The sequence below is a fragment of the Rissa tridactyla genome, chromosome 4, assembly GCF_028500815.1.
Source record: "Rissa tridactyla isolate bRisTri1 chromosome 4, bRisTri1.patW.cur.20221130, whole genome shotgun sequence".
NCBI lineage: Eukaryota > Metazoa > Chordata > Aves > Charadriiformes > Laridae > Rissa > Rissa tridactyla.
The window spans coordinates 55668986-55813164 of NC_071469.1; the positions used below are offsets into that span (position 1 = coordinate 55668986).

The 144179-nt window shown below is 39.5% G+C and overlaps 2 protein-coding genes across 16 annotated transcripts in view; both read right to left on the minus strand.

Moving 5' to 3' along the window:
• Positions 1-17332: 17332 nt before the first annotated feature.
• DICER1 (dicer 1, ribonuclease III) lies at positions 17333-85960 on the minus strand. Of its 15 annotated transcripts, XM_054198604.1 has the most exons (30): positions 85771-85960; positions 67059-67124; positions 66021-66154; positions 62948-63014; positions 58158-58350; positions 57029-57191; positions 56486-56616; positions 56244-56378; positions 55262-55422; positions 53833-54001; positions 51227-51699; positions 47168-47300; positions 45897-46139; positions 45651-45805; positions 44112-44244; positions 43533-43608; positions 42253-42392; positions 39664-39843; positions 38602-38815; positions 38068-38221; positions 35665-35847; positions 35239-35344; positions 34963-35138; positions 33883-34666; positions 32530-32685; positions 27793-28675; positions 25512-25780; positions 23024-23186; positions 22860-22935; positions 17333-22563 (listed from the first exon to the last, which is right to left on the minus strand). In XM_054198604.1, exons 5-30 carry the CDS (start codon positions 58299-58301, stop codon positions 22398-22400), a joined length of 5766 nt encoding a protein of 1921 aa, XP_054054579.1. In that variant the 5' UTR covers positions 58302-58350; positions 62948-63014; positions 66021-66154; positions 67059-67124; positions 85771-85960; the 3' UTR covers positions 17333-22397. The 15 variants fall into 15 exon arrangements, with proteins under 15 accessions (XP_054054579.1, XP_054054580.1, XP_054054575.1 ...); XM_054198605.1 differs by lacking the exon at positions 62948-63014 and having other exon boundaries at positions 58158-58347; positions 66021-66121; XM_054198600.1 differs by lacking the exon at positions 62948-63014 and having other exon boundaries at positions 66021-66121.
• A 7193-nt stretch (positions 85961-93153) lies between these two features.
• CLMN (calmin) overlaps positions 93154-144179 on the minus strand; it is a 77984-nt gene continuing 26958 nt past the window's right edge. The window contains exons 2-13 of the mRNA XM_054200507.1: positions 119610-119671; positions 116947-117042; positions 115347-115430; positions 112492-112584; positions 111005-111195; positions 108585-108778; positions 108135-108217; positions 105379-106695; positions 104141-104325; positions 102507-102564; positions 101457-101512; positions 93154-99933 (exon numbers count right to left, since the gene is read on the minus strand). Of these exons, the coding sequence (XP_054056482.1) occupies positions 99780-99933; positions 101457-101512; positions 102507-102564; positions 104141-104325; positions 105379-106695; positions 108135-108217; positions 108585-108778; positions 111005-111195; positions 112492-112584; positions 115347-115430; positions 116947-117042; positions 119610-119671 (2573 nt within the window). The 3' untranslated portion in view covers positions 93154-99779. The remainder of the gene's footprint in view (positions 99934-101456; positions 101513-102506; positions 102565-104140; positions 104326-105378; positions 106696-108134; positions 108218-108584; positions 108779-111004; positions 111196-112491; positions 112585-115346; positions 115431-116946; positions 117043-119609; positions 119672-144179) is intronic.

Consider the following 144179-nt stretch of genomic DNA (forward strand, 5'->3'; position numbering starts at 1 on the left):
CTAGCACTTTGGGAGTGCCAGTTTCCTTAGTGTTTGAAGTGACAGCTACATGAACTGTGACATTTTAAAAGCATGATGTCTGCTAGGCATGTCTCAAAAGTTGCATGTGTTTGTTAAGCCCATAAATCTGCATGTTCGCTTGTTGCATTACAGTTTTAAATTCAGATTCCAGCTTTCGCTTCTTTTTTGCCAAAAAATTTGTATATGTCAGTGTTTAATATTTCACTGAAAATTTATTGTAACTGGAAGAACTCATGTAGTGTAACACTCTCAGACAGAAGGAGTGTCTACACTGCAACCCGGAGGTGTGACTGCAACTGGAGCAGACAGCAGAGAGAGCTTTCATCTGGCCTGCTGGGTACTGATAACAGTGCAGCCATGGCAGCAGAGGGCTGACTAACCCATCAAGAGCTGTGCACCTCGCCGTGGTCTCCATGCGCTCTGAGGCTGCTAGTTTCAAGCTAGACTGAAGGGCTTTCGTGAGCTGTAGCCCCCTTGGGTTTCTGACATGGATAGACAAATGGACAAGGAGACCAGATTAAGAAAGAATACTTTTCGAAGAAAATATGTTAATGGCAATTATGGCTGTCAGATGAATGAGTCTGGAGTTTCAAGAAAAGGTCAGAAACCAAGAGCTTTTACCCTCTTTTACCCAGACCTAGGGTCTTCAAGGATAAGGGCAAGTTTCTCTTGCAGGTTAGTAAATGGCTGAAATAAAAGGTATTTAAAATCCATGAGAAAGCGAACAGAAGAAATGTGCCCCAAGAACTGTGAGAACCAAAACAGATGCAACCTCTTGGCCAAGAATTTTCCAAGGCATAGACTGGCATAATACAGAAAACATATACAGACAATATCACAGTATAACACCTGGTTCTTTCCCTGAGCATCCACAAGCCAGTATCAGAGAGACAGGGCTGTAGGCACGATACACTTCTGGTCTGACCCAATATGGACATAGTTTCATTCCTGTGAAAAAGCTAGAAGAACCATTTTTCACTTCCCCAGTGGAGAGAAAATACCCACAAGGGGTTGTGTCAAGGAGTTGTTCCTGGAGCCGTGCTCCTTAAGCAGGCTCAAAAACTATTCAGGAAAGAGAACTGCATCTCATTGCAGTTTGTCCTCTGAAAGTATCAGCTTTGGGATTCACAGTGGTCTAAAGAGCAAATATTATCTTAGAGTAAGGAGAACACAACCACAGTGCTCGCTGCCCTGCTGTGTAAATGCACGGTGCCACCACATCATGAATCCCTGATGCTGTTTTGGCTGCCTGGTCTCTAGCAGGATGCAGCAGAACTGCAAAAGGGAAAGGGAACAAGCATATTGGAGAAAAGTCCATCAAGAGCAGTAAAAGACAAGGATGTATTGAACTTTCATACATGGAAGCAGTCAGTGGAAAAGGTACTTTGATTGAAAAGAAATGGCTATGTGCATTGGGAGTGGAGAGGATAAGGAGGTACAGAAGAGGTGTGTAAAATCACAGATGCTACAGAGAAAGTAGATAGATAGCAAAAGCTTAGATCTGTTGCAAGGACAAAGAGAAAAAGAAGTCAAACCTATTGCTTGGGGGGCAGGGTGCAAAAAAGAGATCAATATTTCCAAACCCCAGTCTCTCTTGCTGAACCCATCTGGGAAGAGGCGCTTCAGCTCTTCTTTGGAAGAGGGGAGTAAGGGAGCACCCAGAGGCTCTGAGATGTCCAGGATCTGCTGGGAGGCAGAAGGTATGAGAGATACCCCTGGGGCCATAACAACTTGTGTGAATGACTGTTCACTCTTGGCCAACCCATGGGAGCTGAGGAGGTGAGCCAAACAGGCTCAGAGCAACCAAAGGAGGCACCTTCTCACCCAAGGTGTAATTACAACATTGGATGTCACTGCCACAGCATGCAGTGGAGGCTGAAATATGCAGATGGTTCAAGAAGGAGTTAAAAATGTCAGTGGCTATTAAGGCCTGTGGTGGGGACACAGCCTCATGCTCCAGGAGTCCACAAGCCATAAAGTGCCACAATCAGATGGTCTACCAGGAAGGATAACTCTACGCTTACTCCATTGCTTACATTCTTTCCTCAGACACCTATAGACCACTGCAAAGGTATATCTTGGGCTGGGTGGCCTTTCAGTCTGACTGGTTCTAACAGTTTTATGTCACACCCTTATGTAGTTCACTCCCTAAACAGACTGGCTTCCTCCGTATGTATTTTTTTCATTTCTAAAGAACAACTTGCCAGTGAGATGAAGTGACAATGAATCACTCAAATAATGGCAATCTACAAGAGTGACAGATCTGGGATCAAATAAGATATATTTTTTAAATCAGTTGAACAAGCAATTATTTCCCAAAGCACAGTAGGAACCAGGGTGAGCCCAGCTCCATTAGCTCTAGAGCACAACATCTGCAATACTGAATATTTAATAGGAAACATGTTTGCCAGAGCGGATCAGACCAGTGCTCTACTGTCTTCATCAGTAGCTATTCCCAGAGGCTTCACAGGAAGGCGCAAGACATCCCATAATAGACCACTAGGAAATATTTTATCCATAAGAAATCCATCTCCTTAACTCATTTTGGTTAATGATGTCCTCCTTCCTTTGAAGGCTGATACCTTTTCCACTTTGGACCTCTTATTATGCATATAAATTCCTAACCCTGCAGAGCGGTTGGCCTCAGTAATACTTCCTGGCAGAAAGTTCCACAGGTTAATTATGTGTTAATTATTTCCCAAGTTCCCTTTAAAAAACCTGCATCCAAGTCAAAGAAAATCCTCACCTCCCTTTGGTTTCAGTGGACTCAGGGGCTCTGAGACCTTGGCAGTTGGGGGTGGCATTGACAAGGTGGTAAGGAATCCAGCTATGCGTGTAGTTTGCGTTAAATGGAGCATACTCCAGCTGCCCCCATTTCTGATAGAGATCTGAGAGCTGCGGAGATTTAAGGCTCCCCGCAGTGATCCATCATGACTTGAGACGCAAACAGAGCTGCGTTCTGGGATGTGCAGCTCCCTGTGGAGCGTTTTTCCACACCAACAAAGCAGCCATTGTGTGTGCACGTATGTGTGTCCGTGTGTGTGCTCGCGTAGGGGATGGGGAAGGAGGTGAGCGGGAGCGAGCCACAGCACGCAGACTGATATCTTCCAGAAGTATTAAGTAAACTTCTTCTATCTCACCACCGAAGTGAATTGCTAAACGCTTGCGGTCTCTGACACGAACACGCTGAGATGGCGCTTTGATCCATGCCTCTGCGCGGGCTCAGTTTCACACCACACTTCATCTGACCCAGCCGCAGGCTGCTCCCAGCAGTCGTGGCCCAGCTCTCCCTCTCCCGCCCATCCTCATCCATTTCCAACGCTTTCTTTGTGCCGGGACCGCGCGGCCGCACGCAGACACATTGGCTCGTCGAGTAACCCGAGCACCACCTCAGGAGCTGCTCCTGGTGACGTTTCCCATGGTTGGTGTGACAGGAGACACTGCTTGGAAGCACATGGGCAGTGGTCTCCAGCGGCTGACAACCAAGGGAAGCAGAGACTGGTGTCAGCCCATCCTTCCCCAGCCGTCAGCAGCCCTGCCTTCTCCCTCGTGTTGATGCTCCTGAAGTTATGCAGTAGGTCAGAGGAGGGACCTGATCCAACTGAAAGCTAACCACGAAACAGAAAATCACGCACAGATATGCTGCGATGGGGATAGTTCCTTTGCCCAGTTCAGTGTCAGCCTGCAAACACTGCTGCTGGTGCTGGGGGAGAGGCAGGAGCACAGCACTGGGAGGGCAGGAAGGCTGGATGTCAAGCTACACAGTGACTTACAGGGACTAAAAAATCATCATTTTTTTTCACCTTTTAGTCCTCACCTTTGTGACTGTAAACATGCTCCCAACGCAGCCAGCCATGGGTTTGCCCAGCAGGCTGCGCACAGATGCCAGCAAGGCTGAGTGGCCCCCAGCACACACTGCCTTCATCCCGCCTGTGCTCCCCGGAGCAGGGGTAAGATGCGAAGGGGAAGGTGAGATCCAGCAGGAGACCAGGTAATGGGAGCCTTTTAAAGAAGGTGGAAACGAACAGCACAGGTGGGTTCAGGGACATGAAATCAGAAGAGGACAAGGTGATGTAGAAGCAGATTGGTCCTCCAGGGCACACAAGCTTTGTCACAAGACCTCTGAAATGTCATGTGTTGGCTGCGTCCCTCCCCCTGGGGACAGGAGCTGCTAGGACATGGTGGCATGTGACAGTTTATAGACTGGAGCCTCTCACCCAGGTCTGAGAGAGCAGACAGACGCAATGTTCCTGCTAGACAGGATCGACATTTTTTTGCAGACCAGACCACCAAAGCTATTAGCCATGCTTAATGTCACCAGTGTTTCAGTCTTATCTTAATGGATAGGAGGGCCCTATTTTTAGAATCAGTCAAGAATCTAAGATCAGCTCAAACGACAGTTTCCTCCAGCATTCAGATTATGTTGCTCTGACTCTGAGGAAAGAGAATAAACCCAGAGATTACGATTTCAAAATGGGAACAAATGAACAGGGATATTTTAGGATATAATTTTCACAGGCCATGGAGTGCTTGATGGATGTGGCTGAACATGTGCTAGCATCAGAACTTCTGGCTCCTGACCCAGTAGCCATTTCCTTCTGTATTTCCAGATGCAGGAACTTTTTTTCCATAGTTTTAGTGCTTGATTAAGGAGGGCAGCACAAGGACAAAGACAGCTGGCTGTGCACCTACTAGAGCTCTCCTAGGGAAAGAAGCAAGGACAAATTTACCCGTTCCAGCCCCAAGGACAAAGGGACAAATGTGAAAACGTGGCCTTCATTCTTTCCCTCTGCAAATGTTGGGGGTTTTTAGCAAGCTAAAAATTATGGCACCTAAATACTTGGGGGAGAAGAGTCATTAAGAACATTATAAGCACCTCTGCTGCACCTTGGCATTAGTAGTGACTGCATTGTTTTCTTTAGAAGCTTCTGAGTGGCGGAAAAGTGGATATAAAAAAGAAGAAATAGTCAGAAATTGTACAATATTCAAGCAGACTGTAATAATGTTAAATACCATTTTAAAGCCCCTAAACTACTTTAAAAACAACAGAAAAGGGGCTGATTTACAACCTGCTTCACAGCTGAAGGGTGGAGTCCAGTAGGAGTATTTGCCTTTGGATACGCTGGTAAAATAACAAACCTATATTAATCCAGCCTTGAACGTAACTGCCAACATTTTGAATGTATCTGTCTGTTAACAGTATAGCGAAGCAGTCAAAACAGACTTTGTTTTAAAAAGGAATAAAAAGATGAAGGCACCACTAAGACAGAAGTCAGTTATTCATTATAATGCTTTTTGCAGCAGTGCTCTGCGTCAGAAGCTGTGGAGCTGGTTGTTTTCTTTGCTTTGTTGTCAGATGGCTTGACGTGCGAGTCATATATGAGCAAGTCATAGACACACATATATATAGCATGTGTATATAGAGAGAGATATATAGACACTAAAGATTGAATTAGTAAACTTTTTTACCTGGGGAAGAAGGCTGAGGTATAGATACAAGTTCCAATGCACAAAAAAAATCATATTTTGGTCTCGGTTCACGGGCACACTGGTAGAATAAGGTCACCCACCAGGTACCTTCTTTTGACCAGCTCACCCCAAAGTCATTAGCTAATGAGTGTTGAGCAGGAAAGCAACTGCTTTCAAAGTCATGCAACTGAATAAGCATGTTTGGATTGATATACTATATGGTGGGGCACAGCCATCACTGGCCAGCAGAAGGGGGAAGAGTTACCTAATACCAGCAGCTCCCGTGTTACACTGCCCCATAGGAAGACCCGAACTGGAAGAGCAATGCGGCCGTGAGCGACAGGACGGCTCAGCGACGTCTCTTGGTGAAACTCAGCTGATCGGATCACGGTGCTAACAGGCTTGCTCCAAATTGCTAACAGCTTGGTGATTATTCACACCACACAGACTATTACAGGGACTGAGCTGAGATGTCTCTTATGGAAACCATTACGGAGCAAACCATTGGGCCCTATCTTCTCTGTGTAAATGAACAGAGCCCAACTGAGCCAACAGAGGTTCCCCCTTTTTACAAGAGCAAAGAATGTGGCCCCCCGGCTTTGAACCCTCCAAACATGCCAAAACTGTCACCTTCGAGGGCCGAGTGATCAAGGTTTGCTCTTTGCATCCAAAACGATTATTTCGGCAAGTCCTTGAACACAGGTAAAGTAAAATAAAGTAATTGAAACATTCCAACCGATACTTAAAAGAAAATTAAATAATAAAAAAGACAGACTAACAGCAAGAGAAAGGATTGTGCTTGATTCTTGGTGCCAAAGTCTTCCTCAGTGAGAAGTTTAACTTCTGCCTTTTTGGCAAGTAGCTGCAGACAGCGCAGCGGAGACTTAGGCCTGCACCAACACTGATTTCTGGCAGCTCACTCAAGCGATGGGGTAGGAGGAAAACACCTTTCTGTGGTACACTGGGATCTTGTAGAGCCACATTCCTTATTGCCCCCACCATTGCTAGTCATTTGTGAGTAAATAACAGCATCCAAAGATGTCAGTAATAGCTTTTCACTGTGCAGGTTACCCTACAAACGCGAGTGAAGAAACCTTCCCTGCACAACAGAACTTAAACACATAAAAGCAGAAGTCTAAGGGCATAAGCACATGCAACTATAAAATAAAAACATGTTTTATAACAAACAGCTGACCTACACACCTGTTCCAAAAAGGAGTTGTTGGACATCCCTCATTGTCCATGGCAGAATAGGTACATTTTGGGTTGAAGACGATCACCGTGCTTGTGCTCTGCTTTGTAGTACAGACGGGCAGCCCCTGGCCTCAGCACCATTCTCCAGTTAGCTTTCTGCTGGTACATCCGCGTTAAATTCAGGATGACACTGACTCCCCAGCTAGCTAGCTCAGTCAGCTCCAAAATGACAGCTCTCATTTTAATGAGCTTATAATTATGTGGTAACTCATCCGTGACTTGGGCTCCTGGGTGTTCTCCTCATGTAAAGCAAAAAACGTGCTGGTGAGCTCCTGAGAAGACTGAAGCCAATGGGACTCTCACCATCAGCATCGAGGAATGGGGATTTCAATCCATGCTCTACCTCAGTCAATGTCCCTGGCTGGGCAAATCGCTTAATGAACCATTAAACAATTTATTGCTTTGGGGAGAGTTACTTATTTCCCTCTGTGTTTGTTTTCCCCTCTGACAGGAATAACATACGGAGCTTTATAAATCATAATTAGCAAGCTTTGAAGGCACTTTGAGATCTTGAGATAACAGCGCACTTACAGGTGCACAGTGTATTTATTCTTAACACTTCAGGCCAGTGGTTCCTGACCTGGGGGCTGCAGAGCCATAGCTTACAGAGATGGGTTGCACGTCTGATGGAAGTACAAATGTCAAATTAGTGCTCACGAGTAGAAACTGTGACACGAACCCAGAAGTGGTATTGGGAGTGAGGTCACGAACCTGGTAGTGAAACCAGAAGACAGATCCATCAGCTTTGCAAGTTCCAGAACGGCTTAAAAAAAAGCGCACTTTGTACTGATAAATGTGTTTCTACTCAAGGCTAAAATGCAAAGTCTCACAGACCTGCTTTTCTGTTGAGCTCTCCCTCAAGAACAACAACAAAAAGTTCCACCTATGCCAGTGATCTACTCAATTAGATTTTACTTCAATATGTGTTAAGAGATTGGAACAAGATTTTAAACAAATGTTTACCCCGAAAAAAAGCCTTAACAGATGCAAACCTATATTCGCCATGGGTATACATAATCTGAATAATAACAATAATAATAATAATGAAAAACCTCTGGGACATACTGTGAACGTCAGATTGGCCACAAACTTTACTGCATGGAAAACCTCCCGGCAGGTGGTTGTAATCCTGCTAGAAAGGATCAGGGCCGGATCAGCAGTGCCTCAGGGAGTTAGGTGCCCATCTCTTATTGGATTTGCACGCACAGAACCGTTGCTTCTTGAGTTACTTCATTAAAAAGTTGAAATTTTGGGTCACGATGCCATGTCTAATCGAAGCGCTTGGCTTGCAGTCAGTTTATTTTCTGGGTTTATCAATGGCAAATGACCATTGCCTTTGATTTTTACAAAGCTTACTGGTTTCTTCCTGGGCATTGCACCCTCTCTTCATCCTGAAAAGGAGGTTTAATTTTTTCAGGATCATTACGTTCTGGAAAATGTTTTTCATAGGGCAGCAAAAAAAATTAAAATAAACCCCCTCACCACCCCCCAAGGGTTTTAATTTGTCAAAAATAATTTATGCCCGCGTAAGATCCATTCCTTAAAATAAATACTGAAACCTCGGAGAAAACCCTTGCGCAGGGTTCGCAAAGGAAAGAAAAAAAGCGCGGCGTAAAGGGGAGCGGTGGTTTCGCTGCAGCCCCAGCCCCAGCCCCGCCGGTCTCCTCGGCGAGCAGCGCAGCAGACCGGGGTTTTTACTGGCCTCTGTTGTGTCTGTTGAACTGTTGCTCCGTCTTTAGCGAAATCTCAAGCAACAGAAATCCTCTATTAAAACCACCTGCGCGGCTTTGTCAGCCGAGCTCCGTGCTGTCAAGTAACTTAGCTTCTTAAGCCAATACAAGTCATTAAGAAGAAGGTGAATTAGAGATTTAGACGTCGCCGATAGTAACTATCTCTGATCAATTGATATCTTCCTCTGATAAAGCGGCGCTCCTCGGCCGACCCCCTCCCCTGCCTCATCCGCGCAGGCCCCGACCACTGGATCTAATTACGGGTGAGGAACACCAGGCCCTCGTCAGCGCTGAAAGGCCATCAGTAGGCCTATCCATTAATAACTCTCCTGTGCGCTGTACATTGTAATTGTCAGACTGCAATTTACAGTAATCCTCCAATGCAAAAACTTAAATAGCTGCAGCTGATTTGAAATTCATACAACCAGTTGAAAGAGAGAAAAACAAGATGCACGGGTTAAAAGGCCAAATTGTGCAAGTGTGTGCGCTGAGTGACAGACATTTTAGTACTAGCCTGGGACCATATTTTAAAAGGTCACTGAAAACTTTTGGCTTGGGCCCTCTGACAAACAATGAACTTTCCATATATTTATTTGCCATCTCTTTGTTTTTACAGCAAGCAGAATAAATGAGTTAAATGACGTTGTGCGGGTCTGCACATTGTCAGCACAGGTTATAAGTCATTATTAAACTCCATCAAATCAGACCAAACCCGGTCTAGGCAATGAGACTAAAAGTTATTTGCATTCCTTCTGTCATAAAAAATCATATCCCCTTACCCAAGACTTTCGTTTCTTTATTAAATGCAGCCACAAGAGTATTTCAGGTCTGGCAATGTGAGCTCAGGAAAACCTACTCTGTATAACTCAGTGTAACAGCTTAGAACCGATTCCACTAAAATGTCCCAGTTGAGTGTATCTGGGCACTCAATCAAGACACACATATTACTTTTAAATAAGATTAGCCTTTATATTTTGCTGCTTAAGTTAAAACTTTTCATGTCATTCTCTCATTTTATGTAAACTCCAACATAATTCTGTTTTAGAGAATACTTCAAACAAATTAAAACCCTCAACTCGAACGTGTCTAGCAAAACTTGCCTAATGGCATAGCAAGCTGTTTGGTGACACTAAAACACTTTTAAATAAGATGAATTTTCCCTGCGTTGCCCTGGCTTTGTAATTACTGCTGCTGAACAGCATACGCCTTTGGTTACAATGGCAAAAGCAGCGGCTTGCGCTCTGAAACTTATTTGACAAATAACTTACAAGTGACCTGCAACATCTGGTTAAAAAATCGTCCTTCGGTATCTGCCTCCAGTCGAGTTCGGCATTAATTATGAAATGCAAACATATCATCTGGGGCCAAAGGCAGCTTTTACACATACACAAGGCCCAGCGCAGGGAGGGGGCCAGGCTGCAAACGCCTCCCTTACGCCACTCAAGTGGAAACCAAATCTTTAAGTAAAATCCATCCCAGCTACCAGCTTGTAACGCCGCGCCTGTGAGATCCAGCTACACTCAACCGTGGGCCTGATCCCGGTGGTGCCGAGCTCCTGGGCACTCAGTGAGGCATGAGCCATGATGGGATGGGGCTTGGAGAGGCTGGAGGTGAATGCTCAGCCCCTCCGGCCACCCTGGACGCCAGCTGGAGCAGTGGGAGCGCAGCAACTCTGAACCCCAGCCCTGAGCGTCACTCCTCTGGAAGGTGCCACCAACGACTACGGAGGTGCCTAAGTCACGGCAAACCCCACAGAGCTGCAAACACCTATGTGAAGAGCAAAGGGCACCACACCCCAAAGAACACCAGCAATAAGCTTTAATAAAACTAACGACAGCCCAGTTTACACTCACAAAATCCTACCGTGATGGAGAAGATGTGTTCTTCAGTCGCTGACTTTTAAAACCTCTACCCAGCCCTACCTCTAGGTAGTTTACTGCTGCGCTGTTCGGTGTAACGTCAGCTCAGGCTGGGATTCGGCTCGTAGTACAAAAGCAGATGGAAGAGTGAAATAGAGCACTTCTCCTTTCTTCACAGAAAGGAAACGATTTTTTTCAAGGTCTTATAAGTCTTTTTTATGTGGAAGTCAGTAAAAAGTAAAAATAAGAAATTCTGACCCTATGTAATCCTGAAATTACATTATTTTAGATCTGATTTAAAAACTATCTGTCAAGGTTTGATTCAAATAACATGTGCAGTACAGATATCCCTTCATATCAATAAATATTAATAGCATAACTATTGAATATAAACTTTTAGAGAACAATTTCATTATTGCAATCAAAATAAACTGCTTCTAGCCGATATGGAAGCGCATGTAAAATACAGTTGGACAATACCGAAACTATTAATTTCTGCAGCTTTAAAAGATATTTGCTTGTAAGAGATCAAAGACAGATCTAAAAGCTTACTTTTGCGGTACTCTTTTCTTACTCTTACTTACTCTTTTCTCTGTGCTGCTTTTTTCATTTACCTTCTCATACGTGAACTTAATCAGCAACCAAGCTCAGCCATCAAGTGATAACGTTTCTGCAGCTAATTGTGGCATACTGGAGTCTAGCGAGGAATATTATTAAACTGTCCTATAATTCACGTTTCGTGTGAAAAATTGGGGCTTGAAAAACACCTGCCCAAACAATTCATAAACACACTGCACAGCAAATACCTATGGTAATTCACTGGATTTACAACCGTCGTATTATATTAAACATACAGTATCGAAATTTATCACCCATTACACAGATTCCTGTTTTAATAATATCTTGTACGTGTACAATAGCACCTTCCCTCCCCAAGGGTCCCGAAGCACTTTAAAAAACGTACATACAGGAATTGCTTCATTCGCTGTGGAAATGCAGCTGCCTCCAGGGTGGAGCGGGGGTGAGGACGGGGGGTAAATGTGCACTGGGGTTATAAACACCGACAGTCGAGGGAGATGGTTGGGGACGGGGGAGGGGGAGAAAATTATACCAAAGTCCCAGGGGCACAGTCTAAAAGGCATAACCCCGGTTGGAGGTGAGGGGGGTGTGGAGGCAGCCATGAGCTGACGTGAGCTGATTCGGAGTGTCCTTGTGGTAACTGTCACCAGTGACCAGTCCCAACCACAGGGTCAAGCTGCAGCCTTTGGCTCCAGCCTCAGGTCGGGGATGAGCCCCAACCACGGGATGAGCCACCCCATGGCCCATCGAGCCAAAGGCTGGGAGGCTCCATCTCCAGTATCGTCATGCTGTATTGATCAGATTCCCCAAAGATAACCCCAGCTGCGGCTCCAGAAAACCATGAGACAATGGGAGCCCACTGACCAGAGACCTCTGTGGTGGGCAACTGGGTGAATTTGTCCAAAACCAGTGCAACATTAGAGAAAAATCAGGCAGATGCGTGGATTTATGGCTAGGCCATTGACCCAGTTAGAACTTGGCCGTCAAAGACTGCTGTTACCTACACCACCGAAAAATGTTTGCGTTTCTCAGTTGACTGCAATTGCAGCTTCATCTACTTCTTCATACTTGCCATAATTGCCAAAGTAGTCTCCTGTGGCTCCATGTCAGCCCCAAATGTCTCCAGCCTGGTCTCACTCAGGACCTTCTCAGAACCTTTTTGATCACAGTGAGAAATCAACTTCTGAACATCAGGCTAGCTTTGGAAGTGTTCAAGGCCAGACTGGATGGGGCTTTGAGCAGCCTGGTCTAGTGGGAAGTGTCCCTGCCCATGTCAGGGGGGTTGGAACTGGATGATCTTTAAGGTCCCTTCCAACCCAAACCATTCTATGATTCAGCTTGACAAGAATATCAGTCAAAAGCTTAAAACTGTCCATTGGAAATCACCACCGATGGGCTTACTCCTGCCTATCAGACTTCAACCAGACAACTGAAACCCTAAGCTACGGTTGCTTCTTTATAGTTTGAGACGTGTTATCTTGGTGAAGGCTCAGGGCAGAGATGCCTTTTCAAAAAAGACAGAAGACTATGCCAATGTAGGGGTTGAGAAAACAAGAGCGATCACAACGAAGTGAAAAACAGCAGGGGATTTTAAGCCGAGTGAAGCCAGAAGGCCACAGCCACAGTCTTATCTCGAACAGCAAAACCAGTTTCCCACCTATCAAACTCAACGCTACCGTGCCTGCTACCGAAGCTGTCCTTTAGTCTTGGCACAGGGGATGGACCACGTCTCTTCTCACCACAAGCCTGCTTTGGATACAAGGCAGAGCTTTCACTATTTCCGTTAAGACATGGAGTCCTCACAGCGGTGACAGGCAAAGCATCACAAGCTCTAAACTGTTGCAGGAGAAGCCAAGATGGCCCCTGGACCACAGGGATTCGTTTCGGACATCAGAGGACTAAGTTCAGGGATACTCGAGGCTTGAAGTTTATTGGAAGTGGCAAAAACTGATAAGTGACTTCTGCAGTACCTGGGGGACAAGCTCAACCTCTGCTTCTTGTAAGGCTCTACTTCAGCTGGCCACTTCTTCTCAGTATCTCGCACATGTCCCACTGTCACTTTAAAAGCTGATGCTGGAATAAGCGAGCTTTGGCTCTGCTCGTTTCCACCATTGCCCAGCCCTCCTCTGCTGTGCTCACCCCTTTCTGGGGAGTTGATTTAAGAGCTGAGGTCACAGAATGACAGAATCACAGAATGGTTGGGGTTGGAAGGGACCTTTGGAGATCATCTAGTCCAACTCCCCTGCCAGAACAGGGTCACTCGGAGCTGGCTGGACAGGAACGCACCCAGGCGGGTTTTGAATATCTCCAAAGAAGGAGACTCCAGACCCTATCTGGGCAGCCTGTTCCAGTGCTCTGGGACCCTGAAAAATTGTTACCCTCAGAAGAGTTGCCCAGGCCTGTTCCCTTTCCTCTCTATATTTGAGGTGTCTCTGAATCTTGGCATTTCTTTCAAATTATTTCCAGCCTACAGCTTTCACTCCGGTGTTTCTGCAGGTCCCCCATCACTCCTTGCCTCAGTCACTGCAGTTTCTGGGATTTTCTGACACACATCAACACACCATATCCTCTACAAAAGGCAGCTGCTATATGTCTAGCATAGATTATATGCTCAATTTTAGTATAGTTCTTGCAGCCTATGTGCCATAGGCTCTGTTGTGATTTATTTAGCTGCTGCATTAAGTAACCCTTCACCTTAGCTAAGCTGCCAATAAGCCAACAAAATTTCCCAAGAAATCTTCCACCAGGGTTTCTGTACGGTTATTTCACATTAATTAGTGGCTTGCAACCAAACATTAAGGCAAATAAGGAGCACCCCTGAAACGCGCAAGGATGTGTGCTTGATTCAGCTCTGCAAGGTGGGTCAGGAAGGTCTGAACTTGCTTGTACCTGGGGGGGACACTGGTACTTTTTGGGCATTCAGCCCTCCACGGCAGGCAGCATGCGGTGCTCAGTGAAGGAACCCTTCGAGCTGGTGGATTCCACAGAAAAGGCAACTTTTTAAAGCCCAGCAAAGGCATTTGGTCCAGGAAAAAACAGTTACTATGTCTTCCACAGATCCCTTCCCATCTCCATCACCAGCAACTTCAACCCTGTTGTTGAGGCAGAATCCTGGGAATTTTTGCCCTTATTTTACGCAACTTTTTTTGCTGGCAGGGCCTGGCCCAGCAGCCCAGGTGCCAGCCAGGGAGCCCGGCTGCCTGTGCCATGCTTGTTTGTGTAATGACATCTCTGCTGCCTGGAGCACATGCACTATGTAAAGCTGGGAGGAAGGTGATGAGTGTTGCTGGCAGGGACATAATGCCCCGCTATTTCAGCCTGAATCACCCTGAAAGCAATAATTTCTGAACTTAAAATTGGCGCTGCAAAATACTATGAATTGCTACGGATGTGTGAGCATAGGGCAGACCTCGGCTATCAAGATACTGGGGCATGACTGAGTGCAGGGAGGGTTTTGTTCTGACAGCAGGGTCTTGCCTAAATTCGGGTGACTGGAGAGTGGATACACGAAAGAAAAATGGCTGGCACAGAGGGCTGTGGTATAGGAACATGGACGCAGATGTCTGTGCTTAATGATTTCTGTGTTCAGAAGCTTTTGCTAACGCTGGTAGGTGTGAAATAGGCAGCTCCTGCCATAACGCTGCTCCTATGCCTTACTCGGGTTCTCGTTTATAAAACAAAGTCAAAAAGCTTACCCTAAAATTGATGCCAAAGTGCCACTCAAGTACTTCTGTGAAAAACACTGTCTTAAAGAAATATAGAGTTGGGGACTGGCCTGGTGATGCCACAGTCCCCTCCCGCAGCTCAGTGCTTCGGGGTCAGGTGAGTGAAGTCTGCAAACTTGGAACAGCCACAACAGTTCATCCTCACTCCCCTGCTTCAGGCCAAGTGGCAGCAAAGAAAAGCGGCTCATCCTCACCTCAGCAAGAGATGAGTGACCCCGGAGTAACCAGTGACTTCATGGTCATGCTACAGCTGGAGGAAATCTCTTGTCCTTGTCTCATCCCTGTCCCAGAATGAACATTTCCAGCTTCAAGCCAGAGTGTGGGATCCATCTCATCAGCTGAGTACCAGCCCTGCCTGGGGAGGAAGGGACTTACCTCTCTCTCCTTCAACCTACCTCAAGTTGAAAGGGTGATCCAAGGGCAGGAAAACTGACCAGTGCCCTGTGGCTTCACTGACCGCAGAAGAAATGGGTGGAAGTTAGCCCAGATGTCTGCAGAACGCATGCCTGAAGTCAGCTGAAGCACCCTAGATGTTAACAAAAGTTCTGAGGGTGATGGCCCTCATTCCTCCCCTCTAAATCTTGCAAGAAAATGGAGAAAGCAGTTGGATATTCACCGCAATGGTTGGGCCACCTCAAAAGTAGGTAGCCAGCGAACATGCCACCCTTTTTACTTAAAAACCTAAAAAATAGAAGCAAGAGAGAAGAGGCTGCCTTTACATATTGCTGAATTTCTCAACTTTTACTCGATGTCTGGAATTTACACTTATTACATCTGAAGGACCTTTGTGTTAAGTTCAAATGCACACAAATTACAGAGCCCAAGTGGATGTCTTCCCAGTGACTTCAGCAGCAGCTGGGCAGGAACCCAAAACTACAGGAAATTTTCAAGTTAACAGAAGAAAATTACTTCAATTTAAGAGTTAGCATGAGGCTTCCCATAAAATATATATCTAAAAAGTAATGTTCAAAAAAAAAAAAAAAAGAAAAGGGTGTAAGCCAGGTAAGCGGAGGTGGTTAAGCTACAGAGTAAATGATACTGTTTTCATAACATATGGAAGGTCCTTGGTTATTTTACTCACCAAAATGCAAGTATTGTTCACGCTCTACAATAAGGAAGGACATGATCACAGCTATGAGGAAAATAAAACCCACTTGCATGTCAGTGCTGCCCGTGTCCACTGACATGGAGATTTCCTCCAAGGGCCAGACCCCGCACCTGGACTCCGGCAGCGCTAAGGGAAGCCCAGCCAAGCACCAAATCTGCTCCTCTGCATTTCTGGGCGTGGAGTTACGATTAGCTTTCTTACAGCCTCTTTTCAGGGCAAGCATATTCAAAAACTTATTCACCTCGGTTTTCACTCAAATTCCTTTTTCTGTATGGTTTTACTTAAGAGTAACATCTAACCAAGTGTGCGCCTTAGCTGTATTAACACAATTGTGAAACACATTTATTCTTACAATAAAGAGATGAGAAACCAGTACCTGTAAACTCTTCTTCAGATAGGTATCGAGGCAATCTCTTTTCAGCTCCTACAGAGCGGCCACCGAGGTTTGTCAGGAGGACATGCGGTAACTCTCCTGAAAACTTGTGTCTTGATGTCACAGCTTCATTAAAGTTAATTATTCCTCTTTTTAAGTCAAACCTGACGTTCCTTCAGGGGGCAGGAAAAACCCAGTCGTTGCTGCATTCTGAGCAGCTTAAAGTTCAAAAAATAAAAGGGTCTTTATTTTATGTTATGCAGTTCCAACACAACTGCTAATAAGCTGTACTTAAAATCTACAGTAAGTAGGTGATGCTCCCATACTGGCAAAAAAATGCTGTCACCCGCCTTTGAAGCAGAACCTTTATTGATTTTACCCTTGGACTTTCTGGAGAACTGCGGATACTTCACGTGACTACCCAACTACCCAGCAAGGGATGGACCACCTCCTTTGAGACTCAAGTTTGGATGAGCACTCCTCATCTCATCTCTCCACAATGAGCAGGAAGATGACAGCATCTTCAACTATTTTTTTTGTTTTAATTATTTTCAGGCCTATTTTCCAGTTGAAAATTTGAGGGAAGGGAATTTTCCAATTTGACCCACATGGTAGAACTTGGGTGGTGGGGGCTGCGTTGTCATCCCCTACTGCAGCTTAATAGCCTGTACATCGGAGTTTAAAGGACCTACCTACCAGTGCCATCAGCGTCAGGGTGGAACCTAGGGGGGGAAGAAAAGAGCTGGAAAGCCACAGAAGATCCACAAGGTTCTTCAGGATTCTCGGCTGAGAATTGCTGGCTTCATTACAGCTGAGACAAGGAATAAACTGACACCGCTGAAAGACTCGGGTGATTCGTTCCTCCTCCACATCCCAGAAAAAGGCACCACTGTGCCCATCGGCTGTTCAGCGGGCTTTTCTCTATAACCCAGGACAAAATGTGGAGTAGAAATTGCCCATTGCAGATGCCAAGAAACCCACTGCTGCTTTGGGAAAGGAATTTTCAAAAAGGAAGGCTCCTCATCTTTGACTGGCAGGTCTGTCTGGTCTCTGTAAAACATAGACATGACACTGGTGTGCCCGTCACAACACTCTACAAAGCTTTCAATATTCAGGATAAGTCAAACCCTAACAGAAAACAAATGGAAAAAAATAATTAGTTTTTAATGTTGAGACTATCAGTTAATATTAACATATTCTTCTTAAAACATGTGCCGAATTGTGCGAACCGTGTTACTGAACCCTTGAGCTCAGGGGCCTCCCAGCTCCAAGCGAAATTCTGCAGGTATAATGGTCAACACAGAGATCAAATTGTAGCACGTACACCATCATTTTTAACCCGAGTGTCCCCTAAGAGTCTTCACATAGCTATGGAGACAGTTCATTCATCAGAGGAAGGAGACAAGCAGACTTGTCTTTAAACGAGGTCAAGAAATAAGGTTTTCCCAACTTTTTATTTAGATGGAGACTGCAAAGTAATTTTTTTGGTAAACTCTAGAAGATTTACGGGAAGATTAAGAGGAACTAAAAACAAAAGGAAAAAGACAATACAAGGTGAACAGACCATAACTTTATTGGAGATATACTCAGCTACAATTATTACAAAAAACTATTAAAGGTAATTGTGATCCATAAGGTGCAGATTGCAAACTTCTGCAGCATGATTACAGTATGAATGAATTACATTTTATGTCCCTTGAAGACAGCTGCAGCATGTGATGGTAAATATTTTATTGTCCATCAAATTATATTTGTTATTCATTCTACTTGATTTTAACCATCTTTTCAGTCAAACTATTTACAATAAAAATGCCTGCAATTTCCAAGTCTTGTTCACAAACATTTTTCTCTCCAACTTGCTGCTGCAGTAAATTCTGAGTGCATCTACAAAGCGATTAAAGTAGTCTGTGGTTGCCATTCAAATAAAAGAGGGAAAAAACCCAAGGACTTTATTGGATAAAATTTATTTTTAAGAAATGCAGTTAGCTTTGACAGAAGTTAATTTTAACTGCTAGTGGAGTATACTACAATGACCTCTAGATATTTGCGAACGTAATTCAGATTGAGTTACAGCTGATATTTAGATTACATTTCATGGTCATAAACGGTAGTGTTTTAAGTTTTAAACCTCATAATGAAAGTAAAGAAACTAACTTCTTGAAAATCAGAGCAAGCGGAAAAGGATCAACGTCAGCAATTAAGTACCAAAAAAATCAAAATCCTTCTCGCTTCTTTAATGTAATAAATACAGAGATTGCCATATGAGAATGCTTTTGTAGGGACCCCCACCCAAAACACCCAACCCCAGAATACTGTCAGGCAGAGGCAAGTGTGTTTTCACAGCAGACCACGGTGCCATTTGTCATTTTCGGATCCCATGTGCTGCTGTGACTGGGACACAGAGATTTCACTTTCTATACAGATAAATGCATGTAGCATAGTTACATCATATGCAGCAACATAAAACCCACATTTTCCAGTTCATGGTTCTGTATTTCCTTACAAGGAGGAAACCCCAAACTCTTCAACATACATATAAGCACAAGATCTTCAGGTATGTAAAAAACAATGCAGTTCCATTCATGAAAATGATCCTACATCAATTTGCATTAGGCTGAGGATCTGGCACCTCACCCTGGGCCGCCACTATATTCCTCCCCAGCAGGGAAATCGGTTCTCGTCCAAGTTCTGTTCTCTGCAGTCACAACATACTATTGTATAATGAGACTTAAAAATAGTAGGCTTTTTTTTTTTTTTCTCTCTCTGTATGGACTTTAGCAGCATCCAGGCTGAACAAACACTTCAGAAGTCGCTACCGGGCACTCAATATTCAGACTGTGCAGAGATTTAGCTGAGGCTGACCAAATTACTATGGGCTGTCTTCGTGCAAAAACTACATTATCGGCATAATACGTCGGTTTGTTCAGAGATAATTACTGGAGTGTCAGAGGTCATTCTAATTTTAATTACTTCACATAACAGTAAAATGATGTAGTAGAAAAACAATAGCTTTAAAATACAATCAAGAGTTGTTACACATCTTCATTGTATTTTTCCACATACAGTAAAAATGCCACAGACGTTACAAATGACCTATTTAAGTTGTGCAAGTAAATGACACATTGCAGGCATTATAATTTTTCAAATTCAGTAAATCAGAACAGCAGCAAGGCCAAACCACATTTTTCCTCTCTGATAAGCATTTTTTTTCCTTGAAATGAGGTAAAGCATGGTACCAAGTGCAATGCTTATTTGTGCTACATGAACAGAACAGCGCAAAAAAAAAAAGCCATAAAAATAAAAACGCAGCATAGTTAGGAGGACTGTTTAAAGTACAGTATAACAGGACTTAGATAAAAAAAAAACACAAACAAACAAGGTTCATGCCAACTAACCCCCACACTATTGATGATGAGCCTGTGTGGTTGCTTTTGAAGATGGGTTGCAACAGTCCGCTTACACTTGTGCTTATAGCATGTCAAGTGATTTCTATCCCAACCTTCAAATGATCAGATTTAGGTCTTTAATAGCATACACTGTCCAATATCAAAATCATATCAACTGCAGGGTAAAACACACAGATGTATAACATGGAAACTAATATGAATTTTCTATGTCAAAGGATAAAAAAAAAACCACCTATTTCAATGAGGTCACACTGGAAAAAAATTACGGCATTTAAAACGCATTTAAAAACGCATCAGCAGCAGAAACTACTTTATAGTCAGCCACTACACATTTCAGATTTCCAATTCATAGGCTTTATCTAGTAACAAAGTGATCATTAAACTATTCTGAAACACAGAGCAAGTTCAGTTCATTTTCTTCACATCAAAACACTCTGTAGCACTTTTACTGCTAACAATTACTTGAAACCCCTGAGAATCTATAACCTTGTAACAATCAGTAAGAAGTTTTAGGCGTCCAAAGACTAACTTAAATTTTTGTTTTTCGTAATGCAGTTAAAACTACTTAAGACTTTCTAGATGGTCTGATTTTATCTGCTGATTGATGTCTGGCCAGAAACAGAATTGTTAACATTAGTAATCATGTATTTTCACTAAGAAACTTCACTCCTACCACAAAGAGCTATAACTTAAATCAGTGATGTTTTTATTATTTTTTTTAAACAGCTAACTCAAAGCAATTTACCTTTGAAAATTTAGACAGCATGTTTTTACTGTTCCATCTCATATACATTTGTTTTATACGCATCAAGACTTGCAGGTCTTATACTTCCCCGTCATATTTTCGTGACTGAAGTACCAAGCAAATGCTAGAGTTTTTTATAAGCTAGTATTTTAATTCTCGGTCTGACTACTCTAAGAATGCTGCTTTCAAATACAAGAATGGTCCGTTTTACAGAATGAAAAATGACTGAGATAGAAAATACACGAACTTTTGAAAACTGTATTTCAGAAAAGCTTAATGTCTACCTCTTGTCACTAAGGCATTCATTTTATTTTTTTTTTTGTTAAGAAAGCAAGAGCTGACAGTTTTTGTTTTGTTTTAGTGTGCATCTGTGAGGAAAGGAAAGGGTTTAAAAGCAGGAAATACAGTATTTATTTGTAATTTAATACATAAGACACAGCATCAAGTTCAAACTATTGTGCTGGAAAACGTTAAAACACCTTGCTCTGCTTTCTCAAACTTCAAGCATAATTAACAGGGCAAAATTGCAGCAAACCTCTACTGATATTGGTGGGAATACGAGACCCACAGCTTTTTTTAAAAGGTAAATTAAGAGGTATTATAGTTACAGTGCAAAAAATTAAAATTTCAAGCATAATATATAAACATAGCACCAAAACAGAAAAAAAAACAATGCATGCAAAAAAAAAAAGAAGGAAAAGAAAAGAAAAAAAGAACTGAGGTATTTAAGTGAAGAGTGCCTACAAAAATCTAATTAAAGAAGTATAGGCAAAGCCTAAAAAATAAAAGTATGATTTCCCCCCACCCCCAAGTAGACCAAAACACCAATGAGCTAGTTTCTCTAAATTAAGGACCTAAATCACAGATGTATCAAAAGTACGGCAGTTATATCTCAAACATCAACTTTCATGTTATTTAACAGCACAGCTTTGGTAGGTGAAATATGCATGCAACTCTGAAAAGTACAGTAAGAAATTTACGTGGAAATATCTCTAAGTGTAAAGGTGCTCTGTTTGTTAAATACGTAACCAATTGACTATAAAATCTGCAGCATATTTTAGGTGTGATATGTCTAAGGTTATTTTGTTAGAGTGACAGTTCGCACTGTGCAATTATTCATTACTGTTTCCAGTATTGGAACTATCTAGCTTGCAGGTTTGTGTAAAATTGGAATTTTAGCCAAAGACCATAATTTGTTTATGGTATAAAAAAAACTGTAGACTAACCACCTCCTCAGAATTGTTAAAAATAACCTAATTACATATATATGAATACAATTTCTATTATAATCCTGTAATAAGTCACAGCTATAGTAATGAGTTGTACTGTAAATATAGAGCTGTATCATTGTAAAATGCATAACAAAATGAAGGGAATGTAAAACAGTTTGTTCCAAAAAAGATCAGAAATTAAAGACTATTAATGAGGGTTTATTTATTTTTAAGGCAAGAACCTTTTTTATGCAAGACTGTGTGGCATAAGGAAATTGAAGTTTCATTCTACCAGTATGCCAGCCATTTCAATTAAAATCTGTCCCTAACAATAAGTGCAATAATGATTGGGAATGCCATCTTAATGTAAAAAGATGACACGGAGAGAAACAAAAAAGAAAAAGAAAAATTAAAAAAAAAAAAAAAAGGAGAATACTGGCACACTTATTCTTTCTTATACCCAATCATCCAGTACAGTTTATCAACTGCTTTATGACTGGCACTAGTGCACAGATTGAAGAATTTCAAGATTACTATATATAAATCTAGCAACTGCATTAGGCGTAAGCTCCCTGGCCCTCTAACACTAAGCAAAGCTGTACTGACAATAAAAGTAAACCAAAAAGACCTGACAACAATTATTCTGAACACTTGCTAAATGTCATCATTAAAGCACTCTTGTGATTAAACAAAGCAGAAGTGAGGAAAGAAGACAAGATTGTGTTTGCGCAAAAAACTATAACTACAATTAGTTCCAAAATTTTATACATGTTAAATGTTTTGTTATCTATTCTGTTATCAAACAAACTTTAAATTCTGTCTTCCAATTTGTTCCTCTCAACATCAACATTTTTAAAAATTTGCTTTATTTGTATGCATTTATTTTCCCCCGTTTTATTTATTTTTAAGAGGAGTCTCAGCTGTTTGGGACCTGAGGTTGATTTGCTTTGAGGCTTCGTAGTGCTCTTCTTGCAGCTGCAGATTTGGCAATCCTGTAGCTTCTGCCAACACCTTTAAACTTTCCCTTTCCTACAACTTCCACTGTTACTCTGACCTTTCCATCGTAAGTTCTTTCTGCAGGACTGCAAAAATATACACAACGATTACTTACTGCCTAGGCAAGTTAATGTGAAATAAGAGACCTACGTTCTCTTTTCTACAGAAGTTCAAGCAGTACAGTTAAACAGAAATCATTACTTTTCTCAGAAAGTTATGCAAGGGAAAAAAAAGTAAATCAGTAACCACAATGATCATGCTTAGCTGCTCAGTGCAAAAGAAATTAAAAATAATTTGTGACATTTAAAAATCCTCAGTAGTTTATGAAGCACAGCTTAAAACCATTTTATGTCAGTGTGTACCAAAGGAAGTGTATTCTTACCTAAATTTGGCTGTCTCTGGCTCCATCTCCAGCAGCTCTCGCACTGGGGAACGGGGCACATTAGCAGAAAATTTTTCTATTAAAAAAGAAAAAAATAAAAAATTAGCTTTGTTCTCTTCGTAGATGATGGCACTACTTATTTTTTTTCCGAAAGCTGACAATACCTATTAATGGCCTCATCATTGGATAGTACACTTGCCAAACCATTTCCAAAGACATTCCACTATCCATATAAATGGCACCAGCAAGGGACTCAAATATATCCCCCATGGCCTTTGGTACTTCAATGTCTTCCTCTTTTTCTTCATCTTCTTCAGATCTTCTGAGCTGTTTGCAATTAAAAAAAGCCAAGGGGGGTGGGGGGAGGGAGAGAAAAGGGGAGGAGAAAAGAGAGAAACAATTGTTTCTTTTAAAACAAAACAAAGATCTTCTGAAACGTAAACTCTCTTACATCCTATCCTGAGCTGCTTCCTTAAAGTATCTTATTGACAACTTTCCACAGTGAATTTTTTCTTTTATTCCCCAATGAAACCAAGTTGCTGGATATATCGTTTTTCAAATGTGAAAAAAAAAAAATCCCAAACACCATTGCATACAGAGACCTTATATGCTTTGTGAATTCCTCCTGTAATAATTCTGTAGGATTTCACCATGGGTCTGTTTTTTTCCAATAAGAAACAGACTTGGCTCTATCAGTTCATACTAGAAAGCTACTCGTAACAAAGGAAGAGTTCATATATGAAACATCTAGAAGGAGACTGTAAAAATCTGTTAATCCAACCTCTGGATTAAAATCGGCTGTACCTTTCCTTACCTCATTTACCCCAGAAGACAAGCATGAACAAATCTTACTAATTAATAACCGATAAACAGCAACATCAGACAGCTAACAGGCACACTTGGGTATTTTTTAAATGTAGCAGGCAGCGTTTTCTTCTACGCTACTAATTCAAGACAATAGTCTATTCTCATTATTAAAATTAAACTTTCAGTATATGTCTCAAAGGTCTTGAGTTAATCTAGTCCTTTACTAAAAACACCTCAAATACATACAATATACATTCATCTAAATCCAAACAAAGTAACCTGAAAATAAAGTTTCTGACCATTATTCTCCGCTGCCTAAAGAGAGGTAAGTTTCCATCGGTCTTTTCCCCCAGCAGCTTCCCTCTCATTCTGTTTGGCCCTTACTTGGGGTTTTATACCCGAATCAGTCCTCTTAAAAGTCACCATAATACTTCATGAACTAATCCCACCCAATATTTCTACCTAAAATAAATCAAACAAGAAGTCAGACCTGATGTGTACACACTCCAAACGGGAATTTTGATGTAAAAAAAAAAAATTTGACTGTTTTGAATAGCATATTTCACACCAAGTGCAAACTGAAGCACTTTTGAGTTATACTAAAATAACAGAAGGAGAGAGAAACCAAGAACTCTAAGGCAAGGGACAACAGATGTTTCAGGAGTGAGATTTGAAAAAAAGAAAAGCAGATGACGTGGAGACACACATGGAAACCAGTCTGGCTGGCATGAACTGCAGAAACAAAGACTCTTGCATTAACTCTGATGAAATAAGAGTTTCAGTAATTCAGTGCCAGACCAAGATAGGGAGCAGGCGTAGGGAGAGCGAAACAAGGATTTTATTTGAAACAGCTATCACACAATTCGGTTGCAACTTTATGGAAGCTTCTAGGCAAACTTTATGCACACTAGCAAAAACTGAACAAAGCTAAAAATCACTACTATGAGCTCTTAAAATAAGTTTTTAACATTTTCACTCATATTGTGAAGAAAACAAGATAGAGTTTGATCCTCTGATCTAAAATAATTTATATTATCTAAATTTCAGTGACAAATTTCTTAAGTCAATGTTTTTTTGAACCTTCCCCTAAACCATACACATTTCATTCTGCAATGGAGTGCAAGGGCTGTAAACATATATATGTAACTGAAGTATTTTGATTCCCAAGCTTTTCAATTGTTTATCAGAAAAAAAGAGATTGCTAAAGACAAAAATAACATGTTCAGTTACTGCTGGAGTATTCTCAGACAGAATATTTTCTAAGAGATTGGTCACAGTTTTTCAGAAGACAAACTATTAGGGGTATCTATTGGATAACACTTTTAAAGGAAAGATAATGAGAAAGTCTGTCTCTTCCAGGACCCTGATTAGAATTTGACTCACAAGGCCCTTGCTCACATACATTTTCTGAGCAGTTTATCTAAATGAGTTAGTTGTAGCCTGTTCTCCAGCAATAGATGTTCATTATCGTTAGCTTTCCCACATAGCACAGATGTGATCTGTGTTTGCAGGACTTCAGTTAAGCTATTTTTCAAGTAGCTTATTTGAAAGATGCATATAATATTTCCCCGGCGAGCAGATATAAAGCCTTTAGGAGCATGTCAAACACACTCGAGTACAGTGCAATGACACCTGCTCCAGCAGAAAACATCAGAAGAAAACCAGTGGAAATCTCTGTCAGTATGCTACATTAAATAATCCCAGCGTTGTGCCAAGGTAGTACTGATCATGATGTTGCATGGATATCCTATCCCGCATCAGTGTCATGTGAATTGCATCACGCTAAGACATCCAGTGACATGCTTCAGATCAGAAACCGAACACATTTCTTCTACTTCCACTAACCTCAGAATCCATTCCTTGCATTTCATTCTTTTCCATTTGAAACTGCACAAAGTCATCAATAACATGAAACAGTTCAGGAGAGACAGCTTTGAAGTACTTATGGTAGTCATACTTTACAGCTAATGATGCAAAAATGGTATTATTGACTAGAGCAGATCGTAGGTCAGTAAGAACTCCTGGAGAGTGTTGCCGTGGGTCTTCATAAAGGTGCTTGGTTATGAGGTAGTCCAAAATTGCATCTCCCAGGAATTCTAAGCGCTGGTAACAATCTTAAAGCATTGGAAATAAAAGAACGTACAACACCACAATTAAGTTTAACACACACATTCTTTCCAGGCCTTTCTGGACAAGAGGTTTGGTACCCTGCCATGTAAATTCCACAAACTAACCAATGCTCAGAGAAGACAATCTGTTTTTTAAAAACAGGTGTTTTTGCATTTTAACAGATTGTTATTAAATTATTTAAAAAAATCAGGAAAAATCAGAAGTTATATCTAATAATAAAGCCACTTTTGAACCGGATGTTAATTTGTCAGGCTAGCAAAACTCCTGTGTTTATAGTCAATTAATGCTTTTTCTCAACATCTTCGCATTGTACTGAGAAATATCAAAAAAAGTAAAATCATGAGATTCCACGAGCAGGGTGATCTGAAAACAGTAACCTCCAAAATTAAACCTCCAAAAAATTAATAAAGAAATCAATGTATTAAAACCAGGGCATACATATAATCTGAGATTTTTTTAATCTCATTTGCCACACATTTAGATTTCTGAAAAAGCATTGAACAAAGATTCCCATTCAGAATGGGTATTCTGAACTGGAAACTAAAATTGCCAAGCCTTTGCTGTTTGGAAAACTGACAGGGGATGCGGGAATGGAGAACTATGGAGGTCTGTTTTTAGAATATAAACAAAAGCAAAAAACCCTCTTGAAAGCTATTAGGGAGAGGTGGGTAGAGAAGGAAGGAAGACAAAATTACTACAAAAGTAACAGAGAGTGAAATGGCTAGAACTAAGTTGCTTTTATAGCAGCGACACCTCAGATGCTGCCAGATCTCAACTGCTAGCTACTCCTTACGAGAAAAAGTTACAGGTAACAGCAATTCACAGTTGTCTTACTTGGCAAATAGAAACAGAATCAAAAAGTTTCTGCTACCAACAACGTAATTTCATCTAGACACTATGCCCTGAGGTTTCCATTTGTTAGTATAGAGATAGAAATGAATCATCTACCTTCTATATGTTTTGTGAAATATTTGTAAAAAGTAAATATCTATGTGGGTAGTGTTACCTAGAATGAAAAACCAAGGAGCGTTTCAGTATTTTGTCAGAACTGTTTCTCAATGTACTAATATTTCAAAATGACTTATTTCTTTAATTAAAGCAAAGCTTTCTTACTCCTTGGAATAAGGAACCAATTCACTATGGGGAAAAATTCAGACTGCTGACTGCACAGGAATTTGCCATTCACTTTAAATAGGGTTGGAATTTTACCATGGTTTGTTTCTAATCACATATTATCATAGGGAAATATTTAAGTTTTAGAATGAACAAATACTAAAATAATTAGTATAAGCAAAAATAATTCAAGAAGATTACAGAAATACAAATTTGTACTGCTGTAAAATCTTTATGTAAAACAGAAACATTAAGCAGTTAACCTGAAATTAATATTTAGTCTGATTTAGTCAACTGCTTCAAACTTTGACTTTAAATATTTACTCAATAAAATGCCTAGACTTAAATTAAGCCTTCCAATTCACAACTTCAAATGGAAGTCTCTGTATTTTGCTATCCTATAGACTACTCAGCTAATAAAAGTTGTATAGTCTACTTTTAATCTTCAGAAGTACAGTCAAAGAGTAACATTCTTGAGATTAAATTGAGACAAATTTGCTAAATTTAGTTGCAAAACACGATCACTACTTCTAAAACTACACTGTAATTTTCCAGAGTTCTACAAGAACTTATTTCAGCTAAATAAGGATCTAATGTCAGTCATATACAACTAGTGATACAGCATCACAAGATGAAAAACACTGCTCTTGCCCAAAACCTGGTTAGGCTTCAGTAAATCTTGTATCTGTATCAAGTCAAAATATGAATAATCAAATCACCGAGATACAGCTTCAACAAGTATCTCCCTTTAAATAAGGGACAAGATATTACATTCTAAGATTTTGTATTCAGAGACTATTGACTTCCTAAAGTAACGTGATGTCTAAAAAAAAAGACTACTATGCTTCTCTTGCATTTACAATACACCTTTAAGACAACTTACCAGTAATGGTATTATAATGGTACGAGGCATGAGTAAATGCCTGAAGAAGATAAGCCTTGTTCTTAAAACTGTAGTTTATTTTCTTCTCAAAGTTTTCAAAACCAGAAATAAGGTGATTTAGGGTTTTCTCAGCATCTGGGTGATCAAACATACACCTCGGTGGAATCTTCAAACAGCCATACTCCAGGTCTTTATACAGAGAAGGCTCTGAATTAGCTACAGAAGCAGAAACAGAGTTTGGTGAAAGATTTTTCTGCTCACTGTTACAATTCTCTGTGGTAGCACACAAAGTGCCTTCCCAATCAGTCTTTTTAATTACAGGGAGCACCTTCAGCCCCAATGAACACAGGAAAAGCTGAGCAGCTCTTTCACCACAGCTTGTCAGATAGCAGCCCAAGAGGGCTTCCACACAGTCTGCAATGCTTTTGTCAGCAATACACTGCTCCGTATGCAAGTCATATGAGATAGACTGTTTTCCTGCATCAACGCCACAGTTTTCTTCTGACGGATTCCAGAAGCCCACTACAAAATCATCCTCTTCCACAGCCTTGCTAGGATCCAGATAGCACATAGCATCCCACGAGCTATAGTCAAAATCATCAAAATCCGATGAAAACTGCACGTTACCCAGGGATGACTTTTTGGGCGCTTTCCATTCATAGTTTGAATCAGTGGTTGAAAAGTGTGAAAGAGAAATTTTCTTCACAAAAGCCCCTGATCCCATTAACATATTATCAATGAATTTGATATGCTCCTGATCGTACTCCAGAAAATCATCTTCAAAGTCTGTTTCTTCCTTGGGTAACCTCCACATTAGGTCTTCATCCTCTTCATCATCATCATAATCATCCAGTTTACCATTAGCCAACAAGTTCTCCTTTGTCTATAAAAAAAACCACAAAAAATATGATAGTGAAGAGGGAAAGGAGAAACTTTTATTCCAGAACTGTCAGAAGAGTGAAATTTGTGTCTGCTAGTAATAACACTGATTTTTTAATTGATGTTCCTAATTACATTGTCTGATCAGATGCACAATACAACCTCAATTAACACTAGCATTCTAAGACTAGAATAATTGTTTTGGAATACAAAACCTTTATTACTAACCTATAATATCATACATTCTACATATAACACGTGCTATGTTTCTTAGGAACTCATGCTTATACTTGAATGTGATGCACATACAATTAATTTTAAAACCACTAAACATTATATACTTGCACACCAAAATAAACAAAAGAAAGAATTCTAAAGTAACAAATTTAGAGAAGTACAAGAAACACTTTTGTATGTATCCTTTTCTCTAGCTGCTAAGTAAGGCTATTACAAATGTTTAATCAATGTAATTTTGAAGATTCTTTCTACACCCTTCTATGGCAAATAGTAAGGCATTTGCAGGGTTTACTCTAGTTACAATCACGATAGTCTCAGTTTTGGGACACACAAATGGAAAATACATTCAATGAAACAACTGTAAGAACTTCTTTACCCTAGTCCTTCAATAGTCATCACTTTAAGGAGCAAAATACATTTGTCTGTGCTCTCAAACACAGCTGCAAATTAAATCAGTCTACTTGGCAAACTAGAAGAAAATAAGTTTAGCGAATCAGCGTAGGTGATCAAAAACAAGAGTCTAATACCAGTTAGTTGCTTATGTGGGTGACAGCCTTGACTGCATGTGTTGGGGATTCAGTAAGTGATCTTGCTGCTTATTAGATCTTAGATATAGGCCAATTTTTGCTTCTGTAACAATTAATTTGTGCTGTGGTTCTTAATTTTTAACAAATATGAAATGTCTCCCATTTGTCATACATTTTGTATTACCAGGATTTCAATACAGCGGGTCTAAAAATGGAAAAGCATGAAAAAATGGCACGCTTCTGTAATATAAGTTCTTGTTGGTTGGTTGTTTTTAAACTGAATATTAACAAATACATTAAGTCATGAAGTAGGATAACAACTCAATGCAAAGGCAACTAGTATTAATCCTATCCTTTAAAAAAGTACATATTTGTTTAAAGTTTTTGGTTTTTCAGGCTATACTTATAGCTTTAACTAATTAAAAGATAAGTTAAAGTTGTCACCAATTTTCTAATACTTACATACATACTTTCTAATACTTACATACATACCCACAACAGTAAAACTAATGATGTCTCATGTCTTTTCCCTGCTCACATTGAGCAAATTGGTACAGACTGATGTAAATTACAAACTGAACACAGATATGCCCAAACTATACCATGCTGTACAATTTGCCATGGCCCCAATCCAGGAAAGCACTTAAACATATTAGCTAAATGCACAAGTAGTCTTCCTAAGATCAAAAAGACTATTCACAGGCTCAACCCAGCATCACCGATGTCAGTGGGAATTCTGCCACTGAATTTGATAGGAGCAAGATCAGATTCAAAGTGCTTTTCTGGATCGGGTCCTGAAAGCCAACACCATTTTGAATCAAGTGAAACAGCCTATATCTGCCCTCAATCTATGTATGTCATATTGTAGGTCTCGGTCACTTAAATCTTGCAAATCTGTGAACCAGATGCTACCACTGGGGACCTCTCCCTTTGGGCCCAAGGCACCACTCTCTAGGGGTGCGGATGGGTGACTGCTGTAAGGTGCACCGGGCAGCACCTGAAACCATCTAAGGATCAAACAGATCACTATGTTCCTCATCAGGATGGAGTGGGCTTAGTTGGGTTTAGTGATGAGCAGGAAAAAAAAAGCGGCTACAGAAATTCATAGTTTAGACATTTTACCAAAAGAGTTTCTGCTGCTGTAATTACCCATCTCACATATACACAGCAGGGATTTCTCTATCTTTAATTGATCAGAAAGAGCAAATTTGAGTTGAAACGTTTTTTTTTTTGGATACTAGTAGCAATATAGTGCTCAAAATAAGACAAATTTAGCCAGTCTCAACTAGAGCTAGCACTGATTTTTTCTTGTTACACACCACCTGTGGTATCTGTCACTGAAATAAAGATACATTCTCTGAATGAGACATGTCTATATGGATGATTCAAAACAGATTTCAAAACTGTTTTCAGAAAGATTTAACAAATGACAGATTTCATTTTTACTACAATTTCATTCACAAGTTTCTTAAAATTAATTTTAATAAGGACAGCTACGTGAACTACTTTTACATTGTTTGCACATCATTTCGTGTATAAAAAATAATAATAAAATTCTAAGTTATGAGAAAGAAAAGTAGGTAAAGGAGCCAGGAAGCAATTTTGGTAGTTGATTTTTTTCGTTGTTAGACAGCATTTCAAGAATAAATCAACAATGAACCCAGAAGAAAGAACCTTTTCTTAAAGAATAACTGATTGATTTTGAATGTTATGGCCATTTACAAGCTTAAGATAAATACATGTAAGTGCTTTTTTTTTTTATGCTTTTTGGAAATCAGCTATTTGATCAAATGAACAAAAGACCACCTTTCCCCCTAATAAAGCTTGATAACACACACACAAAAATCAACGTTTGACTAGGATGTTTTAGAAATAACTTGTCATAATGATATGAGATTTCTAGCCCTAGTCATAGACCATCAGCCCATGGATGGAGAATGAAATTTATACAAGAAAGCAAAATGTCCACTTGGCACAAAGCCCACTTCTTGCATCACTGCCTGCATTTTGGTCTGAAATTGTGTGTTTTACTCACAAATAAACAGTGACTAACAAAGTGGAAGAGGCCACTGAAGAGTTATGGAGAACTGAAAGCTTTTTAAAAGCAATGATTAGCTCCTGTCCCAAATGTGCTATTTTATTTTTAGAAAGGTATAGCAGTAAGTGTCTTTGAAATGAAGTCTTGGCACAATACAGAACCACAATAATCAGGTTGTTTTATTCTGCAATAAACAATTTATTTGCACAGCACATTTACCTAACAGTCCTCTCATGTGCCCTCTGGTGGTTCTATAATCCCGAGTGTGGCCTTCAGAATTGTGAAGAAAAAAAATCCTTCCACCCTCTTCCCCCAACCTCCAAACAAGTCTCAAACATTTAAAGGTTATGTTACTGACTGCTGTGATCAGTGATATTTCTTATACATGTGGTTCTACTCTCGACATATAATGAGTTTAGTCAGAAAATAATTCGAAATATTCCTCATTAAGATTTGTCATTCTGAAGCTTTTGGTGATAGACAGGGAGGGCATCTAAGCCAGCACGTTATTTTGGATGAGAAGTAGCTCTCAGTCATACCCATGATGTAGCTAACAGCAGCGAACATTGAACATTTTCTCAAGCCAGTTCTAATCTTCATTCTGCCTCAGCACTATGAAAAACACCAATAACTCCTTTTCATGTATTCTACAGAGGTGGACTTATTATTTATTAAAAAGCAGACCATCTTCTGCCTATACATATTACAGCAAAACCAGTAATGATAATTCCATTTAAAATTTCCAAGAGAAATTTCAGAAAAAACTCCCGAGAGCATGCTAACTACCAGTAAAAATGCTTTTCTTCTCTGCTTTTCCATTAATGTATACGCTCATTACTGGATGATATTCAGTAAATTTCCTTACTTCAGGTTCTGTTCAGGATCAGTTTTCCTCTCATTTTCCATAAGTTATAATGAAGTTTTAGAAAGGAAACAAAGACACAGATTTACTTTTTTTTTGCTGAAAACACCACTCTGGGAGGTGGGAGGAGATAGGGGTGAGAGAATACAGACACATGAATAATTATTCCTCAGCACATGTAAATAAAGTCTTACCATTTCATCTTTCTCCCACTTATCAGTGTTACTCTTGTCCTGGTTTACTACGTAACCAGGAGGAAGCCAATTGACCGGGGGATCAAAAATCGACACCACCATTCGACTAGGCAGTCCTTTCTTTTTTCCAAGGCGATACAAGTTACAGTTGCTGACCTTCAAGAAAAACACTCTGATAAACCTCTGGACATATATTTACTCAAAAAAAGGTTAAAATGCAAAAGGAACAAAACAATTTTACATGTCAAGCCAGATCTTGTACCATTATGTATTCTCTTTAGTTCTCAAAAGGGAGTTCAGCTTTCTTAATACAGTACAACCAACTCACAGCAAGGTACAGATTTATTTTTTTAAGGCCAAGCATATAGTGACAATTTCAGTTAAAGAAATCAGATAGACTAAATTCTCTTTGCAAAATAAAATTATTGCTACTTTTAAAATAATAGCAAATATAACCTGTACAAGTGTCATTAATTACCAGTATTAGTAATCAACATTCAGATTAGATTTGGAATGACAAATGCTATTATGGGTACATTGACCTAAAGCTTGGCAGTAGAATGTGTTAAGACAGTTCCGTATAACAAATCTTATAAAGTCATAATCCAGATGTTACTTTGATAGCCTGTAAAATTCTTTTAAATATTTCAAAGGGAAGGGAAAAAAGCACTCTCACATATACAAACACACTTCCTTTTCCTTTTTAACTATCAACTTCTGACTTTCATTTCTAATTTTACATACACTTTCCATGTTTCAAGAATTAAAATTTGAACCTGATATATATAACCTGAATATTCAATCACTTCCTTTATTTTAACTGTGCAATTCATTTAGCCCTCATTATATTCCAAGATTAAACTACTCAATCAATTCTCAGAGTGATGCATTTTATTAGAGGTAGACAATCAAATCCTTAGCGTTTAATTGAAGTTACCACATTGTGTGCGGGGAAAAAAAAAAACAAATCAAACCAAACTTTCACATGATTGATTATTCCAGAATTTAAAAGCAGCAGCAGCAGAACTGAAGACTCTGCTCAACACTGTTTACGTTTACTTTAAAATACTTTCAAAATAATTTTCATTTCTGTTCAGTCCTGTCCTTTCGTAGGCTAGTAATCAGCTGGTTTAGATTTCAAAATGAACTGCAGATAACAGTTTCAATCAATCACAGTTACGGCAGCATTAATCCTGTATTTTTATTCCTAATATGCATGCTACCCAATGTATAATCAGTAAAGCTGCTGAATTAAATCAACCTGTTGCCATTCAATCCTCTAGTGAAGTTTTTACATATATGGCTTGTTACAGCATGGCTTTTACATAATATCATTGGATTGTTACTACTTACTTTTTTGCTTCTCATATACGACAGCCGTCCCTCATGAGCATCAGGGTAAGTGCAAAACAAGTATGTAGTGATGGCATGCTTTAAAAATGAATCACCAAGCATTTCTAGCCGCTCCAGGTTAAATCCATCACTAGCATTTGAAAGCGTCAAAGCTTGAAGAATGAGACCAGGATTAGGACCGAGAGTTTTTGAGGAGTACCCACTGGAAGGGTTCTTTTCAGAATCTGCTCTGTCTTTTGAAAGATTAATAGCTTTTGAAGTACTGGTGGTCACTGCCATTTTGGGGCATCCATCTGAGGTAGATCTGTTAGCATTTCCATCAAGGTATTTATTACTCAGTAGAGTACATTCATTGCTGGGCTTGGGCTGGTTCTCACTGCTGTATAAATTCTGAATGGGATATGAGGTAGTTGGTTGTACAGGTATTTCCTGCCTGCAGTAATTCAGCTGATTTCCTTGGCAAAAGTCTCTGTTAACTAAATCACAATTGCCATTGGCAAGGTTTTTATTATAAGAAACGCCATTAATTGCTGCAAGTTCTGCCGAGACATCAATTTGGAGTTTACTGGGTGACTCATTGAGCAACGTTCTGTAACTCACAGACATTTGGTCATGGTTTTCTGCAGAAGAGGTTCTGTTAGCACCTTGATGTGCAGCATTTTCAGGGACTACAATTGTGCTGTGCTTACAGTAATTTTCATTCTCTACTAAAGAGGAGTTAGGAATAGAGATGAAGGACTTGCTGTCAATAGACTTTTTCCATCCGAAGTCCAAGTTAGGATATCTGTAAAGATACATGCTGATTTTGTTAACAAAAAAATATTATCATAAGACAAGAAAACTATATGAACATACAGGCTTAAAAAAAAGCTACGTTTTTCTAAAAAGAACAGTGACCGCAGCATCTAACTTCACCATTCACAATCAAGTCTTTTTAAACTATGCTTCACTGAAAATTGACATGAGTTAAACAAACGGGATCAGTTTTAAATTCATGCAGTAATGGTTAAGTTTTCACCTTGTTTTCCAATGAAGTTAGACATCATACTGAAAAATACATACTAAAAAAAAAATACATGCCTGAAATCTGCAGGAAGTGATTTAACCCCTACACCAGCATCAGTGGCTGTTTGCGCTCTTAGTTCCTCTGCTGTCAAAAGGCAGTGCAGGCGATAAAGTATGCTGGGCAGGCAAACTGCTTTCCTCCACAATGATGCTGGAATAGGATGTATAGCACAGAGCTCTGGAACCAGTATCTGGGGAGAGGAGGGGGGAAGGAAAGAATTTTACCTGTCAAGGTAGTCATCAGATCACTGTTAAGAGAGAGGCAACTTGAATGAGATACTTCTATTTTACCTGTTTATTCTGCAAACTTTCCCACTTTGCTTTCCTCTTCTCAGCACTGCTTAGTGGAAGTGCTTTCCCCTTCTGATTCAAATGGCGAGGAGTCAAAAGATTAAGTCTAAAAACCATGTGAAAATACTTTAATGTAAATACATAATTAATGAATAGAACTTACTAGCCTAAACTTCCTAAAGTGATGACTTATTCTTAGTATTCAACCTTAATGCATTGTGAAGTGACAGCACAGTCACCTCTGAAAAAAAAGAAAAAAAAAAAAGGACTCAAGTTACAGTTGTTGCAACATAAGTTAAGTACCAATCAAGAAAAACAATCTAATTATTTTGAAAACTACCAGCCCTCATCTTTATCACATTAAAAAAAGAAAAGGCACTTTATTGTCAAACTACAAACATCAGACACAAATATGACTGTTGTTACCTTGAAGATGTGTGGTCCACATCCAGCAGTGGCTGGTTGAGATTGGTCAGGTCAAGATTATACTTTGTTTTATAATATTCAGCAAAAGTTTCATATTCAGGGGAAGGGAATTTACTGAGTGGAGTAAGATCAGTGTATACATCAGCTACATAGAATCGGTGAGGCTGATCAAAATTTCGATACCTAAAAAAAAAAAAGAAGTATTTTGGCATATATTATAGCCTTAGGGTAAAGCTTATGCTAAGTTCTTTATGTTCTAATGTGGTCATGTGATAAACTGTTAAATAGCTCGCTTGAGGTTTTTGTTTGGTGTGTTTTTTGTTGTAGAAACCATTTGTTTAGCTAACTGAAATGCTAAATGAGAAGTGTGCTATGAGATAATAAGAATGAAGTCAATCTATAATCTACAGAAACATTTAAATTGAATGCAGAATTTATGTCTTCAACATCAAATACAAAAACAAGCTCTGGACAACTATCTCCAAGAGTAATGCTGGAAATGATAATTTCTTAATTCCAAACACCTAACAAGCTTTATAATTTGGCTTTTTAACGCCTTGTCTCCTACGTGCAATGATCAGTACAAATGGAGTTCTCCTGCATACAAAGATTGTACTACTTCACATCTAAACAGGCATTTAATCAAGTCATCCTCCAGAATTAAAATACAAAACCCCAAATACCTAGTACGGTAAATTCACAAGCCTTCCAAGGACAATGCAGTTCTTGTAATACAGGCAGAATGCCAGAAAAATGAAGCCAGAATGCTGCAACACCTTTATTGTGGCTAGTGATGCTCATTAGGTGCTATGGTGATAAACATGCACAGGAAAATAATGATAATACAAAAATAATGAAATCAACATTCAATATTTAAATTTGCATATTAGCTTATTTTGTACTTTGATCTGCATATCTCATTTTAAGCTCCTAGTCAAATATCTAAATAGACATCTCTAAATAAAATTAACACACTATTAATGAGTCTTTTTAGCTTTCTTCCAAAGAGAAAAAAAAAAAAAAAATGAAGAAAACCATACTCCCAGGCTCTGTGAACTTCTTCATTGAAGAACATGTTGGTTAAAGGAGCTTTCAATAAATCCTTTTTTCTTTTCTTATTCACAATCATGCCTATTCTGAAGAATTCAATCAGAACTGTACCAACACACAGTCACTGTATTATGCTTCCCCTGAGGAGCTTACAGCCAAGCAGGATAAAGAAGAACAAGCACATATTTCCACCATTTTTATGTTGACTGAAAACCAGAAGTACTTCAAATTCTGAGATTTCTTAATGTATGAAACAAGGTCAAAAAATTTCTGGCTTCTCCCAAGCCTGAACATTATCAGATGGTAAGTAATAATTCTCATAAAAGAGAGGTACTCAGCCACCTAATCCAGCCCCACCCTCAAATAAATAAAAAAAATGAGAGGGAAGGGGGGAGAATAATACTGGTTTAGTCATTGAAGTCCAGGAGCTGTGCTAATTCACACCACCTATGAGCTACTTCTATGGCGTTAACACTCCGATCTCATGTAGTAATGTTCATACACAGTGATGGTCCACCAGGTCCACCACCACCTTTTTTTTTTTTTTTTTTTTTTTTTTTTTTTACACACTAGCATTTTTACCACAGTAGTTATCAGCACAGGCAGGAAGACATTTAAAGAAAAAAAAAAAAGCCTAGCATAGATGAGGTTTATCTTACATATATATTCTGCAATTATCATTGTTTACTGTATAGCAGGTACAAGCACAAGCCAGTCAATTTGCTTTATTCACATCATCCCAAATATGATATAGGGGAAAAATTAAGTCTCCACAAAACCTACCAATTCTGGAAAACCTTTGAATATCCAGTACATACAATGATGTAAATTTCTCCTCTAAATACCACTAAATAGAAAGATTCTTTTAACTGTTTTTTATTGGGGTTTTTTTGTTGTTGGTTTGTTGGTTTTTTTTTTTTAACTTGTTAATCTTTTCCATCTACCATTAGCGTACCTTCCTTTAGCAGGAATAATTCCTTTGATGTGAATAAGCAGTAATTAGGGAACAAGACACCCAACTCAATGTTCCAAATTAAAATTGGTTTCAGTAGGCCAGATCTTGATGAAGTTGCAACATTTTATCAAAATACTACATAAGTTTTGTGGTGAACTCTACTACTCCTAATAAAAAGGTAATGAGTCTTGGCAGGCCTAAGCACTTAACTCCTATGATATAAGATTAACCATTGACTAAAAAATATCTTTAAATTATTTGAGACACCACTGGATACCTTCAGACTAACAGCATACATTTCCTACAAGCAGTTCTGTTGCAGATACTAACATCCCCTCATTACAAGTATTTGTATAAATACAATAGGTACCTACTTAAGGTATGCCTATAGCACTCACCGTGGAATGATAACCGCATCCTGGTAATCTTCTAACTTGAAAATAAATGGCATTTCTTTTGTATACTGTGTACTGGGAATGCCTGTACGCGCCTCAGATTTCTCAATGTCTTCCATAAACTTAAAGTCAATGTCCAAAGTGCTGGAGTCATCAACTTAAAAAGGAAAATGCATAACTCAGTTATTCAGGAGAGAGTTTTCCAGGCTGAACTTTTATGGGAAGTTGTAAATTACAAAGTTTTTTTTATTATTCTATACACACATTTGATTATTTCCACAAAGTTTAAAAGCAGACATAAATACGATTTTAGACCCTTCTAGAGTCAGATGAAACCTAATACAAATCAACTCACACCACCAAGTTAAAACTAATTTGGAATTGTGAAGAAGTGATAAAAATGTAATGCCAAATTTTCATACTACCACATATGGTATTATTTCTACAGCTAACACCAGAAATTAACATAAACATTAACAAACATGTTGCCAAAGGAATTCAAAGTGAATATTTAAAAAACAAGAACTCTATTCTTACCAACATTAAGAGGTAGAACACAATAGGCTGAATCAGCTTCTGTGGGTTTGAACTCTAGTGCAGGTTTCTCAAGACGAAGAATATGTGAAAAAATGTACTGGTGGAGTCGCGTTATCAGCTCAAGCATTTGCAGAGACAGAGTAAAACCAGACTTCTTAAGCTCAATAGATATTGTAACTTCTCCAGAGCGAGTATACACAGGAAAGTGAGGAATCTAAATAACAAAAAAGAAAAAACAAAAGAAATCAAGAGAGAAAATTCAGACTAGGATTCCTCTACAGAGTACTGGTTGTTTAGTTCAGATGCTGAGGTAGCGCTTGCCTGACCCCACAGCAAACTGGATCAAAATTTTGACCTTTGATGACCTTCAATTATAGGTGAGATTTTGAAGGCATAAAGAATGTTGGTTTGTGGTTGTTGGTTTTTTAATAGTTATTCTGGTGTTTTACAGCTCTTTTTATATAAGATCAAGTAAAAATGGAAGTCTTTTCCATTATGGAGGAAGAAATGTGAAACCCAGCAATATTCCTGAAATGTTTTCTTCTGCAGACAATAGAAAACATAATTTGATGAAAAGTCTTCCTCAGCTGAGTCTCATCCACAGAAAAAGTCTTTCTATTAAAAATATTCCTATGCAAGAGGTACCAATTTCAATTAAGATGGCCTACTTTTTCTGCTGCTGCAGACTAGGAATGCTGAGATGACTTGTCACTACAGCTTTCACATAGATAAGGTAGTGCTGCAGGCCATCTCTGGAGCTGATACACCACTCCTATCATACCTCATACAATAAAGGAGAAACATTTTCAATTTGCCACTGCAAAACAATAAAAAGCAAAGTTGTATACAGTTTATCAAAAATAGAACAGATTGTTCCACCACTAAAGAAAGAAAATGAAGTGGTGGCTGGGCTGGAAGAATATTATTGCTTATTTTCTGTAGGTTACCTGATACAAGCAGCATTTACAATCATTTCCAACTCTTCAGTCTAGGGGTAGGGAATAAGTGGAAAATGACAGGTTGTAAGGCGTGTAGAATAAGGAAAGGAGCTAGATTCATTACCTGAGGTATAGGTTTGGCTGTCAATATGCCAAAACATCTTGTTGTATCCTCGGGAGGATATAGCTTTCGTCTCCTGAAGTTGAGCTCATCAGGCAGAGGAGTCGTTAATACCATTCCTATTACATACAAGTAACAGGGCTGATCAGGTTTGGGATAACTATCCCTCAAACACTCTGGAATCTAAAAATAAAAGATATAAAACATGAACATGATAAAAATCAGCAAAATTCACCTAAAGACTATTCTTTGAAGAAGCCTTTACATGTTTACTTAGAAAGTAACGCTAAAAATTAAGAATAAAAAAATAATAATCTGAACTTAAGAAATTTATTCTTTCTTAAGCAAAACCATTTGGTCAGCAGCCTGGCCTGGTCACCGGGAGATCTGTCCAAACACTTGCACCAAGGGAGCACGATACTCCCAGATCTTCCTATTGTCCAAGAGGCAACTTCCATTACATCCTTAAAACTTCCTCCATAACCACCTTGTGTTAGAAATGCAAGTCTAACTGTAAAACACTGACAGCCCTCCACCACTAAATACAACTTCAGTTTTGATGCCAATTTCCATATTTAGTCAGTAACTCTGGAGCACACTTTACAGCCAAGGTTTTTGGACCTTAACACTAGAAAGATTAAAAAAAAAAAAAGGAAAGAGAAAGATAAACAGACACCCACAGAAAAAAAAACACATCCCAGTAATTCAATTTTCATATAAGCTTGGCCAAACTTACGGCTTAACACAGATTCTTTTCCCCAGCAGAACTGCTTAAAAGTATCAAAAATGGGGTTTTTTTTTTTATACATCTGGGACAAACACGCAAACAAAATTTGATACACCGCCCCTCTACCCAGGCACTACACTATATGAGTTTTCTAATAACAATTTTTTCTTGCAGATGTGAATACTCACAAGAGCCACAAGCACTTTTAACTGCTGCTCATATTTGCCATAGACCTTAAGAAACTATGATTTATGTTTGTTAGGAATTCATTACTTTGTAGGTCTCAAAAATGATCCTCCTGTTTATCTAAAACTAAACTGCAATACATGTAGTCCTGGATTTTAGAAGTTATACAGTAGAAAAAAAAACTATGGCCTTGGCTTAGTGGAAAATTACTCATAAGTTTAATAACTCTATTAAGCCCAAGAGAATCTTGCAGACCTTAAACATTTGCCAAAGCTTCTTTTCCAGATGTGAAAAGCTGGGACAAAAGCAAGGGAAAGTATTCTTGGATTCTGTATTAAAAAAAATAACCAAGAAAGAATGATGCATCACTTGACAAATCAACTCCTCTGAATGAGAGATATCATAATTGTGCATTTTATGAGTCACTCCTATTCCAAAAATCACTAGTGAGGTAAGAGAACCAAGAAAGGCACTTATAACAAGAACATTGTGCAAAGATTCAAGCTGTTTGTGAAGTACTGCAAGAAGGTTTTCTCATCTGTCATTCCCTCTGTAATATACCCTGTGATGCCACAGTATCCTTTCCTAAGCTTTCCTAATAACCAATTATTTAAACTACTAATAAAAATGGGGCATGTGGAAGATGCCAAGAATGGAATTACTTAAGGGCCATCACCATAACTGAGGCTGCACGTGAATGTACAACACAGCACCGTAGCCTACTACTGTGAGTGTACGTGCTGACTTTCCTACGTGAGACCAAAGGCTACCGGTTTCTTCGTGAAACGCAAAGATTATCAGAAGCTACTACACAATCTATTCTGGATGAGTTACCTGTCCTATTCAAAGGACCTTAGATAGAACCTGAAACAACTGCAGGGGTCTGGAGAAGGGTGTTGCAAAACACTCTGACAAAGCTTCTTTTCCCCATTTTCTCTTTCCTTTAAAGTATCAGACACTCCTCCAACAAATAATATCTAAGAAGTCCAATTCTACAAACTGATGTGGCTGAAACCTGTTGTAACAGATCTACGGACAAGTTACTTAATCATGCAGAGCTACGGTAAGTATCTTACATGACCCCTTTAGCAAGTACAGTATTTAGAACTATTTTAAAAGTAAAAATTATTAAAAAGTATACTTATTTGATATTTTAAATCTAAAATTAAGAAATTCTGTGTTCGACCAGCAAAATCACCAAACTAAACCAAGCATCTTTAAAAACAAATAAATAAATAAATTCTGTGTTTAGCACCTGGCAGGTAACTTTGACCCCCTGGGCATCTCCTTCAGTCTTCAAGGAATCGTCTAGAAAGCCAGTCATTCTTCCTCTGCTCTAGTATAGCTACCAGAGAACTTAAAAGTTTTTACAGATTCCCAGTGCTGGACAATTTTTCCTCCCAGTTATTTCTATACTAGGCAACTACAGCCAACAAGCTTCATAGAAAGCGTACATTCTTTGAACTACAGGCATGCTTCCAAAGCATATGGTTGCATAAGCTCATTCAGGTAATAGTGCAAGTTTCCATACTGTTAGAACTGCAAAATATTTCCATTATAAATGAAAGATTTGTTGTAAGAGATTCTTATCAGATAAGATTAAGAGTTGTCAGTTTTGTCTTTTTATCAGTACATAAAGCATTTGACCGGAGATGTGTACAGCAGTCAGCGATACTAACAGCTTTAGGATAGCACTGTCTTCGTTTTGTAGAGCCCGGCCTTCCTGGAACATTGGTTTCTTCTTCATCATGTAAATCAAGCTCCTCCTCATATTTAACCGTTTCTTTACCAACTGGCATCAAATGATCATCCAGTTCACCTGAATATTATGAAAGAGTACAAAGGAACAGCATTAGGAACAATCAAATCTTGGTTCCTTCACATACTACGCAGCAGATGTGACTGACTGCTCATGAAAACACATCACCTAAGTTTTTAAAATATACTTACTACTGCATAGCTCCAAAAGTGTAACTTTGGGGAAAGTGTGATAAAATCCGAATTTCTGGCAAGAATACTTATAGTAAACATCTCTAAAATTTTCATTTAAAAAAAAATCAAATTTATAATGAAAATATCAAAGAAAAAGAAACCTTTTTGCCCATAAATACCAATCAGTGACTGAAACACTAATTTAAAAAAATCACTCCCATGGAGTTATGCCAAGAAAGAGGGAACAGTTGTATTTCTGTATCCTTCTAAGAAGGGAATTACTACTCAACAGTAAGTGTGCACCCTCAACACTGAGTTGAGCCATCATGGTGTTATTCTTGGATATATTTATTGGTATGAATTCAGTGATCAAAAGGTTTAACTCGGACCAAAAAAAAAAAATACAAATCCCAGACCTACAAATCTGTTTGCTTAAAAGATACATAAATACTCCTGTACTTCATCAAAGCACCCATAACATGGAATTCGTTTTAAAACATTCCCCAGTAAAGAATATGCTCCATTCTACTTACTAGAGACAACAGAGCTGAAATAATCCTGCAATGTCCTATTTTTGGAACATGACTTATGATACAGTAGAGAATAAAATAAATTTAGGGCTGTGCATTTTATATTTTAATTTGTTAAAATTCACTTCAAAAAACAAGTTATTTCTTGGCTGCAGGATGTAATCCCCGACGTATAATAAAAACCTTGTAGAGAACAAGACTCTTTTCCCCTTTATTAAGTATATTCGATGTTAGAATCCATGTGTCTTGTATTAATATTGCATTTGCTATTTAAGACAAAATATGTTAAATAACAAGATTCCCCTGGAAAATTTAGCTTACAAGATGTACGCTAAGTTAGTAAGTTTGTGATCATATCACAAAACAAAGCAAGAGAAAGGAAGTTATTGTAATGGCTATAGCAGAAATGCATGTGTATGCATAACATCTGTACCATGTTCAATTTGTCCATTTTAAAACATTCTTTACCAAAGAGGTGTTGCTTTCCCAGTTCTTACCAATTTTGTGCAGTTTTTCACAGCAAATAAGAGCTACAACTCTCTCAGCCAGTCTTGCACAACTCATTGGAGGACCCTATAAACATTTAAATACTTCATAAAAACTTGAGTTGATTAGCACATTACTTATTATACATGTTACAAACAGTTTAATTTAACACAAACAGTAGGTAAGCAAAACTCAGCAAAATACTACATTGATGACATTGTGAAGATATTCAGACTTATATTGTTTTTCCACAGAAGCTAAAATTATGAGTTTTTGAACTCAACTAACTATTGATCAAAACCAATAAAGGACTTTTTCCTACAACTGATATAAGTGTGTAAAAAACCAAGGCACTGGAAAGAACATCTAAATATTTTTGCCTTTGGAATGAACAGTAACTGCTGGAAAACAGATTAGAACAGATATAAATAGGGATCTAAATACAGTTACAGAGCAGAATACAGGAGAAGAAAAATCATGTAATTTTCGTTACAACAATGAAAGAAACTAATTCTAGAAGAGGCACACACACACACATCTATGCCAACATGTTCACTTATTTCTATGCTTTTCCTTCCCCAAATACCTACAACAATTGAAGCTCGAAGAGGTGAGTTGATTGGCAGGTAGAGAGTAGAGTAAAACGTATGATCAGGTAGTTCTCGGGTTTTACACTTGGGAGCTAGGTGTGTAAATGGATCACTTGGTAATCTAGCGCAGTACCTAAGTTGACAAAACATTTTACAAATCATCAAAACCTGCAAATTGAAACCTAAAGACATTTCAATGGAATCTTGCCTTACTGGTGTAAACGCTACAGAAGAGGGTTTCAGGCCATACCGAGCACTGCAAGGGTACACTGCTAACTGGTGTTCAACTAATTGCCGAGCAGGAGACCTCCAAGTCCTTCACTACAAAGCTGGTCTCTAGAAAGGTGGTTCCAAGGTTGCAATGATGCACAGGACTATTCAACCCCCCAGGTACCAGAGTTTGCATTTGTCTTTGTTTAATCTCTTAAATTTAGTGTTGTCCTATTCCTCCTATTTGTCATGGTTCCCCTCTGAATGGGCCGCCTTACCTCCACTGCACTCATTTCCCCCTCTCCCACCTTGGTGTCAAATGCAAACGTGCGGATGTTAAATGGTACTGGACTTCTTAATGGCTCATGAGGAATGCCATGTGTAAGCAGCTGCCTTTGAATCATCGACCATTACACCCCTTGAATCTGACTGGTTTGCCAGGTTTTGTTTACCAGGCAGTCTACTGAAATGCTCTGCATCTCATGAATTTGGCCGCTAAGGTAATACGGCAATCGCACTGAAATCTTTGCTGAAGTAAATGACATTCACTGCTTTTCTCCTGTTTCATAGAGGCAAGTAAGCATTTCATCACACAGGAGACAAGGTTGGTCAGGCAAAAAACTGCCCTCGATATAACTCCTGCTGACTGCTGCCCACCACTTTTTCCTTTACATGCCTGCAAACAGCTTCCGTGAGGATTTGGCACATAGTATTCCATATGACTAAGGTAAAATTGACCAGTCTGTAGCTCCCTTGATCTTCTTCCTTGCCTTTTTTGAAGTGTCCTGTCACTGAGGACCTCCTCTAATTGCCATGGCCTTAGAAAGATGATATTGGCTTGGAAGCGTATCATCCTGCCTTGTGGACTTGTATTATGTTCGGCTTGCTCATTACGTTTTTGGTTTTTTTTCTTTAAACATGACAACAAATGGCTATTACAAATGTGAATATTAGACCTAGAAGATTTTACTACAGTTTTCAGAAGACACTTTTTTTTTTAAAGCTAGCTTGCCAAGAGCAAAAAAAAAAAAAGAAAAATTTAATCTTTTTATCCATTTTGAAAAGGACTGTTTTCAGGGCAGCTTATAATGAAACAGGAATCAGTATCACTAAATTTATTACCTGAGCTAGAACCTCTGTAGGATAAAAAGACAAAAACCAAACTATCCCCTTCATACTGCTGTGACCACTTTCTTTAGGAGGGGAAGATCCTACAAGAGTCCTAAGAGGAAATGCATACAATGCCCCAGCCTATGCTTCCATGTTGCGAGGCAGACTAAGAAACTTTTTATTTAAAGACAAGAAGTAAAAACCGAATATGCCTCTTACCTATTTATGTGTCCAATAGCAGTGTTAATAGTAACTCTTGGACTGTTCTCATCTGGCCTCAACACATAGGGTGGAAATACATCATCATCATCAACAACAGGTTCAGTTTCAGTATCATTGGTATCGACAGATTTTGAGCATTTGTTTCTCAGGATCTTAACATTTCAAGAACAGAGCACAATGAGAGATTTTTCCTTTAAAATACTACAATAAAATTTTAAAACAGGCACATTCCATTCCTCATACCTTTTCAATTGCTTTGTACGTCTTAAGATCTTCTTCAAAACTTTTGATTTTGTCTGTATCTGCTAACATGATGTAATTGGAAATTGGTGCTCTAGCTCTTCCTTTTGACTGCACGTAGGAACGGTATTCTGTGGGCAAATCAAAACGCACCACCAAGTTGCATTTTGGTATGTCAACACCCTCTTCTACAATACTAGTAGCAATAAGTAGGTTGGTCTCATGTGCACGAAATTTTCTAAGAACCTGCAAAAGTAATGAAGACAAATTTGAGAGATTAGTCTGAGACCTGATTCCATCACCAGATTCATCAAAAGCCAATAAAAACAAGGAAAGCGGATCAGACATTCCAAAAACTTGTCTAAATATGCAGATATAAAGTTATTACAAAGTCTTTTTAGAAACACAGGAAGACTATTTATCAGAACAGGCAGCTTTCTAGGAATCAAATGTGGTCTGTGGAATTACACATGTCTAAGAAGCTACTACAGCCACTAGGAATGGAGAGGATCCCACATATTTCTTTACAATTTTTCAGCTACAGTATTAAAAAACGCTGCCTTCAGGACAGCATCTTTTCCAACTATTTCTGAGGTTGAAACAACCAAGGGGCAAGCGAAGGGAAGCACGTTCTAGAGCTGGTACTTTTGGTATTTATACTATTTACTCAAAAGGGAAGGTTTGGGGGCAAGGGAGGAAGTCAGTCAGAAGAACGACCCAGCTGGGAGGTGAGGGGGAAGAATAAAAGCATTTGCTTTCAAAATATTTCGCATGCTTTAAGTGAGGTCAAAATCACAGGGTTTTATATTTATAACATTTAATGATTTACCAAATTCACATCTAGCAAAGATAAATATTAAAACAGGCTTAACCATTTAAAGTGTCAGGAACCTGGATTTTCTTTACAGTATTACAGTACTACTACTAATGCAATGCAGAAAAATTGGATGGTTGATGATCTGACTAGATACAAACATGGATTTTTATGTGAAGTTTTAATTTCTGTTTGTAAAATGTGACATAGCAATATCTCTAAACACGGGGGGGTGTGTTGGTTTTGTTTTGTTGGTTTTGATTTTGTTTTTTTTAATGAAGAACATCTGTATCTCCAATAAGTATGCATATTTGTTAAAACAAAGGTATTCCCTGAACTTCTGATTGTACATAGACTCTGCCTGTTGGCTCATTTTGTTTTTAAAGACACACATACACAAAAAAGAAACCAAAAGAGTTCTGAAAGTACTGCTAGTTTAAGTTATTTTTCTTGCAGTTACCTCTTCCTGTTTTCTGAATTCTACTTCCATCTGCTTGTTACGAGGCTGGTTCTTGCCAATGCCATGTCCAGTTATAAAATTGCTGCTGATGTAAGCGAGTTCTGGATCCTGCTTGCCAGCTTCTTTTATCAACCTAAAAATATTACATGCACCTTTAGCAGTCACACGACTCAGAAAATGGAAGACAATCTTTTGTTTGCAAGACTTACATTAAAAGAAGAAATGAAAGCATGACAAGTAAGCCATGCTAACACATAAACTGACCTTAGTTTTCTCTAAAAACACGAGTGCTAGTGAAAACCTCTGTAAGGATAATAAAAGACTGACTGCATACATACAGCATGAGCGTGCATGCATCACACGCATTTCAGATCTAGCACGGTAAAACCAGATATTTTTTAACCAATCTATTACTCTAAGGCTCCCTGTTGTTAAGATCCTACTCACAACCGGTTTAGTTAATCTCATTTTCTGTAAATGATGACTGATTTCAGCAGAAAGACCTGTAACTGCTCCCTCAAAGTATGTTTCCCCAATATAAGGTATTAATTTTTAGGTTAAAACATAGATTGTTATTCTCCTTAATATTAAAATACATACTCTGTTCAGGTATACTAATGACAAAATGTTGACCTTCTTTTCTAAAGAGCGATACTCAGCTTACCCAGTGAGATGTTTACTACTTTTGAAATTGATCCAAGTGTATCTACAATTGGAGAATTTAATCCAATTCTTGAACAGGAACACTGAACAGGGAGGTGAGGATCATCCATGCTCTCAATTTATTCCCCTATGTCCACAGAAAAGGCTGGTCTCTGCACTGTTTTGATTTCACGGACAAGGTAGAAGATTGCTCGTATAAACAATGCACTGAATCTAGAACTAGGCGTTTATGGATTTAAAAGCATAATTACACTGCGCTATCAAAATAATTATGCTGTAGCATCCTTAGTTGATCTGCTTTCAGCACAGACAGAACCTGGGATTTCTCAACCATAACAGGTTTTTGGGCAGCAAAGCCAATAAAAATCAAGGGATGATATACAAAAAAATCACACCCCTTGCACATCTTACTACAGCCATCCCAGTACCACTTTGCTCATAGCACATCCATCATGGCCGTTACCAGGTGGCTCCTCATATCCAAAAGATAGCCTGCCTCTGTGTACCTCCAACAGTAATTCCAACCTTTCCCAATTACATCTCTAGTAGTTCTGCCTCACATATAAGACGATGGGGGCTCTGCCAGTCCCCAGCTACATGCCAACGCCCTGACCAGCAATCTGCTGCCAAACCAGATGGAAAATGGCAAAGCTCTCCCTGGCCTTTCTACCCTTGGAAAACTATTGAAGTCTCTCCCCTTTACCCAGTTTCTGTTTTAAACGAGATTTATGGAAACATAAACCACCTTGAAGACATCCTTCCTTTGCAATCTGTTAAAACTGAAACGGACAGGGAATATAGGCAAAAGAATGGAAAAGTGGCAAATAGCTTGCTATCCTTACGGAAACAGTCTAGAAAGATCCTCCCGTACTAAAAATGCATGCGATTTGTTAGTTCAAGGCTAAACAGGTTCACATTTCTGGATGCAGTCTAGGCTCTTTAGACAGACATGCTAAGAAAGCATGGGTTAATAACTGGACAAACTCCCAAATTATTTTTTTTTTACATTTCTTTTTCCACATAGCATTTCTGTCAAGTCATACAGCTTCAGTTTGAATACCTACTACGCATCTCCAACATTCTTACTGTATCTCATTTATTATAGAAGTTGACAATTAAAGCCATCTGAACAAACATTTCACTGTGCACATCTTCCACAAGTTCTTGAGAAATACTCAAGACTTCATCCTTGCAATTAAAAAGCATTATAAGTGGTAGATAACAGGTGTTGTTTTTCAAATAGATACAAACACTTCTGCTTTCAGACCCCTCTCTAAGGGAGTTGAGAGGCACCGTAATGGAAGTGGAAGGAAACTGGGCTTTAGAAAACATTTTCTCTTCTGCAAAGTAGCTTATAAGCACCAGAACTCAACTGTATACACCAAATAAAACAGTAACTGAGCCACTTCATCTGTTGTGTGTAATAATAATCAAAGAATAAGTTGAGGTTTGTTTTCTTTTTGTTTTTTTTTTTCCTGTTTTTTGTTGTTGTTGTTTTTTTTCTAATTAGTACTATTTACAGTATGTACAGTGGCTGCTGCTAAAGATCTCTAAAGAAAGAGATTAGCTTTAATCACCGCCCCCGAGAAAATGCCTTTTCTTCCTATTTCTTCTAGAAAGTACAACACATGCCATGAATTTTGCCCTTCCCCAGTCATCGTGGACTTCATAAAATGGGATTCTAGTCTATAAATACCACCATAATAAATATATCTTAAGAAACATACTTCTGCTTAAAGTTAGTTCTGTATAACGATCCATAATGGATTACTGGAAGCTTAAGTGGTTTTGATATAGTAATTCAAACACTCATTAATTCCTTATGCAGGAGACATTTTTTCCACCTGTATATACAGCATAAATATAGGTCTAATCAGCAGAGGCCCTTCAACCAAGTCCACTCAGTTGAAGTGAGGTTCTCCACTGAAGGCTTTCGGTCTTAATTTCAGGAGCCCAGGTCTGCTGATCATCCAGGTATTTTGAGATCAGGTGTGTTACATGAGGTAAAGGAGCACATTGAGAGTCTGCTAGCTAGCTTTCAGAAGCAGATAAAAAGTTACATATAGTTTTATTTTCTGCTGCCAATAACCTGTATCAAGGTGCCTAAAGCTTAAAGATGGCAGAATTTCGTCACCTGTTTGATCTAGGCATCATATTCTGTCAGGCTCAACAGCAGTTAGGATATAGAATAGTGCATAAAATCAGCCTACAAGAATGCACAGTGGAAAGAGTATAATTCACATTCATAACTTAGAGAAGAAAAAAAAAAATCACAATTCTGTTCACTCCCTGTAGGATAATGAAATACTCATTTCAGCTCAGCAAAAATTTATCAGAATCTGTTAGTGTTATTTCTTCAGGAGTTATTAACAGAACATGTTCATTTCACTGAATGGCTTAGTTTGTCTCATAGTGCGTATTTATGTAAACGTATTTAAAATTGCAAAAAAGGCAAATAAAAAAGAAGTTCACAAAAAACACACAGGCAAGTCTGCAGATCAAAGAATATATTATGCACTCAAACTATTGACTCCAGCAAAAAGGTAACAACAGAAGGGACAGATTCAGAGGTAACCAGAATGCAACAAACAAATTGCACAGGACATTTAGCACGCTATCAAAAAAACCTACCAAAAACCCCCAAAATCATTACCAGTGAATAAATCAGATGCCATTCACAGTTTGCAGCAAATAGCATCCAACAATTAAGTGTTATGTATAACTAACATGGATCACATTCAGGAACAAGAACCGATAAGGAACTAGAGTACTGCAAAGTATATCTTGGCAAATATTCCAGGGCTCGTATTTTTCTTGGTGGAGACTGTAAGAAAGTGCTTAGTGTTTAACTGAGCAGGAATTTTATAAACACCAACTCTTAAAGTAGTACTGGTAAACCTTAAGAGATTTTTGTGCAACGGCAAATTTGATTTTCTGTAGACTTGGGTCATATAATAATGTGATTTAGTAATGTAATGGTAAAATTTCCAGAAGTATTGCACTCAGTAGGTTAGAGAAGTTTCCAGCATCCATTGCAAATAAAAGTTTAAAGACTGATTAAGACAAATCAGTATATGGCTATCTTACAGGTTAAGTACAGTATTTCACATTTTGCCTTCTCAATAAAACAAATTACAAACTCAGGTCTAAAACAAGCCTTTGAGTATAATTCACAGACACATGCTCTCCCAATCCACCCCACAGCCTGAATTATAATTTTTTTTTGTTACTCTTTATGCAGATCCAGTATGATCTCCAACTTTAAAATAGAATTCTGAAAATACAAGACAATCCCCTATATATTCACAATATTAACATCCACATGCTGGCAGCTGAGTTTGCCTTTTTTCTTTTTTTTTTTTTAAAGGAAGTTTTTTTTAAAATAAAAAGCTTTACCTATTTAGAACAACTGCTGTGTATCTTCTTTCCACAAAAATAATTCCACATAAAATATTAGTAAAGGGAGATGGGAAATTAGTCTCTGGCTTCTCTTTCTCCTCAATTTCTTCATCCTCATCATCATCTTCAGAATCACTCCAAGATACGTAATTATCCTGATTCCTATTGTTATACCATTCAACACTTTCAAACTGCTGCCGTTCATATGGTTTATATTTGCGCAAGATTTCAAGCAGCTTTATTACTTTTGGGGTAACAAATTTCAGGTCAAGTGAGGCAGGCGAGAAGTGCTCTTCACAGAGTGCATGTATTTTCCTTAGGAAAGTGTCTGTAAACAATAAAAATTTCCTGTGCAGCTCCTCTTGTTCGTGTTTGATATACTTCTGTAGCTCTCTCACCATCATCCCAGCTACCTTATCTGCACACCAGGGTCCCAGAACAACCAACACAGCTCGACAGTCTGACAATATCTACAACAAATGAATTCAAATATCAGTTCAAAGAGTACATTCATGAACTATTCATTTAAGACTGGGATCTTGTTTCTCATATAGCACAATCTTTGTAAGGATTATGACAACTGTTCAATTATAAAAATATTTAGAAGTCTGCTTTTGTTACTTAGATGACTTTGGGAACTTTGGTGTTTCTAGTGGAGCAAGTTCCTCCCTCTCCCCTAAATTATTACAACTAAACTTTGAAATTTGTACATTTCTGAATCTCAAAAAAACACCCCAAGTTTAAAGAATATTTTTACCATTTTGTAGAATTATAATTTGAAATTTACTTTAAGATAATTATGCTAAAAAGGAGAATATTTCCTGAGGAAGCTAGATGAACAAAGCAGAAATTATTACCCTTTATATTTAACATAGATATAATAAAAATAAATGCTTTACTAGGCATTTTTACTTTATTTGTTACTGATACTTGCCAGGGTTTCAAAAGCATCTAACCAGAAAGTTGCACAGTGGCCTCAGGGTAATCTTAGCAAGTCTAGTCTCTCAAAGGAAAAAAATTAGAGGTTTGTATGTGCAGGTGGAATAGGAAAAACAGAGAGAACTATACCGTATTCAGCATACAGCACAGGCACTTGAGTACCATCAACACCTTATCTGATGGCAAGTTGTTTCCTCCTGAAGAGTCAAGTGGTCAAAAAATAAAGTAGGAATCCAGGAATAGGGTACATTGGTCATACTATTAAAAAGGCTCATGATTTGGATGTACTATTACAACATAAAAACTACGACAGAACTATAACAACAGCGAGGATGACACAGGTTTCAGATGCTGCTTTAATTTTTCTTCTTTCTTCCCTTCTGAGAGGTAGTAAAGAAGAGGTTATCTTCTTTACACTATCCTCCCTGAAGTTTGTTAGCTCTAAGTCTTAATTAAGGGCAAAATTTATCTAAGCCAATTGTAACTGCACACTGAGCCTTGATGCTCTCCAGTGCCAAGATAAAAGGCACCTCAGGCTGAAAACTGGTTTCTTTTTCTTAATATGGGTGCCTCCATCTTCTTGGAGCGCTACTGGATCAGAAAAAAAAGCACTGAGGGTGACGTGCATTAGAAGCATAGCACTTAATTCACTCTTCTGGACTAAGCAAATCCTGGGGATTGCCCCCAGCTGCCACCATTCCTTAAATATTTTAGCATATTACATTTCAAGTTTAGCACAGAAGTAACCAGGACTTCCTTTTCCCATGCAACTGTAATAGGCTGCCTTATGTATCATCCTTCCCTTTGGCCCAAATAATCTTTTTCTGGACAGCATCAGAGTACTGAATTTCTAAGAATGTTAAAGAAAAGTGGAATACTTTGGGCTGAAGAAATACATTCTCCAGCTTCCTCATGGACTATTCTAGAGAGATGTGACTCATTACTGACTTCTTGTTAAACAGACTTACACACCTGAACAGCTGCACCTGAGGAGGCAATTCCAAACCAAAGCCCAAGAGGGAAAAAAAGCTGCCTGGACCCCAGACCCCACGTGTGACAGGTCCCTGCTCAATGCACCATGCCTTCTGGACTCTGCCATCTTGCGTAACAGCATAGGGGCAAACACATAGAAAGGCAGGGGCAAGCTTGAGACTCAAATTCCATTCCAGCAAGGTGTGAGTGGCACCAGTCTAATATTGTTCAACGATAAACTGTAGATCTCCGGCTGGCATTTTTGCCTGAATTCTTGCTTTATCATCTTTTATATATAGCTGGGGACAGTTTTTCCAGATAATTCCCACAGCATTACTTCCTCTTCTGTACTGAATTATTTAAAAGTCATGGGAGATCACGAGGATGTCAAATTCTTGGTTTCAGAAACAAGGAGCCACAACATCAGGGTGCAGAATTATTTTACTGCCTTAAGCAAATTTGAGTACAAGATTCTCTAACCATATGACGTTCTGATCAATTGTTGGCATTCGAGCCCTGCTCATTTGAGAAAAGACTTGCACTGTTAGTGAATACAAAAATCAGAAGTATTTTTGCTCAGATACTCTAAGCTGGTTGGGTTAGAAAGTTTCAGTAAAGTAACATATATGACAAAGAAGAAAAGTAGTAAGACTTCTATTCCCCAGGTTTTTCCCATAGCTTAATGTCCTTACCTGCTTAGAAATTAACGTAGAATCTCTTTCTTTTGAATGTACAGATATGTTGCAGTCATTTAGAAAAGTAAGTGCCTCATCCAATTCCTTCAATAATCTTCCATACAACCCACTTTTGTCAGTATATGGTCCACAGTCTACAACAATCTCACACGGCTGAGAAGTATATCTTAATTGAGGGCAAAGATCAAGTTAAACACAGCTTCTGAAAGTCAGAGCTATTTCAGCCTGTTAAGGTTATACAGCAAATAACAGCAGCAACATGAAGTGTGTTCAAGTACACCATGAATTAATAATCTAAGATACTTTGCTTTCTAATACACTCCCTAAAAAGGAAGTTAATATCACTATCTTCATTTCCAATATTAGAAAATTTAAGGCACAGCAAATTGAATTTACTTGACCACCATCTTCATTTTGTGTTTCCAAAGTGTACTCTTTTGATAGGCCAAACAAATACAATCCACACAATGTAAATCTAGGTCTATATATACACTTACACAAGTAAAGTAGCTATTGTTCTTGAATGGCAGAGCTATGAGCGAAAAATTCTTAAAAGCAAATGCTTCACACACATTCAGAAAAATGCACTTAAACATACCCAAAACACCTGTTCTAGAACATGAAATAACTATCTTTGTCTGAAACTCAGTTCATACAACACAGTACAGACGGTGCAAGAAAACATGCTACATATGAATCATTTCACATTAATTCTCCTCTACAACAAATCATCACATTATCACCACCTTTATTTTAACCAACATTTACAGGATTCTACACTATATAAGAAGAGAGGAACACACACACTTGCACTGCTATTTAAATAGTTTTTACTACTTCCTCTCATTTCCCTCTGTCTTTCATAAGCCTCTAAATCCAGGCTACTCATTTGAGGCAAAAACACCCCAAAAACCACCATGCAACTTCTCTGTCATTAAGAGCATCTTGTACTGTGCATGTTGCAACATTTTTCTAAATTAAATAGCAACATTATGGCATACACTGAACATGAACCAGTTACTCTCCAAACATAAAGACAGTGCATTTTACAACTTCAGAAATGTGTTGCTGAATGTGAATTTTCTAGATTGGTGGTGCGTTAGTTTGTTCGTGATTTTTTTGTTTGTCTGGGGTTTTTTAGTTGCTTTGTTGTTTGTGATTTTTTGTTTTGTTTTTAACAACTACAGAAAATGCTTGAACATCAAGGCAAATCAGCCTTTGTACTTAACTTTAAGGAAAGATGTATTTCAACACTGGTTATGCAAAAACAATTTAACATTCCCTCCCCACTCCAAATAGAAGTAGTGACATCACTTACACACAAACTTTCCTAAAATTTAAAAGAGGAAATATTTCTACTGGTTTATTCCTCTACCCAAAATGAAAACGCAGACATCAATTTAATAACCATAATTGTACAACATACCTGTCTAAAACCACCAAATCAGTTGCGGTTTCAGCATTGCTCTTTAAAATTTTCTCCAGTTTCTGGATCTTCTCCTCTAACTCAGCAGGATCACATTTCCCATTTAAAATGGAAGCTGTCAATCCCAAGATTCGAGGACACGATGGATAATCCTCACAGATCTGTGAAGTGAAAGAGAATGAAATACCTTAGGACAGTTATCCTGCAGATCTACCATCGAGCTAGCAGACTGGAAACTTAGATGCTTAGTTGGAAATTAGTGTTTCAATAGCAGGTGTTGTAAAAGGAACCAAACACAGAATGAATATTTTCTATTCTATTGACTGGAAGTTACACTAGAAATTGAATAACATTTACCAGTAATCATCTTTAAAAGTAAATACTTACAATGTGAGGAAAATACAAATAAACAAACAGTTAGCATGCACAGAATATCTTTGTCACAGTTACAACACACATATCATAACACTTCCACACCATGTAAAAATTAAAGACACATGCTCTGGTTATGAAGAAAGATTTGGAAAGACATCTATTGTACAGGTTTCTTGTATTGTATAAGACAAATACCACACGGAGCCAAGAATATCCGGAAAGAGCCCTACAAATATCTTTAGAAATCAGTATTTTAAAAATAATAAAAACTGATCAGTACATCCCATTCCCAAACTCAAATATCTTCTCAATGAATTTACAAAATTCACCTAATTCCATAAGTTTAGCTTCTTTTCTCTGTTAATGCCAGAGTTTCCTTTAATCCCCACTGTAAAATACAGCAAATACAATACTTTTCTATCTCATAATATCACCAAAGTCTTAATTCATTACAGCAATTTCACAGTCCCAGAATATTCTACAATATGGTTCCACTGATATTTTTCCTGGTAGCAAAAGCTGCCTTAAATGGCTCCCACTTTTCCAGCCCTCCCACCCCACTCCCCCTCCTCAACCAAGTATTTCCATTCGTGCAATGGAAACCCACCTTCATAATTTCACAGTATGGGTGATCCTGGATTGCAAGATGGCACTCATCAAACACCAGAAGATTAATATTTGACAGGGATAAATACTCATTTCTTAAAACAGTCAAAGCAACGTGACATGTCATAACCAGAACCTAGATTGAAAGAAAAAAGTGTCAGTATAAGAAAAGTGCAAACTTCTGATCAAGCTTAACTTACTGTAGGCTCTGCTTATATTTATAGTTTATACTTAATACATTACCTGATGCTTTGAGAATTCCTGACTCCACTTCTCTTTTGTCCATGATTCAGTCGTCTCTAAACTTGAATACTCTCCCACTTTAAGATCTGAATGTGTCCTGACAGCTGACACTTGTTGAGCAACTTGATTTGCTTAAGAAAAAGATATTTAAAAAAAAATCTCAATCACATAAAGGCCTTTTCATACATTAAGTTTCGAGATGTGTGTCATATTACCTAGCACCATGTTTCATAACATAGCTTAGACTAATGTTAAACCAGGTGCACGCAGCAACTGCCTCCATTTAAAACCACAGCAAGGAAACAAATTGGTAACTAAATTGCACTTCAGATTCATTATCTTATTTTTAAACCAGGAAACAGAAGACATTATAGAGATAAACAGGTTGTATTACAAGGATTATAAGCAAAAGATGAAAGGTATCACATTCTTTAATCAATTTAGAATCCTTACTGTGCTGTGCTTTCACACAACCTCTATTAGGGAATATTCCATGGAAATATTAGCAGCGTATTTAGGAACTTAGCATACTTTTCCCCTTACCTGAGTTGACCAAGAACACAGTTCTTTTTCCATTTTTGTTGAAATCTCCCCTGATCTGATAGGACAGCTCTTTAGTGAGTAGTACTGCAATAAAAGTCTTCCCTGAGCCAGTGTTTAAGCAGACTATTGTATTATGATCCAAAGCTGCTTCAAGCAGTTCAACCTAGGTTTAAAAAAATAATAACGTCCTTACTTGCAACAATGCAGTGAGAAAGCTGATAAAAAAAAATAACACAACCGGGAAATGAACTACAGAGAAGTCAGTAGTATCTCTTAAGATCTTTACAGTGCCATAGAACTAACACGTCTCTTTCATAACAATGTATTGTCACAGTCTTTCAAAAAAGTATTAATACACACTATATTTATTCTCGCTTCTAAATCTAAAATCTTTTAGTATCACAATTTGCTGCTACTTTAAGTTGCTTTCTAACAATATCTTTTTAATAGATGATTCTGTTGCTAGATACTTTATGTGAAGAAAGAAGTTAAAGTTTTAAATTTAACCCTATACATCACTTCAGCCAAATATAATAATATATTAGCTCAAGGCAGTCTGAGATTTTCAGCAATATTAACCAAAATGCCAGCTTTCAGGCACCTCTGCAGTGCAAAACCACCTGAAATTCTATAACACAGAAATAGCTTTCTGTAACAAAATGAAAATCAGAGTGCCCTGATGGGGTTTCTGAAATACTGAGCTGCTTTGACCAGTATGTGAACTAAATATGTGAACAAAATATCAAGATTTACCATGTAGAAGACAGAAGGTCAGAGGGGGATGGAGACATGATTGTATGCATACAAGAGAGATGCACAGTGTCCTGTTTACTGTATTTTGTATTAACAGCATTTTTGCAGAGAGCAGCAAGAGAATACTCAGCTTAAAGGTTGTTTGGCTCATTAGAGCAAACTGAGAAGGAGGCATGGGGAATATTACCAATGGAGAACACAGTCAAGCTAAAGAAAAAAGAAACACAATTAACAGGTGGAGCTGAGAGAGAGACATGCCCAGACTGTGTGCAACAACATCGCACATTCTCCAGCTGCTCTGGTTCTTTTTCTACTAAGTTAATGGATTTAATTGTAGTTTTTTCTGACATTACTCTATTAGTATTGTCACTAGTACCTGATATTTTCTTGGCGTGTAAATGTTATCATGAATTGCTTCTTGTTGCCATGGTAGTCCAAAAAATGGACCCATTGGGGAGGAAGCAGGGGTCATGAGCTGCAGTCCCGCCATGCTGAGGGATTGCAAAGCAGGGCTTTTCATTCATTCATCCAGTGTTTCTCTCATTGCATTTTTGTTCCAGCACAGCCTACTATGAGAAGAAAGAGAAACAGTATTAGATACAGTCACAACATAAAGCAAGAAAAGGAAATTTATTCTAAGAAAAGGACATTACTTGATTTTACTTCCAGTAAGTGCTAAATCTCATACCATTTTCAGCAGAAAATGTTAATTTTAAGTTTATAGATGTGTGTTTACTAAAGTACCAAAGAAATTTGAAAGGAGATGTACTTTATGGGGCAAAGTAAATTCTAGGCATTTGGATTTATACATATACATTTTGGAATAAAGTTCAATTTATGTTCTGACAGAATTCTATTTCAAATATCTTTAAGAACAATTTTTTTTTTTTTTAAAAAAAGCTGGTTTAGCTTTACTTCAAGAAAGAAAAAGATTGATTTTCTAGAGCACAGGTATAAGTAAGTATCACATTTTCCATTTTTCTTTCCAACCAGAAAGTCCTTGCGACCAGTTAAAACATTACACACACACGCAACAGGAACTTTATTCTAATCATCAGGAAACGAACAGGAACTACAAAAGAACCTCAGTATTTTCAAATCAACAGATTCTGATAAGGTTATCTGTTCAAGGAACTGGCGGAAGTACTATAAATAATTGTTGATGACTCTAACAAGGACTAATGGAGAAAGGGAGCCTCATCAGGTTAACCACCAATTTCCAGAAAGATATTCTAATCGATAAACAAACAAACCATTCACAACTTGATGCCAATTATGCTGTGGAAAACACTTTTCCTACTAAGGCTACGAAGTCCTCATCACTGGGGGCTTTTAAAAATGTTTGCTGTCTGTTAGGAATGGTCAAGGTTAAAAAAAAAAAAAAAAAATCAATTCCACCTTGCCCAGGGAAACTGTCCTGGCAATATAGAAAAATATTGCTGAAGTGTAATACAAACATATTGCATCAAATCTAAGACATTTTGAGTACTTCCCCCCCCCCCCAAATCAGATACTGTTTCTGAATAGGGCATGAATTTTCAAAGTTTAGGTTTCCTCAAAATTCCTGGATGCTCTATATTCATTTCAGCATCAGTCTCAAAATGAGAAACGCATAAAATTGACAACACTTTCAAATTTAAGCATTCATTAGATATAAATTAGATATAATTATCATTCTATTGCACAGAAATATCCTTGCTTTTCTATATAATAGGAAAGTTGGTTAAAGTTTGCAAATACGCAGTAGGGAAGAAAAAACTGAGAAAAGTATTATATGGTATCTAATAGAAAATATTACTCACTAATGATTATGAGAAATAACTGCTTTAGGAAATTACAAAAAAAACCCAGTAGAATTTAAAAAAAAATATTTATTTTGTACCAAGATAAAGTTTTATTTTATTTAACCTAGTCTTCAACTAATAAAACATTGCAGCTCTTTGTTCTATATTCACATTTTTAAGTTAAATATTATAATTTGGGGCATGTCTAAACACTGATTTATATTCTAACTTAACTCTAGTTTTCCATCTCAGGTATATCTTATAAAGAGAAAGGAATACATTGAATTACATGACCACTCCTCTTGCAGATTCATGCAAAAGTAATGCCACTTCACAGAAAACAGTCAAAGATAAAGCTTTTTCTCAGTTTTTTCCAAAGGGATAGAGAGAGTCCCGAAGAAAAGCGTAGTTAAGTTGAAGTAACATTGTTCTGTTCCATTATAAAGAATTATTTCTCTTTTGAAAATAAGCATTCAGTAGTAAACACTACTTTGTGAAAAACGGTAGACATAACTTCCTAATCTTTAGCTCAGCAACCAATGTACCTCCCCCTCCATTAAAAATAGTTATTTCTTTACTAAGAGAACTGTGTTGGTATTGCTGGAATCTTGCCTGATATTTTAATTTGAGCTTCACAGGAACTGTTGGGGAAGAAGACTCCAGAAGAAAAGATATATTCAAATATGTGGGTTTTTTAAAAAAAAAAAAAGAAATTAATGTAAATTATCACAGGACATACTAAAAATGCTTTTGGCATTTTAGCTGATTTTCTTCAGTTGCTTTTGAATGTATCTTTAAACTCACGCAAATCTTCTCATTTACTTTTTCAATCCTGTAACCTAAGCAACTGTTTCAGCCTGAGTCTTTCAGATTATCTAAACAGATAAAATGGATCAATGTGGTATCACTTTATTTAGCTGCAAATAGAAACCAATATAGTCTACACACATCATAAAAATCAGTAATACATCGTTATTCATTTCAGTTATAGTACAGCAAGACTCCTGTAGATTTTTATATTGTTTTTATACGTTTCAAACAATGCATACAAGCACACGCAGGTTCTGTTCTAACAAGTCAACTCGTAACTTCATAGAGCATTCAAATCTGGTACAACTGAAAGATGTTTTGGTTCAATCTTTCTTTGGAACTACTGGCTTCATGGCTGTTCCTTCACCGGGACTCCACAGCTCTGGGTCACAGGAGACAACCAGCAGGACAGACGTGTATGTGCTATACAGCAAAGATAATCAGCCTAGACACTCTGATCTACTGAGCATTTGCACATCAAATGTACCGACGCTAATCAGTATGTGACTAATTAAATTAAATCAGTCACGTGGCAAGGACAGTAGCATGATACACAATTTTCCCCACCCACTGGTAGAAAGCATCTGGAAACTCTGGGCACTGCTAACATTAGTGAAGCTTTTGTATGAACAGACAGCTCACATGTATAAGAGCAGGGGAGAAGGAATTTATATTCTAATGAGTATCATGCTAAGTGGTAACACATACAAAAGTCCTTTGAAGAACACAAATCTTTATCATGACTATAATATTTTATTTTTTTTTAAATGGTCTCAGGTATGTTTCTCTACTTACACATAGCAACTCATATGGAAGCACAGTTAGTCTTTGCTTTGTTTAAAATGAGTCATGGTCACAGCCACCTTAACTGCTCAAGGCTAGAAGGGACCAGGAAAAAAACCCAAACCTTTTGCATAATAAAAGCTAAAGCCATTCATTCTTGCATCTAAGTCCAGCCACTTCAATTTTATAAATCATTTTAGATCAGCAGTGCTTCCTCTTCATTTGCTATTCCACCTATTTTGTGTTTCTTTTCCAAATCCTAAGTGCAACTTTGGGAAAATAAAAAAATAGCTGTATCACATCACCAGGAGGGAATTAAGGAAAGAAAACCAGCCTCATTTGAGAAGACTGCTAATAAAAAAAAAAAAAAAGAACACAGAATCTAATATTCACAAATAAGCATATCTCCTTTGCTACACATTTTGTGACAGTGATACTACGTTACCTACCCCACTGCAAGAAGCAAGGGCATTTATACTCACCTGTAGTTCCAGCTTGAGCTGGAGGAACTATGAAACAATGTACACTCTAAACTACAATTTTGTTTCCCATGTATCTTCACAAAAGACCTGCCCTCAAGTACAATCATCTCATGAAGATCAAAAAGCATTCTCAAAAAAACCCTTGAAGTGCAAAAGGAAGTACACACACAAATTTTAACTTGAAACGCACAAGCAAAACATTGCCTGCCACTGTTACCCATACCGTTATCATCTTACAATTTGACCAAAAAAGAATTTGTCTATGATAAACTGCACAATTAATTAGCGAAATAAGAGAGTTAAGCTCATACAAGGCAGAATATACTTGAAATAGCTTAAATTCCCTCCCACTGTATGCTAACTCAGGTAAAAAGAAAGAGTTCTCCTCCCTAAACCATCAATGCTACTTCCTGCTGTGCTAAAATTTCCTAGCCCTGGCCTTCATTTGTGTTATTTGTATTGGAAGTATATAAGATCTGACAAGATCAATGTCAACGTTATTACGGGAGTAAGCCAGAATAATGAAGTAATTGTATCATTCTAAGTCTCTATTTCAATACCAAGGGAAAATATCAAGTTCTTCCATAAAAGAAAAGCAGTACAAGACCATCTAGAAATAAAAAGGGAAAAAACACATCTACTTGAAGAACAGGTTTTAAATTGAAAACATTTGAGATCTAAGTACATGTGTTCAGAATTTGTGGGCAGAATTCAACTGAACCTAGCTAACTGAACCTAGCTAACTGAACCTAGCTAACTGAACCTAGCTAAGAGAAGCAGAAAAACCCAAACTAGTCTTGCTCAGCCACTGTGAGTAACAAAGATGTTCCATCTTTATCCACTGCGTTATTTTGAAAACTGACAGAATAAGAAAAAACCTGCAGAAGACGAATTTGGAGGCAGAAACACAGGAAACAAGCAGCACAGTGCCCAAGCTTATCTGTTCTACTAAAATAATACTGAAAGTTCCAGTTTTATGGGCATCAATCTTGATAAATTTAAGGGCAAAATCCATAACTCGATGTCCTTACTTTAACGCACATTTATGTGAACAGACAGTGAACTGCACAGCTAAAACTAACCCCTTGTTCTACCATTTAAAGAACTTTATGCCAGAAGGGCACAAGGTTGGGAATGAACAGTCAGCAACATTTAATAGCAGTTTCTTCCAGACTACAGTAATTTGGGAGCTGTGCTGTAGGATTTTCACTCATGGGACTATATCCAAGTTGAAGCAGTCCCTTGGTACACAAAAAAATTTCAAGGCAACACTAAGGAATACAAGCCAAACCAAACAGGGCACTCACCTGGAATAAGTCATCCCAGATCTAGTCCTTCTCCAAGGACTGTTTAAAACATTTATAGAATGACACTCTGAAGTAAACAAAACAGAGACTAGAGTCCTGGGGATGCATGTTTCAAATTTTTACCACCATTTGCATGCATAATATGTATTATATTCATACCAAGTTAATGCAAAACTACAAATCTCTCCTATTAACAACAAAAATTTATTACTGCCATACACAATGTATTTCGTGTGCTTTCTTCACTAACATTGATTTGTAAATTTGTACCCAATATAATCCTCGTAATACAAAAAAATATTTCTAATGCTGTAGGTTTTCATCTTTGTCCAAGAAATGTCTGATTTATTCTCTAAAAACATGCTTAGCATCAGCAAAAAAAAGTTAGCCTCAAGGGGTGGAAAAAAACAGATTCACTTATTCTAAAGTAAACAAACCACAATCTATGCAAAAAAATATGAATAGAATCTTGCTGCTTGAATATTCTCTTACACAAACACCTAAAGAGTTTGAATACCACATTCTTCATAGTAAGTTTTATGTCCGAATGCTACATGAAACATTGATTTGCTGAAGGATCTAACACAGAAAATTCTTACTTGGGTAATGGAGAAACAAGGAAAGATAAAACTGTAAAATATTACAAATGTAAAATACAGAGTAGAAAGTGAATACAAATGTTAACTTAGAAAGCGTAAAATATTCACTGAGGATATTCTATGCCAACTACTGCCGAAGTCTGCAGTAAAGTGACTTCTACTTACACTATAAGCATTCAGTGGCAAGAACAGTTTTTGTCCAAGTGAAGGTCAATATACATTTGCCAGACAATTTACTACATTGTCTGGCTTCTAAACCTGCTTTTAAAAGTATACTTTTTAAAAGGATTTTACTTTTTCTGTGATAGTCCAAAAGCATTATTATGAAAGTATATTTTGTGAATATTCCTCCTGTAGCTTCATTTCTTTTAGAGAACTTAAAAAAACCCCAAAATCCAAAGCAAACACACCTAGTTTTTATTTGGAAAAAAAATAAGTCCCAGAACTCAACAGCTCAGAAACAAGTGTAAAAGTTCCATTTTCATGGGAAAAGATTGACCCCCCCCTTCATTTAGCAACTGCTCTCTAGGATACTTTGAAAATTAAGCATTGAGATTTCTGCTCAAAACTCATAATTCAAAGTTTCTAAATGACAACATTCAGCCCAGAAGGTCTAAGGCAAGGCAATAATGTCAAGCAATACTATTCAATAAGATGAATCGGAAATCTCTCTTTTATATTATGCTATATTTAAGATACAACACAGCTGCACGAGACACTCCCTATCTGTTATCCTTCAAAGACCTTCACCACATACACTGCCTAACAGAAGTCTTTATATTTGGTCTTACAATATTCTTAAAGGGAAAAAAAAAAACACTCCAAACCCGTATTTCATATCTGTTGCGTTTTAAGAAGGGCAAACAGAATGCAAAAATGTAAGCATGTAAACAAAGTTCAAATGTAAGCATTTCTTTAAGAACCAGCTTCTCTGGTTTCCCACGCACAATCATCAATATTTATTGTGAATGTACACCTTCAAGTAGAAGGATGTTTTGGTTCTCTTTCTCTGATACAGAACCAGTCTTAACAGCACAAGCAGAACGCTGGTCTCTAATAGCACACCAAGACATATCAAAGCAGGTTTGTGTGCTTTGGCTGCTTTCTGTTGTTCTGAAAAGTTTCAATAAAGAGCTTATTAAATGAAGATTACGTTTAGGCTCTACATTTGAATGAGCTGCTTCTGAAGCATTTCTACAAGCAATACAGTATAGTTAACAGCTGGAATTCCTGGCAGACTCCTCCCAACCGTCTGTATATAGGAGAGAAATGGAGTACAACATGACACTTAGCAGACTCTGAAAAACACACAACCCCTTAAGTCCTTCACCTAGTGTTCAGGCACCAGATTGACCAAACCTGGATTTGAGGCAAAAGCCTAATAAACACTTTCTGTTGCAATTATTCTAGCTCTACCAACAGAGCCAGCAAGACACAGATCACACGAACAAATGCTGTACGTTGTAAAGGATTATACCACTATATATCAGCTTAACATGCAAACTGATGGGCTGTAGGACATTTACCAGGACAGAAATAAAATGTGAAAACAAAAATCAGTTTTCTAGTGTATCTACAGTGCCACCAGTAAATGAGGCATCCAGAATGAAAGTTTCAAAAGGGGACATTTCTCCTTTAACAAATACCGACATGCAGCCAGATTCTGGAACAAACTGTTTCATTTTTTAAAACTATGTGTATAAGGTCCTGTGGAACAGTCCTAACTATGCAGTTGCTTAATCAGCAGTGCAGAACTGGTGCTATGCAGATTTCTCTTCTTTTACCTCCTTAACACAGAGGACAAAAGATAAACCCTTAAGTGTACAGCACCTAAGATGCAAGGCAAAGTGAAGATCACTGAAACTTAATACATTTCTGTCTTCACTATGTTCAAACTACATATCAATTTTTCTTCTACATAGCTTTCATTGGATAGCCTCTTTTCCTGTTTTTTGCTGAACTCATAACTCAAACCGAAGCATATTACTGAAATTAAGGCCTTAGCAATTTACCTGCCATTTACTTCCCTCACCATTTACTTTGTATTTCTTACCTGGAATAACACAAATTCAATTCTAATTCCAACCCTTTGTATCTCCCCTCTTCCCACTTTTTTTTTTTAAATTGATTATATTTCACCAACAAAACACGTTTGAGTATAAAACCCACAAGAAATATTTAAACACACACCCTTTTGAAAAACTGAATACTTTTCTAATCATCTTCTAATAACTTCATAAGAAATATCAAAGCATGCGTTTCATGACAAAGACCTTTTTTATCTCCGCCATTGCTGTATCTAACAATCTATGGATAAAGTAGCTACATTATTCTTTTTAAAGAAATTCACAGTAAATTCCTGTAACTTCCTGCACCGAACTTACTTTACTCTATGCTTTAAATATAAAATAGGAGAATACAGTAAATTGATACACAAAAACCTGCTTCTCCCATACTACAAAGCATGGCCTTACCGTTTTAATTTCCGCAGTCTCTGTGTTTATGCTTCCCGAACTGCATTTTGACATCATGATATCAGCTTGTAGATTAATCACATAATTTGCAAGCTTCGGTTCTTAAAAACAACAACAACACCACCACCTATGAACTATAAAAATGGTTTGAAAAGAGAACTACAATAGCAGAGTTAAATGTGGCAATTCAGTTGCTTATGAACATTTAAATGTGTCTACCCTACAGTATAACTTGCTGACAGAAAATGTACTATTTAAGTCCACCCTGAACATGAATTATCTTAGTTTAGTATTAGAAACAAAAAATTAAGAGAGTGATTTAAAAGCTAATTATTGGTAGTTCAAATGTACAAGTAAAAAGTACTTCCCTAATCCTATTTAACAGGTTACTATGATTAAAGTTAATAACTGGTTCATAAGAGAAATACAGTAGTATTATTTTACTATTACAATTTGACTATGATCTGTATAATTGCACTGCTTTTTCCATGCCCATGTATTTTCGTTTCACCCGAGTTAAACGTTTAAAAAAAAGACAATCTAAACTTAAACTTCTTTAAAGTATTACAATTTGAAGCCACAAATAATAACAGTATATTCATGAAAAGCAACAAACATTTCTTCTTAAGTACATTAACATATATGGTTTTTATAAAAGTAAAAGTATTTTGCAATTAGGATGGTGATTTGCATAAAAATACATTTAGCTATACAAGCAAAATTAGAAGATTGTAATCCATGACAAAGAATTTCATAGATATATTAGCCATTCTATAAAACTACAAAACAAAAATACTGTATTTTTGTTTGGATCTACAACTTTTTCAAAGCTCTAAAATAAAAAATTTACACAATATATTCAGATAAAGTATGAGTCTTTCCAGACCTAAAAAGATAGATTCTGAAGTCAATTTTTTAAAAATCAATACTGAAAACTTAAATGCAAAATGGATCTTGATGAAAATTTCTACTCCAATCAGTTTCATAAAGTTAACAAGAAGGACACTTCCAAGATTACTTCAGTATGTTCATTTTTACCTCAAATGCTGATGCTGAGCTTTTCCAGAGTCTCCAAGCCTGTAATTTTGTTTCACCCTAGGTAACCTAAAAGGCAATATAAAAAGAGAGCATTTTAACATGAACTGCCATAAAAATCAATTGTGCCATGTGGTAGTCTGCTTTCTTGCATTTTAATATTTAGCTCTGTAGCAACAGCACATGGTCCTTCAAAATCTAATTATCATATGTCCTTTTTTGGCTAGGGATACAGACACTCAGTGTCTGAAAGATCAGCCTTAGAGTGCTCAGGAGATATTTGCATATTTTGTTTTATCTGCTAAAGTAATTGCTAGCTGAGTCCAACTAGATTTACAGTTTTCCTCCCCTGTGCTCCCTCCACGCATGCTTCACCTAATATAGTAATGAAATCTTGAAGAAACTTATCATTCAACACATTTAAAAAAAAAGAAATCTTAGAGAATGCATGTGTTTTGAGAAAACAGAATAAACAGTTATTGTTTTATTTTACAGCAAGAGCATGTAGGGAGTTCAGCACAGAAAATCTGATGAGTACTACATTCATGTACAAAGTAGGACTACAAGAATTTTATTCCTAGGGCTACTTTCTAAATTTGTGTTTGCACCATACACACATCCTTTTTTTTTTTCCTGCACAAAATACAGCAAATTCCTGCTAGGATGCAGCAACTAGAACTTAAATTTATCATAACACGTCCCTGTTATGCCTAGGTTATTCATTTATTCACTGCCTCTAAAACATGAACCAGAATACGTGTTCCATTGAACCAGAAGGTAATCTAACAACAAAAAACTATCACATCTCTGGCAAAAATACAGAAATATACTCCACTTAATATTTGCAAGTAAAGCAGAAAGGAACAAGAGAGCATTTAGTTACCCCACCAAATAACAAACATGAACAGAAAGAGAGATTCAACTCTGTCAGTAAAGCTAATGCCATAAATGGCTTCACATAGCAAATTCACTTTATTCCCTAATCATAGATGGTAAACAAAAAGCATGCCGATCAGCAGGTAGGATCTGGGAGAACCAAAAAGAAGTATATAATTCTCCACCAACCCAAACAATTTCCTTTGGCACTTCAAAGCTGTAAAATGGAAGAATTGCAGCTTTAATCGATTGGCAGACATGAATTACAGTAGGCCCTTTTAATGCTGAAGCCAACATAAAACCAGACAGGCCACATTCCTGAGATGCAGTCAAGTTCTAGTACAAACCAGCCAGCATATAGCACATTAGCATCTAAATGGTGCTGGTGCACCCAGGCAGACAAAGGCCTGGTGCTGTAGATGGCTAGTCCTTCCCCTCTGCAAGCCAAAGGCACCTGCAGCTTGCCAGTGATCCCACACCAGGGACACAGCTAGGGCTACCAGCCCCAGTAACGAACCAACCCCTCCAGCATTTAACAACTGTAACACTTGTCCAGTCTGGTAAGATTTTTTTTTCTTTAAGTCACATTAAATAAATAAATAAATCTCGTTTTACTCTACAATGACTGGGGATCTTGTTAAAAGAACGCAAAAGAGACAAAAAGGAAAAATTAATGACATTGACCTTGCAAAAAATTAGACTTCTAGAATGTCTTCTATTGAAGAGTAACATCACCAATTTTAATATTTTTTTTTTAAATTAACTGCTCAATATTCACATATTTCATCTAAAAGTAGGAGGTGGGAGTTCCAAGATAACTAGCCATTTGGAGGGCCTACCTAGACAGACAACAAAAGCACCAAATACTTGAAGAAGAAAGCAACATGAAAACAAAAAGACACCAAAACCAATCAGTTCCTATAAAGAAATCGAGAGAAGCATCCAAGCAGTGACACACCAGTCACTTCTGCAAATCTCCAGTGCTCCAGCAATTTGCGAGCGACCACTAGTTACTTCCGCAAATCTCAGCCAAGATCCTCAAGCATCTCAGCTACTTGCTACTTAAAACATTTGCTAATAAAAAAAACAAACAAACAAGTACCCAAATATATCAAAGAGCATACAGAAGAATGTATCAACAGGTTTTATTTTTTATTTCCTGGTTTTGTAATTCAGTATTTTGAAAATAATCATATTAGTGTGATAGATGTGTCAGAAAAAGGACTGAAGTTTTGTAAGTTAAAGACCTACTGACACACTACAGACAACATGCTGAATCTGAAACACAAACTATCACTGCTCTTGCTCAACATCTTCTACAGTTTGAAATTAAACAGCTATTCCCTCCATCCCAATAATGATGTTAATATTTAATTAAACCATTATTCAAAAACTGTTAACAACTTGAAAATGAAGTTCCTATCTTGCAAGATCTACACAATTGGACTCTTAAGCTCATAACAGAACTATAATGAAGTGAATTATCTTCATGCAAACACAAATGAATTCCAGTGGTAATCAAAGTCCTGCAGCATCAGCGGGGGTAAGGCAAAAACTGCCATTAGGACTGGGAGAAAAAGGTGCGTCTGGGCTGGCAACCCTTCTCTCTGCTGTTACAGCTGGTCGCAGATGCTGGGAGAAGGGGAAGGGGTGACTATAAAACAAGACTCATCCTTCGCTTCCATGTGGTTTTTCAGCAATGTTACATTTCAAATATTTTTCTTTGGTTTATTATGGTACAAACAACAAAGTTAGTCAGAAACCACAATACAAACTCCCTACTGCCTCAGATTAGCTCCAAACCAAAACATTCTTAACATCCAAGGAAGTCAGGAAAAAAAATTACACTTAGGACACATCTCTCCAAATAAAAAATCTGAGCTGTATGAACATTCCGAAACACACTTAATAGATTTAACAGCAATTAGAATTAAATTATTCCACACAATGCTTAATTCAAATTTTTTCAAGCTGCTGCTTGAAAACTAACCCACAAAAAAAACACATCACAGCTAAGTTTATAGATCCATATTTATGTAGGTAACTATACTATTATTATATCAATATCACAAGAAGGGATTACTGACCATGTCTGTGAATTTATCTATTTGGTCCTTTACTTGGGTACTAATTTACTTCCTGGTGATTATTTAGTTTATTTAAGGGTTATGTTCAAAGCCATTGAGGCACCTAGTCTTTGGACATGAAGGCAATTAAGCAGACATTAGGGCAGGGTTTTCTCTCTTCCCCAGTCTGGGGGCAAGCTGTGAGACAACTACAGTTCCAATGCACCAATTATTCTTGCTTATGATAAATAAAAGCAGCAGCTGCCCCCTGAATATAACCCCATGTGGGGATTTCAATCCCATTATCTGCATAAACATAAATCCTTTCTCTTCGTTCTCTTCATGTGGCAGAAAGTCAAGCTCCCCAAAACGTGGACACTCAACAGTTTTCTGTTATCTCTGTGCCAGAACATCCAAAATTACTAGGAGTCCTGCATTACAAAAGGCTTTCTCTGAAGTCATTAATTGTCTGATGGAAGACCTGCAGATATTTGGGTTCTAAGTCACCCTCTAGAAATTCCACCAAGTCTAAAGTGAGAGTTGAAATCTCCTATGGTTGGTCAAAATAACAATTTATGTATCACCCAAGAATTAGCGTAGAAATAATTGGCTTATTTTCAAAAAAGAATGTATTTATTATTAACAGTGCATCCAACTAACTCATCCTAATGCGACCTTAAAATACAGGAGTATTAGGTACTGGTTACTCCAATTACATTTTGGGCTTTGTAGTTTTCAATCTGTCTTCCTAAAAAAGCAAGACTTCTCACCAGTTACATTGCATGCCTGCACATGTTCTTTGCCTGCAAAGTATTTGCAGGCACACTACTAGAATTTTCTTTTATGTGAAGCTGGGATGAAGTCAATATTACGTTCATGAAAATACATACTATAAAGAGACTATTTTTGCTCCCAAACTCAGAAGACATTCAAAGCTGCTCAGATGCCACAGAATCCAATCTCCAGAGGAATAACACCAGAGAAAAAAAAACCACACCACACCAAACCCAAAACATAATTAATTGATTATTTGATTTTATTGAAGAAAAAAAATGAATCATTGGTAAGACATTTCCATAGCACCATCAATTTTTTCTCAGAATATGTAAGAATGTCTAAAGGTGTAGATGAAAACGCTCTGTGTAATGCAGTGTTACAAGGACCCCCACACAAGATGCGAAGAACAGAATCTCCCATGTTATGACTGCAGAAAAGAATACACGTGCCTGACTGTAAAGTGATCTGAATTAATTCCAAAATGGAAAAGGTCATTAGAAAAGGAAATTCTTAGTATCTTAACCTACATATCTGTCTACCCAACTTACTGTGTAGAGCAGCCAGAAGAGGCTTTTATGTTGAGTTATTTCTTGTTTTAAGAGATAAGAATCAAGCAGGCCAGCGTCAATTATTTGTGTGATGATAATCTCGAATCAGCACATGCACTGCATTCTGCAGCATTACTGGACCAATAATATAAAAATTTGCGCACCATGAAGCACTTTAGATAGATTCCAGGTATTTTGAATGTTCTATTTATAAAAATTTAAATAAACTTTAACTTAACAGTAGTAATTAATGCTTCCTTATTTGAGTCAAACTAACAAGAACTGCAATCTTTTAAGACAGAGGCTTTTATATCCTACTGAAGTGTTAGGCTTCGGCATAGAAGTAGGTACTTAGATAATGCACACCTTGTTGAATACAATGAATATCGCATTAAAAAGCTGCAGCATTTTATAGATATTTCTATCATTTTATAGTTATTTCTGTCCATGTAAATACATGCATTTAGAATAGAGTATTATCATTTCTTTACAGTTAAACAAATATAAGACTTCGGCAGGTCATGTCAATTAACAATTTTTATTTATTTTAATGTATCAATCTTTACTTTTCAATATTGTCCAATAAAGCACATAGATTTGCATGGGGGTTTAAAAGGGGCGAGAAGCCGTAAATATTATATTTTAACAGTATAAAGCTAGAAGCTTCATGTAGTATTTTCATATCACAGGCTACCTGTAGCACTGTTGACCTTCAAGAACAACTGACACGATACTGAAACTGACTGAGATATGTGCAAGAATTTACTTGGCAAAAAGGTAGCAATGGGAGTGCTGAAGTTCTTATCTGAGGTAAAGTGGCAAAAAATAACAGATAACAGTGTGTGACGAGACATGCTTGTTCTGTGTATTTTCAGTCCTGAACTATTGGTAAGAAAAACTGGGACAGTTTGCAAAGATTTGAGGACTTCATCTTGCACTGTATAACTCCAAGTTTTCATTGAAAAAAAAAAAACCTTTAACAGATGCCTTGAATGGAAATCTTAGGTTTAAGAGTAAATATTGAATCATGATTGACTCTGAAAAATAAAAATATTCAAGATCCACAAAATACAACTGGAAAACTTTTCTCTCCACAGTATGTGGGATCACAGGTGTCTAAACACTGACTGAGAAACTTTAAATTTTAAAGTTTTTTTTTTCTTCCTTTGAAAGCTTTTCACATTCTGATCAACTATGAAAGATAGCACAAGGTCAAACAGATAAACAGCCTACCATGTCAGAGTTTTGAAGTAACCTGTTATTGGAGCTGAGGGTCCCTTACCTCCAATGCTGATGCAACGAAGCACAGTAACACTTCCAATGCTCAGACACAAATCAGAAGACAGACCCATTCCCGAGTCAGCCATCTGTCCAGAGCAGCAGAATGAATGCAAGATGAAAAATAATAATTGGACGTAAAATAGGTATCCTTGAGAGATTTCTCTGAATGTACATTAATAGGTACCTTTGCCTAACGCCAAGTCTACATTACAGTTAAGAATCTTTTCAGTCCAGTGCAGCATTAGTCAAGTTTTTCACATTAAGTCTGCACATTACATATATAGTAATGGATACTAATACTGTGTGGCAAAAAAAAAAGGGTTCAAGTTTTTCCCCCTTGTTGAATGATAAAAAAAAAACTTCGAAAAACTGAAATAAGCTGTTGTGCTACAGCCATCATTAAGAAAAAAAAAAAGGAAGGGGAGGTGGAGACAAGTTAATTTTTTACCCTTCATTTCTCATAATGGAGTAAAAGCTATTTCTGTATATAAGGAAAAGCAATCCCAGCTACGCAAATGAAAGAATGGTTTCAGACATCAAAACACTTATGATCTACTGAATACTGCATCACTCAATGATTAGAGGCAGGTTAGAAGGAAAGATAACGGAATATTGCTAAACAATTCCACTTCTTTGAAATTATTATCTAAAACCACTCAGGGCTGAGAAATAATGTTTTAAAGGAGTTAAATCCCTGTAAATGGTGCAGTTCAGGGTTTCTGACATTAGTTTGGGTTCTGGAAGCAATATAAATAAATTAATATAGTTCTGCACCTGCCAATTAACTCTTCTGCTGAGCACAACTCAGAATTAATATATTCCTACGGTTCTTTCAATTCCAGACAGTATTTGAATGACTAGCACAATATTGCACTGGAAAGACAGACATACCCTCCAGGACCCCGTTTCATAGCCCTCAGTCAAAGGAATTCCTCTACTTCCTTAATACTAAAATATAGTCCTATAATTCAATCAGCTATGAACTGCATTTTCAGGACAGAACACAAACACACTAGTTTCAGTAGAGTCTCTTTTCTAAAAATATCACTGTAGATTTTTGCTTTACCTGAATTACCAGCTCCACAGCACTGGTTGTCAAATAATAGTAGCACCAAAAAACAGAAAATAGGAAGCAAAAGAAAGAATTCTGTCCTGTTCTTACCGTATCAGTTGTAGTTTGCACGTAAGTTTTCAAACCACCTATCATTATGCCTATTATCATCTAATTACCAGAAGTATAACAGCAGACATTTTACAGGTTGCTTGGTTGCAGCAACATTAAGCAGCCAATATCAAGCAACCATCAGCAAAAACTCTGAGGTGTTTTACTATTTTATTAGTTCTGAGTTTTCAGAAAAAATGGACCCAAATTCCGTGGGGTCTACCTGACAGCTGTGTCAGCAGAGCCTGGACTATCTCCCCTTTCTGCTGGTGTCCTAAGCTTCTACTCTGGATACATTAAGACCTACAAAAAAAAAAAAAGTGACAGCCTAGCAGGTACGTTCACTGTAGAAATCCTGGTGATTGACAAGAAAAGCCTGGGAGATGACAGGAGAATCAGATAAGCAGTACAACACATCTCCATCATTCTGAATTTGAGGGTGAAAAAAAAAACCCAACAGATTCACACATGATCTTTTGCAGTTATCACTATATCATTCTTCCAATCTGGGTTAACTTGAGAAAATCTAGTGTTCAATACTTTATGACTCTTTCTAAGGCAGGCACGTTGTGGAAACATTCCTGGACACCTTTTTGTTGGGCAGTGCTGCAAACACTTGTGCTGCAAACACTTCAATACTTTCACTTAGCAAAGAGTACTGGATTAGGAGTACTTTCTTGTCCTCATTTATCCCCACAGTATCCTGCAATGACCAATTCCAGCAGGTCAAACTGACTGACTATGTAGTTCTCCAGAGGTCAATCAAATCCAGACTCTCCAAAGGCATCCATGGAGCAGCACAGAGGAGCATGGACAGCAGAGCAGCTGTAATGAATCCATAACCTTTTAATAGGATCAGAAGAAATACTGCCAGCATTTAAATGACAAAGAACTCAATCTAGTTATGAGGGAATAAAAGGAAAGGAGCAAGTTTCTACACGCAAACCAGAAAAACATGAACCCAATTAAAGTATTGGAAAAATAGAGATACTTCTGCTTAAAAAAAACCCAAAAAAAACCCAAAAAACCCCACCCAAACAACAAAAACCCACCTCACTAAGTCTTAAGGTACCAAATAATTCGTTTTAAAAGCAGGGGAATAATCAAGCATTTTAAGGTAAATTACTCCACCATAACATCCCAACACAGCAAGTCTGATTAAATTGAAGGCATTAACACCCCTTAACTTAATCTTGATTTATATCGGGAAACCTTACATATAAAGTTTCTTATAGAACTAACCTTTCTATCAGTTAGAAACTTACTTTGTTTTTGTAGTTCTTTAGAAACAGTGCTTCCATATTCTATTATTTACCTTGATTTGCAACTATCACATACAGGCATCTGATTAATTAGGAGGGTAGTGTCACAGCCATTATTAACATTCAAGTAATTACATCATTTAGCTTATTAATTGGTATATTCCATTATGTAGAACAATTTCCCCCCTCCACCTATTATGCATATTACAGCGTATTTGGAAAGAATTTACAACTCAATGCAAATGTATCTTGAAGTTATGATAGTAAATAAAACTTTGTCTTATGCAAAATAAATATTTAAATACAACTGGCTTTCAATTTAATTGACTAATCATTTGCTTTTATCAGCTATAGTTAATGAGCTGACTTATTTGAGCAGGCATAAACAGATGCACTAGGATGCCTAAAGAGGCAGATAATTGATTGGTATGACTTTCAGAACGATTTAAGCAGATTACATGCCTAACTTTCAAAGGAGATTTGAAAGATTTACCACTTCTTCCCCAGCGTTGCTTTCTCAACCCTGAACAAGAGGAAATCTCTAACTTCTCTTTAGTTAACAGATTAATTACAACACCTTTCTTGCACAACAAAAATCAAAAGTAGTATTATGTGGAAAAATGCAATTAGCTTTCACCATTTTAAAGACTGAATAGACAGATACTTAGGAGAAAGCAGGATACAACTCCAACATTCACAAACCTTCCTTTTGTCCATAACTACATATAATTAATTAAAAAATAGCCATTTTCATAATTTACAATTCAAGCTACTTCAGCACCTTTCAAACACATACTAAACCTAACTGGTGGAAAAAAACAAAACAAAAAAATCCCAGGCTGTAAATCTAAGCCTTTAAGACTTGCAATATAAGAAGTTTTGAAATGAAATTTTAAAGGTGTATTGCTTTTAAAAGTTTGACTTTGTTGCACAGACAAGAGCTTAGAGAAACTGAGACTAATTAACTAAGGCAATGAAGTTCATTCAAAAAGTAAAAATGCATTAAGCCCTTATGGACAAGCTGTCACTGAGAAGAGTGACCTTACTATGCCTCTTCTAGTAGGATTAAACAAGAGCATATGCGAAGGTTTAGCATAGCATAATTTCACCAGATTGGTATTTCATTTTAGCTCTCTCAAATATGCTCATAAAAATCTGTGTCTGGTTGTACAGTCAAGCTCTTCTAAAACAATCACAGAAAAAATATCATCTCTGGTGTAGACAAAATACAGGAAAGTCACTTAGTGTTTTACCACTTTTCTTTTGTTTTCACACAGCAGCGAGACAAAATGCTGTATGATAAAGGCTCCCAGATGACAGCTTATTATGCATTTAATATGGCACTGCTACACATACAAGAGCATAACTCTTCACTCTTCAACCTACACGCAGTCTCCAACCCTCTCTTATGCCAGCACAACTGTTTCCAGGTAATCTGTGACCACATCTAGAGACGGATCATAACAGAATAAAGAAACCACACAGAATAGAGCTGTTTCTTAGATTAATTAGTCTCCTTAATCCACTTTACCATACAACTTCAGAAATGCTTGCACCAATAAATCTTAATAAATACCGCTAGCAGGGGATACATAGGTATTTTCTTTCCAGGCAGAAATGCCATCTAAAATGCATGTCAAACTACAGCCTGAGATACAGCCTATGCACCTCAGATGCCTAACAGGAAAAAGGATTTACTGTTTTGAATAGTAACTCCATGATCATATATCCCCTAATTAGAATGCAAACTTGTAAAGAATATGAATATTTAATATTAAAAACTTTACTGCTTTTGTCTTTTTAATAATTAACGCTCTAAGACAGTGTCATAACATCAATTGCAAATACTCCTGCACTAAGTATTGGCTACTATTTCATATGAAAACTATACATACAGTGAACTAATATTCTTATAAGCATGCCTGTAAATGGAAACTTGTAAATACTGCTTATCCCATAAATCCAAAGGGATACAGAAGTATAGCCCACATTTTAAATGCTAACACTGGATGGCACATTGTTTACATTTTAGATATTCTTACCCAAAGGTATAATGTATCTTAACTGTACTATCACCATTCAATTACATGTTTTAACAAAAAACACAGTCAATTTCCACCATAAAACTGAGTTTAGCATTTTGGGGGAAAAAAAAAACAACCCCCAGTCTGGAAAATTTGTATAGCCTAATCCCACCCTGAGTTCTACTCTGAAAGCAAATTTATGGGGTGGGGAGAAACAGAACCTTACTCAAGTTGGGGAAAAAAGAAAAATCTGAAAGTTTTCCTGATTTGCAAAGGTGACTTGCCTCCCTCAACTAGTCCAACTTGTTACTTTTGAACTTCCCACACAGTTATTTAAGACGACTTCTGTTGTGGATAATGTGTGGTCCTAAAGCCCTGATTTCAAATTAAGGATTACAGATCTCTTCCATGTTGGTCGTAAACAAACTAGGGAGTTGTTTGGTTGGTTTTGTTTCTGTATGTAGGGTTTTTTGGGTTGGTTTCTGGGGGTTGTTTTTGTTGGTGGCAGGTTGGGTTTGTTTTTTTTTTTTTTTTTTTTTTTTTTTTTTTAAATCAGGATAATGATTTACCTTTCCCTCACTGAAGCCTAACCACTCTGCTTTCAAAAGCTTCTACACCTAATCAAAGTATGCCTGAGAACTTGAATATGCAATTACCAAAAAAAACCCCACCCTATCACTTTCAGAAGAATAGAAAACTGGATATAAGACGACATTCGTTTTTTAGGTTTTTATTTTAGGGCTTTGATTTGATTATATTACTATCTTGGAGTACACAGTCACTGCATTTGAGGAAAACTGGAAAAGATGTCTTAAAATTGTAAGCAGTTTCTTGCACAACTCCCTAATTATGGAGTCATGACTACAAACTACCACAAGATAAAAATGAGAGGTTTTAAACTAGGCATAACTTCAGATCTGAATTTCCCAAGCTAATAGCTAGAGCCTAAGTGTTCCATCTTGATTACTGCAATTTCTGATTGTTGTTACCGTTGTTAAAAAGCTGTTAAAGCCTCAGAATATTACTAAAGAAATGTAGTTAAATCTAATGGAATTTTTATTCCATTTTCATAACACAACATGAGCTTCCTCCCCTGCTTTAGTCCATATCCTGGATTCACCACAGATGATTTTCATATAAAACCACAAGATTATTGTAATAATGCACCTGTTTATAACAGCAGCTATTAACAATAAGTGAGAATGTGGATGGTTGAGAAAAATATGAAACAGTTATTTTAATTGATAGGTGAGAAGAGAAATCAATATTCATAGAGTAAGGAAGACAATCAGGTGGAAAGCAGTATTTTGGGATTAGCTTTCACGAGACTGTGGATCCAATCCCATGGCAACCTAGTGCTACACGAAGCAACCCCACTCTCACTGCTCCTTCCCTTCTCCAAACGGCTTCTGACACTCGCACGACTGTTGGAGAAAAACAGGTCAGCACACTAACCAAGTGCTTTTTTTTCTTGACCTAGGCAAGTTTTCTGCAGGTTCAGCAAGCTGAATTAAGTAGTTGATGGAGATCAGATGAGTATTAGAGCTGGCATGAGGAGACAGTTGTCATCCACTCTGACAGTCTACATTACAGAAAACAAGCAAATTGGATTCAACAGGTTTTTGACTGTCACTCAAAACCAGACACCAGCTTCTCTACTGCCAACTGTTGATGAACTGTGTTACGCTAGTGACAATAAACCTAAAAATTCCAGAAACAAAACTTCTTGCTGTCTAGTCCAAAAACTTAATTGAATGCAGCAAAAGGAAACACCTAGTGGCAGCAGGCAGCAATAATAGGATGAACCAATAAAAGACTTTAACAATTGCTAATAGTTGGCAGTCAATGTATACATTAGTAGCATTATTGGCATGCTACTAAAAATGCTTGCCAGAAAACAGCACCTGCTTCATCATTATGCCAGTCACTACACACCCTAAAATCATCCAGTAATTCCTTGTAGATCCTCATCCACTGAGATAATAACCGGTCACTAGACAGTTTTAACACACCATTAATTTTGTCACTGAAAATCACCTTCTATTCAGTTTAGGTAACATAGTCTTGAGAAGGCCATTTTCGAGACAATTCAGTATTAATCAAAGCAGGTTTCACTTCTCAACTTCTATATAGCAGAGCATTACCTATGCAAAGATTACCACAGGGAAAATTACTCATCTCCTGGAAGTTGATCGTGTGTCTTTCAAAGACCCAGGGAGCTCATAAATGTTTTTGGCATTCTCCCAGTCCTTTTTCAATTAAATACTTTAAGGTAAAAATGCAGGCCTACGTTGCCCATTACCTTCATAAAACCTACACCTCCTTCTCCTCCTTCAGAGCTCTCTCAGCTGTCACAGCTCAAACTCTTTCCTCTCAAATCCCAGGACACAAATTCCTTAGTACATGATATAGTCACACTTCTTCAGAGGAAGATTTCACTAAATTGTAGTTTTTCTAATTACACAGTAAACAAATCAACTGATCTATTCAGCATATAAACCTATGGCCTTGAATAGCCGGGTATACACTTCTTAGTTTTTTTATCTATAATCTTTGAAAGTATACAAACAAAACAGCTTTTTCATGCCCTATAAGTTACAGTTTGCTATGTTTCTTCAGTGTCAATATAAGTCAACTCAGGAGGCTGATATTGACAGAGTTTAATATTCTTTGGAAACAATGAAAAAAGCAAAAACTTCCCATCACCACCACTCTTTTTTTTTTTTTTTTTTAAGAAGTAAAAAACCATAAGGTGGTGCATGGGATTTTGTTTAATTTGCATAAGCTAACAGAAAATGCAGACCTTGCTTAAAGTAACTGTAGAAATAGTGAGAAAGAGAGAATGATAACCCCAGGGCTCTTAGTAACACGTTTCTGTCACTTTCCTCTTACACTCTCTACCATTCATGTTGACTCACTACACTGGTAGAAACTAATCAATTCCTAGGGTAAAATTTCCTCTTATTTTGCCTCACAGAAACAGGAAAGCAAAGTAGCAAGAAGACTAAATGAAGAACACACACATCTTCCTGGGGACTACTCACAGAACATACAGCAGAAGTAGTGTACTTTTTCATGCCCATTATCCACTTCCAACAGTCATTAGGTTTCTAAGGTCTTGGAGATCATTGAGACAGCACCATGTCAGACAGCAACAGTAACTAAAAGTGACCTTCAGTAACTTGGAGGGGGGGGAGGGGGCATGTCTTTTTTTTCCCTAAAGTTTTTTTCACAGACCTTGTATCACTTCTTTATAACATTACATAGTAAATTGACAATATAGGCATTTACCTTTAGTGAAAAGATGGCAAAAGGTTGTGGGTCACTGAAAAAATGAGAGGCCAAAACTCTTTGTGGTATTGTAAGCACTTTCTTTCATTTTATGTCCTCTTCCAAAAATGAAAGCCTACCAGCCTTTGACCATGAAGACAGCAAGGCAAACAGGTTTGTCTGATCAGAAATACAAAGCTTAAGTGCCGAACTAAAAGTCTTAATTTGAGACTGATCCCAGGCACTAATACCCCGATTAAAGACGATCAAATACATAATCAATGAACATTGTGGCTTTATGAAGTTATAATTAATAATTCAGCTTAAATAACGCTAACTGTCTTAATGTATAGAGGCAGAATGTAAACATCTAAAAACTGTCTTTGATTTAAGCACTTGAAATTTAAACTCAAAGGAGGGGGTGAAAACAGAGATACAGAATTAACTTGCTAAAACTCAAAAGAGTCCATGAGAGAAGTTTGGTCACCTGAATCCTAGACAATGTCTTAACCACTAGATCATCTCTAGACATTTTTACTACCAACTAGGAAGCAACTTCACTTTTAGGTAGGTAAGCCTTGCTCATTTCTTTCTGAACAAGAAAATATACAGCCAAAGTCATCATACAGAGCCAGTAAGACTTGCAAAGAAAGCTGTAAGAAACTTGATCTAATCAGAAACAAAGCAGACTTTGCAAACAAAAGAGAAGTGTGAATTGCAAAGTTAGCCAGCCCAGACATGCTTGCGTAGCCAAACGATCTCAATGGAGTCAAATAAATTAACTTTAAAAAGCAAGCTGTATTTGCCTCACTTCCTAAGGAAAGGAAATTTATCAGTAAGTGGGCAGGTCTAAAACTCCAAACCAGTTTTCAGAAATAAAAGATTTTTAAAAATTTCCTAAATTCTTACATTTTCAAGGAGACCAACTGATTTATTTATTTATTATCACTACCCAGCTACTACTTAGCATCTCTGCTGAGGAAAAGGCTGCTACATGGCTTGACAATTTATCAGGAATCAGATTCCAAAAGACAAGACAGGCACTGGAAACCAGGTTTTAATAATTAATATTAAGGAGTTTGGGGTGGGATTTTTTTTGTGTACAAATGAAAAAAACACAAGGATATTGATGAGCAATTTAAAAGAAAAAAACATCCCAGTGCCAGCTAAAATAGTACCAGCCTGACCACCTCTGTTTCCAGCAACCACTCCTTCAAGTCAGCAGTCCCTCTGCTGCATCTCAGGTATAAATTCACACTTATTTGGTGAACCCAAAGGAACTGATCCTTTATGAAGGGTAACAGAAGACGTGAAACACAGGCAGAAACTGATCATGCCAGCTTACATAGCATAAATACTGAGCCACAGACACAAAGAGGAAAAAAGCAGAGCAAAACAACTTTCTCCTACAACACTATCATGTATTAGCAAGGATTAAGAGAGAAGACTTTGGGTTCTTTTCCCTTGGGAAGAAGGGACCCAAAAGTAACACGTGTCAACCAAAACAAGGATCACAGATTCAAGAGTGTGTCACACTTAAGTAAAAGCCATGACAAGAGGTACTAAAGTCTCTTGGATTCAGGAGTATTTATGCAAGAAGCTGGAGAATATTGCTCTTCCTTCTTTTCCTGCCAGAGAAGGACATTTCAACACCTCCAGCTGCGCAACATGCAAGTAAATTCTCTGCTTTGTGACTCCAAAAGCTGCGGGAATTTGAAGGTGACAAATGTCACAGAAAATTTACTTAACTAATGCAGTCTGCAATACAGAGCATGAATAACAAGGGAATTTGAGATACACTGCTCAACGTTCAAACTTGAAAAATTATGACATTATTAGGTAAGGCATGCCAGAACTACCAAAATCAAGAGTTCACCTAATATAATATCATGGCATATGTTAAAGCAGGCACTGCCCTGTCCTGTAGATCGTGTTTTAGAATGGTTATTTTAATGACATTCCTGCATCCGTCTGTTCCCCCCAAACAATCAACACAGTTTGAACACCAAACCATCAAATTCCAACCAAAGACTGCAGTAACTTCAGCCAAAAAAATGAACTTTTAGTTTTCACTATGTATCATGTTTCTTCTTTTCTCTTTTATCATGATACATATGGAAGTCATGAAAGGCTGATGGATGAGGAAAGATGTCTGGATGGTGTAAAGAAAAATCATGCTTTCTCCTCTATTCCAATCATTCTTAGCCTTCAGGCTAGTGTTCTAAAAGCATGTTGCACAAAATTATATAGAGGTTCCTGTTCTCTACAATACTATAATTCTACTTTTACTTTCTTAAAAGGGAGACACTTCCTGGGAAAAAAAAAAAATTAAAAAAAAAAATCAAACTTCTCTGCTATTGGTCTGAAGAAATTACTGTTGAACATATGAAGGTGATGGGATGCAGATGGTCAGTGGTTACAGAGCTAGGCATCAGGACAGGAAGGAAGCGGAGCACAGGAACCATCTCACTGTTCTGCCAATCTATCAAGCTCAGTATACTCCCTAGTTTGTACCAACTACATGAAAGAAACAACTGGATTTCCTCACAGAGAATTACAGAATGATGGAACAACCCATCTCAAAGAATGTTTTGATGTTCTACCTGCTGCCTGATAGACTAGATTATGCCCTGAAATAAAACTCCTGTTTGTAGGCTTAGCGCTTACTGTAATACTCATCATCCCTAAATCATACAGTCTTTTTCAAAATCTTCCTCAACTCTTGCTCTCACTCATATTCCACAGTTTATCCAAAGAGAAATCAGAGTATTTCAACTCCAAGTTTACCATATCCGTTTTACTAAATGGCTCCTTGCTCTTCGAAGAAGAATACGCAAGGTTTTGTATTTGTTTTTGCCAGTAATCTGCATTCAGTTACAGATCAATGCCCATTTAGTCAGTTCATACTGTAAGTGCACATGGGTGAAGTCGTGATACTCAGACTCTCATCAGCTGTACTAAAGCAACTTTGTGCAGTCCATAACTTTTCTGAAAAATGGGAAGAGTACTTTACAAATTTTTGAAATGGGAAATGAGAAACACTTATGGAGGACACAAAAATCATGACAACAGGGTTTTTTTGAACTGCAGGTTCTGCTTTTTCTCCTTCTTGTAGGCAATACAACACCAAGGTATTTCTCAAAAAAAAGTGCGACTTCTATAAAAGCATTAGCATAATATTATGTCAGACAAAACAGTTTTCTAGATTGTTGGCTTCCCTCTACCAGTAACCAATGCGGGACATCTACGAAGGAGTATGATAACAGGGCAAGCAAGAATACCTTCCACTGACCAGTCACCTCGACTTTTGCCAAGTCTGAAAAGATACTCCTGTGTTTGATAGTCTCTGATGATTTGCCCTACAGATTAATTGTTTCAACTTCCTTGTAAACTTTTAGCATTCCCAATATGCTGTTGCACCAGGTATTTTAGTTACACATGGTGTAAAGAGCATCTCATTTGTTTTGAATCTGTAGAACACAGACATCTTTCAAAGACAGGGGAAGCAAACAGAAAACCAAACGAGCTCCCTGACTGCTTCCTTCATGGCTCTAGATTTCATAATGTGTCTTATCCCTCCACTGGTATCTCTTTCCCTGACTGAAAAGCTCCAGTCAATTTTCAGTCTACCTGTCTCTTAGCCTAATACAACCTCTTTGAGGTAGAAGAGAGATGAAGGGAAAATACCCAAATTGCATTTAGTATTAAACATATGGCCCCAGAAAGGATTTATACCATGGCATACTGATGCCATTTTCTTCTCAATTAATTGTTCATTATTCACCTTTTGACTGTCAGGTACTGAGCTGCCACTTTCACAGAACTGTATCACCAAGATGCTTTCATGAACAGCAATAGCTAATTCAGAGTTTAGCACTTCTGAATAAATACATATTTATTTTTTAATCCTATGGATTAATAAATAATAAAGTAACAATCCAATGATTACAGATGTAAGAGCACCTCCACCTGAAAACTTCTAGTAGCATCTCCAAAGCTTTTAAACAGACTACAGCTTATCTTGTAGACACGGACAATGTGAAATACTCTCTTAAGAGAGAGAGATTTAGGAGAATTGTTATGGGATAATAGAAATCAATTTCAGTTTGTGTCTGTATCAACTTAAAACAAACACCACCATACAACTTACTAAACATACACCTGCAGTTTGCACTTCAATAGAGCATCCAAAATAGCTTATAAAAAGTAAAAGCATAAAACTTCATACAACATAGTGTAAACTGAACGCCTGCAAAGTTAATTCTATTCGGATTTTCCATTTTGCCTTGTTTCTCTAAAAGTGGTATTCACCTCCCAGCCCACACACTTTCACCACTGGAGCCCACACAACTCGAAGTTCAAAATCTTAACATCAAAAATACTTGTAACTGATCATCTTAAGTGCCAAACATCCTTCAGATTTTTAGTAGTTGAAGTTAACAGAACCACTAAGAGATTCACTTTTTTGAAGCCATAACTTCTAATTAATGATAACAGACCAAAAATAGCCTTCCCTCCCCCCCCAGATATCAGTATCACAATCCATTTTCTACACATTCGGGTGCTTGTTGTGGTTTTTTTTTTTTATTACTTAACACAGCAACAAACTCCAGTGCAAAAAATAATTGCTTTTTTAACCTTTTGTTTTTTAACTCCAGACCACGCGGCACAAGGGCTGCCTCAATCAGGCTGCCCGCTACGTTCTCCTCACTCCATGCGCTTGCCTTCACTTAAAAACTGCCGAGAGGACGGCAGGGAAGGGAAGAGCGAAGAGTTTCTGAAGCCGCCTTTAACGTGAGCGCTTCGGAGTGGAAACTCTCTGACCGCCCCTCACGACACAGCAGGCGGGCTCCAGAGACCCCTCGTCCTGGGCGGCAGGGCCAGGCCCTCCGGTCGCCCACCCCGCCAGGCCTCCAGCGCGGCGGCCCGGAGGAGGGGGAGACAGACAGAGACAAAGCCGAGAGGGTCCGGAGCGCGGCCCCCGCCCCGCCGCCACCCCACACGCCGAGCCCGGGCCCTGCCGGCGGCCCCGGGACCGGCGGGGCCACCGCGGGGCCGGAGGCGGGGCAGACCTAACCGGGCCCCATCGGCGGGAGGGAGCTACCGCCGCCATCCCGCCCCGCTCGGCGGCGGCGGGGCCGGAGCTCAGGCCGGGGCTCCCACAGCCGCGCTCGGCCGCCATGCAGGCTCCCGGGGCGAGGGGCAGGCGCGCCCGGGCCGCCATCTCCTACCTGCTCGGACGGGACCCAGCCTGGCGCTTTCCCCCCACTACCGGCCGCGTCTCATTGTGCCGCCGCCGCCATTTCCCCGCCGCCGCCGCCTCGCTCCCCCCAACTGTCAGGTTCCTCCATTCACCTGGGCCCGGGACAGCCTCCTCCTCCCCCTCCCTTCCCACTGCGCTGCCGGCCCTACGCAAACGGAGCACCGCCCCCACCCCTCCCGCCCATACCAACGGGGGCCGCCCAACGCCCGCAGCGCAGGCCCGCTCCGAGAATTCCACTCTGCGTAGCTCACGGGCTCCACGTTCCCACGCTATGAAAGGAGGCAAGCGATTGGCGGCGAGAGCCGGGTAAAAGGTGAAAGGTTCACCAGGCAGCCAATGCGGGAGCGGGACACAGCCGCCGCCGGAGAGCCGCCGGGTGGTCCAGGGGCTCACGTGTGTGTGCGCGCTCCCCTCCCCCCGCCAGAGGGCTGCGAGGCTCGCAGCCCGCGCACGCGCTTGGGCGGGCCTCGCGCGCGCGGGAGGCGGCTGCGCTGAGGCGAGGGCGGCAGCCGCCATTTTGGGGGGATGTGTGTGTGGAGCTGACCAGGCCGCCTCCGGGGCCCCGCTCTTCCCTCTGAGGCAGGAGCGATCACCGAGGGGTGGATCAGAAGGGTTAGGGCTCTGCTGTCAAGCGGCCCTGGAAAAACGGCAGTCCTTTTGGCAGCAGAAGGGAGTGCTGGGTGACTTTGGCCAGTGTCTGGGTAGAGCGACACTGAGCTCTCTCATCTCTGTGTAGCGAAATCGCATGCATCCACACAGGCAGGTGGTCCTTTCCATCAGGAGTGTCCTTCCTGCCAAAGGCAAAGTGCTGCTTTTCCACGAGGGAGCTGGCGCCCACGGCCCTTGCTGGTGCTAGGCCCAGAAGGTGGAAGAAGAAAGGACCACTGGAGGTGGTTGGGTTTATGTGTGCTCCCTAAGCAGCATCTCCTTTTGCTGTTGCTTAAGGCAGATTGTTAAGTAGCCAGACCACTGGTCTCAATCCAGTTTCTTGTCAACACTGACATGCTTGAGTGACATTACTAGCTACTACTAAATCTTTTTAAGTGTCCTGAAATTTCTAGGGTAACACTTTTCCACCATCAAAACCCTTCAGCCACAGATGAAGAACTGAGGGGAAATGGTGGTGCTGAAACAGGAACACTGTTTCTCTTGTGCTTCTTATGCTGCAATTTTCCATGTTTTATTTCCATGATAATTGACAAAAATGTACAAGCTGTGCCCCTGGAAAACTGTGGAGAAACTTTTAAGAAGACAATGAAAAAGCTTTGAGCAAATTTATCTACCTAAACTGGGCTGTAGTACAACAAGAACACCATGCAATGCCTGGTGTAGGAGAAGGTTCAGTTTTAAGCGTGAAGAGCTTGTCAGTAGGGTAGGACATGGGAGTGAAGTGTATCAGTTTATGAGATAGCATGTTTGGAGCTACCTTAAAGTTTATTTTCATTCCAGTCTCAGTTAATTTTCATTCCCTAGTTCCTACCACCCATGTCATCGCTTGCTAACACCGTTCTCTTTGTTACTGGTGAGAAGACTGAGCCCTCCCCAGACATGTAGCGAATAAACAAACCTCTAGGCTGATTACTGCATGACTTAGATCCATAGCCACAGCCTGGACCAACTAGATTCTTAGGGCAAGTGGTGAAAATGGATAACTCTTGTAAATTCAAATTTGGAGTTTGAAAGTCTCTTGGCCTGGCGTAAGTCCTGATGGATCGTTGGAGAGCTGAAGGCAATAAACACATCCCACTGGGGTCTGGTCATATCCCTAAATAAATGACAGTTTTATGGAACCAGAGAGGAAAGGTCCTGCAGAGTATCTAGGTCTAGCTGAACTAGATACAGTTACAATATCATTAGTTACAAACTGGTGGAGCACAAAAATGCTGCTTCACACCTGGGGAGCTGTGGCTGGAAGTGACCATGAAAACTCTGTCTGGCTCAAATCTCCCTGTTCCTCAATACCTTGTGCTCGTCTTTTGCAATGTCATTGAATGTTTGTCAGTGTCAATGTTCAGCTGTTAAAATTATCCCTGTTACTCTCCATGGAGTTAATAGCTCATCCTTTTTACCTTGATGCTCTTCTCAGAGTTTCATTTATACTATGGAGAAATGAAGTTTCTGACCAACAGGAAAGGGTTTAGTTCTGTGTTGGTTTTGGTTTTTCGATTTGTTGGTTTCGGTTTGTTTTTTGTTTTTAGTTTTTTGTTTTGTTTTGTTTTGTTTTTTCTGAGCATGGAAAAAAGAACTGGGCCAAAAGATGGACATAAGTGGTGAAGATCTTTACTGTTAGGGACCACAGTTTGCTTTGGTGTCATTCTAACTGCTAAATGCACAATTCAGTTGTGAACCTGAACTCTTCCTCCCTGTCCTTCACTCACACCCACGTCCAAAAGCTCTATTACTTTTCAGTAGTTTTCTTACTTTTGGTGCAAGAAAAAAAGAAAAAGACTGTACGTTACCATAATTTATCATTGTGATGGGAAACACACACTTAAAGCTCAGAAGAACAGGCCTACTACCTATAGTGCTAATGAGTGGTCAGATCTACAGATTGATTGCTCACACAAATCACACCAAAAATGTAGAGATATAGCCACATGTGGGCAATGTGGTCACTCCTGTAGAAGGAAATCTTTAAATAACGTAAATATACATTGCTGATCCCATTCTGCCTGCTCCTGATGCCTCCTTTCCTCAGTGGATGCATCTGGTTGTGTGCTCAGTTTCACTGGTCCTGTTTGCCCTCTTGCAAAACCTTGCAAGATGTGTCAGATGCGCAGGTACAGCACCAGTTACTCCTGTGTTCGGCCAGGTGACTTGAGTTAGGCATCTGCTAAGATCACACAAGGACTGGAGATCATCCTTGTTGCCTAATAAAGAAGGCGGCAATGACCATAAATGCAATACAAAGCCACTTCTGGCCAGAGACTGCCCTTTTAAGTTGTGCTGGAGGTAGTGTGTATGCAACGGAAGATCTGTCATTGGGGGTCCAGCCTCCCTCATTCCATCTGCACTCTGTCAGGGATTTACCATCTTCCTTAATATAACTGTGCCTACAAAATCAGTATGAGAAAATAAAGCTAACTGGAGCACTCTAAGGTTCATTTAAACCAACCTTAGTAAAATTATTTCAGATTAGAAGTGATATAGAGGCCTGGGGTATTATCAAATTAAGTGTTTTCTTGACTCAAACCTCTGTCGCTGCTTAGAGAAAGTCTTCCGTAATGCCCATGTTGTTAAATATCACATTATTAGGTATTTTTATAGCATTGAAGGGGCATCCTTCTGTTTTTTATGGATGGAAGAATAATTATATCCTGTGACAAAAGCTTAGGAAGAGGAGCAGCTGTTCAGTCTTATCCAGTGGGAGCTGTCAGAACATATGGGTCTATTTTTCCAATTGTAGCTGAAGTACCGAAGGAAATTGGCATTCTTGATTATTTCTAATGTAAAATAGAGCAGAAAGAAACCTTCCTTAATCCTCTGCAGGCCATGATTAAATAATGAATTTTATCCATTTCAAGTAGGTTCAAAGAGAAGGCAAGAAGAATACTTAAAACGCAAAACAAAACACACGAATGCCAGGAGAATTCTGGAAGTTATTTTCATATAAAGAAAAGGGTGTCTTTCTTCACAGCTACTTCCTCCTTGAGCCTGCCTGCTGACAGGCGTTTTTGATTTAAACGCATAGTTAGGATAAAATTTGTGCTATTCCTTATTATTCTATCACCACTGTCCTCTCTTCTTTGTAAGAAATTAATATTTTGTGTCGTATACTTGTATAATGACAGCTAAGCTTCAGAGTTTAAGCCTAAATAAAAAATTGACTTTTATGTTGATTTCACAAATTTCTTACAAAGATTTTTAAAGAAAAGTAAGATGAAGTCATCAACGTGATTCACAACTCTCAAAAATTCCACATATTTCAAACTTCTTGGCATTCAATGTTTGGTAAAAACCACACAACCAACCATTAACCCAAAGCAAACAGGCTGTTGGACGAAAAGAATAAACTAGCCCAACTACTTAAAATCCAGAACAGAATATGTAATAATGTACGAAATTACAGCTTTCCCCATGTCTTTAGTACTGGAAATAATGATCTTTTACTCTCTGGGGTAACTGTTGTAAGACAACAAGAAAACAGAGGCATTCATCTCCCTTCCCCTTTTTAAAAAATTGTATCAGTAAGGGATGGGGGGGGTTGTTTCTGTTTTGTTCCTGTTGGGTGAGAGTAAGAAAAAATTGTGTTTGGGTTAGAAAAGTGAAAAATTGCAATTTAAAAAAAAAATCAAATCACTGTGTCACAAGTAATTGTCTTTGTTCATGCTATAGAAGCGTGTAATCAGCCCAGCAGAAGCCAGGCTTTGTGCTTTTGGGCTCTACGCCTGTCTCATCAGGTTCTAAAATGGACTCGGAGGAGATTCCTTCCCGTGAGACAATGGTGACCTCTGTTGTTCCCTCCTGTTGATACCAGCCATGATGCTATTTTGTCATTGCGTCACACACTATTTCAATAATGCACTTTGAAACAAGCTGGCGGTTATCGAGAAAATATGGGCTGAAGTGTTGCATTCAAGTTTCTGACCGAGAAAGGATGTGTCTTTTCTGCACCTCACTTGAGAAAATGTAGCCTGAGACTTTGCTCTTAAATGGCCTCTAGTCTGGCTACCAGGTTTTTCAGTTCATGGCTGTGAATCACTGCAAGAAAGAGCAGTTGCAAATATTTTAAACTATGGTGCTAATAATAACATCTGCAATGTATTATGAGAAAAAGCTGCAGGTATGATTACAGAGAAGGAAGTTGGAAGAAAGAAAGAAAGAAAGAGAGAGGAAAAGAGAGAGAGGAAGAAAGAGAAAGAAAGAAGGGAGGGAGGGAGGGAGGGAGGGAGGGAGGGAGGGAAGGAAGGGAGGAAGAGAGGAAGGGAAGGAAGGGAAGGAAGGGAAGGAAGGGAAGGAAGGGAAGGAAGGGAAGGAAGGGAAGGAAGGGAAGGACCTATTTTGAACGTAGTCTATTCCTAAAACTGCAGCTGAGATTTTAAGAAGGTGTTAGGCTGCACAATCATTTTGTTCCCTCCTAAGATGCTATTTAAAAAAAAAATTATTTCACTCACTCAGACTTTGTAACTTTAGATAAGGATGCCTTCCCTAGTGCAAGAGAAACTTCAATATTTTTAACTGCTTTTAGTGTCTTTTTTTTGACCTCTCTAAACTGCTGGTTTACCTTTCCAAATGAGTATAAAAAATGGAATATCAACTCATTCACTCTTCCTATGCAGGGACTCAGCATTGATGACACCTGCCCCCCCCCAAAAGTTGCTGCTCCTGATTGCGGAAAGCCATCTCTTTGCAGAAGCATAACTGGGAATCTCTTCTCATCTGTCACTGACTTAAGCAAGTCATGTAATTTCTGCATTTCACAAGCAGCTGCAATGACACAGTACAAAAGATTTATCACGTAATAATTAACAAAATTTCCTAATGTCCTTGAAGTATACACTTTTTTGTGCTCCTTTTTGCCTGAGAACTGAAAAATATCATGCATAGTGTATAAACATACTTAGCTGCTGTATTTATGCTGGTTCTCACTAACATACAGCAAATATGTATCGGCAAAGTGATAAATCGGTTCCCCAGGATACAGATCGTCCATAAAAAAGTAATGCAAAAATAATCAATTCAAAGTATTTACAGCAGATGGAGCTATACATTTTGCTTTGATCATATGTTGCATGATATTCCCAGGTAAAGTGTACAGTTTGGCAAGGACAGAGTCGCCAGTGGGACCGTCTAACCAAGGAATGGAGTTAGTCACTAGAGGCATTTCAGAAATGATTGCAATTAACTCTCCTGGAAATAATCCTTGTAACATCAATAGAAACAGCAACTCAAGAAAAGATTATTGCTGCGTATTGGTGTCTTAATAGAAATCACAGCTCAACCTAAGGTTTTATTACATCTGTCAAGCAGTTTGAAGGTACTCCTGCCCCTGATGGCTTCTCTTTACCAATCAGGTCAAATATGCACTGAAGCAAGAGCAAAGGTTTCAATATACAGTAGCAACCGGAATAAATGTGTGATGTCCACAGAGATCCTCAGGAGGTCTGGGCTCCTGCACAGCTGGAGTGTGCATACTCGGAACTCATACCTGCAGATGGTTCCTTATCTGAAATGAACCCTGTGCTTGGCTTTATTGCTGCCGTGATCCAGATGTGTATGTTTCCTGTTGCTGCGCTTGCATTGTCTTTAAGTTACAGAAATTGTGTTTACACAGCAATGACGAGGGAGATGAGCTGTGAAAAGAAGTCAAGTCCAACAATTCCTATTCATACTGTGTTTGAGTTTGAACTAAAGTTTGGATCCCATACTCTTCTAAAAACTTACTCTGTTCCCACATTCTGAGCTGACCAATCTTGCGTATTTGAATTTCACCACCACCCCAGTCCACTTCCAAATTCCTAGTCACAGTGTCAGTTGCAAAAAAAACCCCAAAACCCCCAAAAAAATCACAAACTTTTTATTCTCCACTTAAGTGTAATTCATGACACCAATAAAAGCTACTGGTCTCAAATTCTATCTAGCGATTTTAAAGTTATAGTCATGAAGTCAGCACTGCTAACAGGCCTGACTTACCAAATGTTCTAAATTCTCAACAGCAATTTGAATATTCTCTTACCACCTACAGGATTAGGTGTGTGGGAGGATGATCCAATAGACAGGTATCAGCTACTTGCAGGGGTGGTGAGAAGCATATTTGATTTTGTAGAAGGAACAGACGAATTTCTAAAGCCTGATACCCACCAAACTAATTAGAGAAGCAGCACTCCTACTACGTTCCCCATATACTATTTTCTTTCTCTCTGTTTATCCAGTTTAGGTATCTTTTTCAGAAGACAGATCATGGGGCTGCTTCTGAACGGTACCGCATCTCTGTCGTACTTTATTTTGCTTTTCTCATATACTGCAAAGGCAATTAAGGTGTAGGGGGAGCAACACAGTAAATATGAATCAGTACCGCACCAAGTAATTTACTGATCCACAAGTCTAAACATTTACATAGAAGCAGGCCGGATGATAAACTGAACTGTAAGAACAGTATATAATTCAGCACAACTGTTTTTGTAACCTTTCCCATGGCTTGCCTTTATAACGCCAATTTCTATGCATTACTAAGTTACTAAATCTTTACCTTTATAAATAATTAAAATTCATTCTGCCTGGTGACTAGAATAAAAGTTTAGATTCTTCCTCTAAAATGAAATGTAACTTTTTGGGTAGGTGGGGAAACAATGCACTTTATGAATTTGCACTGTTTACTGAGGTCTTCCCTGCTAAAAAATGAACATCGTTTCTGGATGTGAAAACAAATTAATAAATAAAATTAATATATAATATTTTCTATATGATAATATAAATATCTAATATATAAATTATATATTGTAATGGCAATAGTGAATAAATAAATCAAATAAGAACAAAATGGTGATCTCTTCTGAACTGAGATGTTTGAGATATTTTCTCAGGAAGAAAAGGACAAACCCACAGATTAACAGATTATATAGAGGAAGCCTGTCCATTTATTTCAAAAGCAGAGATTTTATAAAAGAAAGTGGAACTATTTGCTAGTAAATACTATTCTTATTACAGCATAACAGTTTCTAAAAACGTTTCCTTTTCTAGTGTACCAACTATACACAAGAATGTATTTCTTTCTCACAAAAAATAAGTTTTGAGCAAGTGCAAACATTCAATACAAACCACTGATTGAAAGCATTCAGAAGAAATCTATTTGAAAATACACAAAAATGCATCCCCTTCAGTATATCTTTTGATACCATTCAAATCCTCCCAGAATTTGTTCTCATTTAAATAAGCAATATTCCTCACCACTTGCCAAAGAGAAACATGTGTTTTAAATATTACATTCCTTACTTACAAATTATTTCTTCAGTTTCCAAGTCCCTCATTAACTTTTTAGCAAACTAGCACTTTACAGATTACATTTTAAACTGGAGAACTTTTAACAAGAAGGCTGAAACAGTTTCTTCAGCTTTTTACACAGAAGAATACAATAGCACAAAGTGCTGTGCCGACTAAAATATGTTTTGTTTAAGACAAAAGCGGAAGTTGAAATTTTTTTATTACAATAAAAATAGAACTTATTTGACTTGTGTAAGTTATTTGGCATTAAAAAATGACTGCATTATTTCACTCAAAAAATAAGCAGCATATAATTTGAAAGTTATGTGATTTAAACCAGACCAGTCATTTCTAACTAAACACTGGTGATTTTATGTTACAGTCTAATAACGGCTGTGGATCGAGACCCCCCCTGTACAAATCGGTCTGTGGACACAGAGCAAATCTATTCTGTCACTCAAAAAGATTCCAGGAAGGCCCAGTGAAAGTCATGAAACTGCCTTCAGAATAAAATATTACCTGACCTGAGCACAGCAGTGAAGGCCAGGATCCAGCCTTTTTGGAATGGTAGGTTTTAGTATTTTTCACCAAGGTAAAATTAATTATTGTTATTGTCCCTTCTAACCTTTTCATGAAGAAAGAAGTACGTTAATCACCCAGGGGCCAATTTTATGTTCCAGAGACATAAACGTAGACATTCCCCTCATGGTGAGAAAAGAACACAGGTCTCGTTTCCCAATACCAGCAGTAGCAGCTGCCTGGAAGGGAGTCATCAAAAGTGCCACTGAGGTGGAAGGAAGTTTTCCATGTCTCACATTTAGAGGAGGAAAGAAATACTTTGATGTTCCACAATTTCAGTTAAGATAACCCTGAAAGGGACTTGAAAATAAAAATGTTAATTTTTCACCCTTTGTGAGCTCTAGAGTTGTGTCAAGCAGTGGACAGAGTAAGCAAGTCACCCCATTCAGATTATGACTTTTTCCATATCATTTAGTGTGTGTATACCTCCCATCCTCCTGCATGAATGTCTTCACCATCTTGGGGCAGCACAGGTGGGAACAAGCCATACTGCAAGGTCCTCTTTAGATATAAACCTGGAACGTGAACAATCGTAAGTTGGGCAGCTGTAAATTAGTGTTATCAGTGGTATGTCAAGGGGAAGAATTTGATGTTATTTACCTGACAAAATACTGCACAATGTGGAAATACAAAAACTTAAGGATTTTTTGCCCCCATTCGGATCCACTACCAATTAGCTCAATGGAAAACAGCAGGCAACCTGTAGCCGTCTGGGAACTTCCATGGCCACATTCCAGCCTGTAACCTCACTCTGGTCTTCCAGCCATTCGTTCCCCCACTGCTCTTCTCTTAATCAAAAACGGACATGGATGTCAACTTCCCAGAAGGAAGAAGGGATTGATCCTGCAGAATTTAGGCAAACAAATACTATGCGCACAGAGGGGTTAACTGAAGTCAGTAGGATTGTTTGTGTACGTTGGATTTGAGGGGATCCAGCCGAAGGGCAATGCATAAGCTTCAGCTACTTCCTGGCCTATGTGATTAACGTTGATTTAAGTCCCCTCGGGGCCAGATCCTATAGTGTGTGCTTAGCACACAAATGCATTGCACTGACTTCCACAGAAGTCGAGGAACTGAACACATCACTGGATGCATTCAAGTTTGCGCTTGGCAAGAAGGGACTCCAAGTACTTAAAGCTAATATAAGTGATGATGCACTAGTATAACTATTATCTTGTTAGATGGCCAAAACAATCTTCTAAAGCTCTGATTCTGTGGGGGTTGGTGCAGAAAACCCTAAAAAAACCTCTGGGCATCATGGTACCCCTGTAAACTGTATGGACCACTACTTGGATAAAGAAGTTACAGTCATCCCGAGCTGGAGTCAACTGACAGTCTCCAGAAGATGTAAAGGATTTAAGTGTGTTTAGACACCAAATATCAACATGTAGAAATTTCAGCCTCAGGAAGTTTTAATGGAAGAAAGTAGCTTAATCACTCTGTATATTTTGCAACTTTAGCTGAAAGTTTAACATCACAAAATGACATATTGCTATGCAGCTTTAAGAATCCCACAATTGTATTCAATCATTTCCCATGTTTTCCAAGTCTGCTGTTCATTAAAAACTCTTCTCCTGTTTGCAGTTTCCAGTTTTCAAATAGATGACACAACTGATGCATAGCTTAACGTTCATTCTCATGAGTCATAATTAATAAATAATCATATCACATACATAGAATTTTACAGGTACTCTTAAAATGGTTTTGCAGTTCTATTAAATATATAGATAAAATAATCACTGCTATATAAAAAAATCATTTTAAAACAGCTGAACTCTCAAGCTTTGCATAAAATTCTGTAGACACATTCATTACAATCTAGAAACTCAATAAAAATACATTTTAGAGCTCAGTCCATCAAAAATATTCATGGCATTGAAAAGTGATTGTCATTTTTTTACTGTAATCTGTGCTTGCCCTATCTTTGCACTTATCATCTCCTACACTTTGGCAAAGGCTATATTCAATTCAGTTTGTAGATTATGTGACTCTTTAACTCATTTCTTCAGCTCTAAGACGTCTGCCCCGTAAATGTTTAGCGGGGTTCTGTCTTTAATGGTGTATCTTTCCTTGCACTTTCTATAAAATCACAATGAGACACTTTGCAGTTCAGTTACATGACTACAATAACATTGAACCATCCTATTACAGTTGTCTCTCAGTCTTTACTGGTGCTTCTTTGAACACCAAACACCCTTTGTCCAGTGATCCTCAAGCACCTCCTGCCACTTACACTTCACAATACTCTGCTACCCACACGTTTGCTCAGCAAAAAACGGGTGTTAAAAAACGGTCTTAACAGATCGGTGTACCTGAATTCTGCTGCTTAAATCGAAATACCAAATGCGATCAGTCCAAGCTTAGCATTTTTTCACAAACTCAGGCAAAAATTCAGGAAAAAATTCCTTCTTCAGACAGTGCGCATATCTGTTGGAAAACGGATAGATGACAGATTGCCCACCAGCCTTTAAAACCTTTGCTGCGTCAAGCCAGTCCTCTAGCCACCAGGTTAAAAGGAGCTTTGCCATAGTGAGTGCTTCACAAACAGCCTGTCAGACTGTGAGCTGGGAATAGGACACAAAGTCTAACAACAAGCAGTGTTTTCAGAACAGGGCACTTGCATTGAGGGATTGGATCTTGCGCTGTGGAAGAAGAGATGCAGGCTTACAAGTCAATTTAAGTTGAGGGAGCTGCTGCTTATGCAGATGTCATTTTTTGCGGTTCCAAGTAACGGCAAAACTCTGAAGAGTTCACCCTGTTTTCAGGCACAGTTGACCATACCAGTTTTATTACCCTTAACTCTTTACCCTGGATCTTCTGAGCCATGGCATGGCTGAGTAAGGTAGACTGAGACTGTAAAAAAAAACGATAGCCAAACCAACCCAAATATGGAAAGCAACTTAATGCCAAGTATCATGGACTAATTTAGTGATTTTTTTACCTATTTTGCATGGACGAAACAATCTCCATCTCTTAGTTGGATAGGCTGGAAAGCGTATATCAGTTTAAGCATTGGGTGAGATGATCAAGACAACTGCTGGATGCCGTTTGACATTTCAACTGCTCATTTCACTGTTTCAGTCACTGTTTGTCAGTGGGAGGCAAGAAAGAAAACCCTGGGTTTTCTCCCTCTTGGAAGAAAATACCATGTAATGAAGTTGCCAGCATCAGTGCATTTCCATTCACTTTTCCATTCTTTAGGGATGTCAGTTGTTTAGATGAGACATCCAAAGACCTCCTCATTCTGATTTATTTTCTTGGGAGGAAGGAAAGAAGACAAGAACGGAGCTTATTTTATTTGATAGAACTTTGATAGCTGTAAAGTTCTATGAAGAGACTGTAATCCAACTCCAGATAATCTCTGCTGAAGACTAAGAAACGTGGAAGAACCAGAGAATAAGATACAAAGGCTCAGAAAAAGTTGTCATAAAACAAAGCCTACGAAGAGTGGCACATAATGAAGAGCTGTCAGCACTTTTGCTCCAGACTACTGTACATTGCTATTTGCTGCTATTAAATAGCTGCCATGGTATTCACTGGTTTTCAGGATGAGGATATAAAGTTTCTTGTATTAAGTTTTATTTTTTTAGGGAAAAAGCAGAAAGCCCTTCAATGTTATATTTTAGCCTACTTCAAGAAAGCATCTTCAAAAATTCTAACATAGATTTTCTTTTGGAAGAAAGGATCACTGTCTTCATCAACAAGCACAAACAGGTTCATGCATCACAAAACCAGGTGATTCAAAATGCTGAACATTTTCATCAGCAAGATGAAAAACTATTTTGTTTACTTATTTTGATTTACACTGAATTAAGTTGGGAAGTTTGGATCTGTTCCTCACCAAGCATCTTATTTTAAAGTTCATAGGGTGAATCCAGCTCTAGTCAACGGTGACAGGACAGAATAGAAAAGATTTCAGCTTTCTGTTGACTGCAAGAGGTTCAGATTTTTACCTTCAATGTTTAAGATCTCCTGCCATGCACTGCTGCTACTGAATTCTAACTGCAGCTCCTAAGAAAAATCCCAGGGAAACATAAAGCTATATTATAAAGAAGAATGAAGTGATGGACAGTTAGGGTTACGCCAGCAGATGACACGACTACAAATAGGTTTTAAATACCTGCAAATAAACTGGTATATATTCTGATGTGTCCTGACCTCAGGTACATCAGCTGAAAACTATGCCAGATCAGACATACACCTTATGCTAAAACAAAATATATAAGACATATAGTCACATGTTGTAACTTTCACTCAATGCAAATCATTAAAGCCCTCATTTTATGAAGCACATTGCAGTCAGCCTTTGGAATTTCCAAGTGGAAGCAGCAACATGATGAAGTCTCATAAAGCATACTATGAAACTAAAAACGTGCCGATGAAAAATAGTGACTTCACTAAAAATCACACAGAAAAAAGTTACTGCTATTAAACTGAATTTGAAGACTTCTCTTTTGTCCTGTAGTGCATGGGTACACCTCTGGCAAAAATCCTAAATCAAATATCATGTGTCCGCTGATGTGGACAAAAATCACAAGACGCAGAAGCGGCTCAACTGTGTCTACAGACAAGCCACAGAAGTCTCTTCACTTGCACTAGAAAGTCAATACAGGCTGCCAACATTTCTCTGTATTTAGTTTTATATCTGTCATTTCTTTCTCTATTCATTTGGGCACTTAAAGGATATTTCTAATCCTTTTACTATGCACTTGGGCCTTAACAGTAGCCTCAGCAAATTAGGTTGCCTATTATTTTTTTTGTACCTTCAAAAAAGAAATCTTCACACGATCTGGTAAATGAAAGCAGCAGAGAAAAGGGAGCAGATGAGGTACTTTAAAAAAAAATTAACGACAAAACCGTGTTATCTGTTCCTGATAAAATTATTAAGCTTCTTGAACACCTTTGCAAAGATGGCCACCATCAGTAATGTACAAAGTGTATTTATTCGGGTATTCTCTACAGAAGTTTCTGGACTAAGATTTCCCATATGATCCCTCCTGAGAAGCTGCTAGCCTACATGTTCTTCACACTTCACCACACTCAATTTATTCCTGCAAATTAAACATTAAAAAAGGTGCAGGATAAAAATTAATTTAAATCCTAAAAAAATCCAAACTCCCCTACCCAAATAAACCATCAGCCTGATTTTGTTGGTCTACTGGACTGCCATTAGAATTGTAACCAGTTCCTGGGGTCAGCATGTTCCACCACCTGCAGCTCTGCTCTGCCTCCAACTCTCTCAAAGAATTCCATGGAAAAAGCCTTTCTAGCCTTGCCCTTGCAGGTGGGCCAGATTTGTAGGCAAGTCAACACCACCCCTCTTCCACAGCTGTCAGGCCCTACGTAAGTAATTGAAGCCAGAAGAATAATTTTTGAAGACTAGAGCTCTGAATTGTTCATTTTTCTACTGATAATTATCTGGTTTTATTTAGCATCTTATAAAGCAAGGCACAAATGTACAAAATCGCATCTACTAAGTCAGGTCATTTTTATATATATTTACACAATCATCATAATATAAAATGTGCTTAGACACTGTCATAGCACAACAGTAGAGGAACTGAGGACAACCTGATAATAAACACAAATACCAGCTCCTACGTTTCTGTTTGTGCTTCACCTGAAGGAACAGATTCATATGCAGATACGCAAAGCAATCCAGCCATCGTCCTTTATTTTCCCACCCCTCACAGAGATCAAACTTTGTTGCTAAGAAGCTGAGGAAGCAGTAAAAGGCAGTAGACCAGCACCCAGAAGAAAATGATGAAGTAGAATAGCTCTGGCTGCTCAGCAATTGTAATCTCATGACTTGGTGCTGGAGTCTCACTTGCTTCCAAGTCCTTTTTCTTCCTGAAAACGGGAGAGAATTTGATAAGAGGCAGGAAAAGGAAGAAAAAAACCTCACTGTTAACATTTACTTTAAAGATCAGGGGGCAGACTAAAAGACAGCAGTTTAATGAACCATTTCAATCCAGTCAGTTGGAGTCCAAGCTAGACTACGAGGTGCATAACGGGCTTTAGCAGTGTGTTTCCTTAAGAGTGCATAGCAATTAATCCTCTGAAAACTCTGGACTAACTCTCAGGTAGTTTAAATACGTGCCATTACAGTACAGTCCTGTGATGTAAGGTGATTTCTATCAGTCAAAAAGTTCCCCTTTTATATTCAGAATGGTAAACAGCTCTGGGCAACACATACCACATTCCACAATTTTACTTAGACACTGTATCTGACTCAGTATACTTTCTCTAAATCATCTACTTTCAGAGCTTCTTATGTCAGACACCAGAACATTAAACACAAAAAGCCCAAGACTTCCAGAAACCAATTAGAAGTTGGGGTTTTGTAGGACAACTCCAAAATCCCAGCCTTCCAAAATTCCAGCTTTGGTTCATAAGGGCGAAGCTGAGCTGAGCACTCACGAAGCCAAGAACAGGTCTTATTTAAAAAGGCACAAGATGGTACGCTCATTTTATAACTTTGTGATACTATATGAATCACCCTCTGGCAGACTATTTTTTAAATCTACTTTTGGAGGAAACTGGCTTTTGGCCTGTTTTAATGAGTCCTTTTTCTGGCTTGGGGCATCCCGCTTTTTCAGATATTATACTGGATACATATCTTAAGTATTACACAAAACTTGCTCAGTATCAGCAGTCTGCAAACAGGCAGAACTGTGACAACTATTTTTTTTTAACAAACAGAAGCGTGAGACTGGGTCACTAGATCCTGATAATATTTTGTGTGTTTTCTGCATTTAAATGCAAACATCATTTTAACTCGAAGTTCTGGGACACACTACTCAGTATCAATTGAGAGGGAAAACATAAAGCAATCCTTATTTCTCATAGCTATGTAGACCCTAATACCAAAGAGATACACACTCTGAGTTCAGGGTCCATCACAGCACCCTAAGTCTAAACTAAACACATACACAAATTACAGGAACTGACGGGTGCTCTAACAGAGGCCAGAACTCTGTTGAATCATTTTTCCCTAGCACTGACCATGCTAAATATTGCCTTGACAGTCTTCCAAACCTGGAAAGAGTCATTACTGCCAGAGGACCTCATATTTGAAGTCCTCCCACTCTTTTCTTAGTTTGAAATATGCACCATGTGGGGAAAGTGCTCACAGTCTTTCTTGGGCAGCTGAGTCTTTCAAGAAGAAGCATTTTAGTCAAGGGGGAGATCTAGCAATGAAGAGGTTTTGTACCTTACACCTATGGGGAATAAGGACTCCGAGCTGCTACACACAATGTCCAGTCAGTCTCTACCATTATAGTTAATCTTCCTTTCCCTTTGTAACATTCTTAGAAGTACCTAGGAGTTACGGATTCCTTGCAAAAGGCTTTGTCTGAATAAGAACCACTCACCCAATGATTAATGGATTTTCACCCATATCGGTCATCTTTTTTTCACCACAGGTTTCCTTAAACAAACAAACAAACCAGGAATAGATTATATGAATAAATAAAATTCAGCATCTTGCAAAGAGGGAAGTTGTTTGTGCATCCTTTGCAGAGTATATCTAATGTGGGCTCATATAAAATGGTAAGTCTGCTTATAAATTTGTTCCCTGCCGGTACGCACACAGAAAAGGAAAAAATTTGTGAAAGAAGAATTTTTTGCATTCAGCTGCTTTCATTCAGTTAATCAGGCTCCCCTCATTCATATATATTTCTAGTAGTTCTGACAGCATTGCAAAACCACAGCATCTATGTGAAACCTCTGTTTCATTGAACATTGGTGGCAGCATTTCCATAAAACTCCAAGAAGGTCACAATTTTATTTGGTGCTGAAAAGAGTTAAAAACTAAAAATCCAGAGCTCAGTCGTGTCGTGTGCTCTCAGGAAAACAGTGTGAATTACATCTGCCATTAAGGATGCAGTTTCACATTACAACTAGAATCCTTCTAGGGCTAGCTGCTGCTATTGAGAAATTATAATACACTACGACTGGGAAGGAGAGGGAAGGAGCTCAATCTTTTCTAAAAAGTGCAATTCAAGAGACACTCAGCATATTTACAGGGCAATGACCAGGATGCCGACGTACATACAGAGAATGCAAAAACTAAAAGAAACTGGAGCAGCAAATAAAGGCAGCTTCAAAGAAGCCGAATGTCGCAGCTCTACTGTTACGATGAAGTAAGCATCAAAGTTACAACAGATTTAACTGCAGTATTAGATACTCCTTTGGGGGTTTGTTCAAGGTTCTATGAGGTCCAGTTCCAAATATTTGGGAGAGTTCAATAAAGCTTTTCAGCTCTGCCTGGTTTTGGCAAAAAAAAATTATTAGAAGCCACAGGGCTTTTGGATTATCACAGAGTTTATCTAGAGAGTAGGACCCTTTTGCAGTATATGAACTTTTGGAGTTTAAGAGAAATAAAGAAACAGTGATAGAAAGGTAAACTTCCATATACTTACCTCAGAAGTATTAGGAGATCTTTTTCGGAGATGGATGTTGGAATCACTGTCACTGGTTCTGAAACGTATGTAAAACATACATTTTTTATGAATTTTTTAAATTCATAAAGCTAAGTTTTATTTTGACTTCAAAGAAAACCCTGGCAATTGCACATGCTAGTTTTAAGTTACGCAAAACCACAAATATGCATTGTTGCATGTATTAGAACACAGACTTGAATTTATCAGTAACATTAAAAATATAGCTTTGGGAAAATCTGACCCACAATAAAAAAGTCCATATGCTCAGATTGGAATCTTTTCTGAAAAATTATATCTGATAGGGGTTTTGGACCTTTGACATCATTTATATTTAAGTGAGAGTATACCCCAGGTTTTATGGCTGGCTGTATAAATAAAAAATTGACAGACCTTGCAGGGAACAGAAAGCTTGAAGAAGGCAGTGGATTTTTCTAAGCAAATTCTTTCAAATTCATTAGAGTGCTTTTGTGATAAACACCAACAAATTACAGTTCATGTCCCACTCAAACACGTTACCTAAGAACTAAATTAGAACGCAAGAGGAAAGAGAAGTGAATGGAGAACAGTTAGCTGAGTGTCTCTCTCTGTACCGGGTCTGGTTGGGGTGCAGATAAGTTCCCCTATGGCAGCCCCTATACTGCTCTGCTCTGTATGTGAAGCTGAACGGTGTTGGTAACACACCAGTGTTTCGGCTATCGCCGAGCAGTGCCCGCACAGCACCAAGGCTCTCCAACCCTCCGCAAAGGCCAGCAGGCTGGGGGTGGGCAAGAGGTTGGGAGGGAACATAGCTGGGACAGCTGACCCAAACTGACCAAAGGGATATTCCATACCATATGAGGTGTGCTCAGCAATAAAAACTAAGAGAAAGGAGGATGCTGGCAGAGGGACACACACACACTCTTGTTATTAAGGCATTTGTCTTCTGAAGAAACCACTACACCTACTGAGGCCCTACTTCCCAGGAAGTGGCTTGATATCATCTGCTGGTGGGAAGTACAGAGTAAGTCCTTTTCTTTTTTGTCTCCTTTTGCGTTGCTTCTACACATGGCCTTTGCTTTTTTTTTTTCATTAAATTCCTTTTACTTCAACCCATGAATTTTTCATCTTATTTTTTTCCTCCACCCTGCTGAGGATGGGGAGCAAGAGAGTGGCTTGGTGGGCACTTGGTGGCCAGCCAAAGTCAACCTACCACAGGTTCGTTCACTTGTTCATCGACAGAAAGAAAGGCCAACAAATATCTATTGGAATGAAGCAGTGTTACACTTCCACATAGTGTCACAATGCACATGGATTATTTCATTTACATTACAAAACACTCTTTCTATTGGAAAAACAGTTATAACACTGCCATGTTCAAAATGCACTGGGGTTCCAGTTCGGTTTTGTGTAGCCAAGTTTGTATAACAAAATCAAATCAAGTGCCATTGGCACTGAATCACTCATGTTTAAGATAAACACACATGCTTAAGATAAACACAGGAAGAAGCCAATGAGTCCCAGTACACTGCTCCTAAAAGAAGTCTACAAGAAGCATCCAATGGACAGGGCACACTTCAAAAGACCAGGCATTCATACCAGTTAGGTGTATTTAAGACAAAGTTATTGTAAAATACCTGGTAAATTCCTGACAATCGGCAATTTCTTCCAGTTTATCTTGTGACAGAGCAGTAGTGGCAACTTCTGAGATCTGCAAGTCATCTGCTTCGATCATATTTTTCACTTCTTCCTCCCTATTGCTACTTTTTTCGGGTCTCTTTATGGCTATTGATAAATCCTCTAGATGTTCTACTATGGCCTGCTGAAATTAAGAAATATTTTGCATTAGACAACAAGACTGTTTCCCTACCCTTCTAAATATCTTAGTGGTATAACCTACTCAGAGGATAAATTGCATGTAGCACAAGACTGAAAGTCTCACTAAAGAGAATAAAAAGCAATTAATTTCTTGAAAATCGTATTAGATACACTGAGCTATAAAGTATCATCAGTTCAACATACATACAATTAGTTGTCAGTTCTTTTCATATAAGAAGGCATGGGTCTTTGAAGTAATCTGCTAAGACATTTTTTAATCTATCCCAAATTAGTCTTTGAAGCTAACAGCAAATTAACTTCATTAGTCTAGTAAGTATCAGGACCAAAACTCCAAGCAACTTGTCTAAGCAACATGCAGAGTAACATTAAAGGGACGTGCATTCCTGAAAAACACTGTCTAAAATTACTGTGCTGGAAAACGTGTAAGACAATTCAAAATCAGTGTCTGCAAGAAGAGAGGCAGTAGCAAATTGCCTAAATCCAATACACAGAATAATGACCAAAAACTCCCCCTGCTTTCTCCTCCTCCAGTGTAGACAAGCCTTCATTTTACCAACGTAACTTATGCTACTCAAATTGGTTTAAGTTTTTGTAGTCAAACTTGTTTGGATTCCGACAGAAATTACCTTTGCCTGTATCCTTGCTATATTAGCAATACTACTTTCTGTTCATCTCATTACAAATTATTAAAAATACCCTCTATGATAATCTTTTATGTCTACAGATTATATAGGACTTTATAACTCAACTACTAAACTCTTAAACTACTTTAAAACATAATTAAAATCCATATTTTTGCAGTATTATTAGTATTAGGGCTTATTCTCTCTTTTAATGTCAGATCTTCTTAGGGATCTGCAATTCCATTCATTCCAGTAGAGGGCTGTGGCAAACGGCGTTACCAGACAGGAAACAAAGTACATTTTACATATTTTTCTAAAACATTGCAAAATGAAAGCAAATGAAAACCACTGAGGTCAGATGCTAGTCCTCCATATATGCACAAAGAAATGCTGGTAATAAAAAAATTAAATACCTCAGGATGTTGTGGAATAGTGGAATCTTGGTGGTTGATAGCCTTTTTGCCATCTTTTTCAATTTCTAACTCTTCTCCTACTAGTAACGGCACTTCTTTTTCATCGGAAGAATTTATGTGACTGTTAATGTCCGCTGTTTCCTCCTCACCATTCTCAGTATCCATTTCTGATGGAGGGACACCACCTAGCTTATTGCCTAAGTCTGGCTCTGGAGCATCTTCCTCATAGTTCTGTTCTGGTAAGCCCTTCTCATGTAAAACATCCGTTACTGTTTCAGAAGAAGCTTTGTCATTTCCAGTATCATAACCTTCAATACAAGGTTCAAGGTAAGCGTCCAAAACTGCTGATATGGGAACATTATAATGTGGATAATAAAAGAGATCATGGGGTATTACAGACACTTTCGAAGAACTGGGTAGCACTTCTTCTGAAGACTCAACTTCATCAGAGCTGTCCAGATCTTCTGAAGTTTTAGGTACATCTGAGAGAGAGTCATCAGACGTTTCATGCTGTGTAGATAGTTCTTGGCTTTTGAGATTAGAACCATTCAGTGAACAATGGTTAGTTTCTGTTGTCTCAAAGAGAGGTGATTGCTTTGTATGTTCATTCTGTGGAAGTTTCAGTATTTCCTCATTTAGAAGATGAAGAACGTACTGATGCGTATCTTCTTGTTTTGAGGTATCTTCTGGTAAAAGAATTGAAGTTTGTGGTTTGGTCTCTTCTACTTTATTTATGGATTCATCTGTAAGTATACCTGAAGTCCAGGATAATGGACTCAAAGAAGAAGTGTTGGCTGAAAGGCTCTTAGTTTCGTTATCATATTCCGTAGAGGTCTCTTTAGTTAGTTCTTCAGAGTAGTCTTCAAAAGAGTCAACAGAATTTTTCTGATCTGTCAGAACAGCTGGAGAAAGCTCATCGTTGTGTTTCAGTGGATAAGATGTGCCTCCATCACCTGGCATGAATTTATCACTTAGAACCTCCCAAGAGGAATTGGAATCAAAACTGACAGATCCTGTAATTTTCAGTGAGGTAGGCCTCTGAGGCTCCTCTTCAGACATTTCCTGTGCATCACCTAACACGTGACTCAATTTCCCATTACATTTTTCAGGAACGGTTTCTGATGGAATGCTCTCAGGTGTGTCATGAATATGAACCTTTGGAGGAGCAGGATGACTCCTTTCGTGATTAACAGTATACATGTTTTCTTCACTTTCATTTAAAATCAAAATTTTGCTCTCTTCTTCTGAAGGTGTGTCTTTGATGTGGACATATGTGGACTCAATTGGAAGCTCCTTGTCAGGATCTGTAAAGTCTTCCTGTAAGTGATGATACACCATTGAAAGACAAATCATACCTCAGACACCATTTTACTTTTCCCAAACGCTACAGAAAGAGTAACTACCTAGCCCATCACCTCATTACCTTGTGAACAGCCAATGACTCACTTATTTTGAAAGTAGGGAAACCAATTTGGCAAGTCAAGTGAGTTGAACAAAGCTCAGTGTCAAGAAGCCACTTGTACAGGATGATTAGAATGCAGACAAGCCTACTCCTCAGTTGTTAATGTACTCATCTCTCCCTACTGCACCTGTGGAGACAACTGACTTGGCTTTTTGACGCAATCCCAAACCTTGGGAATAAAATAAATCTAACAAGTCGACTAAATCCACCGTGAAATATATTAATATGCTAGATTTTTCCATTCCAACAGACTGTATTTTTTTAAAAAGTAGGCTTTTTCTTTATCCATTAAAATGCCCACAAGTCTTAATGCCAACAAATCTTAACGCACATCTAATCTAATAATCATAATTAGATTATTATAATAATTTTAATTCCAGTGACTTTAGTAATGCCCACTGATTTTATAAGATAAAAAATACATACCAACTGGAACCTTCAGTCAAGAAATGAGAGGAAATGCCTTTTCTGTAGGAACCATCATTTACGCGCAGGTATTCTGGCAGAAAAACTTACCCAGCTACTCGAGGGACGCTGAGTCCCTTGGGAACCCTTTCAACCCAAGACGACTATGTTGAGCTAGGTTTGTCTGGAAGGACGAACAGCCTCCAGAACAGTTTTTTCAACTTATCTTCTCCAGTTCCTGGGACTTCCCATTTTTCCTAGAGTTTTCTGTCTCCTGTCCTTTAATTGCTCTATAAGTTTATCCTCTGTTTCTCCAAAAAACCTTCGTCAATCCCTGTCGCTGTCAGTCCCTGCTTGCTCCTCAGTTTTTATTTTTGATAAAGTTTGCATTACAGTCCTGGTCCTTTAAGCTGTAGTTTATTTCATGCTTACAATAAGTACTTGTGACTGCTGTATTGGCAAGATTCAACCTCTGGTATCTTGCGTCTGATACCATATCTGCTAAATTTGGGTTGATTATGGCTCTCAAACTTGAGAAGATAGAAGTCACAATGAAATTCAAAGTCCAACGAATCACCACAGATGAAGGGATAAACTCCAGCCTTATTCTGAGAGTAATATAGCAGAGTAGTAACCAGTTCTAACCTCTGAGAGTTAGAATCGGATGTAAATGTTTAAAAGCACAGTTCTACCTCAAGCATTTTAGCAATCGCCAATGAAAAGCCCCTTTGACTGGATTTAACAAAAATGTGAAAAATTAAAACTGAGTTTGTAGTTTATTTTAAATAGCTTAGAAAGATACCTAGAAGATAAATACAGCAATATCTGACTTTATTAAGTACGCCAAAGCAAATTAAAGAAATGATGTGATGTAGGAGTAAACACATACCCCTTCCAGCTCCGGGAAGTGTTCCAGAAATTGCGCCACGTACGTCACAATTGACTGCTCGTCGGGTGACTCCACCATGATATCTATGGGGACAGACGCAAGGGGCTTGAGCATACACAGCTATAAAATGCTCTTGCAGAGGCACAGATCATCAGACAGTTACCCAGCCTTTATGATGAGAGAAATAACAGCTACACAGGCTTTTCTTTCTCTGACAGATCAGAGAAGGTAGAATCCTATCCGCCCCCAAGGAGCTTACAAATATGACTGGAAGCATACAACTACAAGCCAGTGACCAATTAATTTGTATTTTTCTTATCAATCAGCCCAACGCACTGATCACATCAACAGCCTAATCACTGGGAGGTTTTTGGTAGGTATCACAATGCAATACTGATTAATTCATGCTAGTTTGAATGTTACCCAGCAAAGCTGATGTAGGCATTTTACCTTCTGGTTCTAGGAGCCGAGGAACACCCAGCTTATTTTGTGCTATACTGAAAGCATCCTCCAGGTTTTCTCGAGCCGATTTCTCCAGTGCTTGCTTCATGTCTACCAAGGTAGACTCTATTGCTTTTATGATAGCTAAGAAAGCAAGGCCACTCCTCCAGCTGCTGGCAAAGTCCTGAACTGCGACACCGTACCTGAACAGAATTACGTATAGGTTACATGAGTGGTTGTGTTACAAAATCCAAAGTAAAGGCATCATCATTTTCAAAGACTCCTGAAAGTCAAAAGTAAGGTTCCTGAGTTGCGCTAGTCACGTCTGAGATCTTTTTTGGATTTTGAAATGCACAAAATACATCCATAAAACACCAGGATTCACAAACTGGATCTGTGTGGCTAACAGCTGACATCAACCTGCTTGTAGGAAGTAGTTAGTAAAAACAAAGTCCTCAAGAACTCAGCAACCACATTTAACATTCACAAAACCAAATGTCCCTGTGATTCCTGTTTCTGTTGCTCTCCAGCATTTTAATGCCATAGCTTGGGAAGACTGCCAACACTTAAGTATTTAAAAACATAAGCATAAATGATTCACATTCCTGTGTACTTGGCCTTCTATAGCAGAAAACTGTGCTTTGCCAAATGCAAATGGTGTCAGTATATGTATAAACCACAAGTGTGTTAGATGCCGAAAGTTTTGGAGGAAAAAACAACCATCGAACTTGCAATGAAATACAGCTCCAGAACAGAAAATTCTGCACAGGCCATTGGATAACAGGATTACAATGACGCTATTATGTTTTTAATAGTGCAGCTGCAAGAACAAATTTCTCCTCTTAGATGTTCTCAAATTGTACCCCTTTGACTGGACTGAAAAGTCAGTGGCCTTTACTTTTCTGGTCCTCGCTTTCCTTGTAGCCATTAACGACATTATCAGCATTATTTTGACACTAAAACTGTGCTTCCATTACGGACTGCACTGGCAGCAGTGAACTACAGATCTCAGTGGGAGAAGTTTTATCTACACAACGAGCACCCTTAACTTCACTGGAGATAACCAAGGGATGATGTGGCCCACAGGACGAAGTATTTAGGATATAAATTTTTATCTTCAACACTAGATGCAGAACGTTTGTGTTCATAGGCAGATTTGGACGTTTAAATCCATAAACAGACAGAAATGCCAAATACTCATCTGTCCAACTTATATAAGTAAGTTTAACCCACGGCCTCTTTAAAACTCTCTGGCAGTCATTGCTTCAGGTAACAGTATATGTAAAATACACTCCAAGCATTAACACATGCACTAGACATCTTACACTAAAGTTTTTTAACCCAAAAGTAACTCTGCCAGGTTAAAGCATTACTAGACAAAATGCTTTGGCGAAAGAACTGCTTTTTTATTACAGAGGACAGAGATGTGTTGAGCAATGGAAATGGACCCAAACATTACAAGTTCATGAGGAGCAACTCAAGATTCACCCCCTTCCTCTCTAATTTTGAATGATAGGATCATAGAACAGTTTAGATTGGAAGGGACCTTAAAGATCATCTAGTTCCAACCCCCTGCCATGGGCAGGGACACCTCCCACTAGACCAGGTTCCTCAAAGCCCCATCCAGCCTGGCCTTGAACACTTCCAGGGATGGGGCAGCCACAGCTTCTCTGGGCAACCTGCGCCAGTGCCTCAACACCCTCAGAGTGAAAAATTTCTTCCTGATAACTAATCTAAATCTGCCCTCTTTCAGTTTGAAGCCATTACCCCTCATCCTATCACTACATGCCCTTGTAAAAAGTCCCTCTCCAGCTTTCTTGTAGGCACACTTCAGATACTGGAAAGCCGCTATAAGGTCTCCTCAGAGCCTTCTCCAGACTGAACAACCCCCCTCAGCCCATCCTCAGAGGAGAGGTGCTCCAGCCCTCTGATCACCTTTGTGGCGAGGAAAGAGGGACTCTAATATGGGCTCTGTCCTTCAAGGCACTCTGCAGCACACAGAGAAGCTCCCTCAGGGCTGCTGCTTAATTCAAAAGGCTGTTGCTAAAGTCTTTCAATACATTTATTTTTTCAGTTCACCCCGTGTTTATGCCTACCCTTTCATTAGCAAAAGGTATCAAATAGACTGCATGAAAGCCAGGGGGCAGGGGGAGGAGGAACAATCCTGTTTTAAATAGCTCCAAGCATATTAGTGCAAGTTAACATTTAACACTCAAATCCTGAGGCCAGCAACGCACATGGCTTCAAGGTCAGATGGCCACTGGAGACACCCGGCTGTAGTGATCTACCCCCCCTGCAGAGACCTTGCGCCTGCAAGAAGCAGCCACAGCACATGGTAACACACACAGAGAGCAGGAGAGAGAACACAGATTTAGCTTCAAAAGGGCAGGTGGCAAAATACATTTTTCCATGAGGCTCTGTTAGCTTACTTTCTGGTTTTCCTCTGAACCCAGATTAAAAGGGCTCTGATAGCTTTCCGCTGGTCCTTCACAGTAATGGACATGTTTCTCTCCACGCTGGGAGTGCTGGGGTGGGACGTGTCTGACTCGGGACCGCTGGGCCCAGAGGAGAGGCTGGAGGAGGAGGAGTTCCGGTTGAGGTTGCCCGTCAGCTCCTTAATCTGCAATAAAAGGTGAAACACCCAGTGCTCTGGTTTAACGCCGGCTGCACGGAGAACTTTAGTGCTTGTTTTCATGCAAACTTGAAAGATAACAGTGCCATAACTGAATTTTAAGAGGTAATTATAGACCTGTCCATTATAACTCTGGACTTGTATTGCACAGGCGTGACAGGCAGCAGCAGCCCAGCTGGTAACCCCGGGAAACAGAAAGGGCAAGGTACCAGTTCAGGCTGAACTGAGCAAATTCATATTAAATGGAAAGCAAAGAAACTTGTCCTTGAAAGAAAAGTTAGTTTAACTGAAATTGTTCTTTCTTTTCCCAGGACTTGCTTGAGTGAAATTTTTTTAGTCAAGAAAGGGTGACCTGCAGCAGCGCTCCTGTCCTGCTCAGTGTTGATATTTGAGTCCAAATCATCCACTCTGCTGCTTTGAGGTTCCCCCTATCCTCCCTCTGCTGCTGGGCAACAGATGCTGGTCACACCATCTCTGCCTGTGAGTCTGTCTGGCCAAAGCGGTGCTGTGTCCCACTGTTCAGCTCGAGGAGCCCAGCCAGGGAAAGAAATCCCAGTGCAACTTCGAGATTGTTTTTTAAACCACTAGCCATTTTAGAAATGAGTCCAAGAGAATGAAAGAGCCTCACAGTCTTATGAGAGCTGCAGAAACCCTCCCTCCATCTCTCTCTGTTCATTACAATTTGGTATTGTCTAGAAGGACATTTTCAAAATACGTGTAGATTAGGGAGCAGTTTTAATCTAAGCCTGGGGCTAAATCAATTTTCAGGCTCAAATCAGTTTTATCAGTTCCAGGCCCTTCAAGATCTTTCATTTGGCTCTCTACATCAGTTGTGAATTTTTGCCATGTTGAGTAAGTCTCCGGAGATCAGTGATTCTACGTGGAATTTCCCACCACATTGGACCAAATCCAGAAAAGGTTAGTGAAAATAAACTGTGACCTGGAACCAAACCCAAGACGTTGGTTCAGCTCCAGGGAATCTGGAGCAGAACCCTGAGTAGGCACAGGAGAGAAGGAAAAGTAGTAATCTGAAGCTCTAATTCTGGTCCAAGTCAAACAAGGGCTTAAATTATCTCCTATTTACACCAAAATACGTCCAATGAAGTAAAATGAAAGCAGCTGCAGGTATAAAATTAGTGTATATTAGGAGGGAAAAGCTCCGGTTTAGCATGCTTAATTATGTTCTTTAGGATTAAAAATCAATTTAAAAATCAGTATTCAGCTGGAATAGATTGACACTATGAAGATTGTTCACTTATGATTAAAGTATTCAAGTTTTATTACCTGAAAAAACAAGATTATATTCCATATTAGTCCAAGTACCAGAGAGGAATTTCCATCTGCTATTTCTGCTGCATCGATGCTAACAAGCTTTACCTGTAGAAGAGATCATAAATTCAGAGCCGAGTTCAAAGAAGCAAAGTGAAAAATGCACTGAGACTACTGAATATGGCCAGAACACTTCTGCCACTGACTGGACAGCCAAAAAGCAAGACTGAAATCTTGTGTTAATGATAATTTGCCCTGATCACAACCACCCTGCTCATGGAACTCTTATCGCAAGCCCCCAGCCTGGTCTCCAGAACAGAAGTGACCTCAGTTCTGCACCCTCAGGACCACAAACGTGTTCTCCATACAAAAAAGGAACAAGATGGTGCCCCCTCCAGTGGATCCTTTTCTTAAAAAGTAGAGAGTCAATTCTCATACAAAAATTAAAATCCTAATAAGATCTGCTTACTTCTGTTTTGCTATGCATCTCCCTTCTCCTTGCTTATCTCACCTTACACAGCTTGTCAGAGAGTTCTGATTAAATCAGTTAGCAAAGGATAGAGTTGCCTAATCCAAGCAAACCCTAGACTTTCCCACACTGTGGTTTCTTCCACCTGATAACACCAGGATGTTATTCTCTTAGACGACACAGACTTGGTTTTGGCAAAGGTCATGGAGGAGGGAGGAAGCAAGGAAGCTGTCAGTACTGCACATGACACCCAGACCCAGTTAAACCTAGCATACAGCCCGTTTCTCACTGAGAAGTCCTGTACACGATGAATCACTTTGCGGCGCTTTACCCTGCTGCCCCAGTTCCACAGAAGTGTACGCTGACGGGTTCCACCCATTGTGGTTTATTATCTAACCCTGAAGCTCTTGGCAGCCAAGGCATTTTGCCAACACTTTCATCACCACCCTTCACTAACCGGTTTGGTTAAACGGGGAAAAGGAAAGCAAAATAACTTTTTATCTAGTGGTTCACACAACAGTTTTCAATCTTAGCAAGAAGACACCTCTAGCTGTCATATTTCAAGGCTCACATTTCTTGCTAGCTCCAAGGTATTGGGCACGGGAAAACCTTGAAGACCTAGTACATTTGAATAGCAGTTTCTCCAAAATGTGGAGCGAGTGGTATCTACCATTAGACTGCCCCCAGTGTCAGCTCTGTCCTCTTACTACTGCTTATGTTTGTCACCCAGCCCAGTAGAGATGCCCGGCTGTAACACAATGGCTGCTTACTCTTAAGAAAACAAGAAATCCATAGAAAAGTAGGTGTTTTAGCACCGCTAATTAAAGGCTGCCTGTGTCCAAGGCTCCTCCTGCCCAGTCTTGCTCATCGAAGCTCTGGGTTGTTCCCTACAGAGCTCCTGGCAGCCAGATGTGCTTCAGCTGCAGCTCTGCAATGTGTTGATATCAACAGAGAGAAAAAAATCTCATCTGCCAGTAGGCCTTAGCTGGATTGGGTAGAAATCATCAACTGGGAAACTGTTAAGAATTCTGAGAACTTGTAAAATATTTCTTAGCAGTTCTATAGCAGGACACGTAGACCCACACATTTCGGGCCAGAGCAGCCCCTACTGGTGGAGCTGCCAAAAGGAGACTGGAACACCTGGAAGTTACTGGATAACTTCTTGACTTTTCACATCATCTCCTGGGGAAAAAGGCCAAGGAGGTTAAACCTCCCACTTCTACCAGGTCGTAAGGAATCCATGAAGGCCTCACGGTATGCTCGTTCCTGCGCCGGGGTTGCAGTGACTCTCCTGCGTGACTAGCCCTGCTGCAGGATCTCTGGAGCAAGAGCTAAGCTCATTGCAGGGAAGCAGCAAAGTGGCATCAGTTGCTGCTGTGACATTCCATGCAAGGTAGGGTTTTGCCCCCGTGTACACACCAGATCCCTCCTCACCCATAAAGATTAAACCCTATAGAGCCCTTGCACCCTGGAGTCAATAGGATCATCAATTACATTTCTTTCCCAGATGGTATAGTGAAGAAGTTGCAAAACTTTATTTCAGATACTAGATAAAAAAATATCTTTCCGTACAGCAAGAATGCTGCCGTCCTTTATAGGAAATAATCCAACATTTCTTCTCTCTTTCTGAAAGATCTAGGTATACCATGTATAGGAGTTGTTACATGGCTGGGACTTCTCTTGACCCCATTACTTCTCAGCATTTTTCGAGAGCAGACAGCCTTAAAGAAACAGGCTACCTCCATAGAGCTTTGGAATAAAGCCCCAGTGGGAGAAATTAAAAAAAAAAAAAAAAAAAGGCATGAATCATTTCAAGCTGCAGGGTCTGATCTTGCTTGGTCACTTACAACTTTAGGAGGTGATGTTGCAGTAGTGCCACACGGACTACGAGGGAAGTTATATGCTTATAAGGTTTTGATTCCTGGAATTATGCATTTATGTCATGTTCCCAGATTTAATTTTCTCTTGCCTTTGACTCACGATCAGCTGCTGCAGCAGTTTACCAGATAAATACATGATTTGTAATATTGAAAGTATTTCTGATGAAAGAAAGGCATCTACATTCAACGTAACCAAAGTAATGCCACTAAGACCCAGTTCATAAAGATTACTTGCATTTCTTTTTATTTTCTTTTAATATTGGGTTCCTGATCCTTTAATCCTGTTGAACTTTTACATTATAAAATGAACAAATAATCCTTGTTTTAGACTCTGTAGGTGTTCTCTTTGGGCATTTTTATGTGGCTTTTCAGCCTTGCTGCTAAGGTAAGTCACAGTGCCTTTAAGCGGTACATTCCTCTTACGTACACGCAGCACATCAGAGTAGTTGCAATTACAACGATTACAATTTGCAATATACATCAAAAGAAGATATTAAGACCAGACTTTTGAAAATACTCACGTTACTGTCCTCCAAGAACTTAAGTGCTTTGGCTATGTTGTTCAAACGGAAAATGCGATGGGTTGAAGATTTGTACTCGTGCATCTAGAAAAAAATAGGAGCCGTGCTGGTTTTAGAAATGCTGGAATTACTCACCACTACATACAAAGCTTAGAAAACCTACAAACACAGAGGCAAATTAAAGTTAGGGAAATCTACCCATATAAAATTATTGCCATCTTTTCTGATCAGTAAAGTGCTTCAACTACATGATCTGCCCTTGCTGTAGCAAAACAGGGTTGGCAACCAGCGTTCCTGCTCTCCAGATGTTATCACTCTCTTGGACCTGCCACGTTGATTATTTATGTAATCGCTCCCCAACCGTGTTCAGTCACAGGATCAAATTTACCTGAAAATTTGTAATAATAGATTTATTTTTTTGTGTGTCTTGAATTATATTAAATGATCCTAATTAGGAAACGTGAGCAGTTTCTGTAGCAGGCACAGGCAGGTGGGAGGCAGAAACCTTAACTTTGGCAGAGATGAGACAGATTTGTTGCATGCCTGTCTCCCTGCAGTACCACTTTGGCACACTGTTTTTATCACGTTTTATCACACCTAACTGCCAGTGCAGCAAGTCCAGCCAGCAGACCTTACCTCCTTCCTTGCCCTTCGCCCTGACCTCCCGGGGCACAGCCTCGGGATGTGATCCCCCCTTCAACTCCTTTCCAGCCTGGGTCTCAATACAATCTGTCTGAATGTACACAAGGGACGCTGCTGCTTCTGCTACAGCTCCCCAGAACTGCAAGAATATTAAAAAAATAAGGTGTGACCACAGTGGACATTCACGCTGCAGCATGCAGGTGGTTCAGTCACTGTAGAGCACCACCAGGTGATTGCAAGTGCATCTGCAGCGGTGAGATGGCTACAGAACGGGTCTCTCCTCTTACCCAAGTGTGCCACCACACAACCTTGCTGACAAGGTTGATATAGAAAGAAAACATTAAAGTCAACTGCAATTGGCCGTTTGTATTTGCACTGGGTGTTTCCATTTCTGGTATGCGGAACTTTAAACAGCTCTTACAATGCAAGGAGGGGAGAAAAAGATTCTGATAAGTGAAGCTTTGCCCTTCTGATTGAGACCAAATCAGTAAGTCTAATGAAACCTGAGCCAGGATACCGGAACTAAACTCACAGCTACACCAAGCATCAGCAGACCTAGTGAGTGTCATAATGATCTTAGGCAAAACAGAAACAGAATTCATGAATTAAAAAAAAATGCAGTAAATATATCTTTTCTTGGTAATGTGACTTGGGTGATCTCCAAATGGAAAATGGGAGCATTAATGTATTAAAGCCTTAAAAAAAACTGAGGGGTAGGAACGTATACACAGATCGCACACCATTTACACCTCATTGTTATATATTTTCTTGAAATGTAAGCTACAACTCAGGACACCAGCCTGTAACATAAGGAAATCACAACAAAGTTGCTGAAATTCTTATTACTATACCCAAGACACAGAACCAAATGCACCCTTATTCCTTGGATGTCCATACACTGTTGCCGTAACATAGAGAGCTCTACACCTACAGAGGTTTCTCCCTCTTGTATACATACCAGCTTTTGTCCTGACAGGACTTCCAGTAGCGCCATCAAGATTTTGCCATCTTGTATATCAATAAACAAGTCTTTCACTTTCAGAGGAGGCTTGCACTGTGAAGAAAAGAATCCAGGCAGCTTTTAAAGCAATACTGCTTGGTAAGTCACCACGATTTCAGACAGTAAGGAGGAGAACTTTACAAGACAGAGATACTAGAAATAAATCTTAGCCTGCAGGAAGAACGGGCTGGCTATTCTTCACATCAGTGGCAATCCTGTGCTAGGAATGTTGGGGCTAAAACTCATGTAACTGAGATCAGACAAGGACTTATTCCAGATTTCCCATAACAGAATCACACCCTAAATACCCTGCCTAGGAAGCAACCACCCAAAGGTTGGGTGCTGATCCCTCAGACTAAGACACGTCCAGCAGAAATGAATCTCCTTTTATGCCCTAAATAGGCCCAAGATACAGCTTGGCCACAATGTCCTGTCTCCTCTGTAAGGTTTCTGGTGGTGCCATTCTATTTCCCAGTATTTTCTAAGTACTTTAAAAAGCAATTTCTTGTATTGTGTCTCTCTCTTCTCAGCAAGCTCCTCCAAAGGGAACCATCTCCTTGCTTCACCGTGGTGTCTGATGATGCGTGCGCCGTGAGGCACACAGCCAAGTCAGCTCAGCCCTCAGGGGAAGTCTCAGCTGCAGCAATTACGCTCTGTTCAGGTGTCACTCACTCTCTTGTCCCTAAAGAGCCAAGTCTCTTTATCTTTGGTTGGCCAATGCCCTACTGTTCAATTACGCAGCTTCTGGCAAACTGGGACCATACATTTTTGTTACTAGCCTATAATCTAGTACTCCGTACTTAAAAAAAGAAAGGAAAGTTCATTTCAAAATTAAATAACCTATCTGAAAGCCTCAAACCCAAGCATTTTGTTATTCTTTCAGTACTTTAGACAAGAACCACCAGAACTCAGAAGATGCAGATGACTCCCAACTATCCCATGACCAGCAAGAGCCAGCTCCTCTCAAAAGGTGACCCAAATGGGATGGTCTGCTCCAAAAGGGGTCACACCACACCATAAGTTTCCTGAACAAGTACAAGAAGACTTCACTGCTGCCCTTAAAAAAAAAGAAGCCACTCTGCACAAAGTGCTGCTTTGAGGATAAAGGCAGAAGCCACCTTCCTCAGTTGGTGTCCTCAGGGAATCACCTGTAATTAGAGAGAACTTTAGCAAAGCTCTCATTATTTACATGGATATGTTTATTATGCCACTTCCAGGAAAAACATTAATATAGCAGCAGACTTCTGCCCTCTCTTCAGAAAAGCATTTTTTTGGTTGAATCAGAGAGGAAAAAAAAATAGTATACGCTCCAGAGAAAACATTTCACCTGCCCACAAAGTTTCTAAGGCTTCATATGCTTGGCACAGCAGAATTAACAGCACCCTACAGCCTTTTTCATGATCTAATTCCTTCTGTAAATCAAAGACCTTCTCCACAGTCACATATTTGACAACCTTTTTTGACAACTTCCAAAATTGCAGTTAGTTTAAAGCCCTAGAGCCTGATTCACGAAGGAATCACGTAACACTGTCTTGGTTCTGAGAGACCTTTGGGAGCAACTGCTAGTCAAAACATTTCCAACTAGCCTTATTCTGATTTTCCAGTGAGATTTAAGAGGATCCCTTTATTCCTTCAACACTCACTGTAGAGTAGTGGACTTATGCAACTATATTTGTGATACCTTTCTTCTAAAACTCCTTTGCTTTACTGTGGCTGAAATGCAATCGCTTCCAAGAACTACAGGAGTAGGCTGAGAGTTCGTTCGAAGCCCAAACTTAGTCCCAATCTGTACTTTGCGAAATTTAGCTACATATACTAAAAGCGCTGTGAAGCTCAAACTCCAGTCTGAGTTAGGACTTTGTCTAGATCAGGAAGCTGGTCCACCTTCTTGATCCTGCACTAAGCATTGCTGCTGTCTCAGTAAGAATTTTTTTTTCTCTTTTCAACCTCAACAGCAGAAAAATCATTCCCTCGATGGCAGACTACTCAGGAGAGTCAATACTTACCTGCTGTCACTAAGAACAGTAAATTAGGTTTAACAGCCATATTATGGTGTGGTTAAGAAACAATTACATCTTAAAAATATGAAGTGATGTCAAAAATTAGTTCTCTAATGTAAGTGGATATGTAAAGATCCCATTATTCAATTCCCCCCCGCCCCAACGTGACTGACAAGGAATTAATGTTTCCCATCTGGAGATCTGGGGTGAAGCCAGCTTCTGAAGAACATCTGTCTTTGGCCACGATGCCTCAGATGTTCGAACTTCTAGTCCAGGGAAGAACACAGTCGTCTTCACCTCGGAGCAGCCTCAACCACATTTGATTTTATGTGGGCACATTCTATGGGAAAATTCTGGCCTCCTGGTAACAGTCAGTAGCATTAAAGACTTAAATGCACCTGAGATGAACTAAAGCCAGCCAAGCATTTGTTGCGCTTGAAAAGGAATTTTCATTTACCCCAGAAACATGCTTTCAGCTTCCCCTCATTCTCCTCCAAACGTCCCCATATGCACTGAAGTCAACTTTGTGTCCAAATTTTAACTACTTTAAAAAGAATCAACTGCAATCTGTCTATGATTGTGTCCTTGTATCTCAGTATCAAGACTGTTTGTCAGTCTTACCTTTCCCAAATGTAGGTTTATCCATCTGGTAAAGGTCCTCTTCTGTACATTTTCCCGTTCCACTAGAAATATCAGAAACAAAAAACAGCGCTTAAGTTTCCAGAAGAGGGAAAGCTGGTAAGAAATTTCAAAAACTGATGCACAAAAAAGTCAGAATTCATGAGAGGCTTGTGAATAAAACAAATATATTCCAAATCGGGAATGGTGCTGTGGTGTTTTATTCAATTTCTTTGCCCAGGCATGAGCTCTATACTTGTAGATGCATTCTACAGGACGTAGGAAGAAGTCTCTCTTAGTTTTGCAGTCTTCAGTGTTGCTTTTGAGAGGTGAACACGGATGTGTTGCGCACAGCTCTCCAGTGATGTTAGCCTCTGAGCAGGCAGCTTGACCTTTCTGTGTCAATTTATAGAATTATTGCTCCAACACCCTCATGCAAATTGGGCTGGCGTGGATTCCAATGTACTTACTTGCATGCACAAGGAAACAGGACCGTGTTAGCCAGCACAACAATTTGGTCTTCATTCTTATGAATGAAAAAGCCTCATCGAATCTCATCTTCCCCATCTCCCAACTAGTGCATTTAAAAGCAAAATTCCAAGTCCCCACACTGAAGAATCATTTTATTTGTATTGCAATAAGACGAGGAGTGCTTGTTCCTTGCCAGAAGTGCTGGACGCTAGGTGCTGTACAAGCAGCTCTTGGGCCAGCTGAAGAGTTTTTAATCACATCTGCCATTTCCTGAATCCATTTCCATAGTGAACTACAGCAAAAGTGCAAGGGGAATCATATTACTGACCAACTTTCATTTACCTTCTAACATAAAAAAGTAAACTATATATATAATATAAATGAAGTAGACTGACAAAGCAATATTTCATTTTAGAGACAATTATTCTCAAGTGGTTCTCAAATTTCACTTGAATTAAGGAAATCTGGCAATTTATGAACAAAAAACATTAAAAGTAGTTATATTCTGTATTTCAATTTACTCATAGAGCATATCAAATATATTTTAAAACCATTTTGTGTTTCTTCAGCCCTACAAAAATAGCTAACCTATCTACTGGGAAATCACATTCTGTAAAAGTCTGGTTTGTTTTTATTGGTCAGACTAATTATAGGCTAAGTAGTAGCTTCTGTAAATCAAATTTTAATATTGTTCTTTTTGATCATTTTAACTGAAGGGTCAGCAGCCTCTAATCATATGTATAATTGTTTTCCTTATTTTGATGTATTGGAATAGAGCTTTCAGCATGAATTACATGTCACTGACGGCCATTCCGGCCTTTAAAGTCCTCTTATTCCTGTAAAACCTGATTTTATGTAAGATTGGTTAAAAAAAGTCATTACCCCTTAAGTGCTTTAGAAAACATGGAAAATGCCAAACTAATTATTGCTGTTGGCTTTTCTTGTAAAACATCTTAGAAGAATGTGCACAGATTTGAAACAGCTCTCTACAAATGAAACTGTAAATTATATTGGGGTTCCAGAATATCTGTAAAAAACCCACAGCATTTACCACCTACAAATCTCAAAGTCCAATAAACCATGAGACATGTCACATCTTTCTTGGGCCTCACTTCCTTCAGCACCTCGACCCCAGAACTTCTTAGAGAAGAACTTCTCAGCAGAAATGCCATGTGTCACCTCAGGTGTAACTTCCACAATCGATCTGTTAAAATTAACTCTTGAAGGTGGGTGGAGGTTAACGTTAAGCCAGATCTGTTCCCCGAGACACTTCTTTTTGCTTAAATACATGCGTTGGGTGCAAAGGGGAAGGCAGAATGGGCACAGGAGCTAGCGGCAGGCAATGAGGCCACCTCTGTCTTAAGCTCAGGAATGCTTGGATGGGCAGCGCTAGGTTTCGGGGAGACCTTGTCAAATGACCTTCCCATTTGATAATAAGTCCCAATACAGACTTCCAATGTTGACCAAAATCAGAGAGGAAACACAGAAGGGTACACAGAAGCAAAATGAATATTTTCTGATTTCATCAGAGGCTTGGTCTCTTGGTTTCAGGTCTTATTTTTCACCAATCACTTTGGCAACCTTCATTTTCAGGGTAAATAAGGATGCAAGAGAGCTGTGTTTATTTACGGATCATCCATAAAACTGAGCACACGTTGGCTCCTAATTTTGCTGCAGAAATTCTGCCATCGATGCAAATAAGAGTTGCACATATGCCTGAAAGGACGGGCGAGCCAAGCTGGTACGACTGCTTCAGGAAGCTCACACACCAAGGAAAAAAAAAAAAGGCACACTGAGGAAAGCATTTGCATACATACACGGGTTTCTGACACTAATCAGTGAATGCTTCTACAGCAAACAGCCTCTTTCCAATAAGAATGATGACCCCAGAATGGACACTTCGATCCTGTAACAGTCTAAAGCGATAGTAACTGGCCGGGGAAGAGGAAAAGGGAGGGAATGTGTTTATAAAATCCCTAAGGCAGACAAACCCCTAATGCAGTCCATATGCTCGACAGTAGAGTTAATGGGAAAAGTTCCGCGCAGGTATTTACTGATGTGTGCCTTTAACTGTTATTCTTCTCATTGTGGACCTCCCAGTTTCGGTACAGTCCCTCTTCTCCACAACCTTTTCATTTGAGACAATTGCAGAGACTCTATAAACTTTATACAGTTTCTATAAATTAAATGGAATCTTTTTTTCTCCTTCGCACCTACTATTGTATAAAAGTGAAGAAAATAATTCAAGTCTAAAGTTCCTACGCTTATGTATCTAGTTTACTGAAACTGCACTGGGTTTACTGGTCAGCTAGAGAGCAATAGCACCATTATAAAATTATAATCACACACACCATATGGCTGGCCTGCACACAAATCCTATGCTGGAAAAGATGGATGCCTGCTGTGAGGGTTGGAGTCAAAGATGTAATGCTGGAAGGCAGTAGAAAGTTTGGAATTGCCATTTTGGTTCAGCTCAGCCCAGACCTTGGCATAAGAGAAAAAATATAAAGAGAAGTTCTGACCACCACACGGAAGCTGGGTCTTCCATACTCTTCCAATAAGCTCAGCTGCAACGTGCTTTCACAGTAGGGTCTAAGATGTGGCAGAGGCACAGGATTTATATCAAAATAGACAGGTAAGGCACTGACAGGCATTAGCTGCAATAATTTAGAGGGAAAGAAACCTCTAGAGAAGGAAAAGGTGTCCTGGTAGGGTGATGAGTCTATTGTATAACCCACACAGTTCTCTGCCCCACAGGACAGCAGAATTTGGCAGAATTTGGCTCAGCTAGTGTCTGCACCCTAGTCAGTTTGCAAATAAGTACTCACAAGGATATATATTCTGGTTTGTCAAATCTTATGGCAAAGACAACTAAGTCATCGCAGAACACTAAGCTAGTTCAAAAACCACTTGGGCAAAGTCAAGGTTAAGCTGTTAATGGAGAAGAGAGTTCAGCTGCTGCCCTTTGTGGCACCGTTTCCTTCTTCTCCAGCCTAGAAATTCCTCAGGCATCTACTGCTAATGCCATTTCTTTCTCCTTCAGATCTCCTCAAAGGTCACAACTGTTGCAATACCTACAAGAAGCCAATCCCTTAACAGCCTCTGGGTTCAACAGCAAATTGGAGATAGCAAATATTGATTTGCTTCTAAATACTATTTATTCTGTTGTTGCAGAACCAGTTATGAATAATCCTCTGAGGCACACCACCAGGGGGCTGGGCACATGAAGGAACTATGAAACGTTGGAAGCTGATTTGAGTGGAACACTCATCAGTGTGTAATTATGTAGCTTCAGAAAACTGCTTGATTTGCATGTATGGATATTACTCCCAAAGCAAAGCAGAAGGTCACTTAAATTTGTTTCCAGAGCTATTACCATTTCACCCAGGATATCATCATCAGATGACGTTGAAACCTTCACAACAGGCCAAGCTGGCTTTTAGATCCACTTGCAACTTACCTTTAAGACATCTTGCTAACTACTAGTTTTTATAACATGCACAAAAGCCAGCTTCCTTGTTTCTACCGCAAGTTATAACCTCTATAGATACAAGATATACCTGTAATTAACATTAAGCAAGCGTTCAAGACAGAAATGCAGGTGTTGGCCACCTAACTGTGAAAGAGGATGCTTTGACTGCCCTTGGCTTCAGAGGCAGTAATTTCCCAGGAGAATCGTCCCACATCCACATCATCAGAACCAACTCATAATGTGTTTGGCTCTGGAGGCACCCGAGCATCTGCCAACGTCTTAGATCAGGAGAAAATGGCACTTCTTATTACACAACGAAAATATAAGGGCAAATGTATGACATTTAAATACTACAGCCTAACTTCAAAATTATAAACATGTGGTTCAGACACCCTAAGTCTTGGGAAATGCAAATTCCTCTCCTTCCACCTTCCTCACCCCCAAACCCCAGTGCATACAGCAGAGCAATCCATCAGTCTCTAAAAAACACACACTGAACCATCTACTTTTGAATGGCCCAAACTCCAGGCCACTAAATAAAACGAGAGCTGGACTTTAAACCAGGCTTCACGGTGCTCCTACACTGTGACTCAGCCTACATATTTCTGAATACTGGTCATCACGCTATCAAGTCTGAATGCTGTTTTCTCTGCAAACTTAATCATAGAATGGTTTGGGTTGGAAAGGACCTTAAAGATCATGTAGTTCCAACCCCCTGCCCTGGGCAGGGACACCTCCCACTAGACCAGGTTGCTCAAAGCCCCGTCCAGCCTGGCCTTGAACACTTCCAGGGATGGGGCAGCCACAGCTTCTCTGGGCAAGCTGGGCCAGGGGCTCATCACTATCATAGTGAAAAATTTCTTCCTGCCTGACATCTTAGAAAATGTATTTTACCTAAAATTGCTCATTTGCTGCCCACAATGTTCCAAGCTTGTGCTACTATGTCTCGAACGCTGAAGAGTGCGTTTCCAGACATGAAAGCCCATGTTGTTCCTACCCATCACGACAAGGCTGCCAGCAACACCATTAGCTAAAGAGAACTTCTTAGGTTTTTGTTTTAATTAGGTGCTTGTCTCTTTGCATACACCCAGACAAATGGCACTGAGTAGCCAGGTTGAATTTTGGTGTCAAACCGGCCAAAAGAGGCTGACGTCCAAGACCTGCCTCAATAAGCTTCTGTATAAGGTGCAGCTGGGACACATGAATCCTGTTCTGCCTTTTTTTGCCTATCTATATGCAAGTAATTGCATATGCCATACGGGCAAATAAAGGCCACGCCATTAGCTACAAGAAGCGGTCAGGCATGAGATACAGGATGTTGACGTTCGGCACAGGATATCGACAGCAGTAAGGAAGCGCGGATCCTTGCCCAGGAGACCTTTTACTCTTCAAACACAACACATGGGACAAAGGTCAGATGCAAAGACAAAAGACAGGGCAACACATCCAACATGGGAGGGGTGATGAGAGGCGAGCTGTAACGACGACAGAAAAAAGAGGGGGTGAGAAAGGGAGACTGGGTGGGGGGCAGCAACTGACACCAAAATAAATGGAGAGTTTAAGATGAAATATGTGAAGTAGGGCAGGGAAAAGTGCAATTAAATCTTCTACTTTTGCTTCATCTCAGCACAGGCGTACATTAAACACATTGAACTATGAACCCTTGGAGACTTTATCTCTATTATATATTTTTACAAGAGGCTGAAAAAACAGCTCACAACATAAGACAACACGTAGGAAAACACGTTCCTGGCAACTCTATATGGTGCAGTCCAGCTACGCTGCTCAGTGAGTGTTCACTACTTACAAGAAAATCTCCTTATTTGTAGGAGTGTGAATTTTAATGGCATAATCAAAGTATAAGGAATAATTTTATCCAAATTGCCCACAAAATTCATTTTATAAGCTTCTGAATTCCTGGGAATTGTATATTTTCCTTGTGCTCAAGAAACCCCCAAACAGCTTAGAAGATTAATATAAATTTTCTTTTTGATCTATACAGGGATTGAAGGCTTTGTTGTGTACCATATGCCAATTTGATGTAATTTGGAGCACATGAAATATTAAATCTTAAAAAACTCTGGTTTTCTAAAGGAAACATTAACTACACTATATAACATGAGACTGCTCTCAAGTTACCTCCTATGAAAAAGGGCCTCTAAGCCTTCCAGATGAAGTTGTTAAGTTAATTGTTTGTTGAAACTGACCCATTTATTAGGGTCCTTATTAAATTTCTATGGCAGGTGTTGAAAGCTTGAGGCTTTTACATTCCATCAAAGTTGCAGAGTCTGAGTCTTACTGCTTCAAAATTCTTTAAAACTCCGGCTGGTGCTGCAGAACACAAACACCGCAGGATCACAGGCATTACATTTTCATTAGCTGCAGCTAAACAGGTTTCTTTTGGAGTTCAGTGTCTGGTTGTAGAAAAATATTTACTGCTGCAATTGGTATATTAAGATTATACGCACCAGACAAATATTGCAGGATGAACATGGGATTTCTAAAAAACTTTAAGGGCTTCAATCCTCACAATGTCTGAGACAGATGTTCCCCTTACCAAAGCGTTAGGAAGATGAATTTTCTTGTAAATTTAACTGGGCTCTGGAAGAGAAATCCTACATAAAATATTACTGCTAAAGCTGATCAAAATAGCTTCCAAGGAGAGGGATTTATTTTTCCCCCTTGAAAAGTAATTTGGTAGTGGCAGATGGTAAAGATTCCCCTTCCTGTACCCTTCAATCACAAAGCAAACGTCTTTGTTCTCGTGACTTTTTATACACATGGAAAATGTTATTGAACAGATTAACTGAATTTCTCATTTACATATCAGGAATGTTCTTGTGAAACAAAATTTGGCAATTTTGAAAAAGAGAGGTACAATTCTGTTCTGAACACTTTGAATGAGGCAAACACCAGTGTTTACTGGGAATGTTACTGGACCCAACAAAGTAGTAATTAGGTTAAATTCAATGGCTTTGGAATTGATTTAACAAGTGATTCAAGCGTTGATCCGGCAAGGGGTTTGCAGACTGTGCACACCACCTCTCGTGGTATATTACATACTGTACAAATCACATAATCCCCCTTCTGTACCTGAAAATCAACAGGGTTTGCTGTCACCAGCAGTGGCCGTTAGCAGCAATGCACTTTCACAACATCTCGACTCGAGAGTTGCTCCGGGGTTCACTGTGTTCCAATGCTTTTTGCTGCACTAGGGTTGGTTTCTACGAATGGTTCACCTCCTGGGACTGACGATGTTTCTTGGGGGTGTTTAGGTCCCCACCTCTGCAGCGGGCAAATCTCCAACCCTTGCCGTGGCCAGAGCGCTGAGCTCTGCTTCAAAAGGAAATGCTTAACTTCAGTTTCAGCCTCTTCTTGCACCTTTTCTACCTACTTGAGTATATCAGGGCTGATTCTCTTCACTTGCTCAAAAATAAAATCAGGAGTGCCCTTCTGAAAATAACAAAATCACAGTCACCGCATTCAGCCAGGTACCAGTTAGCCCCATCTTCTTGTTAGTTAGAGGAACGGCTCTCGAATCAACTTCACACCAACATGGTTTTACCAGCACTAGCACAGCCCTTTCCCTCCCACTGACATGGAGAAGAATGCCCTGTACCTATACCGATATCTGCACCAATACGTATGGATCACTCCTAACTGAAGATCTCTAGCATCTAAGAAGAAAAGAACAACAGCTTCCAGGAGCCATCCTACCTCAACTAAGTAGGGGCTAGTGACAAAGTCCAGTCCGGTTTATCTCCAGTGCTCTGCTTTTACCCTTATTTGTTGTGGCAAACCTAGAAAGCCTAGACTGTGAAACATTCCTTATTGTTTGTGTTTTTTTCCTTCTAGAGAGGGGGGGAAAAAAAATCCTTTTGGCTGGTTAATTTTGTTGAGACATCAAAAGCTGAAATGCAACAAGATATTCTGCTTTACATCGGTTCTGACAACGGTGCTAAAGCCTGAATAACTTGAGCTGAGCAAAGAAGCCCAACAAAACCCACGCTGTGTGTCAGGGTTATTTCTTGACATTGAGAGTCAGATGAGAACTTGCGTGTGCCCGGATTCCCACTGCTTCCTATATTCCTCAGTTAATGTTAATAGGTTGGCGGTTAACTGTACTTTTGTGCATTTGAAAATGTTGTGACTGAATTTGTGAGTAGAAGGAAGAAAATGCCGGCACAGGAGACCAGCAACGCATCCACTTCCAACAGAAGTCCTGGGCAACTTCTGAGCTCCTTTACAGGAGTTGGTCTTTAACAGAAAATCTGAAAATCTTTAACACAAATCTGCCAGGATGAAAACCCAAGGAAAAGAAATGCGTATATAGGTTCTCTCATTCTGAAGATCCAACACTAAAATAGTACCATTTTATGGCGTTAAACAAATGCCATCAAAAGATGGGAGCCCAATAACCTGTAGGCACTGCATGCGTCTTCGACGCTGACACTGCCATGTCTCCTGACTTTGTCATTAGTTCACCTGTAACCTCCAGGACAACAACCACCTTTCTATTTCTCTATTTTTGGAAATTCTTTTCCAAAATTCAAATGAGAACATGGCAGGAACCCTGAAAACTCACCCGTTATCCTTCATGGCCTTCAGGGAACAGCCACGTGGAAGAAAAAGCAAACATGAAAGAATTTGGACTTAAGCGCCAAGCAAATATTTTTGTTATTTATGGACATTTCCAGACACAAAGTTTAGCAGAGGCATTCAGTACAGTATTATTCACAGCAAGACAATCTTCTTTCAGGCAAAAACCCATTACTACATAGCTATGCTCTGTCTTTGCACAGTACCTTCAACCCGATGAGCTCTGTCATCCCCCTTATCAGACTTTCACATCCTTGGGGACAAGACATAGCATTGTCTCCTGTTACAAAGGAGAACATGGGATCACCAAGAACTTCAGGGACTAATTATCATGCAAGCAACAAGCCCTCCCTTTAAGACACTCAATGGTGCTCCTATGGCATCACAACTTTCCAAAAGGTAAGTCTGAGAAAAAAAAAAGCAGCTAATGGAAAGAACACGTATTTTCTTGCTTTGAACTGTGCTCAACATGCATTAACGATCCCTCCTGAGATGGATTTAAGAGATATACTTCAAAATGGGACGTAAGCCATTTTATTTGCTATGTTAGCTTGTACTCAAAAGAACAGTAATCAGACATTCCAGAGAAAGGCGGACCTTCAAATACATGTCATAGTCCACAGCACAAGAGGAATAAAAGTACTTTGGAAAGAGAGGGAGGTCCTGTCAGAGGGTCTGGTTTCTACAGCCCTTTGAATCAGTTCTCTGCTTTTATTTTTCTTTTAAGGCCAATTAAAATGATTTTTCCCCAGCTTCCCGGTGCTCTTGGCCACTCCCCAAGACTATTAGGGAGAAGAAGAGAAGGAACCGTTCAGTCACTGCAGCCTGTTTGGTGGGACTTCAAAGTTGTACCACGCAGAAGGGTAGTTTCATTTACCCTTTAAGCCAGTACAGCTCTGCACCAGCACTATGAGGCTTAGCAAACACTTCAGCCGGCACAAGGGAAGGTGTCAAACAGTGTTTTGGCAGCAGAGCTGGCCTACTGTGTACATCAGCCCTTGGCCTGAGAGCGCTTATACCTCTAGACACTATCAGATGAGCTCACTCTTCCCGCCCCACGTTGCTCTTGCATCTCTCGCCTCAAGCCCGAGCGACAGGATTCTGGCTAATGTGTCTTCCTTGCATTTTTTATCCATTTGCCACATCAAACCATGAACGTTGTGCAATGGGAATAACGCAAAGCATGAGGACTGACGGCATTCCTGCTTCTGTGGGAGTCAGAAGAGCTCTCATCAGCCAGCTCCTGTTCTGCCTTTTTTTGTCACTGTCTCAGGCACACCTGCCAGTTTCACCACAGAGGATCACTGGTATGTGCTGGATATGGTTAACAGGTGGTACAACTACCTTCTTTAGGCCTGCAGGTACCTACAGAGCTGGAATGTGCATGCTCTCCAACAGAAAAATCACTATTCAGCCTCGATTTTTCTTCATCTGTAGAATGTGAGATGGGTGGATGAGCAATGGAAGTGGACAGCAAGGACACTGCTGCTTTCAGGACTACACATCCAGTTCCTTATGGCAACTCAGCTGGACAATCCAGTAAAACAGGAGAAGACACCAGAAGCATCTGGAAGGCTGCCCTGCACGCAGCCTCTGATGTCCGCAACACCTTCTTATCAACAACATTGAGACCAGCCCAGCTAGTACAACCATGGGCGCCAAATTTTAGGTGACAGAGGAATTTTAGGTGACAGAGGATGACAAGACACTCTCTTCGCTAAGGCCATGTCTATGCTTAGACCTAGAGACTTTAAGCTGAGAAGCTTTTGCAGATGGCCAAGGTCCCACTCAGCAATCAGTGCTGTGCCTTGCTCCCACCACTTGGCAACTGCTTCGTTTTGAGAGCCTGGTTTTAAGGTGAGAAGCTTAACTCTTGCGAACATTTTCTACTCTTTACAGCCATATGAAATGACCTAAGGCAAACCAAACCTGACTCATGGGTTTCGAGAGCCGTGTATCCCCAGTGTCTGTCATTTTGGGGTCAGGGAAAGACATTATTAAGTATTCCAAGGACTCTTGGCTTGAAGTGTGCGTGGCAATGAACTTCATCAAAGCACGCACAGCACACAGGGTACAGGCAAAGTCAGACCAGAGGATTGAGTAATCATGACTAAAACATGATCGTACAGTCAGTTCCCCTCAGGATTAGAAACACAATGCAATCTTCATAGAGAAAAAAAATAAATAAAAATCAGGAACGCAACTACCTGATTGCAGCCTCTTGCATGGCAACAGGGAAACAGTAAGTCTTTAAGCCGAAGATGCTACTTTGAAACTGAGGTATCATTAAAAAAAATAAAAGGACTGATGCCAAACAGCATTTAGACTCAGCTACAATATATTGCTAAGAAGGTCGTGGATACCAGAGTATGACCTCTATTAAAAATATTAGGTAGAAGGTGGAGAGGAGGCGGCTCAAAGCCTTAAATGACTGAAGGAATCCCTTTCGGACCTTGGGCAAATTTCCATGATGCCTGTGCTGCTCGTTTTTAACAGTGGAATCATTCATGCATTGAAAGGCTCTTGAAATTAAACCCACAGACACTGACTGCAAAGGCAGTCAGATACTTCAGTGACAACTACACTGTCAGGCCCCAACGCGTAGAAAAAAAGCAAGTCATAAGATGATTTTTATGATGCATCTGTCTCACAATAGCACAACCACTGATCGATAACATCATTTACCCAGCCAAGAAAGGAATGCCAACAGGACTTCATACAGCCGTGCCACTCGCGCGCTAGTTTTGTTTGCATCTGTATAAAATTCAGTCCCAGGGCAGGAAAGTTGCCAAGACAGCAACACCTTTCACGTACTAACCCTACGATACTGGAAGTAACCAAGGGCGAAAGATTAGAACTGAACTTCATCAGCAGACCATTCTTCCCTTGCTCACCAACATTACTTTCATATGGAAGTCACCGGAAAAGTCAGGGTGGGAATTTTGTTTGATGTAACTTCCCTTGGAAGCAAAGAGTGAAACCTTTCATTATTATCTTTTAGTTTATTTCTCCATTAATAATAATGACTGCAATTTAGCTGTAAGAACGGCTTTGAAAATATACCTTCTCTATTTCAATTTATTTCTACAGCTGCAGAATTACATTGTTTAACTTTTCCTTCTTAAGTGGATTTCCTTTGGCTTTGGCTCCCATTTAATAAAGTGACGAGTTTACCGAAAACAGCCTTTGCAGTTTCAGTGGATTAGTACGGCAAAGCCTGACTTGATTGAAAAATAACTTCACTCCACATTGCTTCACTGCCAGTCAGCTCACACTATTGACTACAGCTGCGCCTGGCCGCCACACCAGTTATTTCACTTTTTGTTTGTTTTCAAACGGTCAGCAACAGCAATGCCAATAACATGCACGCTCTTCATTTTCACGTTCTGTGGTGTGCGCAGAGTAGGGGGGAACCATCCGGCTGTAGACAGGGTGTCAGAAGAAGGCTTCTCCTGCTTTGCTGGAGATCAGCAGGTGATAAAAGCAAAGAATCACAGAATGGTTTAGGTTGGAAGGGACCTTCAAAGATCATCTAGTCCAACCCCTTGGACTAGACCAGGCTGCTCAAAGCCCCATCCCACCTCCCCTTGAACCTTCCAGTGATGAATTTTGGGCGTCAGTGCAAGGTGATGATGTGCTCTCAGGAGCTGGTGGCCTCTTTAGAGGTGGCAAAGACCAGGCTGGTGGTGGCCAAAGCTCAAGGTTTCGTTTCTTTACAAAGCCTTTCCTGCACAGGGCTGGTTTCCATCCCCAGCAGCCAGACCAGCATGGTAGGTCTTGGGGATGTCATGGCATTGCCGATGCCCAGCCTTTGCCCATGGTGACATATCGACATCTCGACTGTGTCCCTGTGGTAGGAGCTGCTGAAGCACACACCAGAGGACCACCCTGACCACCCAAAGAAAGCAAGTATGGACCAAAGACAGCAATATAATGACTTACAGTTCTAGGACAGATGAAACATGTGGGCGGCAATTCAGTAGGAAAAGCTTGTCAGAAATCCCTAAGCACATAATTTAATCAGGATTTGGTGCTATGACACCACAACATGCTGCACACCTCTAAGGCATCCCCACTCATGGCAGACCCCTGCAGGGCTCTGGGCACAGCGGTGTCCAACAGACTCGTCCTTGGCAGCACCCACAGCTAAAGATAGACACCAGGATTTGGCTTTTATTTGTCCACTAAAACAAACACATTTAACCCATAGTCCATTTTATTACAACATAAATAATAGTTCCTCTGTTCTTTCAGCACTGAAAAGGTTTAATTTTATAGCTGTTTGACAGACGGTCACATTAAACCTCACACGTGTAAGCAAACAAAGACTCTTGGACATTAACAGATGAGAAGCAAGGACCATGGGCCTTTCAAACTCCCAAGACAAACTTTATCTGCCCTTTCCTGCCTTGGCCAGAAAACTAAAAACAGAGATAAATACTGACTTTTGCAAATGCCAGTATTGGCTCACATGGCTCTGCTGGAAAAATAATAACGGATTGATTTACTTCTATGTCCACTGAGGATTTTAAAGCTTAATTATATAATTTTTTTCACTTATATACTTCCAGACCACTCTCTCCATTTTAAAAAAAAAAAAAGATACGATCAGGTATAGAAGTACAATTACACAGCAAAGGATGTATTTTTGTCACAGACAACGTGCAGGGAAGAAAAAACTTTGAGTTTCTGAATAAGTAAATTGCCCTTTACAAAATAATGACAAAAAGTACTTAGACAAGTTCATAGTATTGGCAATTTCAACAGAAACCTCCTTGGTGTAAAGAACAGAAACTCTGCTCGCTAAGCAAGAGCCACCAGTCTTTTAGAGAACTTGCCTGGTATGAAAGAGATGAAACTCTGTCTAGTTTCAGGAGGATGAGCTGGTGAAAGGAAAAACTTTCAACCTGTATAAACTGGCCCTTTTTCTCTGGATTTCTAGAACTTTAATAAATTGATCCTTGCGATTTGAGGGGCAAAGGTAAGAAATTATCACTATACTGATTTTACAAACATGTTACAGTTAATTGACTTGTCTGATGTCAAACAAGAAGCCGAGTTACAGCCTGAGCCTTGCTCCTGAGGTCACACTTTGCATGGTATGGAAGGATATGCTTAGAAAGAGCTGGATTGATTTCAGTTGCTATGCAAGCGACAGATCTTTAAGCTGCAGCTTGTGTGGGCCCTTTTCTTAATGAAATCCACTGAGATACCGGACTCCACAGTTAAAATAGGTTTTGCCATGCAGGTCTGAAAGGGATAAATCTGGAGCAGAATGTACTCGCTATAAAAAGTAGGGGGGAGGGGGGGGGGAAGTCTTCAAACTTATGTTTGTCCCAAGAGTCACATAAAATTTCATGTCTCAGGGTTGTCTTCCAGAGAAACTAATGTTTCCCTGGAAACACGTTTCTAAATACAGTTGCTCTACTCACATCTTGTACTAACAGTTTGCTCTTCAAGTACAGAGATGGGCTAATCTGTGCTGAACCTTGCCTGCTTTAGTCAAATCTCATAATTTCTCAGGGTCCATCTATTTTTAATAACTGAGAGTGCAATAACAGTAGCCTGTGGTTCAAGTTACTTCCAGAAGTCAATGGATGCAAGTCCTCATGCATTAGGAGGAACACTAATGCATTTTTGATCTCTGGCATAAAAAAAAATAGAGACACACTACTGCTAAATACTCCTCAAATCTGACACAGCTGGCCTTGAGCAGGCACCATGGGCACTCCAGGGAAGGGACTGTGTCCTGACTTCATACCATGCCTGGGACACTGCAGCACCAATCACTTATAAAAGAAGGAGCCAGAGCTGCCCTAGCTGAGCTATGATGAAAGACATCTCTGAGGAGCTCCTGGGAACCAGCGGAGGGAATCTGTGAAGTCACCATGGCACTTGGGTGCAGGAGATGGGTTCTCTCCTTGCCCGGGCACTCCTGTAAGGCATTAGTCTCGGCTTCTTCAAGGATAAAGCATAAATGCTGGTGAATAATTCACTGTGACAGTGCAAGAAGAAGAAGGAGTTGCTTATTTCCAGCAGCCCTTCTGGTTACCCGGCATTGAACTTCTTGCCAATATCCACCTACAGCCAGGAGGCAGCGCTGGTCCTGGCATGTTTCTGAACGAGATCTCCAGGTTGCAGTGGGTTTGGCGGAATGTTTGCCGGTTTGTCTCTCTGAAAAGTAGTGGGTGGGTGACACCAGCCTTTGCCCTCTCTTCTTTATGCTTTACCAGAACAGAGGTGCTGGAAGACATCACTCTAATCTCTCATGACTACCTACCTGGCAGATGGATTTTTTTCATTGACAAACAATTCTTTTATCTTTTGATACAAAAAACGTGGCAAGAGAAAGATTATTTGATCTGAAGAAACGAAGACTTCAGATTTGACAGAATATTTTTTTCTCTTTGTGCGAGGTCTGTAACATCATGAGTGGCACTGAGAGAGACTAATTTGTTTTTGTCTCTCCCAGGAAAAGAACTAGGGAACATCAAATGACAACAGCAGGACGCAGGTTTAAAAACAAAATTAAGGGAATTTTCTCTTGCCAAACAACATAGTTGCATTGTGGAAATCCTCACAGCCAGACACTGTGGATTCAACCCACTCAGTGAGGGCTTAAGGGGAGGCACGTTCACAGAAGGGAAATTCACCCAGGTTTATTAACTACAGTGAACTCCCTCCTCGCTCTGGAAGTCCCTGGTTTGCAAACAGTTGCAAACTAGCTGAGGAAATTGTGAAAACTGACTGCCCTGTTCTTATACTAGGAACCCCTTTTGGTCACTGTCGGATAGAGATACTTGGCTAGACAGACCTCTGGTATGACTACATGGCCTCCAGTACATTCTTCTATCAGGTATTATAGTGGAGGAGTCTCAGCTGTGGGCTAAGCCAGAGAGAACCTGGGCTGAAAGCACTCTGTCATAGCCCCAGGCTGAAGCAAAAGATCACTTTGGATAAAAGCCCATGTGAGGTAGAGAAGAAGTGAGAAACCTTTGTAGTTTCATGCTTGTATAGCAATTCATGAGCTCATGGGAAGGCGAGAGGTTTGGCTTTGGTTTTCTTTTATATCGTTGCCCACTCTGACTAATCTGCAGTAGGACTTCCACCCCTGCAGATAAGCAGATGACTGTTACTGTATTTGACATCAATTTACAGTCTTTTTTGAGTGATCTTGGATGATCCTACCCTTAGACAGACAGAAACATTAAAAAAAAACCAAACAAAAAAACAGTGAGAGGGAAGGACCTGGCTAAGACAACCCATTTGGCTACCTGCTCTGAGAGCTTTTCACTCACTTTTACCGGTAAAAAGTAACACCCCTTGTTAAAGTCCACCACTTTAACAAATGACTTTATTAATTTAAAATGTATTACCCTATTATAAAACAGCTGACCTTGTTAAGCCAGCCAGACTGTTAATAAAACAGCCATGAAAAATCTCTGCGGTGAATGTCTTACAGGGCGTAGCTATCACTGAGCCCACGACTGGGAGAGAAGTCTTGGCATCTGAAGGTGGACACCCAGAGAAAAACCCCTCCAGTAAGCATAAGAACCAGAGTAAATAAATAGGTCTCCTGTCACAGGCTGAAGGTTGCCACCACCCAGCACTTGCCAAGGAAAGCACATTCCAGATACTGGGCCCTTCCTTGCCGAGACCCGACTGCCACAATTACTCCCAGAAACCGGTCTAATCCATCAGACTCCAGACCTCTATGGGAAATCAGAAGCCAGAAATAAAGTCAGGAAAGCGATACAAGATTATTCTTAGACAGGTCACCAAAGAGAATATTTTTAGACTAGAAACAGTCTGCTTCACGTGGACGAGAATGCGAAGAGCAGTTACATTCTCTTACCCACACAGCAAGCACTATTTTCACGGACACCAGCATCCTCGGGAGATATCTCTCTCCACCCCCTTGCAGATCTGTTTAGTTCAGCTTGCCCCTAATTGCACCTCGGAAATCAGAAAATGCCACTTTGCCTTGGGCTGTCCCTGCTTTGCCTCGGGCTGATAAGACTGTACGAACACCCCTCTTCTTGCCCTTCCTTCATCAGCAGAGATTCTTGTACCAAAGCGCAGGCTTGCTGAACAGCTAGGGGTATGGAAAACGCTGCTATTAAAGGTTTTGCTAACAATGACATTTCTTAACAGACGTGGTCACCATTGTATTTACTTGCTTTCAAAAAGGAAATATTACAATTCCAACTGAATGCTTTTAAAGAAACCTTCAGCTCCAGGGGTGCCAGCACCTCCTGTCCAATGCACTTGCCTTTGGCCCGTATGTGCATCCTGGGACTTTGGAATAAGCTCTGGACAGAGAAGTTACCAGTCAAATATCAAGCTAAGAATTTGACTCTGATAAATTCTGCCAGTGTAGTGCCATACGAGAATGCTCTTTTAATTCAGAGCATCTCATTGCTGCCTCTATTCTTTCCTGAGGGGAAAAAACAAAAGAGAAGAACACCACGGTTATCAAAAAGGACTCTGTGTTCTTACTGAGGAAGCAGTTCAGTCCCCAATCGCTGCAACTGCCCATCTCATGACCTACACATAAGGTGCACATCCAAGCACTTTCTCCACAAAGCCGCCTGTGCTGCACTCCCAAGGACACATCCCCTTCACTGTATCTGCCACCACTTGCAGCTTCTGGGCAGGAACTTCTCACACTGTGGAACTTGAACCTCAAATGATCTGCATCAGTCTGGAGGCACGCATCAGTTTCCTATGGCTTTGAGACTCCATGTCCACTTCAGACGTGGAGCTGAGAAGGTGGAATTGTTTCACACCGAGGAATGCTGCCAGCAGTCCACACAATTTGGAGAAGACATTCCTTTAACAGCTTATAGTTTTTCTGGTTGTAACGTGGATCAATGAGAGGTCAATGGCCAGTATGGCACACCTGAATTTTCACCTTCAGTTTGGAAGCACAACTCAGGCTTTTCTCCTAGATGCCCTTCCAGTTCTTGCTCCAATTTGTACCAAAACATCCATGAAACCAAGATGATGTCCACAGTTTCCTGTACTCAGGAGGTTCATAAGAGGTATCAGGTGTTTCAGCTAGCCCTGCAAATCATACACTACAACCTGGTTTAAAACAGGGAAACCCTCTGCCCTGAATATAGTTGGTGGTATGAGTAGCATCAGGCATATCAGTCTTTGGAAATGGATAATTTCTGTCCTCTACTCGGTCATTTTAGACTGAAAAAGAAGTTTCTTCCTCATTATGAAGTTACAGACCCAACGAGGCCTAGTTCAGCTATCCCCATGTCCTCTGGGTGCCCGCTCGTCGACGCATGCCCTTGTGCTCCACATCGCTACGTCAGCGTCCCAGATCACCGTCCCAGATTTGTGCCCTCGTGCCAATTCTTCTCAAAACAGCAGAGAAAACTCCCTCCTAACCCAGTTCTGTCAAAACAATCCCTGTTTGCTAACCCACCTGAGGAACTGCAACGGCCGAGGCTAGACAGGAGGTCCCATGGGCACAGCAATGCCGTGGAGGATCACCATGCCAGCCCAGAGCCCAGTTCCCCAGACCCTGTAGACCACCATCACTTCCCTGTGGTGATTTCTGCCAGCCTGGGACACGTGTGGTGCTGTCCTCCTTCCCTCCCTCACCCCAACCAGCAACGAGGAGATTTACTTCATACTTTGCGTGCCACTGGCTACAATACGCACAGGGGATAAAGATGCTGCTTTTTCTGCCTTTGTTAATCAATTTGAGCACCGTTAATTGCAGCCTGGAAGGTTTTTCCACACTAGTGGCTGGTATTATTTTATCCTTTCCCTAAAGAGTTCAGCTGCCTTTGCTACTTACAGGCATTTCTCTAGGGTTGAATCTGTTCCTCTAAATTTTTCCTGGGATGTAAAGTCACATGTTCCACAGATTATCCCACCATCCACCCCTCCTCTTCTTCTTGCATCAAGTCAGGAAAGAAAAAACAACCTGCATACCTTTTTCTCCCCAAAAAGTACATTCCATCCCATTAAAAACTGATGCAACAAACAGCAGAAACAAATACAGCAGATTCACCAGCTTGTCATCTCTTCCACCATTCTACCACTAGCCAATAAAATGAAGTAAAGCTTTTTAATTTTTTTCCTCCTATGGTCCTCTCAGCACTCAGGCTCTCTTCTTGCTTCCATATGCACGTAAGTGTTTTTTGCCAAGAAGCCCATTTCGCCAGGTAGTTTGTGCCGGATGTATAGTCTTTCTCGGTATTGTTACTTTGCTTTCCCTTTCTATTCCTTATTCACTACATTGACGACTTCAACTCTATCACACATACCAAGTACCAAAAAATACCAAGTTTCAGAAAAGATCAGAAAAGGCTGGTTTCAGGAAGACCTGGGCTAATTCTGAGACCTGCTCATGGAAGCTCTGCAAGGATGGCTTGTATCTCAGACTGTCTTGCTGGTGCCCTCCAAATTCCACCCCTCTGTAACCTGTGTTTCTGCCTCAAAGCTGAATGTAAATTGCTCCGTCTTGCTTTTTAGCAGTTCTTGTGGTTCCTCACAGATGTACTGCTTCTCTGGCACTTTCCTCAGCTTTGATTATTTGACCTACAGTAGGAACATCCCTTTACATCACCGTGGCAAAAAAAAAAATACCTCCTTTTTATTCAAGGGCAAGGAAAAAATGTGGATGCAAATCATAAGCATTTTATATTTCATTTTTTCTGCAGATATGTGAACAGCAGATCGAAAAGCAAGGACAGCAGAGTGGCACTGTAAATAATTCAGGGACATGAAAGGTTCCCCTACAGAAGCATCCACAGAAGCAGCATTATGTTTTAAACTGCTTTCAGTTTAAGTGTTTTCAACAATAAGAAAACAGCCATGCCTGCCACTTCCTTTAAAGAGCATCACTCTCGTCAGCAAGTGCATTATTCCTCAACTGACTAAACGCTATTAAGATTTCCAAAAGGACCACTGACTCCAGTTGTAGAATTTGGGTATGATTCCTTAATAAGATTAATCAGCAGCTCAGAGCCCCCAAATGAGAAAAGTGTGGCAGTGTGATGCATCAGAAGGCCCATGTAATTGCAAAGTGACAGAAAATAACACTTTCCATGCCAAGAGGATTCTGGATGGAAGGAAGGAAGGAAGAGAGAAAATGAAGTATTTATGCATATTATTAAGTATATACCCATCTCTAGATTTTCTCTTCGTATCAGTATCAGCATCTCAGATATTTTTGTAGCTCCAAAGAAAGAATATCCATACAGCCACAATCTACTGAAACATTAAGTTTCTGTAAGTTTGGGTTAAACTTATATTGCATTTCTCATTTTTGCTGAAAAAAAAAAATGCAAAGTGTACCAAGTTCTACTGAATCACAAGGAATGAAGACAGCTGTTGACTTTTTAACTAGTTGATTCTCTCTACCTATCAGAAAGAACTTTATTACAAAACCCCAAACCTAATCCTGCTAGATGCAAAATACCTTTAAACTGTGAATACGCCCTGCAGCCACATTTGCAGACGGACACCGTCGACTCCTCTCCTGACATGCAAGTGGGACAAGATTGAGATAAGAAGGTGCCACGGGAAGACTGGTGGTGTTCCTGGGAAAGGACGGATACCCTGGTGCGCCTCTGGAGCCCAAAGCATTGTTTGGAGCTTTCAGGTCACCTACATGTTAGGAGCCCAGACAATACACCTGTTGTTTAACAGACTGTTGAAATGACTCACTGGGTATTTCTTTAGTAAGCTGACTGGTTTTTAACAGGATTATTTCCATCATCTTTTATTCCTTTGCCAGCTTAGGTTTTATGCTACACGCTGAAAACAGCTGAAGTATTTGCTTACTGCTTTCAGAAAAGTGCACCCCTACCCTTATAAAAGAGTCATTTACTTTAACGTTAATTGATGTTCCCAGACACATGACAAGAAGACAGTGTGATTTCCCCCCCCCATATGCATTCAATTTCTCTATTTCCCACAGTAATTTGGGTCCCAAATGTAGGTTTTACAATTTTTCCAGAAAACCATTCAAAAAGATATCCTTAGGGCCGGGTTGAGGCTGGTTTCCGTAGCCATGAGTTTGCCCCCTAAAAGCTTTGCTAAGCAAAGTCAATTTTGAGTTCATTTTCATTATCTTCAGAGATAAACATAGTAACTTAATAACATAAGCAGCAAAGAACAACGCTATAGTTCAACAGTACAGCAAATCCATCCTAAAGCTCGCAGAACCAGATTTTTTTTTTTTTTTTTAAAACCCACAACATACAAATTGCTGAACTAATATAAACTTAACCTAGCAGCTTTATTATTTGAAACAAGTGGCAAGTTAACTCTGTACCACCAAGTTTTAGAAGAACCATAGAATGTGTTGGGTTGGAAGGGACCTTTAAAGGCCATCTAGTCCAACCCCCCTGCAATGACCAGGGGCATCTTCAACTAGATCAGGTTGCTCAGAGCCTCATCCAGCCTGGCCTTGAATGTCTCCAGGGATGAGGCCTCCACCACCTCTCCAGACAACCTGTTCCAGTGTTTCACCACCCTCATTGTGAAGAACTTCTTCCTAATGTCTAATCTGAACCTGCCCTGCTCTAGTTTAAAACCACTGACATCAGTTCATAGCTGGTCTCCTGCAGCCGGCACGTAAGCATAGAGCTGCCAAACTCTTCCTTGCACATTGTGGTGACTCCAGCAGAGAAGTGAGCCCACGGGTGACCTGGATCACCTCTGTGATGCTTTATCATACAGCACCAACACATATTCAATATTAACAGCTACGGGCTAGGTAGTGTTCAAATAACCCCCAGTTTTAGTGAGCTAGGGCATTAGGAAACACTTCTTTCATGAGTTAGGCTGGCATCCATTAGCTGGTCCACCATGTCCCAGCATCAAACAGGAGGAAGGCAAAATTTAACGTCAAGTCTGCTCTTAGTTCATCTTGTATTTTAGCCCAGCCAGCTGCCACCCAACCCAGGGCAGCCTCAGGCTTCCTTTTATACCCACGGAGGGTATTCGAATGCAGAGCAAGAGAGCAGATTCTGCCTGTCCCACTTTGCCCTCAATTCCTTGTCAGTGAAGGTCTGGAAGCAAACAAAAGCACTTATACCTGTAAATATACTGCCTGGGGAGAGCCTGGATTTTTTTCCGCAAGGGAAGGGATACTCTCACAGGAGGTAGTGAGAGACAGTCTTTAACAGCAAAGAAGTTTTATCTGCTACTTTTAGTATGAATATCATATTTGAATATGCTTATAACTCAATCATGTCATTCATTATTACCTGGTCTTGGACACAGCAGTTATAATTAAAACATTAAACTATGCCTCTAACTTAGAAACGTTAATGTAGATGGATTCAAATCTTCATCCTGGGAAGCAATCAAGAGCAGAAATGCAGAAAGGGAGAACTAACTGCCTACAACAGGCTTCATCAGCCACGTAATATGTATCTCATTTCACAACTGCAAGCCTGCAATACCAATCAGGTATCTCATCGGGAAGAAAAGACACAACAGAATGACGACTTGCTTTCCTTTTCGTCCTTTAGTGCTACCTCACTAAACTCGACGCATAGTGCCACTTCTGGTTTTCCCTGCCTTTATCACGGATTCATGGTTTCCATACCTGACAAGGGCATGCAGAGAGCCCTCGCGCAACGATTGGCTTAATGCTCTCCAGCAGTTCACAAACCCTAATGGCCTGGGCAAAGTGGGAGACAGGGAAGAGCAGTCTAAATCCTTCTGTGACTCTATGGGAAACCAGATGCAGGATTTTATGCCAGCTAAAATTAACCTGGTGGACAAAAGGGTTTATTTTAACTCAGTCACTCAGTCCAATTCACTGCACAGTCACACAAACACTGTGCCTGTACGAGCCAAGGGGGAAAGGGTGTGTTACAGCTCTGCCTGTCTTGGCAGCAGCACTGGCTTATTTCCATTTAAACTGTATGTAAAAGTATGTCTTAATAGCCCTTGAGCCATTTTATTTAGTCTCCTGAGTCACACATACATCACATAGATTTTTGCTGCTGTCCAGACGGGAGACACTTGATAAACAAAGCTTGAGTCCTCAACAGAGGCTGGAAAATTATGGTATGTCTAATCAAATATTCAGTGATCCAATGGCTTTATATAATGGGTGTATTTACAGAAATATTTGTAACCTGGTAGTTAGAGCAGAGGATTGCCAAGATAGGCCGCCAACATGAGAAAAGCAAATGAATACGTCTCCACGCCCCAGTGTCACCACCTTTCACAAGCACTTTGCAAGGTCTCAGGACGAGAGCTCATCTTCTGATTTTGCGTCTCTGAAAAAATAACTGACAAAACCTTCACATTCTTGAGATTCTTAACAGCATTTTAAAATGTAACATAGAGCTGTGATACAAACCAAGTTAAGTGTAATGTATGTTAGCAGGGTGGCTTGCCCAGTCTCCCCTGTGTATTTGCAGGGCTGCTCAGGGGCTATGAGAGAACTCCTTATCTTAAGGGTTCATTCATTTTCTCTCTCCTTTCTGTCCCTAATCCTTACCTCTACCTATCCTGTGATAAGCCACAGAATAAAGTATACGTATGGTTGATTTAGAAGAGTTACATCACACATTTTGTTAGCTGCTCATCCCAATCCTACTCCCAATGATGTAAATGGAGGACCTTGTTTTGCACAAGTGGCTGAAGGACAGAAGGATCAAGAACCTCCTCGCCGCCATTGCATTTATCATTCCTGCCCCCCTGTTTTGCTACTGCCGATTTCCCCATTCAGGCTTTGATCTTGCCTGTAATCTTGGCACATGGTTATCTGCGCCTCTTCCCTCCTCTGTTCGCTCTTTCCGTCTCACAGTAGATAAGGTGGCACAGATCCTGCAGAGGTAGTTCCCTTCCTTACGAGATAACGCATTAGAAAACCAGAACTGATGCTGCTCTGAGATAGCTGTGGTTAGAGGAGCATTACACATACCTAGCCACTCCGGCTATAACATTTCAGGTCAGGACAAAATGAACAGAACGCCCCTCGGGCATCTCTGCATTACGCTGCCCAAAGGCAGGAGCTGATGCACCCCCTCAGGAGGCCCGACAGCAGGATTCGGTCCCTGCTCATGCATTAAATATCAGAATCACAAGGGGCTGCTACCTTTTAAATCCAGCTCACCATAAAAGAAGCCTCTGGATTGGTTATTTCGTATCTGAAGGAACAAATAATTAAAAGGCAGAAGGTATTCTGTACAAGAATTAGATTTTTAGCTGGGGAAGAACTACATCTAGCAGATCAAGGCTTTGATATGTAAGAAAAAACTTGGAAGAGTCGCAGATGAGTCGCTCGGAGATGTCTGCGGAGCCCGCTGGCCACCGAGGCCTGACACGCAAAGCGCGCACCCCGCTCTGGGTCAGGCTGGCTCTCGGCTGGGCACCGTGTCCGTCGCGGGGGCATCTCCCTGCCCTGCTCGGGGCTCACACAGCCGTCCTGCTCTCCCCACCCTGGTGAGGAGATTCCCCCCTTTTTTCAGTTTAGTTTTACAAGCTGCCACAGGATGAAACATGCCACAGGGTTAAACAGGAGTGTGGGGTTTGACTCGCGTTAGCTGCAACGTGCCACATCAGTGGAAACAAAACAATAAACTTATCTTGTTCCAGTGACTTAACAGAAGCTGGCTAAATATAGAGCGTGCCTGCAAAATCCCTTTCCATAGGCAAAGCCCACTAAAATCCCTGCTCTCACTGAGGTTCAAAGCTTGCTGCCATCCCTGGCAGCCCCTCCAAAGGGGCTCGGTGCCACCAGCACTGCTGAGGCTCACTGCGATCCCCTGGGCACAGGCAGCGCCATCCACACCTACCCAGGCAGGACCAGAGGTGGAACAACTCCTCCTCTGCTCCAGAAATCTCTCCGTTCCAGCCCAGCGATGGAGGCTGGCTCTGCTGCCTGCAGACACGTGCAAGGTCTGTAGTAAAGCTGGCAGCTGAACCTTCCTCCTCAACAGCCTGGCAGCTTTGAAATGCCAGCGGCGCAGTCAGAAGTCCTCTTATCCTTATTAGCAGGAGGAAAAGTACTACGGATATACCCCCGGCTAAGAGGT

Coding starts and splice junctions, on each gene's coding strand:
- DICER1 (XM_054198605.1), bottom strand. CDS start 58,301: ATGAAAAGCCCTGCTTTGCAATCCCTCAGCATGGCGGGACTGCAGCTC. Junction 54,002..55,261: donor GATTTGGTGGTTTTAGACAG/GTATGTTGTACA, acceptor CCCTCAATTAAG/ATATACTTCTCAGCCGTGTG. Junction 38,222..38,601: donor TGTTCTACCTCTTAATGTTG/GTAAGAATAGAG, acceptor TTCCTTTTTAAG/TTGATGACTCCAGCACTTTG.